The sequence below is a fragment of the Xiphophorus maculatus genome, chromosome 5 (genome assembly GCF_002775205.1).
Source record: "Xiphophorus maculatus strain JP 163 A chromosome 5, X_maculatus-5.0-male, whole genome shotgun sequence".
Taxonomy (NCBI): domain Eukaryota; kingdom Metazoa; phylum Chordata; class Actinopteri; order Cyprinodontiformes; family Poeciliidae; genus Xiphophorus; species Xiphophorus maculatus.
Window position 1 is genome coordinate 23,631,160 of NC_036447.1, and position 144,179 is coordinate 23,775,338.

The following is a 144,179-nucleotide window of genomic DNA, read 5'->3' on the forward strand; positions in this document are numbered from 1 at the left end:
TGTTTAAATAAATGGAAACTCCTTATCCATGTCCATCACATTAACATTAGGAAGCCTGATGTTTCAAGAGGTTATAGCTTGTAAATATTTTATCTGCATTAGCTGACAATTACAGATTAGGGCCAACAGAAAAGCAGATTTCATTATATTAAAATAACTGCATAATAGAGTTGTGGCAGTTCATGCAAATATTTTATTATTAACCTGTACAGCAGTCCGGTAAAGAACATTATGTGGCTCAGTTGGCATAGCGACTAATGAACAAACCAATGCAATTATTAGTCTGTTGGTAAAATGCTACAGCATTCATGATAAAAATAAGTTGATTTCAGTTCACTTTTGATTTTGAAGTAAAATAATAAATAAATCTGAGAAATTCTCTATTATTATTACAAAAGAGGATTAGACAGAGCCACTGGGGAATAAAGAGGTATGGGCTTGGTCCGAATTGATTTTCTGTTTGAGCCCAATGGAAAAGGCTCATGGTTTGCTAACCAGATGCTAAGGAGCAAGAATGTCACATTTGATGGTGGAATTGGACCAGAGCGAACAGGAAAACGGCAGCCTCATTTATATGGTAAAGAATAACCTGCAGGAAACAACTGGAGACCAGTATGGCGGAAACTAGTGAAGAACAGAAGAGTCTTGTAGCAAACTGACAGGTAAATTACTGGGAGGGTGAATGAGTGACATGACAACCGGGTGTGATTAATTAGGACGATGAATTGCTGCTGCATAGTCCTCCTTTCATTTCTCCCATGAGGCTCTTTTAAACAGAGCTTATTAGAAAGGCGAAAACACAAGAGAAAAGAAACGTTCAGTCACTAGAGGACAACAGAAACAGTCAAAACACATCAGCAAAAGTTAATATTATTGCAGTGACCAAGCAGCCATATCTACCATGATTGACGCCTGTGCAGGATATTTGATACTAATGGTGAAGTTTGTATCTATATCCACGGCATTCCTGCCACGTTTTGGATTTGAGAAAACTGGGACCAACGTAAGAAGGGGGACTGATACCGGATATAACACGGGAGCATGACGTATGTTCTGATACGCTGTTTTTTTACCCGTAGTTTCCCGGCCAAATGGACAGGAAATGACGGCGACACACTCAGAGTACAGCCACAGGTATCACTCGGCCCTATTTGCCTTTATTTCACAGTAACGAGTCGCGTCTAATCTGTCTACGGGGCGCGCGCTCTAACCTCTGCGCCACGCGACGCTCCCAAACACAGAGCATTGATTGGTCGGCAGCGTTCAAGAAAACCAATAAATTCACTTTGGCTTTGTCAACTGGACCAAGACTGAAGTTCAGTCAGAATTCCGGCAGCAGCTTGTCGATACGGTAAGAAATAGAAACATTTCAAACTTCCCCCGCCATTTCTGAGCCCTCTTGGACCTACAGCGCTCTGGATGTTGACATGGACTGAAAGGGTGATCCTCGGCTGTAAACTCCCCGTTGCACTTTTATTTTGATATCAGAATGTTAAGCACAGTAATGAATAGATAACTCCAAACCATAATCAAGATGCTGATCGTCGGAGCGGCATAAAACTGTCCCGCTTTAAGCAGCGGCGAGTTAATTTGTTGTCTAGCAGGTGCTGATTAATGGCCGCGGGGAAGAGGAGGGGGAGGCGTGTGAAAGGCCTGGCTCTTGCACTCCACGGTGGTCCATCTGTGTGGCAGGCCTGAAACGCTATAGCTGATTATATTTTTATTCCCCATCAGATCGCTCCCAGAACCATCTGTCTGTTTTAAGGTTCTGTCAGCCGATCGGAGAAGGTCTGTCCTCCTCCATCTGGCTGTTTCTCCACAACACAGACTGTGACCCATGCAAACACAGACCCAGATCCAGATCCAGAAGCTGATTTGGGGTGTTGTGGTGCTCCGAGCTGTGTGTGTCCCAATATTTTGCTCCAACAACAAGAGAATAGTCTGCAGCAGTTAGTGTTTGTGAACAATCTGAGCATTTAGAAACTCTCAGGTTTCTGTAAAATGTCTGGAATAAACTCAGAAAATCTAACAGAACCCCTACAGAATGCCTACTAATAGGAGTGCATCGATTACAGTTTCCTGGCAGATTTGCGATTGTAAAAGAGCTTGATCTGCAGATTCTGATTTTCACTGATACAGATGGTTTTCCTCTCAAATGTTGCTAAATATAGCAATAAAATCACTGGATTGGCAACAGTGAAGTGACTGTTGTTAACTGCGAACGGACATGAGCTGGTGGGCCGGTCCATCAGTCAAACCTCTTTCACACAGAGCACAAGAGGACAGTGGTTTACTTGTAGACTTTGCACATGTAAGTATCAGCCAATCACCAATCTCCCAAAATTAAGGAAATTGGGGCTGACCTATCAATGACCCCTACTTACTCAATTGCATTTTAATTACATATTATTGCAATGTGTTGCTCCTTTTTCTAATTTATTGGTAATTATCACAAGGGTAATATAACATTTTTCATATTGCCCCCGGCTTCCAACACCTTTAGCATCTTGGGTAGTGTAATCTGTGCCAGACTTTATAGCTCTGTCATAAAGATGGGATTACAATTATTGCATTACTAACAGTCCAATATTTAGTTGCAATATTAACATTGTGCACACTGATATTGCAGTGATAATGCAGTATACTGAGGATCTAACGTTCACCATCTAACTTCTAACAATCTTTTAAAGCAACTTGAATTGCTTGGATTAGGGAATTTAGAGTGCATTCACACCAGCCCTGTTTGGTTCGCTTCAATCCAACTCTAGCTGCCAAAAGGTTCGGTTCACTTGTGCAAGGTGTGAATGTGAAATCGATCTCTGATGTGGAAAGTGAGCTCTGGACCGCCTACAAGCTTAGGTCTTGGTTTGGTTCAAGTGAAGTCTGGTGCGAAGTCTGGAGATGGCTCCAAAAGCAGAAAGTATTACAGTGCTGGGCATTCTGGGTAAATACGACCAAAACAAATGAGAGTCTAGTGTTAGTGGAAGAAATGGCTCATGGTCTTTAACAAAGGCAAAAGAGAAACCATGCAGCTGTAAGCATTTTTGTTTACGTTTTGTAAAGAAGAAAGTTGGGTTTATCTCTTCTTCAGAGGTTTTTGTGTCGTTTTCTTCAGTGGTTCTTGGTACAGCGCCACCACAGGTGAGGAGGGGGACAGGTTTTCCAAATGGTTTGGTTCATTTGACACAGTGCCATGTGAAATAACCTCACACTGCACTGCGAGTGTGAGGTTAAAATGTTTGGTCCCCAATCAAACCGAGTCTACCAGACTGTGAACCTAAGTAAAAAAAAAAAACAACAAAAAAACAAAATAGCACTGTTAACAAGATCTGCCATCAATATGTTGGTTGACGATTCCTTTTGGGGAAAATGCTTTATGGCTTTATTCATATAGGACATGAAAAATTATAGTGTCGCCATTGTGATGAACAGTTTTGATGTTTGCCCCCATCCACATAAAAAACTATTAAGAAATTTAAATGCAAAATTTGAGCAATATAAGATCATTTTTAGTTAAGTTAACCATTTAATGTTTATCTAATTAAATATTTCTTGCAAGAATTTTTTGTTTGCTTTCCAGTTTACTTTTAACAAATTAGTTCAAAAAGTTGTCAAACATAACTTTCGGAAACATCATACTCCTCCCATCCTCCCCTTACACTAAAGTATTTATTATTATTATTATCGCAAATTAAAAACAAATAAGGAATTTTATATACATTCTCTTTCCTTGCATTTACTTTAGACAATTTAACCACAACAAGCTGTTTATTGTTTTTTTACTAGACCCCTCACTGCGTTATTGGTTTCTGGTGTTTGGACCCTTTGGCTGCGTAAAATGTGAGCGTGTTAACAAACTCCCCTGATCTCAGCTGTTTAGCGCTTCCCCGGGATCCACAGGCGGCCTGCTGCTGCTGCTGGTGTCGGTGTCGTTTGGGTCTATAAGACGTCTCGGACATCATAAACTCACTTCTACTTTGGGCTTCTGAAAATGAACCCTCTCCTCTGCATGAAGTCCGCTATACGATTGGACGGAGGCGACGCGGCGCGGTTGGCGTGGCTGTGTGTTAATTTTAGTCCATCAATAAAATAATGCAGCACCGTTCCCGCTGCGAAGGCTGGAATTTAAAGGCGGTGGTTGTCTTTGTCGGCTCCTTTTTTTCCTTTTTAAATGCATGGTCTGTGAGGTCAGATGTTATATCGGTGCTCGGCCAAATCGTCAAAGTCTGGCCCGTGTATATAAACTGTGAGGTTTCAAATCTTGCTCCTGGGTGTCCGTGGATGAGTTTGGGGGATGTTTTGTTTACAATGACTCTGCGAACCTGAAGTTTAGATGCAGACTGGCACCTGAATAATGCCAATGTTGGACTGAACGAAGTTAAAAGTCATACATACAACCTCAAATATGTACACACACCTTCACTGATATTTTGTTAAATGTTTAGTAGCAAGTTAGTTCTCATCCACTCTTGTTTTGAAGCCTTCTTGCATAATACTGGCAGAATATTTGGTTACGCTCACTCAGGGGCGGAACCAATCGTTGGCCACCACTGCCGAGCGATTAGTTGTTTCCATAGGAAGGTAATTCACCAGCAAAGCACACCTCTGGAACAAATAGTTCCCCTCCAAAGCTGCTGTTGGCAGCAATGACCATATTAATATGCTCCTTTATTTATTAATAGCAAGGCCTTCAAGAAAATATTTGCACTGTCCCTGCCCCCTCCAAATGTGTTTTGTTTGCACACGTACAGCAGAGTGAAAAATTATTTCGGTACTTTAAATTTGAAAAGTGATATTTTTCGCAACAGAGACGGCTTGCTCGGCGAACGTCTCTATATTTCTGCATTTGAATTCAAAGCGTCACATGGAGCAGGGAGTACGCCGTACTGAAGTGTTCCACCCAGATTCTTTTTCTTTTTGGAAGGGATCGTCTCGAATAACCAAGAAAACAAGTTTATTAAATGTATTAAAGCCAAATAAGTAATAATGTTTTGTTTTTTATTTATCTTTTTTTTTTTTGCTGGCACATAAACTTGACACATTCCAGATTTTCTGCTTTTGGACAACGAACTCTAAAAGACTTCAACCTAAGGTTCCCAGTAATTGTCTTGTAAGAGAAGACATTTTTCCAGGCTTAATTAATCTGAATTCACTTAATCTGTAGGTTAACTTCTCTGTAGCCAACTTAGCTTCACTACAAGATTTAGACAAACAGACTGGTTGTAGCATTGGGGCCGCTGACCGGTTTTACACATGTCTGCTTTAATCCTTTTGCGAATGGAGCATCCCCCCCTCACGCGAAGGCTCAGCTCCACGCAGGGAGACATTCTCAGCTGCAGCGGGAGAATTTGCTGCAAACCGATTGCTTGGAAAGAGAGCTGAGTACAGATTTACTTCAGCTCAAACAGTGGTGCTCATCTGTTTCCTTTCACAGACATTGTGTTGGGATCTTAGTTAAATGCAAAATACGCTGTTGGTGAAAATCTACACATGCCAGTTTGGAGGCACGTAGAGGAAGTCGTTTCCTGCAGATGTACAAAAAAAACATCCTTTAGTTATTTGATATGGCACCTCTTCATCAATGGAAACGTCTCAAAGGATTTTTTCGATGGTTGTGTTTATAGCGCCCCCTACATTCTTTGGCATCACTGGCATAGATCTGATCTGAAAATTAATTTGTCTTTCACTGCAGGATAGCTTATCTTTTGCTGCATTCTTGAACAGTAGCTACAAAATGTGTGTAAAACTCTCAAAATTCAGCTAATGTAAAAAAAAAACCAAAATTTGACAATTGCTGTTTCCATTAAATAAGAAATTCAATTAAAATCATGTGTGAATAAATTTGTTCATGCTATGTGTCATTTAAAAAGACTGCAGGCCTGAACGATCAGCTGCAAAACTGTTGGATTTGTATCCAATTTAATACCACAAACTGAAGTGGCTCACATCAGATTTTTTTTTCGAGGGGGTGAAAGGATCGGAATTGGGACGTTCAGGAATTGCAGAGCAGTGGGGCCTGAGGACTGGAATTGAGAGGCACTGAATTGTACCCTAAGAGTGATCAAATATCCAACTTTGTAAGGACGTTAGACTAGATATTAGTGTAACAGTTTCAACGTACTTGGAGCTACATGTATCATTTGGATCTCTTATTTATTTATTTTTTTTGCGGCGCTAGTGGCTCGTATTTTTTTCTACAGTAGGCAGACAGGAAGGAGGGCGAGGAGAGGGGGGAAGACATGCGGTAAAGGTCGTCGGGACCGGGAGTCGAACCCGCGACGTCCGCGTCGAGGACTAAGGCCTCCAAACGTGGGGCGTGCTAACACCCTGCGCCACCACAGCACGCCCCTGGATCTCTTATTTTAAGCATTTCACATAAACAAGTGATCTCTGGATTCCATTGTAACAACATCTTAAAGTTGTACGAGTCTGTGACTCGGTGTCGCACACTTTATCGCCGCCCCGGCTCTTTACGAGGCCTCTGGTTGCCACTCTTCATCGTCAAATTTGACTTCTCATCACTAGGTTTTTTTAACCGCAGCTGTCCACACCGAATTCGACAAATTGCATTTCAGCGTGCTCTCAGTTCACACAGTTAACTCGGCTAATCTTAGGCGCTTCGGCGACTCAAGGGAAATGTGGTTTTATTTTGACATTTTTAGAACTGCGAGAATAGATTCACTCGGGTAATCACGGCGCTCAAAACCACATGTGAGGATCGTGCCGACACATCCGGAGGTTTTGTAAGACTTGTGAAAGCTGAGTAGAAGCACCAGGGAAGGTGTTCTCAAAAAGATTTACCAGACAGCCCTGAAAGCTTTCATACAGGATGTGATTCTGTAGATAGATTTTTAACACTTTATTGTCATGTCTCTTGGACTTTAAAGTTGTAATTTAAACGTCAGTATCAAGCTTTGGCTGGTGTTGTTTCAGAAGACTTGCTGCACAAACGGTTTAAATGAAACTCTTGTGCTTAACGCCGAGTTATCCAGACTGCCACCGTTATAGAAACCACTTCATGCTACAGTGGTATCTGCTTTCTCGCAATGCCAAAAATAAGCAAAGGGGGAGGATGGAGGATTGTTATGTAGAGTTGTCACATGAACGCAGACACATGCTCACGTAATGGGTAGCTGCGGCCGGTTGTCGGCAGAGATTGTTGGAGGTTCTCTTCCTCCAACTTTGCAGTTTGTTGTTTGAGGCATCAGAGTGAGGCTGCAGAATTTGAATGCTTTATTCAGACGTATGCGACGCATGTACCACGTCTGCAGTGTCAAGAGGAGATCTGTTGTTTTTGCTTTTCTCTGCTTGTCACGGTCATGTATGAAGTAAATTTATGTAACACAAGGATAAGCATGATTGCTCATCTTTACTTGGAGATGCACAATTTATGCAGGCAACAGTAAAACCAAGCTGTTGGCCCAACTTCCCATTTCTACACTACAAAATATGACGTGTCTCAACTCAAAAACATAAATGAAAAATACTCTTTACCAAATTACATTATCGACTGAATTTGAATGTAACTGGGTTCAAATTGGAAGGTATGAAAGTGCATTTGAATACATTTCTATGACTGAACCGGTCAGAATATGTACTTTTGTACATAAAAAGAAATTGAATCTAAGCATGTCACTTTCAGACTTCTGAAACATATTTTTAAGTAAAAGTAGTTCATTTTCCTGGAAATAGGCATGAAATCTTTCTTGCCTCCCTGAAAAAATTTACTTAAATGCTCATTAGAAACATACCTGCATTGTTGCCTTGATGATTTTATTCATGTTTGAGGAATCCTTTAATCTCCCACGGCAACCAATCAGGAGGCCTGTCACAAAGCTCCGCCTACCTACCCAAAGTAAGTACGCGAAGCTGCAGTTTCCGTGCTGGGCTTCTGCCTCACAGATCGACTATCCCTCTCAGCTCCGCCAGACTAGTGGCAGCAGCAGTGAGCAAACACCTGGAGGAACTGGTGAGCTCCTCATAGGAATTACCTCCCAGTTCAATGCTCCTAGGAAAGGTTGTAAACAGGATCATGGAGAAGCATTGTTGTAATGACTCCTGGGAAAAAACAGGAGCTTCTTAGAGAGACAGAGGTCAATTTCAAGGCATCAAATTTCCTTTTAATTATGTTTGATATATGCAGCATTTTCATAGCAACCCGTATTTGGGTCTTATGCAAATGTTGACCGGATCAAAGTAATTTTAATGTAGCTGCAGATCATGATCTCTAGATCTCTCCCTCATCCTCAGTTCTTCCATCTCACACATGGATCAGAACCACACACAATGGAAATAAAGTGGAATATAAAATCTTCAGTACAAATCAATCAAATTCTACTTGAATTTGATTGATTTTATGATTATTATTATTATCAGCATTTTATGATTATTTTGTCGTCATAATCTGTTGAAGTGACCAAAGCAATAAACTGAACCCTATAACTAACAGCAGTGGTTTGTATTTGTGGATTTCAAAAGGCAGCTAAATGGAAACAGTACAGCAGTATCACAACACTGCTGCCAAAATCTATTTCTTGTCCAGTCAAAATAAACATTTACCGACCCAAGTCCCTCATGGACCCTCCTCTACCCCACACACCCCCCGTGTCCTCTCTGTGTTGTGTATTAGGAGGTGCTTATGCGTTCCCGCTTTGTGTATTCCTTCAGTAATGCTGACCTATTATCAGTCCTGCTCTACAATGCTGTTTGGGTCATAGCTGTGATCCCTCAGACCGGTCGGGCCATTACAAAATGTGAATAATGTGACACTGGGTTCCAGGGCAGGAAACTGGAAACCTCCAATGATTCAGCAACCAAATTGATCCCGACACGGCCGAGTGACTGATGGCATTCCCAGAAGCCCGGCGCATCCCTTCGCCAGTCGCCCTCTGCCAGGCTGCGTGTAGGATAGCCGAGGTGATAATTAGCGGTGGCTGCAGGGACTTTCTTGTCCCTGTTGTTGTGCCACATGGAGCAGGGACTCCCAGTTGGTCTCTGATAACTCAGCCTGCCCCTTCTCGACCCCCCCACCCCCTGTTCGCCATCCCCCTGAGCCCACCTCTCTGTTATTTCCTCTTCACTCAGTCAACCATTAGTTTGCCCCTTGAAGAGGAACTACTCTCACTTGCCAAACTTCTTAAGAACACGTTGAGTGAGGAAAAGTGTGGCGCGTTCTTTGTTAAAGGGGCAGACGTGAAGGGGGACTCTGCTGCTTCTTCGCAGCTGTCGATCAGACGTAGCTGAGGTCTCTGTTTCCGTCTCCTCCCAGCTACTGACATCCGTCCGTCCACAGAGGAAAAGGCTAAACGGAGCAGGCCGGAGGAAGTGGCCTCGACCGGATTTGCTGTGTTTGGGTCGTGGAAGGTCTTCTGCAGCGAGTTTGAGGCGGAAAGGCTGCAGGTGGTGCTACCGAGGCCGCCGTGGGACAAGAAGCATCGACGGTGTTAAAAATGCTGGGAAAAGGGCATGGCGGTGGCGCATATGTCCCTGAGATGAACGAAGCACTGCAGAGGTAAGAGGAAATTACATCAACCTAAAAACAGGAAGGTCTCAAAATGTCTGCATGGAAGAAGAAAAAGAGCAAAGTGACCTTCATTTATTTAAATTTGTGTCCCAAAGTCGGGAGTTTCCTCGTATTTTCAAATTGGACGAGGAATTTTACAAGGAGATGAGCTAAAGATGTAACATTTGGTCCTAACTGTGTATTTATTTATTTATTTTTTACCAAAGGGTAACTATAAAACTTTCCTTTGGCATTCATCAAGTCAAACTTTCTCTTTAAGAAAAATGTTAAAATTTAAGACAAAATTGAAGAAATATTTGATAAATTTCATGAAATTGCAGAAGCTTCTCTTACATGCATCTATTTGTAAAAAAAAAACAACAGAATTGCAGTTTTTTAAAAGCAAGAAATACTTTTCTGCACCTACATTTTCCTCTTAGCCAAACAGAATTTGTAAATAAATGGGCAAATTTTAAGTTGCTAGACAACGCTAAAATATTAAGTCTTCATTAGAAAAGAAATTTAAAATTTTTTGTGAAACACACAGTAAACCCCCACTTTTCATTTTTCTTTAGATGCAATTATATTTTCCTGACTAACAATGACTCCTCTAATACCTCAATTAAAACTTATGGAACATTTTGAGTAAAAAGTTTCTTAGGCTAACTTTGCTTGTAGAAATCATTTAGTTCATCTGCACTGCTGAAATCCACCAGATTATTCTAGAAATGGAGTCAAAATCCACATTTAGCAAACCTGCGTTGCATTTATTTAGTATTTAGCTTTTTCATATTTATTCTGGAAACTTCTGCAGTTCAAAATAACAGCAAATATTGGTACCTCAAGTTGGCAGCGTTTTACAGAGCCTCATTGTTCACCAAACATGTGAGGTTTTCAGGCGTTTCTTTTGCCTGGCGCCAAGCAGCACCTACTAATACAAAAAATCTCCTGTTTTCATGTGAGAATTTGTGAGATTTTGCTTGGTTTCTTCCAAATAGAATCTCTAAGAAGCTAATTCAGGACATGCAATCAATACTAAATAAGTAAAAGAAAACAAAAACACTTGTTAAATTTATGATGCACTTCCTAGAACCAAAGTAAAACATTTAATTTTTTTAATTTTAGAAGCTCTGTGTTGGTTTAAGACTTTTATTGCTCTCTCCATCCTACCACATTTTGTATTTTTATCATATTGATGGTGCGTTTAGACAGTTTGTCAGTATTTAGATTTATTTTTTGTTTTGACTTTACAGTTTCTACATCACATACTTGTTCCTCAAGAGCTTTAAAATCTACAGAAAGTGAGTTCCTTGAACGCCTTACTTTATTTAGAATGATTAAAGCTTTTTAGAATGACGTTATGTAAAACACATTAAATTAAGATTCATGGACAAAGACATAAACAACCCCCCCCCCCCAAAATTAAGATGATAGAGATTACCTGAAGTCAAATGTAGACATTAAATCACTAGAGTATGTTTAAAAAAAAAAAGGTAAATATTACAATTTTATTGATTCTGTGAATATTATGGAAAAACAGAAATATGCACCTTTTTTATTTTCTAAACACCTGTCGGTTTTTGCAGCTACACAATGTAATATTTACTGTGAAGATTTTCAGAAAATATAAATTCATGCTCTAAAAATTTTTATAATTCATTCAAGTACAAACAGAAAGCAACCAGATTTTCCTCCTGCCTGACTTTGACCAGTAAAGACGTATTTTTTCCTCAGCTCATACGTTGTTTTGTTTAATGTCTCAGATGTAACGGCTCCGGGGACGATTAGGCAGGGCTTGTTTTGTCTTTCATTTGGTGCTGATATGTCTGAGTTGTTTGTGGTAGCAGGATTAGTGAAGCATGATCAACATGTTTTGGCACATCTTTTTCCCATTAGTGCTCGTACCTCCACTTGCTTCGCTCGTCTTACCGCTCCGTCTCAGCTGCCGGCCGTATATCACTGAGACACGGCGAGTTTGGCCAAATATTACCTGCACTGACCCTGCAGGCCTTTCTCAGTGCATTGCCACAAGAAAGTTTTCTGTCTAATTTACTCAATTTCACACTTTGTGTTTTATTAGTTAATTTGTTTCCCTATTTTTGTCTTGCTTTTGTGTTAGAAAACAAAAGCAGGGTTACATTTCAAGTCATGCATGGCTGTTTTTCTATGATGTATTTTCTTTTTGGGGCCTAATTCGTTTTTTTGTGTGTAACTTTCTAAAAGAATCTGAACTTTTGTGTCTAGATTCACAGGATTTACTTTGGGACATTTAGGATCACATATCAGCTGTCAAGCCTTGCACAAGAATCAGATTAGCTGGGCTTCCATTACATGTGTGCAAACTTTTGTCGATATTCTACTAGTTTAAAAAAAAACAAAAAAAACCACAATTTCGCAATTGCGGTGTTTCCGTTAAATAAGAAAAGCAATTCTAATTACACGTGAAGAAGTTTGTTAATGCGTTAAGCCATTAAAAAATGTTCTGTGCCATCATCCTCCTACCACTTCCTGTCGTCTTCTTCAGTTTTGCAGCAAGTGGCGTCATCAGACCATTTGTCACGTGACTCGTACGATGCAGAAAAAGTGCTTCTATTGCAGTTTTGAAAAATGCACTAATTTCAATTCTAATTTTGATGTACGGGGTTTCAATAAAGACACAGTAAAGTCAGGATGGAGAGGCCGGGTCTAACTGGTGACAACTGAGAAGATTTTTCAAGTTGAGTTTTGTAATGAAATGATCTTGGTAAACGTCCTAAATTTTATTTGTTGTGATAATTCAAACACCGTAGAGATTCAGTTTACATATGTCAGCTAATAGCAACTTTCATGCATTTTCCTTTCTCTAATGTTTCTTTTAAATATTAGAGGAACAAACTGAAAAGTAAGATTTGAAACAAAAGAAAGCACAAGTTTTACACATGTTGCCCCTTTGCTTACTTCCCTTTTTTGTGCATATTTGTCACACTTACATGTTTCAGAACATCAAACTAATCTAAATATTGATCAAACACAAAATGCAGTTTTTAAATGAAGGTGTTCATTATTATGGGAGAAAATAATTGAATCCTACATGGAAAAGAGATTGTCTACTAAACATATTAACTGGTTGGGTCTCCCTTAGCAACAGCAACTGCCAAAAAGTGTTTATGAAAGCTTGCAACGAGTCTTTTCCAGCTGTGGAGGAATTTTGGCCTGCTCATCTTTGCAGAATTGTTTTAATTCATTCAGAGTGGAGGGTTTTTTCAGCTTAACGTCAGAGATGGTCGAATTTTCTCCTTCAGGATATTTTGATAGACAGGCACCTTATATTTCAGCTGTTGCTGCAATTTTTACTTTCTTTTTCTATTCTCTTTACTTATTTGAAACAAGTAACAAGGCAGCTCAGTGCCAGGCCTGAACAACACAAGACATGCTGCCATCACTAGTTAATTAGCGTTAGCATTCATGACAGGCTCTGGTGTAATGAATCAGCTGTGGAATAGCAGAGTACAAGAGGGAGGGTCTGAGCAGCATGTACATGAGATAATTCACAGTTCACTGATTGGTTGCTTCAGACTGAGCGGTGTATTTCTTCAGATAACACTAGAAGGCAAATAAGCTCAATTATTATTTTTTTGTTGACAGATTTTTTGTCTCATACAATATAACAGTTTTGATAAATACTGTGGCTTTCACTCCTTGCAGATAAATTATGCATTTTTATAATGGGATAGATTATAAATATCTATAAGGGGTGTATCAGGTGTATCAGCAGAAAATAAGTGACTGCATAGTAAATGTACAACATATGAAACTAACAGGCTACAGGTATTAAATATAACATACCCAGATTAAAAGAAATGTTCAACTCAACTGGGGTAATTAAAAAAAAAACTATGAGAAATGAAAAAACACCAAATCGCAGTGAGGATGCAAACACTTAACCATGATTGTGATCTGAAATCTTAAATCCACGCTGATCCTGGGACTGGATGTTACCAGAGGAGGTGACTGATTCACCTGCACTCAGAGGAATCACACTTTTACTGTTGGGCCATCTGTAAGTAACCTTAAAGTCATCTCCTTCCCTTAGCCTCCACCTTAAGCAAGTGTTCATTGCTGTGTTGACACATGGCAGCAACTGTGGATAATCCCAATGTTAAACGGCTGACAGTTGCGTGGCACAAGGAGGGGCCCTCTGTGGCCTCGTCTTGTTCAGGTCGGGGTTCACTTTCAGTCGGGGGTTAGACCGCCTGACGTAAATCAGAGGCAGCCAGAGACATCAACTCAATGGCCTCCGTATGAACTTAACCATGAAAACCACGGATGAATAGGAAGTCTGTGACAAAAAGCATTAAGTTTTGCCAAATACTACCAATTGTGAAATCTCTTTTTTTTTCTTACGACATGCAATAATCATCCCCACACTTGCTCTGTTTTGGGGTTTCTGGCATGATTTAAAGGAAAAGCTCTTGTTTTGACCTTTTCCCCCTAACATTCAGCATTACATTAACATTAAGCTCATTAATTAAATAACAGCTTGTTTAACAATGATAAACACATAACATAATTCCCTTTGTACCTACAGGACCATGCGGCAGAAAAACACGATGGATTTTTTTTGTTTTTTTGCTTTTCCAAGACAGAAAAAAATGAAATATGACGTTAAAATGTTAAGGAAATCTATACAATTGGTTTTGTGATTTCCATCAAAAAATATTGGCAACAGATTTCCCAACAGGGTTGGTTTCCGTTAGGATGCTGATTAAAAGCATTCACACACAGAATGTTTGAATAGTTTGCTATAAGTTTGATTTCCATTTGCACATAATAGATGGCAATCGATACGTTTTTATTCCCATCATTTCTCTGGGTGCAACCAAAAATACTCATCCCTCAATTTGCTGTTTCTCCAATTAACTCGTATATACTGTTATTAATCGAATAGTACAATCACATATTTTCTGAACACATTTAATCTCTTCTGTTGAACTTCCTCTGAATGTTTCTTATTCTGGGAGCACAATTGAGATTTTTTATGATTAGATATGGACAGAAATGAGCAAGCTTAAGTATCTTTATTCCCTCATATTGACACAAAAACACAATAGTGACAAACGAGAGCCTTCACATATATGTATATTTACCGATGAGATTAACACCTTACTTTGACTGTACACCATTTAATCCTGATATTGTCAACAGTTTCAGGATTCCCTTCCAAGGCCTTTATTAACGAAACCGTGATGTGACGGAGCTGACATGTAGGTCCTCCGTAATGAAGCCGGGTTGACTGTATTTATATACTGAGTGAATATATTTTGTGTTAATTAATCACATTTTTTACGAAGCAGTCAGGAACACAACATCCACAAGTGTATTTTAAGTGTAACTCCGGTTTTGACGTTGCTTTTGAGACCACAGAACCAGTACCTGAACCAGTATTACGAAGAGCAATAATCATGTTAATAACGCTGTTAGAGTAGAGGATGATTCTTTGTTGCACTTTAACTCAAAATGTACAGTGAGCAGGCATCTTGTTTGATTTATGACTTATTCAACAGAAGTCGTGGCTTAGATTAAGGTTTTCCCAATCAGAAAGTTAAGTGAGTGAATACCTGAATATACTTTAAATACTTTAAAATAAGAGTCTGCATTTCAGCTATTTTATACAGTGGCTTGTAAAAGTATTGACACACTTTGAGGTTTTCCATATTTTGTCACATTACAACCACAAACATAAATGGATTTAATTGTAAGTTAACGTGAAAGACCAACACAAAGGGAAGTAGAAAGAAAATTATACATGATTAAAACATTTTTTTTTTTACAAATAAAAAAACTGAAAAGTGCAATGTGCAAAAGTGTTCAGCCTCCTTTTCTCTGAGTTCCTTCAAAAGTTGCCAGATGACTGAGCTGTGTGTAATCTAATCTCAGTACAAATCCAGCTGCTCTGTGACGCCTCAGAGATTAAGAGAGAACAGCTTCATGAAGTCCAAGGACTTCATGAAGACAGGTCAGGGAGACAGGTCAGGGAGAAAGCTATGGACAAGTTTAAAGCAAGCTTAGGCTATAAACGATTTCCTGAGCTTGGAACACCTCACTGTTCAATCCATCATCTGGAAATGGAAATAGTATAGAACAAATGTAAACCTACTAAGACGAGGCTGTCCACCTAAACTTACAAGCTGAACAAGGAGAGCTCTGATCTCAAAGCAAAAAGACCCATAGTGACTCTGGACCAGATGCAGAGATTCACAGCTCAAATTTTTGTCGTGCACTGCACTACTATGATCTTTATGGAAGAAAGGAAAGAAGACAGTCATTTTTAAAAGAAAATAGTAAGAAGTCCCGTTTACAGTTTGCCAGAAGCCATGTTGGAGACACAACAAACATGTGATCAGACGAGACCAAGATTGAACTTTTTGACCAAAATTCAAAACGCTGCGCATCACTCTGCGCACTCCATCCACAAATTCCAACAAAATATATTTGCTTTAATTTTTCATTTGTTTTTAATGTGACAAAATATGTTAAGGTTCAAGGGATGTAAGTACTCCTGCAAGCCACTGCACCTAATTCACCCTCCCTGACAAGCGTGGTTCTGCAGTAACCACCTTTTGCCTCGAATTTGAAATGTAATTTCTGACCAATCAAAGATGGTCGCTACCATCACGTTCTGGTATTTTATTATACAGAATTTAAGTCCACAGATTTACTTTTACATGACACAAGTAGCTGGTCTTCAAATGATTTTTAGTACTAGTACAAATAAAAAAATATTGTAACGTTACATAAGAAATATTATGTGCAATATTTCTTGCCAGTCATCTCAGAAAGTGAAACTTATATAGAATCATCACACATAAAGTATATTTCAGTCCTTTGTTTATTTTGATAATTATAGCCTACAGATAATGAAAACCCAAAATTTAGTGTCTCAGAAAATTTTAATATTATGAAAAGCATCAGTATTGAAAACTCATGGTGTCGCACCCTAATCATGGTGTTTTGAGCTAACGAACTCAAAACACGTACAGAGGTTTCTTAAGCGGTCTCTCTCTGGGTCAGTAGGCTACACCATCATGTTGAAGACTGCTGGCTGGGCAAAAGTCCAGAAGACAGTCATAGACACCCGTCACAGGGAGGGGAAGCCACAAAAGCTCATTACTCCGGACCCTGGTTGTTAATAGAGGGCTGTATCCAAGCATGTTAACAAAAGGCAAGGAAGGAAGAAGAGCAGTAGGAAAAGGAAGAACTGCAGCCTTGAGAGGATCATCAAGGAAAACCCATTGCAGAGGAGCTACTGTGCAGACGACTACCAGATGAGGCTAAATGTCTCTTTCCCCATGTCAGGCCACTCCTGAACCAGAGAAGCCAGAGGTGTTTTTTTTCTGGGCTGAGGAGTAAATTAAGGTCCTAGACTCTGGAGGAAGAGTGGAGAGGCACCGACTACCCGTTGCTTTAAACTCAGTGTGAAGTTTCCACATCGTCTGCTGGCGTTGGTCCATTGTTTTCTGAAGTCAACAGTCAATGTAACCGCCTACCAGGAAATTCTAGAGCGCTCCAAACCTGCCCCCCTCTGCTAACAAGCAGTATGGAGATGCTGATTTTATTTTCCTGGCACCTGCCCACTGCCAAAGGTACCAAAAGCTGCTTCAAAGACCTTGGTGTTCCTGTTCTTGATTGGTCAGCAAATTCCCTAAACCCTACAGAAAATCTATGGGCTGTTGACAAGACGAAGACGAGAGACTCCAGACCCAACAAGAGAGATGATCTGAAGGCATCTATAAAAGCAACCTGGGCTTCCATTACACCTACGCAGTACCACATACATATCGCCACGATGCCACAGCACATTCACGCAGTAATTCATGCTAAAGTAGGCCCAACCAAGTATTGAGTGCTCAGGAATGAACATACTCTTCAGAAGCCTGACATTTGTGCCTGAAACATCTGTTATTGATCGGTCTAATGTCTGAGACACTTAATTTTACCTAATAACAGAAATGTGCTGTTGACACCCCAGTTAATTATAAAACAAGTTGTAGTGACTCAGCAGTAAGTAAATGACCAAATATGAACAACACTGAGAGAGATTTCAGCGATTCTTGGCTTCAGCTCTGGCTGGGCCCCAAACAGCGTTGTGCCAGCTTTGCTGCTTTCTTTGCTAGCTTTACAAAATGCTCAGGGTTCTTCTCCCTGACCTTGAACTAGTTTGACAGATTTAAAAGCAAGTCGTCGTGGGTGCAAATGACAGAAAGAGAGGAAAAGTTTAGAAATAGCCCACTTCAATTTTTGTTTCAGTTGTTTAATTACGTGTGGACTCTTTGCTCGAAGGCAGTACAATTAATCCCCATGCTTGACGTCATGAGTCATAAGTGAGTCAGGTGCTTGTTATAGGACTGTCAGCATTGCTGCTGCTGCTGCTGAGCTCTTTTCTTTTGCCAAGGTAAACACGAGTAGGCGGACTCCACATTGAAATCTGCCATTTTACTGTTATTTGTTTGAGATAAAGACGGCGAAAACGGAGGATTGCAAGCTGATGTTCCAGCGTTTCTTTTCATATTTCAGGGACTCGGTGTAAAACTAACTTTTTTTGCTCCCCCAGAATTACTCAAGGGTTCCTCCGAAACATGAAGACATGTTGCATAATTTTCTAGTTCTTGAAGCACATTATCGCCTTTTGTTGGGGTGTTTTAAAATCTTGCTTATGATGTTATCGTTTGCATTAAAACAAAAACAAAATGCACTTCTCCACCATTGTGTGTCAGTGTGAGCGTGCATTTGAACAAGGTCATGCGTCACACATACAGATCAATATGTGACGTATGTGACCAATGAACTTGCAGTATGTACTGAATGCATGTTGCCCCAAAGGTGTGACAGTAGGAGGGTATGGGTTTCCAGATAACACGCTCTTCCAATCACCCCCCTGGCACCAACAGCTGAGCCTGGGGAAGGCTAGAATAAGTGGGGCTGGTGGTGGGGGACTGGAGCACGTTTTCCAATCTAAAAAGCATTTTCCTTTCTCACGTAAGTTGAAAATATTGAGTAAAGTGCAGAAATTCAAACTTACAGTTCTTCAATCAGAAAACTATTCAACTTATTTGCATTTGCTTTTGCAAAAAATGACACAAGAGATTTAGACATCTTGCTTTGTGACAAGTGACAGATGGTTCCTCCCTTTTTCATTTATTTTTAGATGTATTGTCATTCCCTTTTTTAAGGTGTTTTACACCAGATATTCCCATAGACTAGGTTTGATTGGGAACCAAAGCTGCAACATTTGTAACATTTTCAGCTGGTGCAGTTCACTTTCACACTGCACTGTCAACATATCCAAGTGTTTTGAAAAACTTGTTCCTGCACCAAAGGCCACTTAACGACAGAAAAACCTCTGAAGAAGACAGGAGAGCAACTTTCTCTGTCACAAAATGTAAACAAAAATGGTATAGCAACAGACTTTAGCACTTGTAGGATTTCTCTTTTGTTTTTGGTAAAAGACCACGAGCCATTTCACTCGAAAGCTCTAGACTCTTGTGTTTGTTTTAGTTGCATTTACCCAGAATGCCCTGAACTTAAGTTCACTTCCTGCTTTTGGGATGGTCTCTGGTCCACTATTCATTTGATTTCATTTCAACCGAACCGAGACCTAGGTTTTCAGGTGGACCAGAATTAAATTGTTTTGGTCCGCCTAAGTAGATTGCGCATTCCCACCTCCCCAAATAAACCGCACTGAACAGGACTGGTGTGAATGCACTCTAAAAATGTATCTTTCTATCTATCTTTTTGAGTTGTAAAGCACAATTACTTTTGAAACGTTTGTATAACTGTTTATATAATGGGAAGCTGGGGTATATATGGCAGCATTTAGACTCAGTTGGTGGCTCTTTTACTCTTTTTCTTTAATTCTCATCTGTGAGAAGGGGGAACATGAGGCTGTTCTCGGTCTGGTACGTGCCGCTCTGCGTAGAGAGCCAGGTGGGTGATATATAAATTATCAGAGCTGCCACATCTCCAGCTCATCCCCCTGTCTGACTGGCGTTGCTCACACCTAAAATGGGTCTTAAAATCAGGGGATATGGGGGGGGTCTTAGTTAGGGCTGATATATAACTTAACAACTCAGCAATTGTAACAGAGTCTGTAGCGGTGGTAATGGATAGCAATGTGTGATATTCAGTGTGCAGTAGTGGAGCTCGATTGTGCGATGAGCCTCTGCCAAGCAGAGGAAGCAGCAGCACAGCTGACAGTTTGAGGGCTTATTGACAGCTGGGAACCGTCTGCTTCATGGCCAATGTCAAGATAAATGAAGGTTGTGGCTTCTGTGTGGAAAGGTGGACGCATGGTGCCGCATTTTTTTAGCGGCCCTTTTTACAAACACGGTATACTTTAAAAAGCATATTTCTAGTAATTATGTCTCCTATTGACAAATGAGTTGAACAAGTTTTCTGTAATATAATATTGCGATATTTGGAGTTACTCAAAACATACACGGCTGTTAAAAATATTTACTCCCTCACAGATTCACACCCTCAAATGTTCAGGTGGAGCCCATGAGCAAAGTAGATGAAAAAGTCTGGACCTAAATGTGAAATAGTTTTAACCCCCTGAGGCTTTTGTTTTTGCTTTGTCCTATGAACCATTCAGAGGTGAATGGTTTGGCTTGAGATCAGGACCCTGCTCTAAAACCCAAGTGCACTTGAGCTTAAGCTCACAAACAGATGGTCAGAAAAAGCAACATTTATCTTGATGAAGCGAAGCAGCCCCAGACCATCACACTCCTACCACCATGTTTCACTGCGGGTTTTTATTTTCTGAACTACTGTGTTAGTTTTAAGCCAGATTTGACGAGATGCATGCTTTCTAAGAAGCTCCACTTTGGTCTCTTCTGGCCACAGAACGTTTTCCCAGTTTTGGCAAAAGTGTTTTTTGGTTTTTTTTTTGCCAATTGTGTTCAGTTTGGGAAGCTTTAACAGGAACTCTCCTGTCGATCCTGTTGTTTCCCAATCTCTCTTATTATTGAGTCACGAACACTGACTTTATCTAAGGCACCACATTGCTTTGATGTTGTCCTTGGTTCTCATTTTTTTTGCTCTCATGGATGAGTTGTGAATGCTCTCTTGGAGTAGATTTGTATGACTTGCTACTCCCCTAAAAGTCAGCCACTGTTTTGTAGTGTTTTCATTGTGGATAATAACTCACTGTGGTTCACTGTGGTCCCAAATTCTCTCAAATGGCTCAGGAACATTTTTCACATGTTGGTCAACATGTTGGTTTTCCATTAGTTCTTCATTTCTTTTCAGAGCATATTGTGGGTTTTTTTGCCATATTTGATCCCACTTTGTGTTGCTCAGCAGGTTATATTGAAGAGTGCATTTGCACCAGCCCTGTTCAGTGTGCTTTAATCAAACTCCAGTTCGTTTGTCTAGAAGGCCTGGTTCATTTGGGGAAGTGTGAATGCACTATTGAACTCTGATACGGAACAAAAAACCAAAGACTTGAAGTCTTGCATGGTTCAAAACCATATGTGAATGCAAGTGGAGAGGAAACCGCTCCAAAAGTAGGAAGTGCAGTAGCACAGGGCCTTCTGGGTAAATACAATGTAAATGTACGCGAGGTTCTAGCGTCAGCGTTAGAAATGGCTCGTGGTGTTTTACCAAAGACAAAAGAGAAATCCTTGAACCGCTTAAATCTGACACTACTTCATTTTTGTAGTGTTTACATTTCATGAAGAAGGAAGTTGTACTCAGGGTCTTCTTCAGAGGTTTTTGTGTCATTTGCTGTCGTGGCTTTTGGTGCAACACTGCCATTGGGGAGGGGAGTGACAGACTTTTCAAACGTTTTGGATCGTTAGACACAGTGCAGTGTGAAAGGGAACCACACCAGCTGAAAATGTCTACTAGACTATTTCTTCTAAATGACTTTTTTTGTTCTCCACAGAAAATTCAGAGCAGACACTATCACGTTGAACATTAAACAATGAATACCAAAATACCGGTAATAAAGTGATTCTGTGCCACTTAGACAACAACTACATTGCTGTAGTTGTTGTCTACAACTACAACAATGTAGTTGTTGATAATAATTTGTGTAGTTTTGCGTTCTGGCAGTAGGAGAAAACCACTCGATCTGTCTTTTAGGAAAACTTGTGCAGCTGTGAATAAAGCTGTGATTCGTCCCCCCCAATGTTTATAGTCTTGTAGGAAACTTGTTTGCAGAATCTCCGCTTATAACAAGCCGTATCCAATGGTGTGTTTTTATTTTCATTGTTATGCATTTAAAAAGTTCATGTAATACATTTTAAAGATGGTAAAAGGAAGTTAAAGGATGTAAAATAAAATGTCAGCAAAATATGACTGGAGTTAAAGGTTTTAACTCCCAAATCTCAACGTGTAGAACTGTGAGTGAGAAACGTGGGGGAACTTGGTGTCGTATTTCTGACGCCTCAGTTCGCCTCGTGTGCTGCCAGTTTGAAGCATTCATTTTGCAGTTTGATAAAATTTTTCTTTTCTCTCTCGCTCTCTGTCTCTCTTTTTTAAAGGGGACATTCTGCATTTTTTAAAAAAGACAGAGCCTTTATGGACAAATTTGTTTCTATGATTAAATTGGGGAATGAAAAGCTCTTTTTGATATCAGCGGAAATAGTTATGGACACCAATAATGTAATTTTAAGTTTTTGTTTGAGTTTTAATATTTGCTCGGTTACTTTTGGTGATTGTGCTGATGGGATTTTTTTTGTTTGTTTGTTTTTAAATATAAATCTCAGTGAGGTTCTTATGTTTGTCCTTCTTTTGCCAGCTTACTAAGTCAGCCTTAGTAACAGCTTCAGATCACTTTCAGGCATTAACATGTGGTCAGGAATAGCAGTCGGTGATATATAACGTGCACGTGCGAGAAATCCAGCAGATTACAGTTGCGAATTGTTGACATTGGTGAAGAAAAGCTTTTACTAAATGAACTAAAAGACATATTGCATCACGCACAGAAAAGCTACAAGTGTGAGAAGCGTGATTTTTGAACCACCAAATTATGCTTCTTTTGTTTTATGTTCTTTGCCTATAAAAAAATTATACAAATACTGTTTACATCATCCAAATCCAGTCCAAAGTGTTGTATGTAAAAACATTTACATGTCAGTCAAAATTAAACAGCTTATGGCATCTCTATACAAATATGCTCCATTTATTTAATCCATATGACTACATTTAATAAACATTTTTCTAGTTTTAAACCATTTCTATCCTTTTCTCTGGTTTATGTCCCTCACATGTAACATGTAAAGAAGTGACGTTGAGCTCATGTGTTAATGTTGAGTTGGTCGTTTGGTTGGTGATGATTTCCTCTTCGGTTTGAAGCTGTCATTGTCCTGAAGAGTGGGATGCTCAGAGTGAGACTCAGGGTTTTGTGGATATTACAGGATTCAGCGATGAGTCATGTGAAGGTGTGTGGGCCCGTCTGTCAGCGTAAGCCTTACACAACAGACACTTTCTAAAACTGGGTTAAGTTATGCGTCGTACCTGTGCTTATGTAACAAATCTACCGTTATTTTATTATGACACGGTTGCCATCTTGGCTGCAGAGATTTAGGGGTTTTTGTAGATGATGTGTGATGTTGTGAATGAGCAGCAGCAGGAAATCCTGATTCAACATTATCATTATTCGTTATGATTAAAATGTATCACCTCTCTCTAACTATGATGTGTTGTTGTTTTTTTCTAGGTGGTAACACAAATACCAGCTAACACTTAGTGTTAATGACCAGAAAACCTGTTTGATTTTTTAAAAATGATTTCTTATCATTCTGATAAATACTTTCTGTATTAATTTGACTTTGAAAGGCAATGGGAAAAGCCAGTTTTAGCATTGGAAAAAATGTTTTTGCTGCAGGAATAAGAACAAGGTAATGGTCTTGCAGGGTTTTCCTCAGTGTACTTTAAGCCTGGCGGGCCACCAGGGTCACTTGTGCCCCCACCAGGCTTAGCATTGTTAATTTATTTTAGTTTTTTTTTATGATTGCCTTTTTTTTAAAAGACTTTATAGTTGGTGTTTAGGTATTAATCATCCAGCTTCCAATACTATCAAGTGATATTTTAAAATTTGATTTCACATATAAACATGTTTTACCTCAAAAACACGACTGGCGGCTGGATGACTGCCCTACCGCTCCGAGCACCGGGCTTAGCAAGTTTTCTGGGGGAAACTCTGGTCTTGCCTTTAGTTAGCATTTCTGATGTGACTTTTTTCCAAATAACATGAAATAGATACTAATGAGCAGGTTTAAGTCAAAATAACATTGGATGTTTTTGTCATAAGAAACGTATCGTTATTTTCTTGAGCTCACAAGAAGACCACTGGAGGATCTTGACATGACGTATAGGAATGATCAACAACAGTAATGCGGTGATCTAGTTTTGATCTAGTAATTTCTTTTGTACACATTTCTTGTCATCAAAAACATCCTACTTCACAATGTATCCAAGGCTTCACAACTTGGATACATAACGCATGCAGCTCATGCACATCACTTTTCTTGTAAGCAAATATGTAAAAGTATATTTTTTTCTAAAGTTACACATTACATCTTTAAGTATAGAAGCGAAACAATACCGTGGCATGACAGCCAAAATAAAATTCTCCACCCTGAAAGAGTTGGATACTGTACATTTCACACCCCTTATCCCACTACACATGCACTATACTATACATAAGCTGCCACACTACATGGACCTGAGAAGACGTCCAGGAAATATTCTCCATGTTTATATCAACCTAAGACACAATTTTAGATATTCCAAGAACCAGAACCAGGGTGATGGGACCTCGACAGTAAATAAGATAACTCCCTGCACTTCAAGATGTAATTTCCTGCACTATGCGATGGCAGAAACAATAACCTGCTATTACTGGCTCCTGCTATCAGCCACTCCACCAACGCCATCGTCAGGTGTCAGGGATGGATGATGAAGATGACGTCCATGTGGGTGGGAGAGGAAAACAAAACAATGAGGGTGAATCACACAAAGTAGCAATGCAGTGCTGACACAGATGCACAAACAGGAGGAGCCTCTAGGCCAAGGCAGACGTGTGTGTTTGGTTAGAGAAGAGATTAGAAATCAGAGACAACAAGGAAGCCTAAAATAACCAGTGTGTTGACGACGGAGGACCTGGAGGGCTCCTGTTTGTCATCGGCAGGTTAAAATCCATTCCAAAGAGTTTCCTGACAAATTAACTCCCTCCTAATCGATTGCACCGCAGGGAGACCGGGCTTGGGAGGGGATTGCGGTCATGACAGGCCACTTCCTGATTGTAAATGTGCAGGTGCTGCCATCCACAGTAGGGCTTTAATCGTGTCCCTTGCCCCTGTGGGTTTAGTTGGGATGTAACTTCCGGCATGACAAACAAAGAGCTCAGCACACAGAAAAGTTACATTGCAGGCATATTTTCACGTGTGAGTGTGTTAGAGCTCAGGGACAGCTGTCAGTGACTCGTCATCGCACAGTTAGGAGGGCAGTAACCTTCCCGGCAAAAAGCAGCCTTCACCAGGCTGAAGATAAAACTTCCTTCTGTCTGGCAACCACTTTGAACGTCCATAAAAGTTGATATCCAAAGAATAAAGCCAATCAGTCACTGAAAGAGGATGCAGCTCGGAGATCCCACATGTTCTTTAAGTTAAAAGACGACGGCATAAACCTTCTTTTATAGAGTATAACTCTGACTACGCTCCTAGGGAATCCCCTGATGGCCTTCACACAGAGCATATCCAACCCATTCTGCTCACTGGCTTTCAAAGGGATTTCTCCTTCCCTCTCTTTTTCATCCAATCATTTAAGAGCGTTTACGGAGCAGCTGCTGGAAAAGTTGTGAAGTTCCCTTGCCCGTGGTGTTTGGACTTGTTGGAAATTAATTGTTATTTGAGCGGCCTGCGATGCCAGCACCTCCGTGGGATGAGACACGTCGAGCCATATGGTCTGCTGAGCCTCTACTTTTTCACTTTAGTGTGCGATTGAGCGTTTTCCTTTAATGTGTTCTCCATGCGCCGGGCTTATCCCTGAGCTGGCCTGGCATCTGTAGCGCTTTGCCCTGTGGCGTGTCTCCTCACAAACATCTGAGACAGCCATGCAAATCCATTTTCATCAGTGAAAAACATTACAGAAGGACGTTTTAAATTATGTCTTAGTTGTTGACACTCAGTCTGTCCTGGATTTCAGCACAAACTTACAAAAGGGAAGCAGCCATTTGTAAACATTGACATTTATGTTGACGATGATTGTTATTATTATTACTATAGTTGTTATATTTTAGTATCTCGATCATTTTTTTAGTCCAGCAAAATATCCACTGAACTAATACTTGCCATTGTGTTAATGGTTTACATGCATGAATATAGGCAATATTTCTTATATTTCTTAGACTATTATGATTCAAATAAAGCAAGGTTCGCTAATAACACTGCAATAAAAGGTATTGTAGAGTACTGTGTTTTCTTTATAACTTTGCAATTTTGTGTTTTTGTTTAGCACCTGCTGCTACGATATGCTAGACACATAAACTTGATTGATTGATTTTGCAGTCAGTGTTGGGTAGTAGCTGCTTATATTTACCTGAGTAATGTTTTGGGGGGGGGGGAATCAACTTCTTGGAGTATTTTTACTACGCTTTACTTTTACTTGAGTAATACACTAAGAAGTATCGCTACTCATGCTTAAAAAATATCTGGATACTCCACTGTAAGTAACTACACTGAATGAAGAGCAAATATGTCTTAACCAAAACTTCACCAGACACAGATGCAGAATTGCAGGTTTTGTTAAAAGTTTTTTTTTTTTTAATGTTGCCTAATTTTGTTTTTTTCTAAGTATGTTATTTTTTTTGTTTTTTCTTTTCCATATAGAAAAGAAAAAACATTTATGTTTTGGGCCATCTGGTGATGGGATTATTAAATATTGAATGTTTGACGTTTTGATCAGTTACTCCGTACTTCAGTAGACTTTTTACCAAATACCTTTTTACTCGTGAGTAAAAATATGTTGAAGTGCTTCCCTTACTTTAGTATAATTTTTGGATACGTTACCAAGCTCTGATTACAGACTACTTTATTCTCTAAAACTATAATCCTAACTAGATAGTGTATGTTGAACACACCCTATTGCAGCTGTATGCAGGGCTGGATTTACAAGGATGTACATTTTATTAATGCAAATTGAAGTAATTTAATGGGTAGTCCTGCACATCAGCAGGTGTAAACTGATATATGGTAGGTTTAATGTCTATCCAATAACTCCATGTTGTTCCCAAAATATTTTACAGTAACTTCATAACTTTCAAATATTCAAGTATTGTTTATATTCATAAAAATCTAGAAATGTTTACACAACTCACCTGATATGGGCCTGTGACTTTTAAATAAAGTACAATGTCAGCAAAACTCACATTCAATAAAAAAAATAAATGAAGAAATAAAAAAATCTGTGTTACCCCCAAATGTTGTGGCCATGTCTTTCTGCCCCCGTCAGCCTTTTCCAACATCTGCGTGTCCTGCTTGTGCTGTTCAGTACAAGTAACAGATGAGGCAAAGCTACATCTGTCCCGGATGGAGGAAATGTTATCCACGTCTGTCCACATCTGGAAGCTCCAAAAGCACATTTTTACGGTGCGAATAAAACAGCTAAACCTTCAAAGTTTTCTAAGGCTCAGTAGAGACAGGAAAACATCGAGAGCCAAATCCTCCTGGCAATTTCTACTGATTTATTTTTTTTAACACAGTTTTAACCCACAGTTCACATTTTTTTAAAAAACATAGAAAATCTTTTGACAACCTTCTTTTATTCATTATGCTAATGAGTCGATAACAATACATTTTGTTACCCAGTGATTCTTATCGGCCCAACTAACCACTACCTGTTATTTCTATTGTTTGTGTATTCTTTTAGTTTACACATTATTTGGCTATATGGGTGGATTCAAAATGTGCCTGTTAGCATAGTAGACACACACTCGCGCGCACACACACGCATTTTACTTTAGTTTTTCAGGTGGATCTCCATTTTTTCTGGTACATCAGGTTCCCAGTCTTGATTTCCTGTGTTTAGCTTGTTTCTAATCCAGAAAGAGAATATTTATAAATTTTCCAGAATAGGTTTACAAAGACAACAATTTCTAGTAAAGAAATTAAGCAAACAGAATCGCATACCATTATATCTGTAATTTTTAAAATTTTATCAGATGTATTCATCATGTTTTGTCTAATGTGTTTTGCATTAGATCAGGTTTTTTTTTTCTCGTTTCTCTCTTTTGTCATAGTTAAATAAACAACTAACCAAACTAAGTGTTCTGTAAGGAAGTAAAAGTGACTCTGCATCAGGTCAGGTGACATCATTTGTTGCATAAAAAAATATAATTTCTTACTAAACTATATTAATCTATGTCTTTCTAAACTTTTTTTAAAAAAAAGGGGGCAGCAGAGTGAGAACGATGGGAGGAAGGAGCAGAGCGGAGCTGCGATTGGTTGACAAGTCGCTAAAGCGGGACCAGTCTGTAGGGTGTGATCGGTATTTGTGAAGTTGACAGTATGACAGATGGGGAAGAAGAAAAAAAAAAAAAAAGAAGCAATGCCTGCTTTAACCAGAGATGAGTGTGAGGTAAGAGCAGAAAGAGAGAGAGGCTGAGTTCAAGCGGAGCAGAGCTGAGGGGGTTGTGGGAATCGTTGCTACGTCACCTTGTGCACCAATATAGCTCAGATGTTGCTGACCACGATGCAGGAAGACTTCGCTTCGATGCTCTCTGTCCTGCTGACGCTCTGGAGGAACGTGAATGGCCGTGCCTTTGGAAATGTGGACTCTAATCTCATTGAAAATTAGAAGAGAAACTTTAAATGTGTTTCTGCGTAGCAGTCGGTGGTGTTGTAAAAAACAAAAAAAAAAAAAGAGGGCGAGAGAACTTTGCTGTCTACACCCGTGCAGCGGCTATAAATAACTGTTTCAGGGCAGCAGGCAAAATGGTTGGTCAGCCTCGTCTGACTCCAGCCAACGCCGCTTCTCATCTTACTTCACCTCTAAGTCTTGTGACAGGTCCTGAATTCCCCAACTCACAAATATTTCTTTGATTTACCGTACACGTTTTTCAATTTGTTTTAAATGAAACTTTGCTGAGCTCGAGTTTGAAGCTTTCTTTAATTGTATTTATAATTATCAACACCATGGTTTCAGGTCATCATCTTCCCTCTCTGTAAACTCTGATAAGTCAGACACATCTGTGATGTCACTTTGTGCAGTCGGGTGGAGTAGCTGGGGGCCCCTCTCTCAGCACCCAGTTTGACACTCGGCGTCAGCAGATCCCAGGTAGCGCAGGGGCTTTTCTTAGCTCATGTGCTTACATTAAAACCAACTGCAAAACACTTGATAGGCCATGAAAAAGGGGACAAGAGCTGATAAACTATTAAATTGTTGGTGGTGACAAAGCTTTAGCTGCTGTAGTTTATAAAAAATATTTCCCTTTTTACCCCCACTAAAACATCTGTACCCTATAAATACCAGTTTTCCTCAAATTTCCCCCCAAAATTGTATTTTTTGTATTGGTTTAAACTCTCACCATGACTGAATAACATGAGACTGAGTCAAGCTTCCCTGTTGTTATGTTGCACAATTTCTAACACCAGGTGGCATTTCTTCTCTGCTTGATCAGAAACAACCAATCAGAGCCAGGAGGCGGGTCTTATCGCTGTCAATCAGGATTGTGTGGACGCTGCTCAATTTGCTAACTGCCGAGAAACAACTTAATGTAGCATGGCCGCTGTTATTGGTGGCTATCCTAACTAGCCTGAGCATTCACAACAAGCTTTACTGTGGGGAACTACCTGTAAACAGGCATGATTGACAGCACAAAGACCCTCCTCCTGGCTCTGATTGGTTGTTTCTGACAGAGCGGTGCATTTCTGTAGATGCCAGTATCACAGAGAGAAGGCACAGGAGGTTCACTGTCTCATGTTATACTGTCAGTATGTTGAACATTTGAACAATTATGTAAAAAATAGATTTTTTTTTAAAATATAAAAGTTGCATGCTGCGGCTTTAAATTTGACTCAGGAGGCCAACTGTAATTGGCCAGCTGTGTGTAATTTAACCTCAGTCTAAGTCCAGCTGTTCCGCGAAGGCCTCCAATGTTGAGCACAGCAGAGAGGCCTGAGAGGAAGCGGTTTGAAGGAGGTTCAGAGAGTCGGGTCAAACCTACCGAGACATGGCTGGTTGATTAAACTGATAAAACTGAGCAAGAAGACCATGAACTGGAGGCGCAGCCATGAGACTCGTGATATGTCTGGAGATTTTCACCAGACGAAGCTGGTGGGAGCTAATTTTAATGATGGATTTAGCCAAATATAGAAAAATCTTTAAAAAAAACAACCTCCTGAGATGCAAACTGCAGCTCTACAAAGTGTTGAGTCAGAGGCAGCAGTATGCAAATGCACGGTTCAGTTTTATTTGAACAGAAAAGCATTTATCACTTTACTTCCTCTTCCCAATTATGTTTTATGTTATGCCGAGGTGAGTAGAAAATTTTACTCAGCTAAGAGTAGCACTACTTCAACGTATTTTTACTCAAGTAAAACGTAGTTGTTCAAGAAAGGATCCAAATAAGAATAAAAAAGTATTTGGTAAAAAGTAGCTCAAGTGCTCATCAAAATATCAATTATTTGATATTTAAAAATGACATCATCAGACGGATCAAAATTAAGTTATGTGGGAATTTTGGTATTTTAAGGAGCAAAATAAAAATACTTAATATAAATAACATGCTTACAAAATCAGACAAAAGAAACATTTTTCCAAATCAATGTTTCTCAATATGAAACTTGAGGAATTTTAACAAAAAGCTGGTGAATTTTTGGTTAAAGCGAGTTTGTTCTTCACCGAATCCACAATATCCAGAAAGTTTACTCTTGTAAAAGTACATCTTCTAAAAGTGCTAAAATTCCCCCCATAGATTTACCTTTGAGGTTTCATGTGAATCAGTTATGTTGTAATTTGAAACATTTCTTAATATAAAAGCTGGACTTGCAGAGAAAAGAAAAACATTTTTATCAAGTAAATAAAAACGGTTGTTAAATTTATTACCAACTTAATCATTCCCTGCGGTTTGTGGTGGGAAATCTTTTTATTTCCCAGCTGATGCTTCAAATAGCTCTTTGATTCTGCAGTGGGCGCCATGTCAGCCGGACGTTCAGGATTACTGGCCGATTTCCTGCTCTGCCGTAAATCTGTTGAAATACTCCTGGTTAGGATGCAGCTGTCCAGTCAGAAGTTTCCTCCTCTGACCTAAACGCTTCGCTGTGACCTCAAAATCTCGTGGCGCACCTTCGCAAAAACAACTGGAACGAGATCACATGGAGAGACAATTTGCAGCTGGATTTATGCTTTTCGTTGATGCTATTGTGAGTCGTGAGCTTTCGTGTTTTACGCCGGACTTGGCGACTGATGCTTTTTTTCTTATTCTCATTTGATTTGGTTCCATGTGAAAATCTCACAAACCTAAATGTATCCTCCGACGTTTACTCCTGATCCTCTCGGCATAAATCTGAGCGACTCGTCATCAGTTAAAACACGGTGTGAATCAAAGTGACGGCTCTGACTCGGTGGGCATTGTGAGGGCCCAGATCCCATGTCCCTGGGGCCCAGATGCCTCGCCCGCTGGTATGGTGCCATAAATTAAAAGCTGCCCCCTGTGCCAAATGTGGTGCGAGGGAAGCTGAGCCTGCTTCCCCGCCCACACCAACCTCCCTGCTGTTGGATGTGTTGACTTCGCAGCCGGTGTCTGATTTCTTAAAAAGTTAAATCAAGATGTTAGGACCTTTTTGGACCTTGTTATGGTGTTTTCTTTTTCTTTTGATGCCGTTTCTTATCCATCTCTGTCGACACAGGCTGATTTACGTGAGAAAAATGTAAATAAGCAATCAGAGAAGATGAGTTTTAAGCCTCTTTTTCCTCTTATTGTGTTTTTTTTACAACACCAAAGCATTTCGTTTTTCTTCAACGATCGCTGCCCACAAATGTAAACACAAGTCTGAGATATTCCATGAGCGTTTCAATCTTTAGAAAAAGGAGCATGGCAGGACCTGGCAGACTGATGCGTCCCCACGGATCTCTGGCGCCATCTGCTGGCCACCATAAAACCAGAAGGACTTGATAGATGTTTGGGTTTGAGATCAGAATTGTTTCTGTTTAATCCGTTTCTATGGTCCTCAAAGTTTTCGTGTCAAAACAGAATAGGTCAAATTTGACTTTATCTATAGAAAAAATAAAGAAATAAAATTCAACTGAGAAATGTTTGATGGATTTTTTAAAAACATTTTCTCTCTGCTATTGTGAAAGAAAAGATCTAAATCTTTTTTGTTGTTTTGATTGTGTTTGTGGCTTTTAAATGAAGCAATAAAGTAGAAACTAAACTTCAGTAAAAAATAAATTGCTTCGTCATCTGAAATTTTTAGAAATAAAACGGAAAAGTTATGGTTCATTGAGCATTGGGAGCCCCCTCCCAACATATTTCTAACCCTTATGATCTTATAATTGTATGGACTCGGTTTCATCCAGAAATGTAATTGCAAATATTATTGCTAATATGACAGTGACAGTATTGTTTTCCTATTGCATGTCATTGTGTTAATCGGTGCTATACTGAGAACGACAACTCTCCATTAGATTATCGGTGCAGAAAAGGTCAGATTATCAGAAACGTAGAGGAAAACCATGGACTGAGTTTTATTTCAGCTAAGAAAATAACATTTTGTTTACACCATACTAAAAATTTACTTTTTTTTTTTTTTAGTTTTACTGAATAAATGTGAGCAAGTGTGAGCAAAAGGTTTTATGTCCTTTTGTTTGTAATTATTTTCTAAAACAAAGGAACAAATTAGGAAAGACCTGCATCTTCCTCAAACTTTAAACATAAGGCTGACTGCTCAATGTACCTTCCACTTCTAATTTACTTATTTGCACTCATATTTAATCAAGTTTCATTAGTTGCTGAGGTCCCTTGTGGATTTGATGGCTCTGTGCTTCGTTCTTTATTGTTTTCTCAGGCAGCTTTCTCCAGATTTCTTCTTTGTCTTTGTCTTCTTCAAAGTAATAGTAATATCACTGTGTTTATGTTTTACACCTCATTGCAACCTTAAAACCAAGGTACTCTTCCTCGTTGTCGCCATTCTTCTCTTTTTATTCCCTCCTCTCCTCCTGTCTCAGGTTCTCAACATGTATAAGCTGTCAAACGCGTCGATTCGCCGTCGTTATTTCTCAGACCGGTCTCACGCCTTCCTTAGGAAACATTTTTTGGCTCTGGCATTAAGGAGGAAATATCTCCCAACACCAATGACCATGTGGCAGCAGGATTACGAAGTCGAGACAGACTCACCTTGTGAGAACGTAGCGGAGGCCGGAGTGTTACTATCTGTAGCCTGGTGCTCTTGTACCTTCTCATGTGTTGTCCTGTCATCAAGGAGGCAAAGATTTGTTGACTATATTATGAGAACACAAGTTCGCGTCGTTAGATTGGAAGACTGGGAAGTTCTGCGGACCAGACGAACCACACATTTCGCTGTTTCGAGTGGCGCATTGGTCGTTTCGGATCCGCTTATTATGTCTTTGAGGACTGCTTTTCGGATTCAACGTTTGGTTAAAGTTGTTTACCAGCGACATGGATCATGAACTCTGGCAAAATGCAGAGAGAAACAGATGCACCAGTCCAAGGAAAAAGACGTAAGACATTTTTTTTTTTTTGCCGTATTACGAGTGCAACTAGGAGCTTTTAGTCGATATTAAGAAATTGCTGACTCTAATCAAGCTCCAATATCTTGCAGAAAAGTTACTTGTAAGATAGTTTTCCCTTCTTTTAAGAGTTCTAAGATATTTGCACTAGAAACTGGACCAAAATTACTTGGTAAATGTTTTTGTGTTTTTGAAATGCATGTTTTCAGTCCAACATCCAGTTGTAGTTTTGAAACATTAACTCCTGCAACTACCCACCACCTTAAAGCTTCCACAGCTGCTCCACCAGGCTGAATGGTACCACAGTTATCGCCCAGCATCAAATGACTGATAGATACACAGTTAAGCAATTCCACGCATTCATGAGTAGCAAATACTGGAAGTAAAATCAGTTTTCTTGCTCATCAATAGTGGATTTCTTTGCCAGTTGGATTGTAGGATTTCTTCAGACTTGCTGCATTTTACAGGAGATTCAGTTTGTTTATGTTTATCTGGTTGATTTGAAATTGTACATAAATGTTTAGGCTCTCTTATTGCTTCCTTGCTCTTTGTATGGAGCGTACTAACCGTCTAACTCAGTTTTTTTTTTTTAAAGAAAGCTGAGTTAGAATCTCTGGAGCGCCATTTGTAAAGATATAATCAAAAATTAGCAGCAATAATGTAGCCTGTAGCAAGAGAAAATATGAATATGAACATTTGTAAGTGAATGAATAACACATTTAAAATTTTACTTTGCAAAACTAACCCACATTTTTTTTATTTAGTCTCTCGTAACAGACTAAATAACCGAAATCATTGCTGTTCTTTTTTTTTTTCACCAATATATTTTTTATTGAGATTTTTCACTTTGAAAATACAAGCATGTAATTATCTGAACAGGTTCTCTTTGTAGTTATTACATGACAGTAATTATTTTTACTCAACTCAGAGAAATAAAAATCAAAGAAATAAAGGGAAAACAAAAAAGGGGGGAAAAAAGAGAAGGAAAAACAACAAAGAAAAAGAAAAAAAAAACACACACAGCTTCTCAAAAACGGGGGTATTCAGCAGATTACGAATTGGTCAGATATGAACGTACACGTCTATACAACATGGCACACCACAGGTTCCGGCAAATCAGAACTCAAACAGACCCTCTGTCAAGTCTTAAGTCCTTAATAAAATTAAAGAAAGGCCCCCAAATCCTCTCGAAAAGATACCGTTTGGATTTCCTAATATATGTTATTTTTTTCTAGCGGCAAATTAGACGACATCTGTTTTAACCACTGAGTGGCACTATGTCTGCTTATATTTTTCCAAGCCAAAGCAATAATTTTTTTTGCAGCTAACGAGCTTATATCTATATTGCTGTTCATTTTACAAAAAAATTGTCTGTCATATTTTCACCACGTTTTTCATTCATGTAGAAATGTTGCCGTTTCAAACTAAATGTTTTAGTTGGAAAGCTAAATGTTTAGCTTGCTAATGCCTCAAGGTTAATATTTAGTTTACAAACAAATATTTAGCTCCAAACTAAATATTTAGCCGCAAACAAAAGTATTTAGTTTGAAATTAAATATTTGGTTTACAAATTATATATTTTAGGTCAGATGATGTCAACCTAAATGTTTAGTGTTTTATGTAAATATTTAGTTTGAAACTGACATTTGTAAGTGAATGAATAACACATTTAAAATTTTACTTTGCGAAACTAACCCACATTTTTTTAAATTTAGTCTCTCGTAACAGACTAAATAACCGAAATCATTGCTGTTCATTTGACAACCATTATCACATAAAATGTCCACGTCAGTCAGCTTCAATTCTCTCTTAAATGTTGTGTTTCATAAACCTTAAATGATACTTAACAGATTTAATAAAGGACAAAGCAGATGGTGAAACAAATAAACATTATTCTCTGATACTGGCAAAAATAAAAAGCCTCCCCTATGTGCTGATTGGGCATAAAGATAATAGATTGTCCATCTCGGTTAGCAGAAGTGCAAGGCTAAAAATAAATTCATGTTTACTAAATGAGAAATGAGAAATTTTAGATTGGAAAAAATAAGTGCCTTCAATGGATTTTTACGTTTTACTTCATTCAATCCAAAATGAAAAGTTATTAAACTGGAAACCTTTATTTTTTTATTTTTATCATGCATGAAAGTTTAGAACCTATTTGTGAAACTGTAAATCCTAAACAGGACCAGATATCTGCACTTTATTAAAGAATTAAGAGCAAACCAACATTTATTTTTTCATTCCAAAGAAGGATAAATAAAATTCAGTCTGAAAATCAAGAATTAACAAACAATTAATTAGCTTGTTTAACTAATAAATCAATAAATGACAACAATGTTAATATTTTCCACCTGAAATCAGAATTACGATTTTAGCGCACTAGCCAATCAGATGTGTTTTAAGGTTTTATTGGGACAAATCTACATTTACTCATAGACACACTGAAGAAGCGGACATTCGCTCCAGTGAAAATCCTCTTCATTCCTGTAACCACGTGTGAGTGCAGCTCTGTGTCGGCGGGACTGAAGGTCAGATGTAATCCAGGGGCATTTACTGCTTTCCGTCACCTTGAACCTGAAGGGCGACTCGCCTTTGAGCTGTACTGCCTCTGTGGAAGCAGCAATACCCAAAGGCCAAATAGTTTAGCTCCCCGTCCCTACACACCCACACACACACACACACACACACACACACACACACACACACACACACACACACACACGCGCGCTCAACACTTGTGACTTTTCATCGTAAGAGCCTCTGGCTGTCCGTTTAACACAGGAAAGCTCCGTCTCGCCCCAGGGTAAGGACCGCTGGCTGGGATGTTATTCTAGTGTACATGTGTGAGCATTAGTGGCCGTGTCAAAGGGCACGGGGCGGGGGGAGAGGGGCCCATCCGTCTCAGATGCTGGGCAGATGTCAGAGCATGAAGGAGCCCCGGAGAGCGCAGTGTCAGAGGTGAGGCTCGGAACGCCGTCCGGTGGCTTCTCAGAGGTTTGTGTGTGTTGTTTTTTTTGTCGTCTGCTGCGGCGTGTCGGAGATTTAGGCAGATCTGCTCGCTGTTCCGCTGGATGTTTCAGTGAAATTCGATGCTTCGGCCCGAACTGCACCAAATCCCGCCTCTAATTTGTTGCTTCCTGCCAGTGAGGCTCCGCTGGGCGATGGGGTCGGTGCGTTGGGTTGATTTGCCGGCGAAGCTCTGATTGATCGGTGCCAAAATGAACGAGTTATATTGGGCAAAAGGAAAGTTTTCTGATTTAATTGTTTTGTTGCTGTTAATTCGTAATTTCTGAATATTTCTTTATGACATAGGAAACTGTTATAGGTAAATGTTTCTCCTGTTTTTATTTTTTACTTTCTCCACTGCGCTGTAATGCGCTACATCTGTCTTCAGCAGCTGCGTGTAGCTGGATTTAAACACTGAGACGCTGCACTTTATAATGCAGCGTATTGTAAAGAAAACATTCTTTTAGCCATAATTAATATATAAAATCATAAAGCAGCATGTTTTTTTTCTATATTATTATTATTGTTTTTATTATTATTTCTGTGTATTGTTTTCTGTTTATTGGGAGAGTAAAGGCATTTTATGTGATAATACACACTTAATTCTTTAGGTGGAGCTTTTCTGAAACTGGGTTTGTGTGCAGAAGGTTTAAATGGACACATTTAGAGTCAATTGTAATATTTGTCTGTGGCCAGACTGTGAGAAAAGAAAAATGATGAAATTTACCTAAATTTTGAAGTCCAGTCCTTTGGATGGAAGTCAGAATATATGAAAAATAAAAACTTTATTCTCATTCTGATACATTGACTCTGACTAATTTTCTTTTATTCTGAGCAGACAAACAGAGAGGAAGCTCCACTCTGATCTCCTTGCAAAGGGAAAGTTTGTTAAATGTATTTCTGGATAACTGCAGTGAGGTTTCCTGACAACTCATGTTCTCTAAATTTAGCTTTCTGGCTTTGCAAAGTATTATTTTTGTATTAAATAACAATTAAACAAAACTGACAAGAGGGAAAAAAAACTCATAAGGTTGTAAAGGAGCCCAGCTGTAGCGTAATTTGTGGTGGGGGGGCGTTGCGCGTTGCTATTAATGTTATGCCAACTGGGGGATAAAGTTTGGATTTCTTTAAAGTTTTTTTTATATTCTTATGTAAGGAAGTGTTATTCCTGCTTTGTGTTCATTTGGGTCAGTGATTAGCTGCTGATCAGTAAATACTGAGGTGAACAAATGACTTTGACAGACTACAAGTTGAAGTTATGTTGCAGATCATATTCCTGTTGGACTGTTTTCCATCTGATTGGCTTCTGAGCATATTCACCGCTTGCAAGATGAGTAGATTTCTGACTGCAGCATTATGGGATTTTTTTTTCTTGCCCCTTCTGTTGACTGATGATTGCATAGGCCAGGCATCTGCAACCTTTGACCACCTGCAACCTTTACCGCCAGCTAAAGAAAACTTTAGAGCCCCAAATTTTACATGAGCTTTGGAAAATAGCCAACTTTTATTTTATTTATTTTTTGTCTTATCCACTACATGAGGTTTGTTGCCTTTCTTAAAGAACCACCATTTTGTTTCTGTTTATTAGGATGTAAAACAAAGAAAAGCATAAAACTTTTAGCAAAAAAGAGAGAATGGATAAATTTTTTTTGCAGGAAGTTGACTGTGGAAAACGGTGTAAGACAGAGAGCTGATTCTGGTGGTAGATCTGACGTTTAGGCTGCTGTTAACGCTAACGTGTAGCAATTATACACAATAATTTCTAGGTGAGATTGGAACATTTCTGTCTTCCTGGATCTCTTTAATAGAACAAAAATACTTAGCTTTCAAAGGGGGAAAAAAACAACAAATAACAGAAAGTCCTTTAAGTGAGCCAACAAGCTGATTCCAGACCGGAGTGAGGAAATCTGATCTTTCTGTAGCGGCTTTTCTGGAAGCTGACGGTTCAAAGGAAGATGTGAAATCTTGAATTTCTTTCTCTTTCGTTTTCTTTTCTCTCCAAAGCTTTCCCTTCAAGTTATTATTAGATATTAGAACTTAGGAATTAGGCTGCAAACCTCTTTATTTAAAATCCAGAAAGCTCATAAGATACTTGATTAAAAATGACATTTGTAATCATCTCAGATGATATTCTGAACGACTAATTTCTCATACATAAAGGTTCCACTTATCAGTGCAGTAGTTAGCTTATTATCTTTGATTTAATCAACTTAGTTTAGTCTATTTTCCATTAATTAAACAATTAGGAGTATGCTGCTTAATTAATAACAAATATCACCCTTAAATACATTTATTACCAATTGGTTGCTTCATTTATTTGTGTTGTTTTTGCTGTCAGTTCTACTTATTTCTGGGTAAAATATGTTCCTGCTGCAGCTTACCTCAATTTCCTAATCATCTGGCTAATCTGGGTGACAGAGTAAACATGTAAAAATGATAAAATATACTTTGCGGTCGAGGTAAACATGTTTAAAATGTGTGTCGCCTCAGCATGTTCTCTCGGGAGCAGAAACTGAATCATGCAGTGTGACAAAAATGTTCCCTCCCTGTTCCACATCCACCAGACCACTGGTGTTTCTGGTTTTTAAACTCTTCCCTTCCACACCTGGTGGTTGTGTATTTGACACCTATATTCCCCGGTCGTCATTGCAAGATTAGCCTGAAGTGTCTCGCACGCCGTGCCAGCTGCTCAAGAGGCCATATTAGTCTTTTAAGGACACGGTGTGTCGGGGCGGCTGTGTGGGCGACTCCTGTATTTATAGCTTTGAGTCACTGGATGGAATGGTGTAAGTGTATCTCTCTCCATCAGCATGCTTGTTCACTTAAGAGGCCAAACCATTAGAAAAACTTTTCACAACTAATAAGTACAATAAACACACAATTAAGTTATTTACATTCAGTGCAAAAACAGATGTTTTTTATTTATTTTTTTCTCACTTCCTGACATGATTTCAAACCAAACGTTCCTGGTTTTGGTCCACTAGGATCAACATGGTAAATTATCTTTTGCTAAAAATAAATTGGGGAATTGTTTTTTTGTTTGTATTTTTTTTTCTTAGAATTTTTGCTTCCATTAAATTCCAAGATTTACACAATTTCTTTGATATTTTGAAGCAAAAAAAAAAAAGCTAATTAAGCTGCGTAGCTTGGGTCACAAAATGTTGGTGTATCAGGGCTTTGCGACCACTAAAACATTTTATTTCTTTTTGCCTTTAAGTCACTTTGTAACTAATTTAACAGCATAACTAAGGTCTCTATCCATTTCAAAGACCCGTTTGTGCTCAACCTTAAGATTCTGAGTGTTTTAGATCGAATGAGCTATGAATTATAACTACATTTTGAGATGTCTTCAATATTTCCTGATAATGCTCTTTCTTAATGTTGCCATCTATATTGTAAAGAGCAACAGCATCTCTATTGGCAAAACCTCCACTGAACATGATGCTGCCACCACCGTGCTTCATACTTCCCTCCTTTTCCTCTAAACGTAACAATGGTTATTATGTCTTGACTGCGATTTAAACTTTAATTAATTCAGACCACCACGTTAAAATTCAAGGTCTTTGTACCAGTACTTTTTAAGGATGCCTGTTACATACGAAGTGTGATTTATTTATTTATTTATCCCAATAATACACACAGTAACTGTATTTAATAATATCTTCAAATTTATTTATATTTGTTGATGCTCTCATTGAATCAATAATGTAGAAAATAGTAAAAAAATAAATAAATAAAACTGTCAGTTTTGGGGTTGTGAAACGTCATTTGTCTTAATATACTGAATATGTAGATTTAGTTTTGAATGTTTTCTGCGTAAAATGCTTCTTTGCTGTTTGACACAACGAGGCGTACAGCTAGGTTTAGAGTTGATGCATTGAGCCGAGCGCGAGGGGGCGCACACCAAACTCGACGTCCACGCGCGATGTTGCAGTGCCTCGTGCGACTCTGGGAGTTTTGTCTTTATTCAACCTTGCATGATGGGTCCAGATAAATGTGTAAATATCTGACTTTACTCCAGTCTGTTTGCAGCTCAGAGAGTGTCATGTGTATCCATGGCTCTTCCTCTTCCTGTTGATTAATGAGGAATCAGGCTCATTCTTCCTTCTCTGTTCCTCTTCAGTGTATGCGTGATTATTATAATACCGTCCAAAATGCTGATATGTTTACACATTACACTAGTTCTTACAAAAGACAAATCGTCTATTTACCGCGACGACGGCAGCCGCTCCGACCGTCTTGTAAAGTTCATGGTTCAGATGAAAATGCAAATGTTTGCATTCAGTTCAGTGCAGGTGTTAAGGATTCTGTAATCTGAAATGCAAAACAAGCCTACAAGGTTTCACTGAGTGTCAGTTTTCCACCTCAGAGGTGTGATTTTTAAGGCCTGGGCCCGGTTAATGTTTCAGTGCAAGGAGAAGTGATAGTCGCAATATGATGAGTTTATGAAGTGGCAAAGTATTCCCAAGAGCAAATCATAACCAGAGAAGGCAGTCCGAATATATGTAGGGGCTAATAATCCTCTGCCCGTCTCAGAGGCGCGAATTAATATTTGGAAAGAAATATCTCTGCAAAAATCTTCACTATTTAGCGACTTAAATCCAGTTCATCTGTTGCATCTTTTCATTCACTTTCAGAAGATTTTGTCCCACCACATTGGTTTAAATTTAGTTTGTCAGTATCTGCATGTGCTATAATTTCAGTGCTTTGTCTCAAACCATGAGACGGGTGTTTTGGCCAGACGGGGCAGTGTCAGGTGCTTCACATTTCTGACGTGGCGTGTGGCTGAGGAGACTAAGTTTAGACAGTGAGTGCATTCACTCCACCTCTTCAGAAGCTGAAAAGGTGGAGCAGCTACTCAACCAGTAACAGATGTGTAAAAAAAAGTTTTTAAAAAGCCCTAAAATACAGTAGATGCATGTTTAATTGTAGCTGCACAGTGAGAATTTTATAAAGATCCGACCTTTTATTTATGGGGGAAAATATGATTTTAACAAAATCCCTAGTGGCACGATTAGTCGACCTCGGTAATAAAATGCTAACTGTATTTTACTGACAACATCAGTAAAATAAGTAAATAAATTGCTACTTTGGCTAACCATGTGTACGATGGTCTAAGTTGTAACTAAAAGTGCAGCTGCAGCTTCTTAGGTAAGTTGTTTTATTTGTATAGCGCAATTTCAGTAACAAGGCCATTCTCAGCTCATCTTTGCACCATCTCCCTTCCACATATAATAAAATTGAGTGCAAAAACAACTCAGTTTAATCTGTTAGTTTTTATACTCTGAGCCCTAAAGTTAAATTTTCGTGTATAACTCAAATCCTCAGGGAGCAAGTTTGTAACTAAGGGAGACACTAAGACTAAAAAATCAATTTGCAAAAGTAAAACTACGCAATTTTTGACCATGCAATTGTTAAACTCATACAGAGTAGAAATGTATACAGTGAAATGGACACAGTGATTTTCCCTCATCATTGTTAGTACCTACTTACTCACAGCCACAGCAGTCACTTATAACCCACCTTGAGGGAAAGTGTTCTGTTGCTTTCTGCAAGAAATATTCACATTTCGACTGGGAGAAATCCAGCGCAAATCTTTTGTTCTCTCCCAACTACCCAAACGACCGTATCTTACCACTCCTGAATTAGTATTTTCCCCTATTATAACATACCGTATTATAACATACCACACATAATTCCAAATCCAAAACTTGACAGGTATGAAAGCAACTGCATTTGTCTTGTGCAATCCATAACGTCTGTGTTGTTTTCCCACCATGCAGCATAATAGCACCTCCGTTGGACAACACAGAGAAGAAGGGCCTTCCGGTGGGTGCCCAGCTGCCAGGCAATGTGCAAGCTGGACCTCAGCTGCCGAACCAGCTCTTCCTGACTCCAGCAAGCCTTCAGCTCGCTCAGCTCCAGGCCCAGCTCACCCTCCATCGCCTCAAACTGGCTCAGGGAGGAAACACGGCCAACGCCGCCAGCATTCTCAACCAGTTGATTTCCAATGTCAACATGTCTCAGCCCCTGTTGAATCAATTAAGGAGTTCGTCTTTGGTCGGGAATCCACAGGGGGCCTTCCCCACTGGGGTGATTGGTTTCCCCTCCTCAAATTCAGCCGTTGGGTCGTTGGTGGGTGGGGCATTCAACCAAAACTCAGGGAATGTGCGACTGGATCATCCTTGTGGAGGGGGTGGGAAGAGTCAACAAGGTGGGGAGTACGGAAAAAATCCTGGATCAGCTTACTCTTCTGACACCGACAGACGTCTTCAGTACAGCTTATCTGGAGGAACATCTGCTGACGGACAATACGCTGGGATTAAATCTCAGGCCAAGAACATGACCAATGTTGGCTTTCACAGAGATTTCTACGGGCATGAATTGCAGGGACAACCAGTTGGGTTTAGTTCCAATGAGCAAATGAACTCCACCGCACATAAGGAGCAATGGAAAGGCCATAATAACTTAAACCAAACTGGAAAGGTGAACATGGCTTCAAACCCTCCCACAGCATGGCCTTCAGCTGGGCAGCCCATTTGGAACAGAACAGAACTGTACAACCCAGAAGAGCCGACCCCCGAGCCCAAGCTGAACTGTAGCGGGGTTTCCTCTTTCGGCACGCAGGGCTTCGGAAGCTACCAGACCCTGCATGGGGGCGAGGAAACCCTGCCGTCAGGTACTAGGACACTCCAGACCAATCAAGTCAATGACTTTTATGGCATCACACCTTCCCAGCTGCCACATCAGTGCAGCATCTGTGAAAAAAAGGTCTACAACCTCAAGGTGAGCATCTCCGAGTGTGAATGTTTTAGTTGTATGTAGGGCCACTAGATGGCACTGTGATTTTTAGAACGTCATCAAAAGCACCCGCACTTTTGACCTTTCGCTTCCACTTTATTGTACATAGTAACCCGTCTCCCATGAACAAAACACATAAATTACTCATCAGAAATTGTGTTGAACTGAACAGGTTCATTATGTTTGCGTCCAGGCGTTTTGGAGGCTAACAGAAATCCAGTTTTTCCACAGACAACACTGCGTTAGATTTCACATTGAATACGTTTCTTAGAAAACCGATTAAATAAAAAGGAAACAAATGCCGTCATTATTGCTTTACATTTTCAACCAGATAATTTGTCTGTTTATGTTTTGTTAGACTGTGTCATGTCAAAAATTATTTTCACCCCTCTCAACAACCATTGCCATGACAACAACCAAACCTCCATGTTGGCCGGCCATTTTGTTTTTGCTTGTTTCCACTGGTGTCTTGATGATTTATGTGTGATGATCTGCTCCAAGTCTATGAGGAGGAAAGGCCTCCTGGCCATCACTCTAATCTTTAGCTTCCCCTACAGATTCTCTATCAGATTCAAATCAGGGTTTTGACTAGGCCACTCTAAGATGTCAATGAAATACGTTTGAAAATGAAACTAACTTGAGTGAATTTCAGTGAACTTGATGCACTGTTTGGTGACCAGAATAAACTTAAGTGTATGTATCACTGGATTTAAATAAGTTTTTGGGAAAGTGTCTTGTAACAGCATGTGTTATAAGTAAACTAAATTAAATTGAATTGAAGGCAAATAATTTTGGGCTTATCTGTAAACAACTCAGGGATAAAAATAATATATTTTTTTAAATCCTGATATGTTTTCAGCTATAATTTACAGCTTTAAGGAGCTTTCCTCCAAGCCACGAAGGACAAGCAGTGCCCGTCCAGTGAGCCAAAGCAGTTAAAGACTATGTTTGGACACGGTATGACGTTTATGTGTTTTCAGGACTGGGACCAGCATGTGAAGGGGAAACTGCATCTGCAGAATCGAACTTTGTACGCCACCGACAGGTGAGTTTCTAGCTACTTTGAAGTTCTTGTGCTTCTTCCTCAACCTGAAACTCGTGTTCACTTGCCTTTCGTTCTTTTATTTTTAGTGTAAGACCAAAAACTATAAGTGTAAACATGATTTTTGTCATAGACTTTGTCTTAGCCTCTTGGACATAGTCAACACAACGGCATTCTGACTGTTTGGGGCATCTTTTCCTCCTCGTCTTTGCTCCGTAAACAGCTGTCTTAATCTTTCTAGGGTTATGATCTCTGTCACAAGATATGAGTGAGCAAGGCAGGGGAGAGGCAGCTAAAATCAGCCTTCTGTGATTGTTGCAGCTCAGCGGCAGCGGCATCGGCCGGAGCCCCTCAGTACGCCGTCGGCAGGCCGTGTGATGGAGGTCTGAACCCAGGAGGGACGAACCCCACGGTCTGCTCCACCGCAAGTCAAGGTAGGGTAGAATTCATTCATCAACACCTCCAACTAAGCGTTATTTACTACTGACATGTAATGTAGTAATGTTTTTTCTGTCTGCTAAAGAATGTGAAGGAGACTATTTCAAGAGGCATGCAATAGTGTATGATAGTTTATTGCTTGTCATGATGCAACTTGAACTGTTCACGTCTGCTGTTTTGCAAAAATCGTTTTCAAACCTAAGAATGCTTTCGATAGCTGAGATATGCTCATGTGAGAGCAAAGAGCTAACAAAGTGGCTGTTTTTTTTCTGTACAAGAAAAACAAAATCTCCTGTTAGCTTTAACAGCGTTACAGAGAAGGACCACGGTTCTCCACACTTTATTACGTCCTATTTGTCACATCGAGTACCAGAGTGTGGTCCAGACAGCATGAGAGACAACTTGTGCCAAACTATTACTGTTGACAATATCCAAGGGACATGACTTTGAGCAGTCTCAGTTTCACTCAGACAGCACATGATACCTGAGCCTGGTTTACGTCGAGGCTACAAATCAGTAACTAAAGCGTATTGTGAACAACTTTTTCTAGTAATTTGGACATATAGTACCTAGCAAAAATATTCCCTTTCCTTTAAATCTTTTTTTTTTTTTACGTCTTTATCAGGTTACTAAAGAAAATTTTTATGTGTAGTAAATTGGAACTGTATGTGCTACAGAAAGTAGTGTACATAGATGAAGGTAAAATGAAGCATAGTTTTAAAAAACCTGCCACAGGGCGTGCCATGGTGGCGTAGTGGTTAGCGCAACCCATATTGGGAGGCCTTGAGTCCTCGACGCAGCCGTCGCAGGTTCAACTCTCGGGCCCGACAACATTTGCCGCATGTCTTCCCCCCTCTCCTTCCCCGTTTCCTGTCAGCCTACTGTCATATAAGGGACACTAGAGCCCACAAAAAGACCCCTGGAGGGGTAAAAAAAAAAAAACTGCCACAGTAAACTCTAAACAGGAGTCATGTATTTGAATTTAGCCTCCTTTATCCTGACATCCATAAATAAAAGGCAATCGAACAAATTCCCTTGATAACTCACCAAATTAGTAGACTTACTAAAGTAATCCAAGTTTAAATCTACCTGTGCTATTAAGACCTCAGAGGTAAAGATGTGCAATACCATATATTTCGGTTTGGTATTAATCTGATATCAACTATATACAGTACCAGTACCAATACTTTTTATTTAAGTTTGACATATCATTAAACTTCTGATCTCTATGTGCATTTTAGTTTTTACTTTTTCTTCTCAAACAAATGACATTATTTGGACAAAAGTCATAGGTGTATACTTCAATAAAATACTTTAATAACAAAATAAAATGACAAACAGCAATAAGAAAGCAAAAAAAAAAAAATCATTTGAGATCAAATCAAATCCAAATCTTTTGAAGAACAGTTGAAAAATTCTAATACAAAAATAGCATTTCAAGATGTAATCTGAAATTTAAGTATCAATATCTTGGATCTCCGCTCAGAGTTTTGTTGGAGAATATTAGTGAACAAACAGCATCATGCAGACCAACAGACCAGCAGATCAGGTCGGGGAGAATGCGCTACAACCACATTTTTACAGTTTTTCTCCTCTAGTTTAGATATAAATACTAAATCAATACTCCTTCCTACTCCAGACACAATAACTAAAAACTTCTGAATTGAAAAACTCACATTCCTGTTAGAAAATGAAGACTAATGATTCAATCTGAGTTATTAAAAAGATGATTTTTTGAATTATTTAACTATATTGTCATAAAATGTGACTTTTCATTCTGTACTTTCCTGCTGTCCTTTATGACATCTATAACACGTGTCGTTTGAACAGATGTGTCGTCAGGAACCAAAGCATCATACCTGCCAGCAGGAGCCATGACGACGTATCCCACAGCAGACGCAGCGTTTACCCTCCACCAGCCGGAGTCAAAGGTCAGACAAAGGTTCTGCATTGTATTTACTTAGAAATTATTCCAGTTTGCGCTGAATGTCTGAATATGTGTTTCAACAGGTTTTAAAGTTATAAATGAACAACTGTTACTCACCTTTACCGTGTCATCTTTGACCAAGAGAAGGACCCGTTTGAATGTTTTAACCATTGCTTTTCCTCATGTTTATATTATTGGATGTCGTTGTATTATGTTTTCATGTTTCTTAAAATACATTTTGCTTTTGTGTGAACGGACTATGTTTGAAACAATTAATGGACCCTGTTTTTTTTTCTTGTTAATATCCTCTGGGAGGCAACAACACTGAGCTTGTTGAATTTCATTGGGGGTTTTTTGTCTTTCCCGTGTTGAAAAGTATCACTAATTTAATATTGTTGGCAGTGAAATATAAACTTAAAGAAAATGCTCTACTGAGATTAAAAAGAAGTGTTAGGGGATCACTCTGGCGCCAGGGGTTTTATAAAAATGTATTAATTTTTTTTACTTGAGATGTTTTTTCTTTCCCCTTACTGCAAAAATTAACTCAAATTAAGTTTTTCAAATTTTTTCAGCGTGAGATTATGTAACTGCTAGAACATGAATTTAGCTTTTTTTTAAAAAGCAGCGGTGAGGTATTATTTCACACCTCCAGTATTTGTTATTCAGTCACATTATTTGTGCTTCAAGTGACTTTTACATTAACTAAATGCATTATGTACATATTTTAAAAGAAAGAGAAAAATTGGCTAACTTTTTTTCTATTCCACACGATTGAAGCCTCTTCAAAACGAACAAAATTAGTCTTTTATAGTTTCATGCATAACAAAACTGAAAGTTGCATTCAAAATAAGCACCAGTCCAAAATTAACATTGTGAATTACCTTTTGAACCTCCTCTGGGTTGGTCCAGTTCCTGCTAATCATTTTGTGAGGATTTTCTGTCTTTCCTAAACTGAAAGACAGAAATTTCAGCAGACATGAATGTTAGTCATGACATTTTATACGCCTCCGTATTATTCCCTGGGAACAGAGTTGCAGAGGCACGCCTGGCAGTCAGTCGGTCTCTCCTCTAGAACAGGAGACCGGGAAACAGCATCTGTTGATAGACGTTCATCACGCAGGCAGACGTCTCGAAAAGCACGCAGCGGATGATAAGTGAGGTGAAAGGAGCCCAAAATTACCCCGGGTAACTTGCAGACAGGGTGAATTGGAGCGCAGCATGAAGCTGTCCACAGTGTGTGGACTGGAACAGGCATGCAGTGACAGGCTGTTTATTTTTACAAAAACACACACAAGTACAGTTCGGTACAGCAAATTCATTCATCACTTTTAGATTTAGATTTCTTGAAAATTGTGAAACATTAATGTATTTATTCTTTATTTATAAAAACTTATTTTTACTCTTCTTTAGTTCAGGCTATTGTAGTCGGTGGATACCGTGTGCAAAAAAAATACAAAAGGTTTTTTTCAAACTTTTTGTATGGGTACAAGCAAATAATGAACATTTAATTTAACCATTTAAGAAGTTTTAGATATCAACTGAACTTCTTGTTGCTACCATGTTGGTTGTGGTCACTTTTGTTGAGGGAGATAGGGCTCACCACCCAGAGCAAAATTTCATCCAAGGGTGTAATGAGTTAAAAAATTTTTTATCTCTGTTGGTTTTACTCCAAGCAAGTTTTCTGTTGATTATTTGCATGTCAGTTCAGTAGGGATTGAACCTGCTGTGTTGTGCAGAGTGTAAGCATGGCAGAATGTGTGTGTCCCTACATCATTACTGGGTAATGACGTTTCATATAATGCAACGCATTGGGTCTGACCAGACAGAGCTATGATTTAGTGCAAACATAATGCACTGAAAAATCAAACAAAACAAAAACTGTGTTCACTCAGACTTTCACTGCATTTGTTTCGCATCAAATGCAGTCATTTTCAATCATTTTGAGTATGGTTCCAATGAGGCTTGTTTCTCAGTAAAGTTTAAGATGGAATTTATATATATATATATATATATATAAATATATATATATATATAGAGAGAGAGAGAGAGAGAGAGAGAGAGAGAGAGAGAGAGAGAGAGAGAGAGAGAGAGAGAGAGAGAGAGAGAGAGAGAGAGAGAGAGAGAGAGAGAGAGAGAGAGAGAGAGAGAGAGAGAGAGAGAGAGAGAGAGAGAGAGAGAGAGAGAGAGAGAGAGAGAGAGAGAGAGAGAGAGAGAGAGAGAGAGAGAGAGAGAGAGAGAGAGAGAGAGAGAGAGAGAGAGAGAGAGAGAGAGAGAGAGAGAGAGAGAGAGAGAGAAAGAGAAATATCTATCTATCTATCTATCTATGTAAATATATTCTGATATAATTTGATGTTTTCATTAGATGTAATGCAGCTTTGTACAGGATCATATATTAATAACTGCAGAAATGCACCAGATTTGGCCAGTGGTTAACTTCCATCTGTGGTCCAGAAGAGTTACGTTATAAAAAAAATGGTATCTAATATCAACTCAACATAATTTTTTAATTATATTTCATTGGATGAAAGCAATAGTAATACATGAAGTTAAAAAAGGTTTGGGACTTGCCAAATGCTTTGCATGAGCTGTAAAGTCCTAAAAATACATAAGTAAATGACTGTCTAAATCTGATCTACAATCAGATTCAACCATATTCAAATTTATTAAACCACAGCATCCTTTATTATTAGCTCTTTACATCTTTGACAAAACCTCTTGTGACATGATATATCATCTTATTGATCACATGGTCTTTTTTTTTATTCATAAAAGATTTTACTGTATCAGTGTAAAAATATTTACAAGTTGCGCTTCAAGAGCTAATGTTAGTCCCAATAAAAACACACCTGCTTGAGCCGGACATGTGCGGGTTTTATTGTCTAGAAAGCCGTGCTCTGAACAAAGAGCTTGCACACATACAACTTTGTCAAATATGTGCGTCAAACTTTAAAGCTAACGTCTATTTTTTTGTGCAAAAAAAGTTTCTGCCACGTCTGCACTGACATTCAAGAACACGGTTGACGTTTCTTTGCGCTGCAGAGTCTGTCGGTCTGTGGTGAAGTAACACGGTAGCTTTGTTGCTTCTTGCAAAAGAACAGCGATAAACACTGGATTACAGCTAACCACTGTTTGGAAGAGCAACCTGGAGGCCTTTGAGTCGCACCCTCGTACCGCAGTATAGAGTTTCAGACCAGTGAGGGACTGGTAAAGCGATCCGAGGAGCTGGCATGAGAGCCGTGTGTGTAGGAACGCAAAGGAGAAACTGTAAAACCGAAGAGGCTTTCTCCCTTCATCAACCAACATGTTGGAGGCTGCTTGGGGCAAATAAACCGGAACATCCCGAGGAGGCGTTTCAGCTGGTTTTTATGAAGCAAAACAGCTTCAAAGAAAGAAATTTAAAATTCCATGTCGCTACAGTCTAAACCAGGGGTGTCTGTGCGCCCATGGAGCGGTTTTGTGCCGCCCATGACTGCAGTTTAACAATAATCCATTTTTATTTGTAATCAGGGCAAAAATTATTACCAAGAAATCAAAATCTTTATATCATGAACGTAAATGATACACTTTCATATCATTTACTTTGATATGAAAGTATCTGATCTGGTATTTGATAGGAAAGTATCAAAGTAATTTGATTCTAAATACTTTGTATTTAGAAATACAGAGTAATTGTTGTTAAATAATAACCTTTTTTTTTTTGTTCCATTTCTTTTTAATTTCGTGATAAATATTAACTTTTATTCCACCCAAATCTGCATTAAATAATTTCACTGAACTTGGCTGAACAGAGCGAACCTGCTCAAAGAGAGAGATTCTGGTAAAACAAAAATACTAACATCCAGTCGAACCAAAACGAATTTGCTAGCTGAGTAGCTTTCTTTTAGTGAAAACATGCCAAACCCTTTTTAAGTTTTGGATCTACAATAATTCACACGTATTTTCTGACTGCTTTACCCCACAGTCTGTCCTAGCTGGTGGCTGATCACACTGGGTCAGGTTTTACTGGAGTTTTTCCTCTCCACAGTCGCTAAATATATGCACAGTATGAAGGATTTCTGCCTACAGCTGAAACTCTTCCATCGCTTTGAACAATAAACTGAATTTGACTGCATTGTTTGATAACAAAAATCAAATTGGAATGTATGAACTTGAATTGCAATCTGTCTGTAAAAAAAGTTTGCAATACAAGTTATATTCCTTTGGCCTGTGTGACATAACGCTTGGCTACTGCTAGCTTAAACAAAACCACAGAAAGTGTTGAAAGAAGGTTTCGGAAACAGCTAACAGCTTAGCACACCACAGCAGGTAGATATTTAATCGCTGTATTGTTGGTTTCAGCTTATTCTAAGGAGGCCATGACACTGACGGAGTAAGAAGCAACACGGCTTAACCGTAATGGTTTATGGGAGCAGCTACTGTTTTAATGCTAAGTCAACAAACGCTGTAGTTGCTCTGATCAAACTCCTCCAGCTTATAAAGACATTTGTTCTCTCTTTTGTACCTAAGCAGCCTATTCCTGGATGTGTTTATTGAGCTCAGCCCGTACTGACCTTTGTGTTCAGAGCTGGCGAACTCCGCTAACAGAATTATCACTCGTCCATCCGATGCTGTTAATATCATAACAGTTTCAGCCGGCCAGGGGTGGGGCACACTAAGTCACCCCACAGACTTTCAATAATCGTGGGTCGTCCGTTCGACCGTCTGGTGGAAGCCCAAACGACAATATGGTCTCCTTTTGAGTTTTTAAATCATAAAACGATGTTAGTGTTGTTTAATGAGAATAAATAAATAAAAACTCTGTACTGAGTTTAGCATGTCAGGTTTTTAACAGTAGCTGATGACATCAAACTGAGTCAGTCTGATGCTCAGAAAACACAGTGCTCCGACATTATGAATGACTTTTGAGAGAACAAAGGCGTCCTTATGGAGTCCCATTGGACTCTCCACACTTGAGCAAAGTAAAGTCTGTGTTATTGTTGGGTATTCCTTGAACAAATTCCCTGTAAAACCCGAGACCCTGGCGTCTGACCCAAAGTGGGATTAAGACCACCGCCTGTCCCGCACATGGAGCTGTCTGTCAGATGGCGAGTAGCAGGGGGAGCCGAGGAAACTGCCGCCGCAGCACAATGGTGGGTGCTTATCACAGTATTTGTAGTTTTAACGTTGCAGAATTTATTGGGTTGAAGATGTGGCAATTAGTGACGCATTTAAAAACTATGAAATAGTGTTTGTTGGCTATGAAAACAGCTAAAGGCTAAAGGGCTCCTAACTTTGTAGTATTGGGTAAAGAGAACATGCAAATATGCTGGAGCTAGCAAGATGGCTAATTTTCATCTTTTGTCCCCTAACGTGACATTTAGTAATAAACACAAACAAAATTCTTGAAAGCAAATGTTTTCATGTTTTACCTTCCTGATGAAAGTGGAAAATGGTACAGAAACGACTGAGGCAGAAGGCCTCACAAGGCTCTAAACCAAAAGGTCTCACACGGTTAGTGTGTAATCAGAAGTATATTTCTGTAAAAGGAAAACTTTAAATTTCCTGTATTTGTTCTCTGTTCATATTGGAGGCAGCACAGATACACAGTATGCTGCAAAATATTCAGAACCCTTGGATTTTTTACATTTGTCGTAAAATAACCACAAACCTCAAAGTGATATATATAAAATTTTTTTAATAATTTTTTTGTTTTGTCAGGTCTCAAAGAGTTGAGTAAACTTTGGTTTCTGCATTAGCTCTTGAAAAACCTGAAGGAAGAAAAGGGCAGGAGTGGGAACTACTTCCCAGGGTGCTTAGCGGCAGGTTTTAGAATTTGCAACCAATGAAAACATTTAAACTGTCATTCAGTCAAGTCAAATTTTTTCTCTCATGCTCCCTTTAGTGATAATGTGATTATATTTTGTTGCCACCTCCACATTTACAAAAAATAACAATTTCCAAATCGTTTTAGACATGATCATAAACGTTCAATAAACGACCTGTAGCACATGACCAGCCACTGCTCTGTGACGCCCACAACTAACAGCTGTCGTTGTCAACTGATTTTCTCACCTGAGCTGTGGATTTCTACAGCTCCTCCAAAGTTGCCCTTGGCTGTGTGTCTTGATTAATGCTCTCCATTCCCCGCCAGTCGGTTTAGGTGAACCGCCGTGCCTCGGTAGGTTTGTAGCCGAGTGTCAAATGTGAGAAATGTCTGGGTCCCGTCAACTGACAACTCTCTAAATCCAAACAAGAAACCTTCATTATCACCACAGCGCTGCTGCCAGGGGGGGCTAATAATAAATGGGATCATGCGGTTTAATGTTGCACATAGTTAGACAGCCAGGTTTTCCACACTATGCTTGACTTTTAAATCCTGCATTTTACTTAGACATTAGCTTTCATCTGTTTTAGCGCTATCTGAAACTAAGATGGCTTCAAAAGGCCTTGAAACACCGGGGACCAAAGTCAAAATAAGAGATGACTTTAATAAGACCAGGAACTTTCCCATCACACGGACAGAGTAGTTTCACTCGCTGTTCCCCATTATTATGAGGCAGAGCAAACTTCATATTTTTCTGTGTATAATGCCTAAGAGTTGCAATAAATCTTGTAAAAACTCTCATCTGTATAATGTGTGCTCAACTACCTGAAAAACCTAGAAAACTGGGAATGTAGCTCTGTTAAATGTGCAGGACTTTATTTACAGACGCTCATCAGACTTGATCACTGGTCTGATTGTTCAACACACGTCTGTTTGTTTTATGCTTTTAGCCGTTTCCACCCAGGAAGGCCTCGGCCGGCCGCGTCGTTCACATCTGCAACCTGCCCGAGGGCAGCTGCACGGAGAATGACGTCATCAACCTGGGAATACCGTTCGGGAAGGTCACCAACTACATCCTGATGCGCTCAACCCATCAGGTACAACATGTACTTACTTTTGTCTTTGTAGTCATATACATTTTAATTCACAGTTCTTCATCTGTATGGCTCAGATTAAATGCAGCTCCTTTGCTGATGTGTCCCCAATTCAGGTAATTCCAGTTAATGCTGTGTTCAGATAAAATTGTCTGTACAAAGTACAAAATTTTCTTCTCCTCATAATAATCTAAGATAAAGGGAAATCTGGGTTAAGCCAAGCTTTTGACTTTAGTGAGAAGTAGAATGAGATGTTAGATAAATATTTAACAATCAATCATTTAACCCTGACTCTGAAAATCAGCATGTGATTTTCAGATTAAAAGAAGGCAAATTTATTTTAAATATGTATTAGAGAATATCTTTATGTCTTTATATCTTTGTGTACCCAACCATCTATTTTTTACTTTGAGTTGGTCACTTAATGACATACTATCATACAACAACAGAATGTCTTCAGTCAGAAACTTCTTCAGATTTGCTGTAACGCAGACCACTACAGAAGATTCTTCCTCCCCAGAGCAAACTCTTTGAAGGCTTACAACAACATTTAACTTTCTTGTTGGATCAACTCAGTATTTTTGAACTGAATAATTATTGTGTCTCATTGTAAAACTTCTAGAGAATTAAGGTTAAAGTCTCTGTGCAGCTGTCAGCAGGCGTTGGTTAACTGTGGAAGTTGTGAGCATGGCTTTCTTTCGACAGCTTGCCTCTAAGGTCCCAGTTGTTGCAGCAACTTTAATTGCCATGACCTCCCAGTCATAATATAATAGTGTGGTTTGGGCCAATAACTTGATTAAGAAGTAAAATATTTATGAGGTTATGTCAACACTTGATTTTCAGATGATTCTTTTTTTCCAAAATTATTTTTGGATTTGTTTTTAAATGCCTTGCATTTTATAGTGGTAGTTTTTAGGCTCTTTTTTTTTTTTTTTGTCGCTCTTGAAAGTTTTGCACTGTTTTCTTGGGGAAACCGTGGAATATATTAAAATGACTTCCAGCTTTTTAAACGGTCACTTTCAAACCGTAACTATTTAAAACGTTGCTATGCCTTGATATACCACCAGATTGTCAGTCTCGTTGTTGTCGTTTCTTTTAATGGAAGCTCTCTCTGCTCCTTAACTAGGCCTTTCTGGAGATGGCGTATGTTGAGGCAGCTCAGGCCATGGTTCAATACTACCAACTGACTCCAGCCACAATTAATGGTCAGAAACTCCTCATACGGATGTCTAAGAGGTACAAGGAGCTGCAGCTCAAGGTAAAGTAACGACAAAGGAGCAACCGACATTCACGATGTGTTAGTCGGCCACTAAGCCTGAATCATTTTTTTCTTTGCAGAAACCCGGTAAAGATGTTCAGTCAATCATCCAGGATATTACCTCACAGCGGGAACGGGATAAAATGCAAGAACTTGAACAGTAAGGAAACTGTTGCGTTGTAGTCCTTGAATTTTAAAAAAGTAAAAAATTTACAGAGATATGTTTCTCTTTATTGTTTCTTGTCAGCTACCTTCCAGACAGAGCACGGTCTCGCAGCCCCATCAGCCGCTCTCTGAGTCCTCATTCCCACAGTCCCAGTTTTACGTCGTGCAGCTCTGCCCACAGCCCGCCGGCGGCCCCGTGCCGGGGTCAGGACAGGGGCAGCAACGGCCTGAGCCCTCACCGGGGCTCCAGAGACTGGCCGTCGCACCTGAGACGAGGGGAGGACGAGAGGGAGCGGGACGATCCCTGGAGGAACGGCGGCGGCGGCATGGACGACAATCGACCCAACGGGAGGACGGCCGACCGACGGAAGAGCTACCACAAACACTTGGGTCACTTGAGGTCTGCAGACGAACGCGGAAGCGGCGAAACGACAACAACGAGGAGCAGCAGAGACTGGCACCCACGGGACAGCCCTCTGAGCTCGTCTTTCAACTCTTACAGGAGCATGGACGAAGATTTCAACAGGGCATCTCACTATCGGCATGACGCAAAGCCGAGGAGGAGGGACGGCGACCACCCCGTTCGGTCAAGACACTCTGAGTTTGAGACAACGAACGAGCCGCGGTGTCGAACGCCGGAGGACAGGAGGCGGAGCAAAAACCCGAGCAGGAGAAACACCGAGAAACAGGAGAGAGAAACTGCTCCCGAAAATACTGTGAGTGCTTTTTGCTTCTGCGTCTGCGGATAATTACATCCATCTCATCTTTTGAGCAATAAAATGTTTTCTCCTTTCAGGATGCCACATCCAAAGAAAAATCTGTTTTGCCACAACAAAGCAACAAGTCAAAAGAGGCGGCTGAAAATGACAAAGACAGAGAAACTGTGAGTAAACTTGAAAGAATCAGGATTTTGATTATTTCAAACAGTTTGATTATTTCAATAATCAAACTGTTGGTTATTGTCCTGCGATACATGCTTCAAAACTAAATACTTGAATTGGCTAAGACATACATAAATTGTGATAAATATGTTCATCATGAGCGGATGTAAACTTTTGATACAAAAACTCAAATGAATTATATTTACTGTTAAAACCAATAGCTTAACAGAATTACTAACTGTAATTTTATTCATAATTTTAAATTATACATACATGCATATTATATAATTAATACATTATGAATGGTATATAATTAAAAAATGGATTTGGTAATAATGTTTTGAGTAACAGCAATGGTATTGACATCAAAAACATATGCGTACACAAACTAATGTACACGTTCTTCTTTATATCTAAACACACTATTATTATACAAAACATTTTCTTACTGTGTCTATATGGATATATATTTTTTTTCTTTTCTTTTTTACCTGTTAATGGGAGTAATATGTATTTTTTTTCTTTTATATGGCTCAAAATTAAGCAATAAAAGTAAAACAAATACTAAAACGAAGCGTTGGACCAAAGTTCAGAATGTATTTTTAAGGAGTCAAACTTTGGAACATCTATATAAGATTTGAAACATGTCAAATGTTTCATTACAGTAAACGGTAGACGACTATCTGTATTCAACATTCAGGCGTATCAAATGTGTCGGTATTTTAAACGTCTTCGTTGTCTGCAGCTTTATGTCAAACGTGTCTGAACCTTGTTGTGTGCTTGTGAAACGTTTCCTTCATCTGTGTCGCCAGGAGAATGTGCTGGAAAGTGCCGAAGACACGGATGAAGAATGTTGGTATCCTAAAAACATGGAGGAGCTGGTCACGGTGGATGAAGTGGGAGGGGAGGACGACTGCATCCTTGAGCCAGATCTCTCTGAGCTCGAGGAGTTTACTTCCTGTCACAAAGAGCCGACAGCAGAACGATCACAGCAGAAGCACACGTCTCCATCGGCTCCAGCAGTGGAGGAGCACAAAGAGTCCGACGAGAAACCTGAACGGGAGGACTCCTTTGAGGAGACGAGGGGCGAGGCATCAGCATCCGAAGCTGAGAAAGCAGAGGATCAAATCGCTGCACCAAGTACTGAAACCGAGAAAGTGAATTTAGAAACTACAGAGCAAAAAGTGGCAGACATCAGTGGCTTCCCGAGTGAGGAGTTTAAAGCAGCGCTAGAGGAGACGTGCTTGGAGAGCGCCAAGCTTCCCAACAACACGACGCCGGACGAGCCAATGGAAAATCATATCTGTTTGCCAGAGGACAGCAGAAGCCAGGAAGAAAGGCAGACTCCAGATAAAATCCATCTGGAAGTTCAGCTGAAGGATGGCAGTCTGAAAAGAGGTACTTCCCTACAATATGTGAGGTCTTTTTTTTTTTTATCTTCTCCAAAGGTGACTTTCAAACATATGTTACATTGATAGCATTTTTCATTTTCCGTAATCATGCAGCAACATGTTTTATATCTGTTAGAGGCTTAGAGACACTTAACCAATAGAAGTTAAATGTCACTAATCAAGTTTTATGTTGCGACTATACCGGAAACCTTTCCAAAAATAGTAATCGAACCGTAGCGCAGAGCATTCTGGGTAAATACAACCACAACAAATGCAAGAGTCTAGTGCTAGTGGGAGAAATGGCTCGTTGTCTTTTCTTGAAAAAAAAAGAGGTATATTACAGCCATGAAAATATGACACTACTCCATTTTTGTTTACATTTTGTAAAGAAGGAAGTTGAGCTCAGTGTCTTCTTCAGAAGTTTTTGTGCCTTTTCCTTCAAGTGGTTCTTGGTGCAGCGCCACCACAGGCGAGGAGGTTAAGCAAGTTTTTCAATTGGTTTAGATTGTTTGACACAGTGCAGTGTGAAAGCGAACCTGGGAAGTGGAACAAATGTAGCAGAGTCTACCGGACTGTCAGGTGTGAAAATGTCCTTAAAGTTCTGTTTTTCGGTTTTGGGGGGTATTGCTCTGAGGTGTTTGAGCAGTTGATTAACAGCTTGTTTATATTCAGATGTATTGTTTTATAATTTGCCTCCGCATTTTGAAGCTCGACTTGCATCTCGGTTTCGATTGAGGATTCCAAATTTTCTCCATTGCCTCAGATTTGAATCAGGAGTCTTTACATTTCAGACTTTCTGTACTATGAACCACCGTGTGTTAGAGAAAATCCTAGCAAAGTAAGTATTTAAAAAAAATCACCCTATGTGCCCAATTCTTCCCCCAAAAAATCTATAATTGAACTACTGAAAAATGAACTGTTGAAAAAAATAAATAAATTACTGACTTTTACATCAATAATAAGTGTATGTAAAACCAGAAAACAAAACTATAGCATTTACAATTTTTTTTCTTTTGAGAGGGAAAAAAAATCCAAAGGGAACAAAACACTATGAATAAGTAAATTTAAAGACGTTCCTTGACAACAACTTTCTTATTGCTGAGATGTCTTTCACAGAGATTGAAGCCCCCTCATCATCTCTAGAGCAAGACAAAGCTGTCAGTGAACACAGCATTCCTTTGGGTAAGCACATTACACTTTAACATAGTAACTAAAGCTTTATTAACATCACAAAACATTGCAGACTGTTGCCATGTGGCCAGTTATGTGATGCAGTCTCAGCAGCAGCTACATCAGTCCTGTTTCATATTTCAGAGGCTGGATTATACATGCTTATGTCTCCCATCCAGAACTCTTCTCAGGTGTTTGAGATCTGACTTAAGCGTCACAAAATGTCACTTTTATTTGTCACATTTAAAGTTGTTTTAAACTTTTGAATACTTTGTCTGACTACAAAGTTGGTACTTTTTTTCTCGAAGATTACAACTCTCCCTTATATAAATGGCCTGTTCTCTTGTCTTTTCCATGTTGAAGAGCGGCTGATTAAAAAGGTTGTATGTGTAACGTCACTTTTACATCCCAGTAGAATATAATGTCACGAATTACTAATTAAGAGTTCAATAAAACACTTAAAGTAACTTGGTAGCTGACATGGGAATTGGAAAAAAAAATAGAAGCTACACTTATTTTACAAAAATCTTCAGGGGGTGTCAATAGTTATGGCACCTGTGATTTGTAAAAAAAAAAAAACATATATTCTGCTATGCAATGTTTTTCACCTCCAAGCAATTGGATTCCGATTGAATGTGTCCATGACAAATTAAAGTGAGATCATGCTACTTCTTTGAAAACAAAGATTCTTAAAGGTTTTTTCACATGTTTATAAGGAGTGTTAATATGAATGACTTTGTAAAAATTTATAAGAATTACAAGAAAACAAACACAAAAACACAATTCTGATCTATAAAATTCAATTCACATACTGATCTAAAGCCTGTCAGGGATCATCACATTAAATATTTTACTCTAGTTCAGTGCAAAGTTATGCCACCTTTAGGGACAGAGAACCACAGCAGCATTCTTTTAACAGAACAGTGACGGGTGCCTTATTTCTGCTGAAACAGTTTTTAAAAAAAGAATAAATCGTACAAGCACATTAGACCTGAATGTGGAAGACTGTACGACAACACTTTTTAAAATGTTGTTGTCACAAACATCATGCAAGGAGAGTGACAAAAAAGAAAACTTTTTGCAAATCCTATGTGAGGTTCCTTGCTTTTCCTGGCCAAGACCCATGGGTCATGTGTTGTTCTGGTTCTGGGTGGTGTTGGACTGTTTCATTCTCTCTCTCTGACAGGAGTGGAGTTCATTGAGCCAAGAACAGGCTTCTACTGCAAACTGTGTGGATTGTTCTACAGCAGCGAGGACACTGCAAAAACGACTCACTGCCGCAGCACCGTACACTACAGAAACCTGCAGGTACATCTCTCAAACTGCAAATATATATACAGTATATATATACAGTACAGACCAAAAGTTTGGACACACCTTTCTAATTCAATGGGTTTTCTTTGTTTTCATGACTATTTATAAGGCAAGAAATCCCACTTATTAACCTGACAGGGCAGGTTGACCTATGAAGTGAAAACCATTTCAGGTGACGACCTCTTGAAGCTCATCAAGAAAATGCAGAGTGTGTGCAAAGCAGTAATCACAGCAAAAGGTTGCTACTTTGAAGAAACTAGAATATAAGGGGTATTTTCAGTTGTTTTACACTTTTTTGTTTAGTGCATATTTCCACATGTGTTATTCATAGTTTTGATGCCTTCAGTGTGAATCTACAATGTCAATAGTCATGAAAATAAAGGAAACTCATTGAATTAAAAGGTGTGTCCAAACTTTTGGTCTGTACTCAATGGTCCGGGAATCAAACCATATATATATATATATATATATATATATATATATATATATATATATATATATATATATATATATATATATATATATATATATATATATACACATATGTATATATATATATATACATATGTATATATATATATATATATATATATATGGTTTGATTCCCGGCTCAGGGTCTTTCTGCAGTTTGCATGTTCTCCCTGTGCATGGGTGGGTTCTCTCCGGGTACTCCACAGTCCAAAAACATGACTGTCAGGTAAATTGGTCTCTCCAAATTCTCCCTAGGTGTGAGTGTGTGTGTGTGCATGGTTGTTTGTCCTGTCTGTCTCTGTGTTGCCCTGCTACAGACTGGGTGTCGCCTCTCACCCAGGCCTCTCACCCAGGCCTCTCACCCAGGCGGGGTCACCTCTCACCTAGAGAGGTGACCCCGCCTCTCGCCCGGAACGTTAGCTGGAGATAGGCTCTAGGGACAAGGGTGTAAGAAAATGGATGGATGGATATGTATATATATGGAAATAAAATATGGAGTATTTACATATATAGTTCATATATTTCAAAATTTTCCCTTCATACCTATCCGAGCAGGATGGGTAGGATGTTGATGACATTCAGTTGCACGTCTGGCGAACAACAGAAACAAAAGCATGCTAATGTCCTTGTTGGTTCTGTTGAACCTGTTTGGTTTAACAGCCGAACCTTCATCAGTCAGAAAAAACATAAAATCCAGGGCTGTGTGATGTAGAGCAAATGCTATGCTATTGTGGTGTACGAATGCTGGAATTTGAAGTTTGGTCATGTGGTTTTATTTTCACAGAAATACCTGTCCCAGCTGGCAGAGAACGGCCTGTCGTGCGCGCTGGATGAGCCCTCCGTGGCTCACTGACACCAGCTTGACCCTTGACCCGCAACAGTACACAGCAGGGGGAAGATCTGTGAACATGTGGAGTTTGTGTAGAGCTAAAGAAAGAGGGGGAGAGAAAAAAAACATGGATAATGTGACAAACAGAAGCTTGAATTTATTTTTTGGACTGTTATGGTAGTTTTTATTTTCTGTTTAAATTATACTAAAATATCTTGAATTCTTCAATTTTGTACATACTCGAAGTGAATTGTAAAGTAGGTTTACACTGTGGACTGCTTTTAATGAACTACTGTCTTCCCAGAGTGCTTATGCAAGTTTTTCTGGGGAAAAACCCCCCCCAAAACAAAAAAACAAACAAACAATATATATATTTATTTATTTTTGTTTTGCTGCAAAATGTTCATCAGGAAATATACTATTTTCTGTTTTAAGTTAAATCTAATTATTATTATTATTATTATTATTATTATAAATAAATAAAACAGTTATTTAAGGCTTTAGGCAGATATTCTGGTAGCGGTCATTTAAAACGTCCGTGACACGGAGCTCATGACCCGGGTTTGGATCAGGACGTCCTTAGAGTGACCTCTAAGCCAGAAGCAGGTTTGCAGTTAATGTCCATATTTGGTGTGTTGGCTTTGTTTCTTCGTTCTAAATGCCACTTTTGTCCAAATCAAATTGTTTCTCAAGGTTGTTTGCATTTTCTCCATTCATTTGTGTTACAGCCTGAGCTCTCAGGGGCAAAATGTTTTTTTTTTCTCCTTTCTCTCAGTTAAAAGAACAGTAGAACACGTTCTCAGGCTTGTTATACTTACCAAAACCAGTTTGTTGTATAAATAACATTTATATATTTACGTCTACAGCTGGAATTGAATGTGGCTGACTGCAAATCTTTCAGGTAAACTCACATCACTATAGTTTCCAATGATGAAATTATGGAAATGTTTTATGTTTCAATACATTTTTGCTAACGTCTTTGCTTCCTTAGACAATCCCAGGCTAATGTGCCATATTATATGTCTACAGCAGCACAAACATTAAACTTGACCATGCATTTTTTTTTATGTTGATGTTCTGTAACAGGAGTATCAAGCCAGAATCTGTTATTCTCTGGATGTGGATCTTGTGAAATCGGTAATAGTATTGTTTACAGGGACTGTTTCCACACATTGGTGATGCAAAAGGAAAACATTGCAAATGTCTAAAACTATGTCAACCATTATAAAATGCAAACAATCTAATAAATCCCATCACATGGCTTCTGGTTTTGTATTTGATATCCGTAAAAAAAACAACATTGCAGCCAATTTCCTTCAGAATGAGTAAATCGAGTCCAATTCTGTGTCATTTAAACTAAGTATAACAAGAGCTTTTGTTCTAAGGTCTCGGAATTATAATTAATACATGTCACTGTTCAGATTTTTATTTGTAAACAATTGAAAGCAAGTGCATTCTTTTCCTTCTGATTCAAAATAATGCTCTACTTTTTTCTGCTCTGTCACATCTTTTACTATTTGTTTTAGTTCTGTTGTGGGACTACAGCATAATAGATCATCCAATGCAGATTTAATATAAATCTTGATATCTCCCTATTCATGTGAGCTTCCTCACTTTTATTTTTGTCAACAGGAGCTTGTGTGTTAGTTGTAATTTTCTAGAAATTTCCAGATTGTTCCAGAAATGCTCCAGGGATTACATCCATGTGGACAAAGTGAACAATGATTCAGACATTTATAAACACAACCTACACTGACAGTATTACTGTAATCATAGGCTGAAATATTTGCACTGTCTTGGTAAAACTATGAATCTACAAGATTTTGTTTTTAAAATATAAGTTGTTTTCCTTGCTTGTACACCAGCTGAAATGGATTTACTTTCCATAAGTGTAGTGTTGTGCTGTTGCACAAAGGCTTTTTGTTTTTCTTGATGTATTTAAGTCTGCAGGTTTACATTTATTAGAGGTTGCTTTGAAAAATGTTATATTAATTCAAAAACATTGAATAATTAAGAGTTTTGTTCTGTCTATTGTTGCCTGATATCAGGTTGTTTATGCTTGTAACACCATTTTGCATTTAAAAAATTGTTTTAATAGTAGCACAGCTATTTATATCACTATTTTCTATGCAAAAATATGGATTTAGTAGCTGTATTAAACGGTGACATCTATCCAAGACACAACGTACATACTCTGCTGTACGACAGGGGGCAGCACTTCACAGTCAACACGACCTCATGGATCTACATGGAACTTTCTAGAAGGAAATTCTCTGTTGCGCTCTGATTGGCTCCCCTGAAACAGCCCCCTCCTCTGGACCAATCAGATGAGAAAAACACAAGCCCGAGCGACTGCGTTGCTGGGTAAGTAAAACAAAAACAACAGCCTTCGCGTCAGAGTTTAAAGCTTCAAGGTGCGAAACGGTAGGTGTTTTATAATCTTGCTATTGAGTAAAAACATTTGAGTGGGCGCATTTGTACATTCAAAACTTCGGCATTGTTAGAAAGCTGAGAGCTTCGTCCATTTAGCTGCTGACCGTTAGATGTTATCTTTTACTAACGTGTGGGCTTCGAGGTAAGATAAGTTAACGACGCAACAGAACGGTTACTCTAGACTTGTACTGCATTTCGTAGCTATGTGGAATAAGTCACCCTGTTTACCGGAAATTAAAACCAGGGAAGTGCATTGCAATATTAACACGATCGTTTTTAACTGCGTTAGCCTTTGTTTGTCAACAGTACGTCTTTGAATGAAAATGGTTGAAGGGGGTGGTGGCCGGGGTTGTGTTGCGACACGTCTGGGCAAACCGTCGCTGCACGTCTGCAGCCAAATATGTAATTTTCATTTATTTTTCCTCCCTTTTCTGCAGTTATCTTCGGCGATTCTTGTTTTTGCACGGTTCCGCTGCAAAGGTTCTTTTCTACTGTAAACTATGGCAGCTGACTGCGAGGCTTGGCTGAACGCAAACCCTGTTGGTAAGTGTGAAAACCTCAAACGCTTAATCAGCCGGGACCGACGTAGAGTAGTGGGACTTTTTTTTTTTTTTTTTTTATGTGGAAGTGGGTGATTTTCGTGTTTCCTCTCGCTGCACCCTGAACTGAGTCCGTTTTTCTACTCACATTTTTGTAGCTGAGTGCATAGTAAATAAACGTCATTTCACCTAAACGGGATGTAGTTCTTTTCAGGGGACTGCATGCATATGGAGACCTTCAAAATGAAATGTGCGTCTGAACAAACGATTTAATTTGAAAGAGCAATAGAAAAAAAATTAAGATGGCGTCTAAAAAGCCGTCATTTATAAACGGCCGTCAACCCAAATATCAACAAATGCGTAATTTGTTATTTTTAGATATTGCAATAAAGCGTTAAATAAACAGCATTTTGAAGAATGCTTAGATTTTTTTTTAGAGGTTACAGTTAAGATGTCAGGCAAAAGGTCATATTTGTTACTATAGAAACTGACATTTTTCACCATTTAAAAACAGTGGGAGGATATTCTACATTGAAGCAAATACACCATTAATAGAATTTTAAAAATCAAACTTATTCGGTTTTCAATATAATCATTAATCTGTGTTTTACTGTGTCAATTTCAGAAAATGTATTTATTATTATAATTGATTATATCACAAATAGTAACAAATTGAGTTTGTGCTCATTTGACCAATATGGTGATTTTCGGTGTACAGATTAAAACGTTAAGTACTTTTGATTTGAAACGAAATAAATTGTCACCTTCTGTTGGGTCAAAAAGTCAACATTAAACATTATTCCGGACATGTTTTCAAGTAGAAATCTGAAAAGGCAAACCAAAATATCAAATGAAAAAACTGCTTTTGTGCGGAGTGAAAGTACCGGCTGATGGTAACAAACGCACACCGACTCGTTCTTCTGTGTCTTAACAGAGGCCGTGGACCTCAGCGACTCCTTCATTTCTGCCGAGGAAGACAATGGGGGATCCGGCGTCTCCAACAAGAACGTCATCAACGAGATCAACGGTAACTGGGTGTCTTCGTCCAGCAGCAACATCCAGGAGGCTCGCCTGAAGGCAAAGGCCAAGCGGAGGCTGCGGAAAAACTCCTCCAGGGACTCGGGCAGGGGGGACTCCCTCAGTGACAACGGGGAAGTAGTGAGGGGAACCTCCATGGCGCCGACGAGTCCCAAGAGCAAGCTGCTCGACCGAAAGTCCCGCATGGGAAAGGGCAGAGGCCTGCCAAAAAAAGGTGATATCATGACGCTTCCTCAATATTTCTTCCGTCTGTACTTTCGGTTGCATCAGGAATCCACCTTTCCCACTGGGTCAGAGGGACTCACTGCTTCCTGCTGTAGCCCTTCCAGCGCCGATCCATAAACCAATTAGCCGGTTGATCTTGAGCGGCTCAAATCCTTAAAACGAGCCTCCTTTCGTGTCCCGCGTGCATCCGAGCTTTTCTGGAATTTTCCGCTGCAGGTCTGATGCAGAACCCAGGCAGCATCACTGCAACAACACAAAATCTTACCAAGTATTTTTGGTCTAGTTCCTAGTGCAGATATCACGGTTGAAATAAGAAAAAACTAACTGACAAGTAACTTTTTAGCACGATGTAGGAGCTTGTTCTAAGTCAATAATTCCTTAAAATAAATGAAAAAATACTAGTTATATGTGAAATAATGTGCCAGTGTAACAAGACGTATTATAATCTGCAATATGGCAGATTATTTCACTTACAGCTAGTATTTCTTCTCATCAGTATAAAGGAATTTTTGACTTAAAACAAGCTCCTATGTCTTGCTGAAAAGTTACTTGTTAGCTTTGTCTATTTGTACTAGAGACCAGACCAAAAACACTTGTGATTTGTGTCGCGTAGCATCAGCTTTATTTTTTTCTGATTGGAATCTGCAGAATTTATTAGTCTACAATTACTACCTGAGTATGTTTGTCTAAAAAGAAAACAGGAATTACTGTCATTCTAGCACATCTGAATGCATCGCTAAAGAGAGACAACCTCTTGCCCAGAGCAAAACGTTTTGCCTCTCTTTAGTGATGTAACTCATTTAGCCTCTCCTTCAGACTGCAGTTGGGTTTGCCCACTTGCCTTCTTCCCATGGGCCGCAGACTAAGGGGCATGTCCAGTTTTTCTTGGCACCGAGTCTGTCCTGTCTTGGTTACACAACAGTTCTCTCGCATCAGCGAAGCCGTGCAATTTGAGCTCTGGGCTGTTCTGCATTTGAACTGTATTACATTTTAGTTGAGGTGAGAGACGTTTAGTGTGGGCGTGCTGCTTTCTTTCTTTTTCTTTTAGTAAAACAGACGAGAAAGCAAGCCGTTTTTACACAGAAGTGGGACGGATTCTCGACTAATGTGGGATGAGCTAAATATAGTGCTCTACCCACAAAGTGGGTGGAACTAATGGGGGGTTTAAAGGATGTTTTCAAGCTGCTTTGGTGTTCTTAAACTGTCTGCAATCTGCTGGGGGCTCACCCTTCAATTGTTTTTTGTCTGTTTGTTTGCGCCTACACTAAATATGTAGCCTGATCTCCATGGTGGCAGCAACTGCAATGATGCTTGTTTTTTGTCTTTTATGTACAGTACTGAATTCAATTGGAAATATGTGATCAGTTAAAAAAAAAACTGTGACTGAAGGTGGTTGTGGCTACTGCTAACTAGCTGCTAATATACCCTAGCTAGCTAGTTAGCTTTTTTGTGCCCATCATGAGCCGTCGTTGCCACCGGCTCACATCTATTGCCAACCCATACGATGCTGCGGGTCTTAAATTTTGTCGTCGCTGCTCTTACAAAGTCTTAAATTTGTGCTGGTGGAACCTGCAGAAAATGTTTCGGCTCATGTTTCCGCTGACGAACATACCGGAGACACTAAAGCTGCAGTTTCTCACCTTCTTTTATTTATTTTCCCCTTGTTAAGTGAACATGAGCAGATGTCAGGGCAGTACCTTTATCTCTGACATTTACCTGCAGGTGGAGCGGGAGGAAAGGGTGTGTGGGGAAGATCAGGTGAAGTTTACGAACCGGTGGAGGTGGACAAGAAAGACCCTAACTTTGACGAAGATCAGGTAATTACATTTGCATTTAGGACAATCGTTTAGCGGCGTATTCACTCGGATTTGAACTACACTTAGGGTTTTGGAAGTAGTTACTTTGTAAAATATCCTCTGTTTTTGCTGTTCTGCTCACAAGCAAAACAAGCTAAAATTAGCCGGTTGTTTAGTTGTTAATAACAGGTTTAAAGGTAAAATTTTGAAGCTTGTGGTGCAGGTTTGGCATTTGTTCAGCTGACACAAGAAAATGGAAAGTAATTGTCCTTTTCTTTTTCGACAGGAAAACTGTGTGTACGAGACTGTGGTGCCTCCGCTGGATGAGAGGGACTTCGAGAAGACGGTCACCCCCATAGTGCAAGAGTACTTTGAACACGGAGATACAAACGAAGTAGCGGTAAGTGCTCCAAAGTGTAGAAAGTAGGCCTTGAGAAAGTAGCTCAAACTAAATTTCTTTTCCCATTTTTGTCAGGAGCTGCTTGCGGACCTGAACCTGGGCCCTATGCGGAGCGAGGTCCCGTCGCTCGCCGTGTCTCTGGCCCTGGAGGCCAAGGCCAGCCAGCGGGAGCTCACCTCCAGGCTGCTGGTGGACCTGTGCGGAAGCGTTCTCTCCCACAGCGACATGGAGTCCTCTTTCGACAAGCTGCTCAGAGATCTGCCTGATCTGGTCCTGGATACACCTGGAGCGCCTCAAGTGAGTTTCCAAAACCTCCGACTGAAGGGTGTGTTGCCGAGGGTTGACATTGTTCGCTTTTTGAAAGTGTGTGTGTCTGTTTTTAGTGAAGTTTCAAGCAGGGTTTAGGTGTTGGAGATCACCCAAAGCCATGATGACACATTTTGCTGGACTATACTTTGTCCCAGAAATATAAACAATTACGTTGTTGTTTTTAAGACTAATTTTAAGTACTAGATTGACAATTTCATAATAATGCAAGTTTGCTTCCAATAAACCTTTAATTATGTACAGAACACTTCACACTGCAACTGGAAGATATTTTAAATATCCAAAACAAAACACAACTAAAAACAATAAACACCACACACAAATCAAAACCACAAATAAAATGGATTCTGATGTCTCTGTGGCAAAATTGCCTTTCAAAGAATATTATTCATCAGAAAGGAGTTTTTAATCATTCATACAATTAATCATTTAATTGCGACAGGCTTAATCACTCCTCTGAAGCAACCAACTCGTATATGATGGTGCGCAAAAGACAGCTGTACAAGTTGAGTTCACAGTTTGCAGCAAGCCATGTTAATAATTGTTTGGTAACTATTACTACTTTATGTCCATCCCACGTTACACAATCCGTTCTTTTCAAGGCTTCTAGTTTCGTTTCTGAAGGAGGAGTTTTACCTCTGCTGGTGGTTTGGCAGAGGGGAATAACGCTGCGGTTTTATCTGTTGGCTTGCAAGAGAAGAGCCACTGTGTGCGTCTGTGAGCTCTTTCCTTTTCAGTCTGCGCACACATGAAATCCTTTTGCATTGTCTATCGTTTCTTGTAAAATGCAAACTCAGCAGCAAAAAAAAACAACAACAAAAAAACATGGCCCACTCCCCTCCTTACACGGTCTGATTTATCTGACCAGTCGTCTGCCCTCTCTCTCTTTTTCTGTCTCTTGCCCCTCGGTGGGTTTGGTGGGGCTTTATGTCGGCCCTTCCCCCACACCTCTGTATACGCCGCACTTTCACTCGGGGGTTCTCTCAGTTTCGCACGCGCTCGGTCTGGCCTCTGCGACGCGCCGCGTTGTAATGTAGCTGCCTCTGGTCTGGAAGAGAAACAATGAGCGCATGCTTTGTGGAGGCCAAAACAGCAAAGCCGGCTCTTTCCTTTCCCAAAGCCGTGCGGCCCACGCTACTGTCAACAAAGACACATGTCCCCCAGAGGCCACCGTTGTTATGTCAGTGTTTGTTTGGGATGCTTGCACTTCATTACAGCTGTGGCACGGTACTTGTGTTTTTGCAGCAAACATGAAAACATCTCATTTACTCAGTTGGCTTCTAATTCAGGGTGTCTGTGCGTTCTCAGTCTTGACTTTGGCTAAAAGTAAATTCAAGACTGATGAACTAAATGTCTTCAGTTCATTTTAAAAACTAAGTTTGCCTTTAATATTTCAATCACAGGTTTTAAATTTTTGTCTTGACAGGACTATTTAATCTTGTATATTCTACGTTTATTTACGTAAATTTATTGCCATTTCTGTGGATGTGTAGCTCTTAAATTTGAGTCGGTGAAACCTGCACAAATTCTGTAATATACCGGAGAGAAAAAGGTTTTAAGAAAGAAATGTTGAAATTTTTATTGCACAAATCTAGTGTTGTTTAACGATTTTAAAATGTACATTCTTATTTATGTTCTCCTTTCAGTTGGTCGGCCAGTTCATTGCTCGGGCTGTTAGTGACCAGATATTGTCCAAAAGCTACATCGACGGCTACAAAGGCAAAGTTGATTGTGAACATGCAAGGTACGCGACGTTTATTTATGGAAGCACTTCTATTTGTCTTCTATTGTCCGTTTACTACTCCATGCTGAAAATGTGACCCAATTTAGCAGATTATTGCCTTGGTGAGTCAAACCATAAAGTTCTCACTGCAAACAGGGAGCTGAAATGACATTTTCAGTTGTACTAGCTAAAAATTGACACTCATAATGGGTTATTTAAATTGTTAGGTAAGATTAAGTGCATCAAAAACGACTGTTGAGCAAATAGCTGAGCAAACTGCAGTATAGATGTGGAAAAATTTACAGTTTTGCGGCAGAGACAGTTTGATGGATTGGTGGATATGACTTTATGAGCCTAAGTACGGATCTGAGTAAATATTTAGTTCAGAAACTTTCAAGTGTTTCTATCCTGTTAGTTTGAAGCATCAGTTAATACACCCTCTCCCCCAAAGATTGTCACTTTTAAGTTCAAAACGTTAGGCTGGCAGTGTGAAATTGGTCTATTCCAAGATTCGAGACATTGGTTCAGAATCCAAACGCAGGCACTTCCAAAAGTATCCGAATTGAGTTCAATAAAATTAAATATTAATAGAAACATTTGAAGAGACTCGATTGACTTGACTTGAAATTCCTGTAAACCACACAAATTGACTTGCTTTATCAAATCTGCAGAGCGGCGCTAGATCGAGCAGCCGTGCTGCTGAAGATGAGTATGGGTGGCCTTCGCATCGACAACCATTGGGGGACGGGCGGAGGCCAGCGACCCGTCATACAACTCATCAAAGAGGTAGAGTACAATCTAGTGATTGCACTTCACTAGACAGAGAAGTGTAGTCTTTGCTTTCTAGTAAAGTGAAGATTGCCCTTGAAAACATGGGAACTTTTGACATTCATTAAAATGTATTCATTGAAATACAGTATCACAATTCCAGGCTTTTAAAAAATATATTATTATAAATATGCAACCAAAACATAAATCATATTTAGCTAAAACTGAACAAGTTTCGTTCTGGATCCGCCGTTTTAAGATGAACCTGCTGCTGAAGGAGTACAGCCTGTCTGGAGACGGCAAGGAGGCGGAGAGATGCCTACGAGACCTGGAGGTCCCGCATTTCCACCACGAGTTTGTCTATGAGGTACGCGCAGCTTCTCACCTGCCTCCCTACTGTAGGAGCTGCTGCATATTTTCAGTTGCGTTTTCTGAAAACCTGTGGCGCTCTCGGCAGGCCATCGTGATGGTGTTGGAATCCCGAGGGGAGAAAACATTCAAAATGGTGCTGCAGCTACTCAAGTCGCTCTCTCTGTCTTCCATCATCACTGAGGACCAAATGCGAAGGGTAGGGAGCCACCTGCTGTTTGAATCAGGCACTGCAAGTGAAACTCATTCCATCCTGAAGATGATTGTTTTATGTTTTATTTCTTTCCCCTTCCAGGGCTACGAACGAGTTTACATGGACATCGATGAGATAAACATCGACGTTCCTCTTGCGTATTTTATCCTGGAGCAATTTGTGGAGAAGAGCTTTCACATGGGAGTCATTGGTGTAAAATTAAGAGACCAGTGTCCGCACCGGTGAGTACTCTTTTAATTTCACACAAATGTCTGCAGAGGTCCGACGGTGTTTTCCCGCTGCGCTCATCGACGCTCTCTGCGATCTGTTTGTCAGGAACCGAAAGAGGTTCGTCAGCGAGGGAGACGGCGGAGTTGTGAAATTTGAACGGTACTGATTAGGCCTTTCGATGAGCCAGAATACCTGAAAAGAAGTGGAAGAAAAAAGAAAAACTTACCTTTTTACTTGCATTCTTTTTTTTGTTTTTTGAATGGTGAAGTAAAATGTTCTCCCTTCCAACGGTCTAATTCTGGGTAAAAAGAAAAGCTGCACTTTTGATTTAAACTGAAGTAGACCACTTTACTTCAAAGTGTTTCTATACAAACATTTACATAAGCTATCCCTTAAAGTGCCACACCTCTCAGTGTCAGTCATTCCATGTTGTTTTGTACAGTTATTTTTCCTTTTCTGTTTTACTGCTACTCCTTTTGTTTTCCAAAAGCAGTGTTTGTACCAAGATAACTAATTTGTGATAAGAGCTTTATGAATCTGTGGAAGAAATAAAAAATAAATAAATAAAGGGAGGGTGTTAGTTCAATGTCATAACGGGTGTAAAACTGGCTGCTGTTTTTATATGCTGTGCTTCACTTCTGCGCTGTGCTAGAACACATCAAAACAAAGAAACATCCATCATATAACGTAACATAATGGTTTATTTTTGTACTTGGGCAGCAACTTATGGCAAAAATTTCTTTGTTTATTGATTAAATAATTATAAAATATTTGGGGGTTTTTTCCCTATCATTGTCACTATTAAAATAATCTCTACATGTTGCACAATTCCTCAGATGAGCCGCCGCTACCAACAAACTTGTTATGAGCCTGCCGTCTTCCTACCGCAGGAGCTGCTGCATATTTTCAGTTGCGTTTTCTGAAAACCTGTGGCGCTCTCGGCAGGCCGTCGTGATGGTGTTGGAGTCCCGAGGCGAGAAAACATTCAAGATGGTGCTGACTTGCTTAAACGCAGACGCTTACTTAAAAGCAAAAAGTATAACTTAAGTTTGTTCCACTGATTTCTCGCCAATGTTTGAGTCATTGGACTTGTGCTCTCTATCAAAACGTCGTGTAGTTTATTTTTTTGTGTGGTTTCAAGTCTTCAGCTGGGCATCTGCTGTCCTTGCTCCTTCATTGCCAGTTCCTGCTGCTTGACGGCCTCTTGCGCCTCCATCTGCATCTTCTCCAGTTTCTCCAGGGTGACTGATTTGAGTGGGAGCAGCTTTGGCTTGCACAGAACCATGGTTGGGACGTCTTCCATGTAGAGCTGTCCTGTAGACGCAGCAACAACAAAAAAAAAGCCTCTGAAAGTTATTTTTCGAAAAATAACCTGGGTTTATTATTTAATTGCTAAACATCCATTTCACATGTTTGCTCTATGCTTTATTCTGAAAAGTCAGAGAAGTTCCTCCCTGATTATGTTCATTATAGACACAGCAACACAGAATGTGCAAACATTTTCATGCTATTATCGGGATTTTTTTTATGTGATCGATCAACGCAAAAGAATACTTTGGAGTGGGGAGGGGTGGTATATGAAACTCCAAAAAGTCTCATGCATATCTATTCACATACTCTTAGTCCTGATGTCTCTACTTAAAGTGGGATGTTATAATTATTCAGACCAAGAGGTCCAAGGAAAGACTGATGACTTGTGGAAGATGATCAGATGAGACAAATCAGGGTTCGTACACTTTTCCCACAATCAACATTTCCATTGTATATTTTGAAACTTTCTCAGAATCACTTTGGAGATAAAAGCAATACAAGTGAACGAAAAATTCACTATTACTTGTCATTTATTACTGTTATTGATAATCACTTATGATAGTACCAACATTCTACAGCAGGGAAAACACTAAATAAAATATAACAAAATCTATGTTATGAAATGTCTCTCAAACATGCACTATACACTTGAATAGTCTGAGAACAGAACATTAATTTAACAAAGAAAATCCCCAGATTCCAATAATGTTGTTTAACATATAAAATATAAGCCGACCTTTATTTCAATCAAATCTTAGAGCCATTATGAATATTCAATTCATTGAAATAGTCTAAATAAATTGTGTCATGGTAAATAACCTTTATGGCTCAAACTAAATACTTTAACATAATATACAAACACAGTTACAAAAAGAATCTCTAAAAAGCGTTCTTGCTAAGTTTTCTGTCATTTACCAAATAGAAATAATTTTGGTAGTTAACTGATCTATAACAAGAAAATTTGACTTTAGTGAAAAAAAAAAAGTCTATTACTTCTTTCAAATGTAAATAACGTTTTCCTAACTTTAGGCTTTTAATCAAACGTTACATTATTAGAAAACTAATAACAGTTTTAATATCAAGCACTTTCAAGGACTTTATTTGTCCTTGAAATATTTGTGACTGCAGTAGAGGTTTAACTTTCAGTGGAAACAGAAACCCATTTTTAGCTTCTTCTTCTTTTTTTTTTTATAGCAAATATGATTTTTGGTTAAAAAACAAAAGATTAGCCTTTTCAGATTCTTATTTGCAAACCATTTAGAAAATCTTGTATTATTTTCCTTTAACCTCAGCGCTGTACACAGTTATGTCTTGCTGGATCGCAGAAAATCCCAATAAAATCCATTGAGATTTTTCATAACTTGGCAAATTATGAGGAGGTCCAGAGGGTACGAATAGTTTAGCAAAGATTTCTATTCCTAGTTCAAATATCTTAACTGGTTAAATGAGTGCAGATACTGATAATAAGAAGGGAGCACAGAGGAATCTTTGACTAGTTATGCGAGGGTTTGCTGGTTTCTCAACAGTCCACAAGTCATACGGAGCATCCACAAACAAGCTTTTGTAACTACTGCTGTCCAGATGCAAACCTTGTTTAGGCAGAACTTCTCTCAATATTGACTTGACCTCGGGCATCGCTGTGTCTTGTGGGCGCGTGCTGAAAGGTAAAATATATATATATATATATGTATTTTTCTTTTTACTTTAAAACATATCTGTTATCATCTAGCGGACTCATAAAATCATTAATTCAACACTAATTCACGTACACGTCACCATTTATACACAATTGTGGTGATAAAATTCTGCAGAAGCTGACATGTGTGAGCATAAACCCTTCCATGTTGACTTTTCTTAAGCATTTTTATGTACATATCAATATTTCAATGGCACATTTGAGGAAAAAAAAACAAACAAAACAGTTCGAACATTTCTCGAACCTGTCACGTTTAACCACAGACGTGAATTATTGCGAATTAGCACAACGCTAATCCCATGTAGCATGTTAGCGACGATACATTTACTTGGGCCCGGATACGTTAAGGGACATTTCCCTTTAAAGGGGCTCCTGGCGAGGTTTAGCTGACTGTCTGATCAGACTTAAAAAACGTTATCAGCGCATGTTTAAATACGTTATTGTAATGTTTCCTCATTCTTACCTGTAAGCACCAGATAAAGGTTTGCTGCAGTTGCCAGGCCAACGCGTCCGCAGAGTCACGTGACGTTCTTCTGCGTTGACTTCGTTAACTCGGCGCTTTAGCAGCACCTAGAGGCGGCTCGGAGAATTGAAGCTGAACTGAAAGGTTAAAACGGAACAGTTGTACTTTGTTAGACAGATTATTTAACGAAAAAACGGTCAAAAAAATGCAAATAAACATAATCCTGTTTACGTTTTGTTCTCTAATAATACTAACGCTAATAGTGTTTCTACTGCTGCTTCCAGTAATAATAGAACACGCCTTTGTCCTGCTTGCTCTGCAGGCTTTTAATCTCAATGTTTGTGTCCAAGGGTGAGCAAGGGCGTGTTATCTTCGGTTTAACGCACAGAGGCCGATGTTGCAACAATCCCTCAGAAACTGGTTTTCCACTGATAAGTCTCAATGCTTTGCTTGCCTGTTTGTAAGAGCAAGATTCTGCAAGAAGCAGTCAGTCCATAACACAGATTCTATAGGTTAATGATCGCAGCTTCTAATAGTGACACTAAGGCTGCTCTTCAACTGCTTCAGTTGTGTTTGCAGAAACCTGCAGCAGGACACTGATCCTGATGTATTAATATCCATCTGCGTAAAGAGTCAAAGTTGGATTTTTCCTCACTTTCACATGTGATAATTCTGTGTGAAAACAACATGTAGATTTGGAGATGGACACCACCAGCTGGTAAAATTATTTACATTTACTTTCACTGCAGACACATTCATCTAAATCACAAAAACAGGGCTAAAATACTACAAAAAATATTAAAAATACAAAACAAATACAAAAACGATACAAAAATATTGTACAATTCATAAAAATGTACAATGTCCAACTTGGTACGCTGTTGCTACTGCAAACATCATCATTATCAGATAAATCATTTGTTATGATATGGCTCATGTATTTCACTGTTTTAAAAAGGTCTGATGCTTGTTGTGCTATGTGAAGAGATAAGAAAGTTTATCATTTGATCTGCCTAAAGTTATAGAAATCATAACAACCCTGTTGTTAGGTTTAAACAGAATGCCGTATTGTGCAGCTTAACTAGCATTAGGAGAGGATCGCCACGTCATCAGCTTGCGCGGTTAACAAGACAATCACCCACTGTGCGTCAAGCCAAAGAAAGATCAACCAAAAAAAGAGAGAAATGAGTAAGAGCAGAAATGGTACTGGAAGTCTACATAAAATTTTCAACGGTCAGTTTTTTCTTTTAATTCAAACAATTTTCTTTAACGCACACATTTATAGATTAGTCCTGCACCTAGTTTCAAAACGTAGCCTAAAAGGTTGTTGTTGTTGTTAAGTTCTCTTGAAATCTGTTCAGAATAATCTGTTCAGTCTTAGATAATGACAACTGGCCTATTATCTCCAATATTTTATATCTTGTCGGTTTTGTCTTTTGGCATGTGCATTGACATAACCAATAACATGGACTGAGGTGATATGTTACAAACCCACTCAAACATAGAATAAACCTGTTGATTCTAACACTGGCCTCCTTCAGATGATCTGCTGACCAAATGTTAATCTTTCACTCTTTACATGATTAAAAATACACTTCAGCTTATCTTGAATTAATTAAATAGATAATTATTCAATTCATTAATTAATTAATTTCCAATTTATTTATTTAAAAAAAGTACATCATTGTTGTTGGTTTGTGCATGGTCAGAATGTGCAGGTAGCTGGAATGGGAAGGAAACTCAGACATCCCTTTCCGCTGTGATGGTCACTGTCTCGTTTTGAGGGGTTCTGAACTGTTTCAGGGTCAGAAGGAGTAACTTGGTCCACCAGATGGGGTTTGGGTTTGTTCCTGGATCTGCTCCCAGTGGAAGACGCCTAGAGAAATCACCATAGGGAAGCATCCAGGGATCTTGCTTGATCTTGGATCCACTTCAATTTAATTTTTTTTCAATATGTAGGAGCAGCTACTCTATTTGCATCCTTGTAAAAGAGACTTTGGTCTCAGTTTTTTGTTGTTGTTGTTTGTTTTGTTGTTGTTGTTGTTTTTAATTTTATTTATTTATTTTTTGACTGGTTAGCTTATGAAGTTTAATAGCAAAAGTAAATACATTTGAATGTCTGAAAAGTAAAAAGTTGTAAAAAAAAAAAAAGTCTTTAAGAGGGATGGCAAATCTCAGAAGCAGCAAATGCTTTGCTGCAAAAAAAAAAAAAAAAGTCAACAGAATTGCAGGAAATGTGTTGAGAGATGCAAATTAACTTGGAGAAGTCAAACATAAGGCTACCAGGAAACAATTGTCCTGTGGAGCAGACATGTTTGTTGATGAAAATATGATATCTATATCTTTTAATATACAAGGCAACGCTCCACTGCATAAATGAAGTATTACAATGCATGGCTAACTAGTGGTGTGGAAGATGAAACAATGGCCTATCCCTTATAAGGACATTTGGTTTCTTCTTAAACAGATTTAAGAAAGAAATCTCCTTAGACACAGTCTGGGAGGCTTAAGGGTGCTTATTGAAAAAAAAGGGTGCGTATGTATGTCACTTTCTTTGTCAGAAATGTTTATGCACCAATTTTATGGTGTTTATTTGTTATTCTCACTTTGAGAGTTCACAACAAACACGTGAGATGGTCCAATTTAGGTGTGCAATAATTCCGCACACTCATACTTCACTACAAATTATGCGCATAAATTTATTTTCCTGGAGAAAAAAACCCCGTCACTTTTGTTTCTTAAATATTCAGCAATATTTTAATTTCACCAAGAGCACTGGGCTTTTCAATAATAAATTAAATCTTATAAAATACAACTTCGCTCATGATCTTGAAAACATGTTCATTTTAATACAGTGATTTGGATTTCTTAGATATTGGATCAGGGTTTCCTTCATTGTATTATAAGCCTGGCGGGCCACCAGGCTTGGTATTGTTAATTTATCTTAGTTTTTTTTTTTAAATTGTTGCCTTTTTTTTTAAAACACTTTATAGTTGGTGTTCAGGGATTAATCTTCCAGTCTTCCAATAATGCATAACTACATTTTAAAATTTCTTGTCAAGTTTAAGCATTTTGTGACTGGCGGCTGGATGACAGTCCTAGCACCCCGAGCACCGGGCTTAGCAAGTTTTCTGGGGAAAACCCTGTGCGTGGTAAGTATTTTAGTTGCTACAAACAGAAAATGCAACATTTCCTTATTGTTACAATATGCATTAAGTAAACATTGTGTTCAGTAATATATGATTTTTCACAAGTCTTTTTATTCTCACCATTCTTGCAACCGTGTCGATAAATGTTATACCAATTTTATTATCTTATTTTAAAAAGCTGAATATTTGGGTGCATTTGAAGGTCTCGTGATAACATTGGTTCGGCGTAAGGATGACGCAGTTCTGTGATCTGGCCAGGAGGGAGGGGAGCGGAGCAGCAGTGTAGGAAAAGAGGAGGAAGCAGCTAGGATGGCGGAGTCACACCTCTGAAGGTAAACCACTTATTTTACCACAATAACAATAAACGTTTCCATCCTTCCAGCTCAGCTTGGCCGCACTCGTTAAGTGCTAATCTCGCCTTCCTTTTACGAACCTCTGTTTAGCGCTAATGTGTCAATTTTTTTGGGTGGCGAATACGAGCGCACTCTTTTGTTCAGCTTCGGAATGGCCGCTGTTTTTTCAGAGTGTTTTCTTTTTTTCCCCTCTTTTCTTCCTACTTATTTTCTTTAAGGAATCGGTGCTCGGATACAGTGTTGATGCTAGTTCGCATATAGCCATTTAGGTGAGGGCTAGGATTCGGTGTCTCTGCTACCACCACCGGATGCTCTACGGCTTGGGTGTCCGCTGTCTGCGCTCACAGCTGGCGGTAGCAGAGATTTCCCCTCTCGGGCGAACTCGCTCTGCGCCCGACAGCCGCTCCGCTCGGGCCTACGCTAAATAACCACTTACCTCGAGAGTAGGCTAACCACTTAGTGTGCAGGGTTAACGTTTCAGACTCGTTGTAACTTGAACATACGTGTGTTTTTGGGGCCATATTGTCACCGGGTGTGATTGTACTGTTCGTCTGTGTAGGAAGGTTGTCGTTGAAATCCAGCTGGCGGGTTGGGCTACATTGCTCGCTAGCTAACGCCAGCTAACGGTTAGCTAGCGGTCTGGCACAACTGACGTTTGCTCTGCTGTTGACGTTTAGCTTAGTTGTGGTTATTTCCTGCCGTGTTGCCAGTCGTTTTGGTAATAGCAGATTTTCTCACGTATTCATTTTCTTTTTCGTCGTTTTCTATGCATTATGGTTTATTCCCCGTGTCTGGTTGGTGAGATGGTATGTTTAACAACACAGCTAAATGAGTGTGGTGAATTGCAACGTAACGTGTAGCATTATTATAGCTCTTAGCGAATTATTACTCTTGTTTCCGTGAGACTACAGCCAACTCTAGTGTCTTTACCTCGCTGTCCTGTTGGGTAAATGATTTAATCTCTAAAGGCGACTTGACTTCTCGACCTGGTAGCTACCGATTTGTCGGTAATCTTTTTCCAAGAATTGCTCATAGAAACAGCTGCCACATCACCTCTGTTTTCCTCCTTTTCTCCCGGGGGCCTGATTATTTCTGGTATCATTGTGACACTCATGGACAGCGGGTGCTGTTGGGTTTCGGGGTTTCATACCTCCAGATCCAGTAACACATAGCCGCACTCAAGATTGTCTGCATGGCATGTTTAATGTAAATCCAGGTTTACGTTGTTTCATTTTTGTGTTGTTTTTGGTGCGGGTCTCGTCTGATCACAGAGACAGTAAAACGGATACCAGCAGAGTTGGAGTTGTCTCTAAATGCACTGACATTAGCTGATGGGCCCAAGATATCCTTAATGGAAACTTCATTAGTGTGTGTGGGGAAGTCAAAGTGGCCCTTTATGGTGGTTCTGCGGTAGTGTTGATGGACACACATTAGCTTTTTTCTTTGAAAAGCTGTATTTGACTTCAAGCCTAATATCTACATCGACTAAGTGGCTTTTCCTACATATTATGAGATATAAGTGCCTGCAAATCTTGTTACTGCTGGATTATTTAAATCTTCATAAGGCGTCGTTCAATATCTTTGGCCAAAAAAAAAAAACATTGTATCCTTACACACCTACTGATCCGCCCATGCTATTCTGTTTTTGCCCTTTGATTAAAGGAAACATAATTGATCAATCAATTAGCTACAGATCAGTTATGATTGGTTAACGGAGCGCCATATGCTAACAAATAATTATTTGTCTATTATCCTACTTAGTATAAACTAGGGGATTTCACCATCCTCCTGTCAACCAGCAAGTTTAATGAAACATATTTAAGGACATTTGCTTTGAAGCGTATCTTGGTAGAATCCTGTAATTTCTTCATTTTTTACGTAATTCAAATCTACCGTTGTCAAAGAATTTGCTGAACATTCTCAAAGGAAATCAGAAATTGGTATTGGCCAGGCAGAAGTCTGACCGGTACATCTCTGTAGTTGTTTGTGCAACTTATTTCTACTCAGCATAGCAAAGTTGTAGATTGATTTTTTTTCTGCTGTTACTATCCCTTGCCCTCTTCATAGATCATGTTGTTGTTCAGATTTGATGGCTAAATCACTAAACTCATTCTCGGAGGTGGCGCTGAAGCAATGTCAACACTATTTGGGCCATGTTTGCTTAGCAGCAGTAAGCTGATGTGAGGTTATCCTAAGTACACTTAAAAGATTTTCTTGACCTGTTGTGGGAAAGTACTCCCTTGAACAGGTTTGGTAGCTTTTCAAACGCCCAAAATCTGTTATTAAAGGTCCAATGTAAGATGACAGATGTTGGAACTTATGGCAAGATTGAGAGTTGCCATCCCAACATTGACTTTAGCCATCTTAAAATTTTTTTGTAGTTCTCTAGATGGTAACATTTCCAAAATGCTTCTTTTAATGAACCTTTAAAATGTTGTGATTGCTTTGTATAACACAGAAAACTATTTATATACAGAGGAAGTGGAGGTAATCTTTCTATATGAAACTGGGGCCGTAACTAATGATTATTTTTACAAAAATATTTTATCATTTACTGTGACGATTAATTGATTAATCAGATACAAAAATTGGCACCTTCTGCAAGTTTTTCCTTTAATCTCAATCTTTGATGTAGAAATACAGCTAAAGATGCAAATGCACAACCAATGCGGACACGGGTCTGCCGCTGCGAAGAATTAAACTTAACTCACTCTGCAGTTTTAACAAATGGAGCTGGAAGACGTGACCCTCCTGAGCAGCGCTCTGAAGGAGAGCAGCAGACGTAACATCTGTCCGTTTCGGGAAACAAAACCACACACAAAAAAAAAAAAATAAAATAAAATCCTTGTAAAAGCGCAGGCCCGGACAGCACAGGGTAAAAAGCTTGCAGAGTTCAATTGATCGGTTTGGATCCGACAGATCCAACTGACTGATGAACCGGCGCAGATTTCTCTATAGATGCAACCAGGAGGAATTTGTGAGGCACTGTACGTTCAGACCGCAGCAGGGGAAGTGCTTGTAATTTAAGAGGAGTCGTTTCATTTAATTTATTATAAGTTATTGGCACCACAGTCAATGGTTTGTGTCACCATGGAGAAAAATGTAGAAAAATTGCTTTATGTGTGATGGGATCTGGATTCACGGTTCAACTATGTGAATATTAACTGAACCACATAAAAATGCGGCTAAATAGCCGGGTAAAATTGACGGGTAAAAATAGTACATGACCGATTTTTTTTAAATGAGGGAGAACAAAAAAGTCTAGCGCGACCTCTGATTTGGTTTCAGGTCAAAGGAATTTAAATTAATAGAAAATTATAACCTTTTAACAGAACCCCACTGAATATATATCTGTACCAGACATTATTGAGACGTTCCTGGAGTGCCCTTTGGCTTTAACGCACCATCTTTTTAGGGCATTTATTAGCTTACTTGGACAAAACATTAGTGCACAAGTCTAAAGATAAAGGACAGACAGACCAAGTCTGCAACCATAAAAGGAAGTGGCTTGCACAGCTACGTTTACATGGTTGCAGCGTTTGGTCTGGCCTGGTTATTCTCACTAAAAGTTACTGACAACTTCGCATGCAGGTATGTTTCCAACAGCCAACTCTCGATTTCACCGAGTTTATTTATGGCAAGAAAAAACAAAAGCAATGGACCGTTTTTCTAATTATTGTTTTTGCAGGATACACTGTGTTGTGTATTGCCATGTAAGGGGTACATCTATCGACTGAACGTTTCTTTCACCCAAAAGGTCATATGACCTAGTGTGGATGACCTAGTGTGGTGTGGACTTTGTGCTTTGAAGGCCTCTTTTAAAGATTACTCTCAGCAGTCTCAACCTTTTCTCTTAGCTCAGATAGATCACAGGCCAAACCTGTTTCTCTCTCTTGTTTTTTTGGGGGGGTTGCAACAGTTTAGGTGGTTATGGTGCTGGAGAGCTTAACTCAGCCATCAAGGTGCAGCAGACTAAAGGAGAGACTAAACGGAGACAGAGCAGAAGAGAGAAACCGTTTTTTTGTAAAGTAGATGTCCATAAGGATGTGTTCTGTCTCACTTTGGAGAGAATCTTGGTGAAATTGTTTTGTTGATTGGAATTAAGCTGTTTTTTCTTGGTCAGATCCAAAGAGGTCTTAATTTGTCATTTATCTGCATATTTAAAACAAAACCAAAAATATATATATTTGTTCTATTTAATGTAACTTAAGTGATGTATTCAACCGTCTGGAGAATCACTTTCAGTGCAGTTTTATAATGTGGGTGATGTATTATCAGGATGTAGTTGAATATATGACAAAATTAATTGTATTGTGGATTTAAAAGGGAGTAAAGTGTAATGACTTCCTCACATGGAAACCCTTGCTACTAACAGCAGGTAACAGACGAAAATCCTGCTAGCTACAAAATTGAAGAGATTGTTTCTGTTTGGTGATCAACTTCCGTTTTAGCTGATTGAGTTGTTGCTTTCCGTTTTGTGACATCATTTTGCGCCCCATACTACAACAGTTTATTTTCTGACATTTTCCACCCGTCTAATTTTCTACGGGAGCTGGAATCTCTTTGACCAACCGTCACCGTTTACATTTCAAAAGGTTTACCAAATGTGTTGGGCAGTTTCAGGATACGTTTACACGAGACTGCTGGAAACTGCTGGCATTTTTGGATGTTGATTGTAGAAAAGTTCCACATTTAAACGAGACCACAAAGACACTGCCTTGAAAGGGGCCAGGTACTAGGAGTATTTGGACTAGACTAAGAGGTTTTTTTTATTACTAGAAGAAAGTCATAATATTAACCAAATAAGGACTCAATGTAACCAGAAGAAAGTTGTAATATTGAAAGTTGTACTAGAACAAGGTATTTTTAATGACTGAGCCATCTAGTTTGCCATTCTTTCTTCCAAATAGACACAGTGGTTTCCACAATTGTTTCAAAGTCCTGCTACTGATAATGATTTGATACTGATGTGTTAAAATATTAAGTTTGCTTTATTTAAAACCAATACCAAAGTATAACTTCACAAGATGCTCAATATTGGTTATTTGAATGTTTTAAATATTTTTTTATATAAGAGTTGTCATAAAGTTTCTTTATTGTTCTGGTAATATTATGACATTCTGATGTACAACTTCTGATGTTGTTATGGCCTTAGAATAATATGTTGGGTTTTTTTCTCGCATTATGACTTAATGCTCATAATATGAATTTATTGTCATATTATTATTATTATTATTGCATTATTTTGACTTCCTGTCGTATGACTTTATTTTGTTAACATTCCGACTTTTTCACGTACTATTACAACTTTATTCTCGTAATTTTCGGAGTTTATTTTCATTTTATGATGACTCGTATTATTTTAACGTATTGCCATATGGCTTTATTCTCATAAAAAGTTTTTTCTCGCAATATTATGACATTGTTCTTGTAATATTTTCACTTTATTTTTGTAATTTTATTAAATTTTTTACTTCACTCGGTAACGGCGGCCATATTGAAGGGTGTTGTTAGTGAGTGCATTCGCTCGACCTGAACGCAAAAAAAAAGATTGGCTTTTTTTTTTTTTTTTAAAGACAACCCAAAGTAGGGCAGATCTTTTAATGAATACTTAGCTGGTAACTAATATCAGCTGGCGGTTCAGTTGAAGCTGGTCATATTTTAGGCAGTGGTTTGCTTCTGTAAAATCTACCAGAAAGGTTAGAGATCATCAATCAGGCACAGAGGCATTTCTACTGAATCTGATATGTTAGGGATGTTTATAAAACAGCATTGCATTAACATAGTATATGTTTTTCTCCAACAGTGTTTTTCGGAGGGATTAAAGAATCGTCGGTGCGTCCTGCAACCTGAAGCAACTTCAAACTAAGGAACCTGGGATTGTGTGCAGTTTAAAGACTCAAGCATGTGTCCCGTGGATGCCACAGGTCACTTGCTTCACAGGCTAATTTCTCCCATTCCACTTTAGCAAAGGAGCATCTAAAAGGCAGAAAATAAAACTTTGGGTCTGGATGCCGTTATTCCGAGGGTAATTGTAAATGTGTCGGCCTACATGGGGATGTTTATTTCGAAAGCTACCTTGACTGTGTGCGTCCCTTTGTTTCTTAATAAGTAACCTAGCGAGAGAGAGAGTCCCATGCACATCTCTGCTGGGTTGCTGATAGTGTCAACATGAGTAGTACTTTAGGCAAAGACAAAGATTCAAAAGAAAAGGACCCCAAAGGTGGTCCGGCTGGAAAAGAAAGGGAAAAAGAGGCCAAGACTTTATCCAGCTTAGTCAAAGATGGTGGTAAAGAAACAAAGACCAAAGGGAAAGACGCCAAAGAAGGAAAGAAGGACACGAGCAGCTCGACGCCGGGTGTTGCCTTCTCTGTTGACAACACGATAAAGCGGCCAAACCCAGCACAAGGTACACGCAAGAAATCCAGCAACGCGGAGGTCATCAAGGAGCTCAATAAATGTCGGGAGGAGAACTCTACGAGACTGGATCTGTCCAAGCGGTCCATTCACATGCTGCCCACTGCTATTAAGGAGTTGACTCAGTTGACAGAACTCTATTTATACAGCAACAAGCTGCAGAGCCTACCGGCGGAGCTGGGCTGTCTGTCGGAGCTGGTCACTTTAGCCCTCAGCGAGAACTCCCTTACCAGTCTGCCCGACTCCCTGGACTCACTGAAGATGCTCCGGATGCTCGACCTCCGGCACAACAAGCTCCGAGAGATACCGCCCGTCGTCTACCGGCTGACGTCTTTGACCACGCTGTACCTGCGCTTCAACCGCATCACCACGGTGGAGAAGGACATCCGCAACCTGTCCAAGCTCACCATGCTGAGCATCCGGGAGAACAAGATTAAACAGCTACCAGCAGAAATAGGTAGGTGTGACCGATGGGAAAGGACGGGGGGAAAAAACAACTCTGGATTTCAGACTTTTTAACATATGTAGACATGTGCGCCATAAATTTTGACTTCATTTCTTTTAAAGGAACAACAATCTGTCAATTTGAGTGACGTAAAGTGTTGAATTATGAAATAAAAATGTTTTTATCATGAATTTTACCTAAATCTTTCTGGCTATATTATTCAGCAGTGTTTTTTGTTCTTTTTATCCTGTGAATCTGGATAACATAATTGTATGACGGTGCATTAGGGCCAGTCTAAGTCATAAGAATAAACTCAGAATTTTACGACAAGTAGTCATTATATTAGCAACAAAGACATAATATTACCAGAAGAAAGTCATACAATTACAAGAAAAAGGTTCTTAAAGGGAGAAAAGCTTCAGTAGAATTGTCAAGATCTGACATGACAGTCATCTATTCTATGATTCAACGGCATGAATCCTGAGATTCATGCCGTTGTGACCTTATTGTCACATGACTCTTTTCTTCTTGTATTATTATGACTTTATTCTCAATAATATGACTTATTGACAAAATATGAGCTTATTCTTGCATTATTACGACTATATTGTCATAGCATTTAGACTTACTGTTGTACAAATTTATTATTGTAACATTATGTCTTCTCGTTATTAACTTTTTTTTTCTTAGCCCTTCCCTAACACTCTGTCGTGTGATTGCGATTTTTGCCATTGTATTGTTGGCAGTGTCTGATTCAACCTCCCATGTTTGTGGATTTTTCTGCAGGGGAGCTCTGCAACCTCATTACTCTGGATGTTGCCCATAATCAGTTGGAACATCTACCAAAGGAGATTGGAAATTGCACACAAATAACCAACCTTGACCTGCAGCACAACGAGCTCTTGGACCTCCCAGAGACTATAGGTAAGTAAGTGTGGCACTTGGGTATATTTTAGACTTTTATTCAATGCGAGATATAATTTATTCTGTGTACGTTTTTTTTTTTTTTTTTAATTATTATTATTTTTTTACAAATACAAGTCTTAATAAAGCGTTTGTTGGCTTTTTCAGGCAATTTGGCAAGCATAAATCGTTTAGGACTGCGATATAACCGATTGTCAGCCATCCCCAAGTCATTAGCCAAATGTCGAGAGCTGGAGGAGCTTAACCTCGAAAACAACAACATTTCAGTATTGCCAGAGGTAAGACAGGTAGAGGTTTTTACCCCTAAAATGAATATGAAAGTGTTGCTCCAACCGTGTTGAGAGGATGTCTACGTATGGATATATATTAAAGCCTTGGCTACTCTGCTGCTACATGTCTTCATCAGTTTTTTTGCGTTTTACTGCTGCGTCATCTAATTTTTCTGTGTTCTTGTATGGCAGGGCCTGCTGTCGAGTTTGCTAAATTTGACGAGTCTCACACTGGCGAGGAACTGCTTCCAGTCGTACCCTGTGGGCGGACCCTCCCAGTTCTCCACCATTTACACCCTCAACATGGAGCACAACCGTATCAACAAGATCCCATTCGGTATCTTCTCCAGGGCCAAAGTGTTGAGCAAGCTTAACATGAAGGTATCTTGGTCTTTCCGCACAACTTAAGTCGTGAGATTTATTTAAAGAGAAAAAACAATGTCAATGATGTTGCAGTGTTAGTTTGTAACAGACTTTTTCTGATGTTTATATTTTATACTAGATAATGGGAATGATCATTATTACTTATAGTCATTAGAAGAAAAAGACACAACAATTCTGTGGTTCCACACAATAGAACTTAGTAAAAATGACTTCTAAAACTCCTGCTTTCATACTTTATCACATTTCTTAGTGTATTCTGTTAGCAGCACCTGCCTGCTAATTTTTCTCCTAAATTATATTAACTGTGTTTTTTTTTAAGCTTTGATTTTATTTGAGAATTTTCTTGCTTTTCAACATTGAAGTTTGTAAAAATCGTAGAATTGAATGTGTATGTTAATTTCCTCTTATCTGATTAAAAACGTCTCCATGATTCAGAGCCTTTAACTGCAACAGGAGACTAAACCTGAAGCATTTCATAGAAATTGGATCAATATTTCTTGTTTTGACATTAAGCAGTTTACAATTTGTTCATTTCAAATTTACATTTTTATAACTGGACTACTTATATTGTCTTTTAATTTACCAGTATTGCCTAAAAACTAATACAATAAATAGATAACAGTAGACTTTGATGTAGTTTTTTGATAGAGAATATTATTGCATCTTTATCCAGTAATTGTAGCTTCTCTTTTCATTTTCCAAAACACTAGGGGGCAGTGTGCACCCTAATAATAGTGTGTGCCGTACAGTGATTTACTGATTGCTAAATGCTCATCAGAGCAGCAGTATTGAGCTTCCACATCCATCATTTAGCTCTAAATGTAGCCTTTTACTTTGACTACATACGCAGAGATAGGAAAGATCTGCAATATTGTGCCCTAGCATGATATATTGTTCCCTCAAAATTGATAAAATAATAAATGTTCTTGACATGTTCAACTTTTTTTTTTCTTTTAAACAAAGTAAATTATATTAGCCTCTAAGATAATTCTTCAAAACCTTGGGATAAAATTCAAGGTTGATAGATTTTGCATTTTGGGAAAAAAACACTTCAGTTAACACTTCAGTTAACACTTAACAGTTTGATTGTTATATGAAGAAAAACTTTCTTTTAACCTATGAAAATGAAGATTGTATGAAAATTACTCTAACATGTTTTGTGCGTGGTTTTATTTTGTAAAAAATATTTCACTTGAAAGCATTTCCTTTTAGCTGCAGGTAGCATATATGCTAAAATATTTGAGTCTGCACATCTTCTTCCCTGCTGTTTTTTTGCATTTTGTATGGGTGTTAAACAAAATATCCTTTCCTCCCACAGGACAACCAGCTAACGGCGCTGCCGTTGGATTTCGGTACATGGACTAGCATGGTTGAACTTAACCTGGCCACTAATCAGCTAAATAAAATCCCAGAAGACATCTGTGGGCTTATGTCTCTAGAGGTGCGTCTGAAACTTGAACTTGTCCTGTAAGCTATAAATTATGCAGCCTATAATCAAGTGGAATTTTACAGTATTTTACTAATGATGTATTTCAACAACTGTGACATTTGTCCTCAGTTTTTCACCTCCAGGAGTCAAGTTAAAGTTTTCATTGTTCAAACTTGAAACAATTTTTGAATATACAGTTAAAACCAGAAGCTTGCATGCACTGAATAAAAAGACAAAAAAAATGTCATAAATCTGTGTATGAATCTCGATTAAAATTCAGTAATAACAGGGATGTCAAACTCTTGTCTAAAACAAGAGGTGTTTGGTCTGATTTATCTTCAGACTGAGAGAAAAAGCAGGTGCATCAGTCATACATACGTATGTAAACATCTGGTTCCAACTGTATGCTTAGATTTAAAAAAAACTGAAGAGAATGTTATGTAAAGTCTCAGGCAAAGATATTCACACCTCTTGAACATTTTCCTAATTTCTCATGTTGCAACCACAGATTTCAATGGATTTTATGCGATTTAACAAACTGGTGCAGGAAAGTAATGCGAAAGAAGAATAAATACAAACAAAATGTGTGGTGTGCATTTGTAGTTGACCTCAAAACTTTGTTCTTGATTAAGATTAATTTGTAATAACCATAGAAATGTGTTCCAGACTATCACCTAATGTCAATTGTCCATTTGAATTCCCTTCCTTGTCTTGTAGGTATTAATACTTTCCAATAATCTTCTGAAGAAGCTACCGCACGGTATTGGAAGTTTGAGAAAGTTACGAGAACTTGACTTGGAGGAAAACAAGCTAGAGTGTCTACCACATGAAATCGCTTACCTTAAAGATTTACAGGTAACTTTTTCAGATTTACCTTTTTTCACCCTCGTTTCATTTACTTTGCAGTAAGTTTTTGGCTTATTTATGTAAACACTACTAGATACAAAGCAATTAAAATCAACACATTGTTGACTATTGTTGAGAATAAATAATTCTGTGTTTTCCTTCTATCTCTTTTAGCTAGTTGCTAAGCTAAACTTAAAGGAAATCGCATATAAGGAAATACAAATGAGTTCTGGGTTAAGGGATTGACACATTAGGTAACGCTCTCTTTGGGGCGTAGCTCAGAGAGACAAAGGCAATGAGAAACTTCTTGTGGGATGCCATATTTTCAGCTAGCCCTTATGGGTAGCATGAATTATGGACCAGCTGTATTTTGGTATTAATAAATGGAATTCATGAATTCAACTCACTGACTCTTCTTCAACCTCATACATCACGAACTTAGCATGGAGAACGAATAATTCTCCACACTATCAATACCTGATGTGTCTTGAGAACACTCACAGTTTTTGAAGGCGCTGGTGTGTTGAGGTTAGAGCTCTGTGGGGGTCGCACCATCTACTGCAGCACTGCTTGTGCTTTTCACTGAAGGTAGAATTGCATGACTCTGCCTGTATGTGTAGGCTGGTTGCCATGATCCAGAATAAATGTGGAGCAGTTTGGACTACAGTACACTGCACGGCAGATGCATTGGAAAGGCATTTCTATCTGGTTTCAGTCATTTCCAGTTTAAACTCTTCCACAAGTCACGTTTTAATGTATATAGTTTGTAATTTTCTTTGTGACTGTAACGTTAAAGACTGGCCTCTCAATGAGCTTTGTAGTGTTTCAAATACATTAATCTGGTCAACTAACAATAGAGACAAATCAAGTAAATACTTATGCTTGTAGGTGACTCTGAAGGTATTGAGTAAGCACATCAATCAAAATCACTTTAAGGGATATAAACAGGTAATGGTTAGAATGTTTCGCAGCATTTGTGTTCAAAGATGCATGATCAAGTATAACCTCTGGAGTTTGTGTACCGTTAACCGCTTTTGAAGTTTGGATGGAACAGATTGCTGAAGCCATCTGTATCTCTGCTTTGCTGTCCTTTTGGTACAAATTTGAATTAATGAAGAAAGTTTTCTAAATTAAAGGTTTGTAAGAGATGCAACTTTTCATACAGTTACGTGCAACTAAATAAGCTGCAAAGTATGATTGCTTTGATGAAATTAGTTTTATTTCAGAAAAATAATGGCTTGTATTGTGTGTCCACATCCGTAAAAAGTCTGAAATTCATATATCTAAAATTAAGGCCTTAAAATGCCATAAATTCATTAGAAAATATGTTATGTGTTCTTAAATACATTATAAACATGTCTGAACTTTTGTTGCGGCCGGAGTGTTCTTGTGTAGTAGTAAAATGTAGTTTAATTTTCTTTTGGGACATTTCTGTCAGGCAAAAGTCTGTCTGCATTACGCTCTCTGACTCAAGAGCGTAGACTACCGCTAGCCAGTTGCTAATAAACCCTTTGCTAGCTAGCTTGCTTGCGCATGTCTTTGTAAATGTAAATTATGTCAAGATGGGTGAAAGATGTTTGTCTTTGCCAATGGCTCACTTCTGTTGCCAACCTGTATGACGCAACGTTGTACGACACAGCGTTTCTGTTGTGTTGCAAGTCTTAAAAATACTTACATTTGATTTGGTGATACCTGCCCAAACCCTGCAGGTGTGAAAACACTGGTTACTCACTGGTTCTGGCTGGTATGGTATGGCGTTTAAACCATAACCCTCTGGGAATAATGGTAATGGCTTTAACTCTGTTACAATTTCCATAACGAAGAGTGTTGTCACAGTCTGGTAGTGCTCACATATAATGTGTGTACAAACAGAAAGATGACAGATTTTTGAGTTTCCAGCCATCTGATCACCAACCATGTCCATCTGAAAATCAGCTGGTTGACAGTTTCTTAATAATAGTTCAATCAGTACCGAGCTTTACTGCAGTGGTCAAAATTGATTTGTAAATCTTTCCACATTGATATGTTTTTTGTGCTGACATTGCATCGCTGCTTAAATGTCTTTTTTTTTTTTCTTTCAGAAATTGGTGTTGACTAATAATCAGCTGACTACGCTACCAAGAGGCATTGGTCACCTCACCAACCTGACTCACCTTGGTTTGGGAGAGAACCTGCTGCAACACCTTCCTGAGGAAATCGGTCAGTGTCTAACATTACTGAGAACATGTTATCAATCTTAAAACATTGTGAAACAATTAGCCAACCTCTTAAGACACACCACAAGTTCAGCTTTGTGATATTTTCGGCAAACATTAGGTCAATAAGGCCAAACTGTGATCCAGAATTTTCAGGGTCAATGTTTTAGAGTTAAGTATCCAATATGTTATTAAACAGGAAAGCCCGTGCATCCTTAAAAAGTCTTAATTTAAATATGTTAATCATAAGTCTTAAATTTTGTCGCGGCAGGACTATTTTGTCTCGTATGTTTTATGTTTTTTATTTTTCTGGCAGGAGTTTTCTGTGAAGCAAGGTTTCAGTCAAACATACACGTTCATTACAATGCCACTTGAGGCGGTTGATTATACCACTAACTAGCTGCTAATAAGACTTTGCTAGCTAGCTAGCTTTTTTGCATCAATCATTGGTAAATGTAAATGATTGGCTGGACGACGTTCGTCTTTTCCATTGAATCACTTCTATTGCCGACCAGTTACGTGCGTAAACAAGCTTAGCATTACTACATAACAGAGATTTTCTTTAGTACATTTCTGTTGGGATACAACTCTTAAATATCATTCATAATGGTCTTTAAAAGTCTTAAATTTGAGTTAGTGAAACCTGAAGAAACTGTGTATTGCTAAATAATTCAGGGTGACTGCACATCCTTAAAAAGTCTTAAATTCATTTATATGAAATTAAGGCCTTAAATGTCTTAAAGTAATTGAAAACAATAAGTTGGCCTTGACTACAGTAATACAGTCGTAAAGTTTGTTGTGGCAGGACTATTTATTTGATATTTTGTATGAGTACATTGTATGAGTTGCGCGTCCTGTCACTAAAGGTGACAATTGTGGCTACCACTAACTAGCTGCTAATACGCTCTTGCTAGCTAGCTTTGTGTGTTTTTTTTTTCTTTACATCTATTTGTCTCCAGTTGTCTTCGTCATTGGCTCGCTTCAGTTGCCAACCCATGCGTCTTATTTGCGATTTTTCTTTTGTACATTTCTGTCGTGACACAGGTCTTATATTTTATTCATAGTGGTCTTAGAGTCTTACATTTGAGTTGATGAAACTTGCAGAAATCCCACCATCACTGCCCTTCGTTTGCTCCCAGGCACACTGGAGAATCTGGAGGAACTGTACCTCAACGACAACCCCCACCTGCACAGCCTCCCGTTTGAGCTGGCTCTCTGCAGCAAGCTGTCCATCATGAGCATCGAGAACTGTCCCCTCACCCACCTGCCGGCCCAGATCGTTGCGGGAGGCCCTTCTTTCATCATCCAGTTCCTAAAGATGCAGGGACCATACCGTGCCATGGTCTGAGCCAAGAGCAGCTCCAAAACCCTTCGGCTTTACTCCGCACCCTTTCCCCTGCCTGCCCTCCCTTTATGTGCATCATACACTGTAAAGAAAAACAAACTCGCTACAATCAGTGTTGGGGGCGAGGGAGGGGAGTGAGAGGCGCACATTAACATCGGGGGAGGGAGGCGCTCAAGGGTCGCATTTTGTTCTCAGTCCTCTGGCAGAAATGGAAGCAAAACTTTTGGAGACTTTTGTGTTCCTCCGGAGTCGGTCCCGGTCATTTATGACGCCCTCTGTTCCCCTCAGCCGCCAAAAACCCACTCAACTTTTCATTCCGAATCGTGAAACGAGAAAATTCCCCCTCTCCTCGATGTGTTTTGCCAAAACTGAAGGTATATAAAGTTTAATATATCGAGTGACTGTGAGCTCTGAGGCAAGTACTTCCGCTTTTTAAATCATAATCCCCATTGCCAATATATTTACAGTAATTACAGCATCTAATATGTGAGCAAGGTTACAATTGTATGCAAAAACACAAAAAGCAAGTCTTTGGAACTTCTCATTTACTGCTGCTGCTGCTGTAATTTTAAACTCTGTCATCTTATACTTTTGCTTTTTTTTTTTTTTTTTTTGTTACGTAATCTTTCCTGGTCATAACTTATATTAATTGTTTCTTGACCCAAAAGAACAAAGGTCTAATGTTTTTTTCTTCTGTTTGTTTTAAAAACTGTGCCTATGTTTAGAGTGATCCGGTGGCTCATTTCTAAACACGATTCTCCATGACATACAAAGACATAAATTATTTCAATAGTGTTTTTATTACTACTGTTTTTAGTAATTTTTTTTTCTTTGTTTATGGGTTATTGTTTTTTTTAAGTGTACCCGTTGCATCATTCTGTCATGCAAGCGATATCAGTTGTAAAATATGAAGATCGTTTTTAACAAATAGCAGCAGTAGGTGTTCAGCATTGAGCTAGTCTTTGTATACATATGATAAATGCCAATTCTACATGTCTGCAGAGAGGGTGGGGCGAGGGTGGGGCTATGGGGGGCATCTTGGGACTTTTCGTTGCCCCCCACCCCAATGAGGAGCATCGGAGGCAGCTCCTGTTAGGTATTGGGAGGGAGGAAGGGGTTGAGGGCTCATGAAATATAAATAGGCGTTGGGGATAAATAATAGATGTTTTATACATTTATACAATTTCTGGTTGTTGCCTTGGGTGAAATTTTTAGTTCATGTTTACTTGTTTGATATCTCCAGTGTTGAACTTAATGGCCGTCATCCAGTTGATCACCGACCAACATATCAAGCGTTATTTAAAAAAAAACATTTTCTGAGTCTCTGGAGCAACTTGGCGAGTGTCGGAGCTTCACAACGATTTGATAATAAAACATTGACAGGTAATTCCTCCGTGACACTTCTTTTTTTTTTTTTTTTTTTTTTCCTCTCTGAAACTTTTTTCTTTTTGTTTAACAGGGTGTCATAATCTTAAACACACAACTGAAACTACTCCCTTGACTTGTATCCATTTCTGATTATTTAAAGATATATCATTTGTGCCACACTGTCCCAGCAATGCTGCTGCTTTCATGCACTTTTTTTTCTTTTTTTAAGATATTGGCATCCTTTGTATTGAAGCGGGCACACAAAAAGACCCTCTCTCTGACCTTGGGGGCATTCTCTTCTTTTTTTTTTAAACAGTTTATCATGTAAATTTGTATCAATCAAATATAAATGTTGAGTTTGGCAGTCTCAGAATTTACAAGTAACTTTGGTGAAATTTAACCCTGTCGATTTTATTAAAGAAGCTTTCTTTTGTCTTGGACTGTAAAAATATTTTTAAAAACTTCCATATTCTGCTTTCGTCATTGCTTGAAAAATGGCTTCTTGCAAGTTAAAAGGAACGTTGTTAATTTTTAAATAAATTTTGATTGTTTTCTTTTCTAAACGATTAAATGTATATTAAGTTAGTAATTTTTTTTTTCTTCCTTTTTTCAAGTGACTGTACATTAAAAAAAAAGTCCCTACAAAAGGTCATTATCTGGATACGTTTTTCCTCCCCGGTTCATCGAGTCGTAATTCGATTTTTCGTGTTGGGAGGTTCGGGTCCACTTTCCTCGAGCTCCTCGACTGGTTGCGTCAAATCTGTGGAAAGGAAAAACAATGAGACGCTGCTTCTTATTTACCAGCAGAACCTGTTGCTGCTCTTCATTGACTCAAACATACACGGATCAGGCTGGCGGAGGAGACGGGACAAAACATCCGATACCGAGGAACCGGCCGCTTTGAATTGTTCTTTTTTTTTTTTTTTTTTTTCTACGTCGGGCCTCGGCGGGTTACACAGATCAAATTGTTCGGACATGAAGCAACACAACAAAAGGTGCATATTTGAGCTCAAACGCAGTTCTAATACAAGACTGTCGGGGGGCGGGGGGAAGACAGAACCGTTGTAAAAAGGGCTTTCTGTGTTCACGCTCAACAACACCAGAGGCATTGCATTCCTGGGTTTTATATAAAAGCTTTGGGAGTTTCTTCTCTCTTTGTGTGTATTTTACTTTACGCTGTGTGTGGGGCGGGCAGGGGAAGATGCCTTCAAGTACTCAACAGTGAGATGTGCATTAGGTGTGCAGCGTGACTGCTGCGACCCGTTTTTACATTCTCTTTATCTTTTCACCTTTCTTTTATTATTTTTCCGCGTCATGTCGCAACACGCCGGCGCACGAAGACCCGGGACGGCTGGAGAGGAGTCGGATTGATCGAGTCATTTGTCCGACAGTAGAACGTAGTTCACCGGTCTGTCCAAAATGAGTTGAGTGTGTTTTTCCTTTTCCTACAGAATCAGTCATTTTGCTCATTCTGCTTTGCTTCTGGTTCCTGCACCGTGCAACTTCGTGATTCCTCGCCTGGTTCCTTTGTACAGGCAACAAAGCATGTGGGAACACACCTGACATGGTCCGTCCGTCTGTCCGGGTTACAATCAGGCCTTGTTGCTTAGTGGCTATTTGGTGTTACCTGCAAATGCTCCCTTTTTGTATATCGCAAAGGGTCTGGAAGCATTGTTTGCCAATGCTTTTCCTACTTAATCTGCATTGACGAGCAGCCTTAATGGTCTTTTTTATGTGTTTGGCTAATTCTCGTGTCTATGGCCACTGACTGTACTTGATGACAAGCAACTGGTCGTTACAATGTAAATTAGATTCTAGTTTTCCTCTGTCTTATTTTTTTGTTTTGTTTTGTTTTTCTTTTACTCTGTACAGTAATCTGTAGACTCGGTATTACAAAATCTGTTATGTGAAGAGTTTTATAAGAAGACAAAGACTGCATTGGAAGATAATGCCAATATGCTCCGAGGTGGATGTGCATTAAGCTTATGTTTCACGCGTCTGTGGCATTAAAGGGGAATTCCACCAAAACTGACTTGCATCGTTGTTTTGTGAGAGGCTATTTTGGTCAACAGATGTTTTTGTTATGGGGCGTTCATTTCAAAAACATCTGCTGGCACTTTTAATAGTCAAATTGATATGTTTTTTTAATTTATTTTTTGGACGAAAAGCAGATTTACTTTTACAATAATTCATATTTATGCAATATTTTCGCTATAATGCTTTGCTTCATGCCGTTGTACAATTTGTTTTAGGTGTATTTCAGTGTGAAACAAGAAAGGCGTGGGGATCGAAAGTTAACAAGGAGAGAGAATACAATAAATGCTTTTTGGGAATCTCTACACCTGCGGAAAGACAGGAACAAAACACAACGAAACAGAACTGAGGAAAAACAGCCACAAACAGTTTATATAATGATGTCAGTGAAAGGCACACAGTACTAATGTATTTAATGGCAATCTCTGTTATCTACTTAAAGCAGAGTTTATAAAACTTTAATCAAAAGTACAAACTCAAATTGTAAAATGCCGCCATACTGACCACTTTAAAACCAAATCAATATTGAAAATGTTTTTTTTTATTGGCATGACAAAAAACTTAAAACTCCCAGAGAGAGAAAATAACCCCCCCCCCCCTAAAATTTACCTTCAAAGCCAATACAGTTGCAGTGATTAAAGTTACATCTCAAAAAATCTGAATGCTGTGAAAAACAATCCAGTATTTTTATCGCTTATTTCAGAAAGTGGGGAAAAAAACTGCAGATTGGACAAACGTCCAGACAACAGTCACTTATGTCCACAAAAGGGCTTTGCTAAAGAAGCTGGTTGTTCAAAGTGCTGTATCCAAACATATTTGGAGAAAGTTGAGTGGAAGGTTAAAGCGTGATGGGAAAAGTGACACCAGCAGTAGGAAGAACCACAGCACTGACACGATTGTCAAGCAAAATCGATTCAGAAAGCGCCGAAAGATTCCACTGAGGTTGGAGTCAGCGCATCAAGAACCGCCATGCACTGACGATCCGACACATGAATGAATTCATTGAGCTAAGGGGGGAAAATAGCACTGGACTGTTCCTCAATGATTCAAAGTTTTCTTTTTTTTTTTTTAATGGTAGAAGAAAAGTTTGAGTTGCTATTGGAAATCAAGGTCCCAGAGTCTGGAGGGAGTGTTGTCAACAGGACCCAGCAATGCAGATGACCTGAAGGCTAAAGCAGCCTGGGTTTCCATTACACCTCAGCAGAGCCATGCCGGGCCGTAATGATGCAGCGATTCATGCAAAAAAAAAAAAAAAAAAAGAGCCCCAAAGAAGCATACCAAGAAATTAGCAATAGACGTGAAGTTGATCTGTTATTTAATATTGTCATGTTCTGAGATAATAAATTTCAGTTTTTCTTTATTTGTAATGATGATCAAAATCACAATAAATAAATATCGGAAATATTTCAATCTTTGCGATGACTGAAATGACAAAAAAATATCTAACATTTTTTGAGGCGTACCTGCATGTTTACCGACAGTGACGAGTATCAGAAACTTTCCAGGCGAACACCGCCCCCTGCTGGCCAATTGAAATGTCTCTGAAAGTTGACAGGGCGCAGTTCTTCCGGCATAAAAAACAGCACGTTTCCTTTCCATTTGATATTTTAATCACCAAGAAGCCTTTTTGAAACTCGTATAAGAAAACCAGACAGAGAGATTATTTAAATATGTTTTCTGATTCGTGGGCCGTTTGTTCTTATCAATAAAGAGGGAGGGGAAAAAAAAAAAAAAAAAACTGTTCGACCTTCACTTCCTTCTCCTGTAGCGTGTCTTTATTTCCCCCGGAACTGAGCTGGGTAGCGTGCTGCCGCACTTCAGCGGCTCTGGTTGGAGACGGCAGGTGTCACTGTATCCTTGCGCTTTAGTGTGCGCCTCCACGCGCGTCAACCAGCGCCTCGACACGCGAGTGCTTGTCCACAAACAGCCCGTCACGCGGCGGTTTCTAAACACAGAAAACCGAGAAACATCCTGGGATTCATCAGCCTGAGTTCATCTCTCTCTCCCCCCCCTCGTGTTTAATGTTGTGGGCGACCTGAGCTAAAAGCCTCCCTATCACATTGGTGAAATACTTTCTGGTTTATGGCAGCAGCGGTTCATCAGAGAGGCGGTTGAATTGCTAATAACCCATTAAAAGCTGTGTTTTCAGCCTTGCTCTGAGCGGGGACAGCAGGGGTCGGCGCGGAACACCTCTCCGTTTCCGTGGGAACAGGTGTGTTGTGTGTGTGACGTCACGTCGTCGCGCCCAAAAAAAAAAAAAAAAAAAGTTGCTGTGAGCGTAAACTTGAAGCAGATATCTTAACACCAGTTAGTTATGACCGAAGACGACAGTCTTAATTCATAAATGTTGACTACATTTAGAATGCGTTAGATACTAATTAATAGAAATTACATTAAATATTAGATGATTTAGCAACTGGACTTCACAATAGTCTACTACTTTTGGTAAGCAATGCTGCAATTGTGAGACCCAGAGTTAGGCCCCAAAGTATTCATACCCTTCGCAGATTTCAATGAAAAATTGTATAAACATTTTTTTTTTTATCAAAGTCTTTGAATTAAATTGAAATGAGATCAGCGTATCTCAAATTATAATAAAACAATGATAAAAGAAGTGTCAATTTAAAAAAATATTTACATTTGAATTAAAAGGACATGTTGAATATTACTTTCTTCTACATTCAAACAGAATTTCTTTATTATCATCGCAGTAATTACAGCCTTCTATTGGTAACCAGTTTTTTTGTTTGTTTTTGTTTAGATTTTTTTTGCACGTTTCCACCGATACTTTTACGTTTCATAAAAGTGACGTTTTTGAAGCCTCTTTACAATCCCCATTACCATCCTCCACCGATTCTCTGTCTTTATGGAGTCTGTCGGATTCATATTGTGCCGTTCTTTTAGTTTCTGTAAAAGTACAAACCAGCAACAGTTGCTTGGTCAGCTTCCTTAGAATGGCTGACTGATAAAAACTTGCACAACGGAAACCTTCAACCTAAAAAAAACAAAAGTAAATATACAGTAAACAAAGAAAATGCTCAGGCAGATATAGTAGTCAGCTAAAAATGTTGTTAGCATAAACAACCTCTTTAACTCTAACGATAATTGAAATGGTAATATTGACTATATCTGCTGATGAGTAGAAAAAACACATAGCAAGAACTGCGTTCTATTAAAAGGGCGTTTTGCCATTTTGTTAATGAAATGCCTTTTTGCTGTCAGAGCAGACAAGATGATAAAAATCTAAATTAGCTCAAAATAATTACTTTTATAAACCAAGATATTCAGAATACCATTTTGACCACAAAACCCATCAGCAGCGGCAGACCACACCAGGTTCCTCTCCTCTTAGATTAGACCAGCTAACTAAGTGTACAATATGCACAGGCTCACCATACCAACAGTAATTAGCTGGCGACCGAGGACAGGAAGAATATCCAATTGAGTTTTCATATTTACTCAAAGATTTAAAATCAAGATTCAAGCTTACAACATAAACCGGACCCTCCCATTCAGGGCCTGACTTAGGAGGGTGTGGGCCCCTGGGCTTGAGCCAAGGTGCAGGCCCAACTTAATCATTGTTATATATATATATATATATATATATATATATATATATCTATATATATATATATATATATATATATATCCCTGATTTCTTTGCCTTTGGGTGGTCAGCGCTTGGCCGTAACTTACTTGTGGAACCGATCCTATTCACAGACCTTATCTACCTACAAGGTCACAAAAATCAGCCAGTGTCCACCAGGAGAGAGGCTGATGGACAGTCTCCATGCAAGATTTACATAAATAAAATTAAGACAGTCTGACTTTATTCATTCACAAAAATACAAAGCATCTTTCGGGGCCCCCGAAGCGCTGGGGCCCCGGGCTGCAGCCCCGTTAAGCCCGTGCTAATTCATTCATATTTACATTAATTCAACATCGTCTTCCTCTTCTGTAAAACCACAGCATAAATATATATTTTCAAGAGAGAAAAAGCCTTTTCTTTTTTTCTATATTTATATTTGAAATGTCTTCGTAAAGAGCAAAGCAAGCCAAAGCAAAAGTCCTTGTTTATGTGCACAAACTTAGCAAATAGAGCTGATTCTGAGCTTATTGTTGCTCTTATTGAGCTTATCTGAGCTCTGGTGCAACAACTGATGCATAAAGTGTTCATGTGAGGCTCTCCACAGTCCACTCTAGAATAGATTGTATTTAATAGCTTTGATTAAAAAAAAAAATCAAACAAAACACAAAAGCACAGACATGATAAAACCCTAACAGAACAAAAACTCTAAAGCCTTCAAAAATAAACCTGGAACAAAAAACATGCATGTTGCTTTCTAATTTGATGACAGTTTTTATCATTTCTTGGGGGGGGTAATTTGATTACATCTTTTACATATAAAACACTGTGAAGACCTTTGTGCCCCCCTGTCATATTTGCAAACATTTTTAGCGGCTGGCAGCATTTCCACACACATCTGGCTGACACATGCAGTCCTTACACCCTGTCCTCACACATGTTCTTTGCCATGTCCTCCCATCAGGAGTTATTTCTTCTCTGGAGGAGAAATGGAACACTGTAAAACTTTCCTGCTAAGCATGGCTTCCAGTTTTGAGGACACCCTGACATGAAACGGCAAGCAGCAGTAGATCAGCTTGTCTTCACCCCTCGGGGATTTATTAGAAAACACGCTGGTCTATAAGAGACACTGGGTGGTAATCGTCATGCGCAGACCTAATTTATACTCCGATTATATGACAGCTGTGACTCCATCACTTGTTACGTCTTCATTCTGTGCACAAAGCAAACATTGGCAAATTTGTTTTTCAGGTACATATGATCTTGTTGGACAGCAAAGAGCAAATTAAGACAGCTGTCTCATAAAACAAATATTTGACTTCAAACATCGGGTTTCCCAGAGTTCATGGAATCTCCATCGTAGTGTTTTTAATTACTTCAAACACTGAGAATATTATGTCCTTTTAGAAACGTGACCTGTGGCTTTTTTTTTTTTTTGTAGCACGTGGTGGTATGTATACTACATCAAGCCCAGGTCTGGAGAGCAGGCTTAACTTTATATTGTACTTTTTTGTGATGTGTTGGATGACTGCTTCTTAACAGGGGCTATATGCATAACAACATTAAAGTCTTTCTATTCTTGCTTTATAACTTTCCAAACACAACAGCAGATCTTGAACACAATAAATGTCTTCCAGACTCCCCAAATCAGTCCGAGGTCTCTCAGGGACCTTCATAGGGTTTTTGTTGTTGTTGTTGTTGTTGTTGTTGAAGGTCAGAATTGATGGCTGAAGTTTTGGGCTAAGATATAAAAGGCTTGTGTTGATGTTCATGTGGTGTGGATCTGGCTGCTGCTTAGTAACCGTGTAGTTGCAGCTGCGCTACAAGAAATGCCTGCTTTAAATAAGAGGTTTCAGTCCCTTACTGATGATTTTTGCTATGCTGATATGTCTAGATTATTTATTTATTAATTTTAATTCCATTATTGTTCTATTGCAGACTATTCCTGGGCTTCTTGGCCAATGAATCTTATGTTCTTGCTGGATCATTATTGTTCATGTATACTCAGGTCGACATGATAATTGTCATACATTTTTATCTGGCACAGACTTTAAAAAGTACTTACAGGGGTGGTAGCCCAGAGCCCTAAGTTTTCGGGGGCTCCATAGATTTTTCTTTTTATTTATTTTTTACTTTTTTACCAGTGCATGTTTTGCAAAAAATTTATGTACAGATAAATGTACTTATGTATTGAGGTGAGTTAATATAACTCACCTCAATATCAGGTGAGTTGTATTAATATTTGGTTAGTTTTTTGAATATAAACAATATTCAAGTATTTGAGAATGATGGAGGTGTGGTAGATTTCTTTGGGAACAACCTGGAGCCATCGGCTTGCTGTTGTATTAAAATCTGCCAAACATCAATTCACACCCACTGACACGGGTATGAATTGATACCCATATCAATAGACACAGTTTAAGTCTATGTCTTAAACTACTGTAAGTTGCATTTGTAAAAAAAAAAAAAAAAAAAGTTCTGTTGTGGCTAAGGCACCTAAACTGGCTCCAGGCCAGGGGTCCACATCCTTGCAAATTGGTCCCAGATTTTTATTATTTATTTCTCTAAGGTTTAGTTCTTTTGTAGGGTGTCCTTTTGAGGCATCTTGGTAGATGCAGGACATAAAGTTGCTTATAGATATTTTATGTTCTTAATATTTGAGTACACCAAAAGCTTCTTATATACAATTTATGCATTTAAGTAACATATTTCAAGAAATCCTGATAAATAAAGTTAATATTCTTCCCAAAAGATTCATTTTCCCTATTTTATTTTTTATTTTTTTATTAGCGTCACGCACATGTGAATCTGGTCATTTGCTTCAGTCTCCACATGTCATGTATTTAAATGTTGTTGTCTTTTTGTTTTTTTTTAACACTAACTCGAGGAAATATGTTCCTTGCTCTCCAGTCATTTAAATCGCCTCTCCAGCTGATGCTGCTGTCGTCAGACACACGCCGCGGGGCAGCGTGCCAGTATTGACACTCCCACGGACGCGCGCGCGCGCGGTGACCCGGCGAGCGGGACACTTTTTGCAGCGTGCGGGCTATAAGGAGAGGGAGTGGCGCTCTGGAGAGCAGTGAGGAGAGAAACTCCACACGCAGACAGCGACACGGCAGCGCCCGGGATAACGTGATTAGCGCTCTATTAAGTCCGCTGCCGAGCGCAACTAGATGCAGCGCAGAGACCATAGAGAGTGGAGGGAGAAGAGGCGCAGGGGAAACGCTTCATCCGGCACATGGATCTTCTTTGCCTCCTCTTGATTTGCCCAAAGAAGTTCCCCGGTCGCACTATTTTAGTGCCCTGGCACTGGAGAGCCGCTGTCATCGCTCCTTGTTTTAGGTAGGACTGTTTATCGTTATATTTACCTCACAGTGGTGCCAGGCTACAAATTGGAGTTAATTGTATTAGGAGCACTGATGAAGAGATGACACAATTCTAACAATATGATTAAATAATACACTTTTTTTTTTTTCCTTCTTGTTTTATTTTCAGATAAAGTGTCGTCTTTTAAAGTATCCCTCACAATGAGGAGGAAAAATCTGGGAAAGTCTCAGAGGAGTGATTCAGTCTCTTCTCCTCTCAGCTCTCCTGGGAACCACTAGTTCTTTCCTTCCTGGCGGATGATATTTGTAACCTCAGGTGAACTCTTAAAGGAAGTGGGCCAAACTGCCACCATGGCGGACAGCAATAGCACCAACCAGAGCTTACCTAGCTTGGCCCCTTACAGCTTACGGATAGCCCTGCCACTGCTGGTGGGCTTCATGATCCTGCTCATAGTGTTCGGTAACGTCCTGGTGGTCATTGCTGTGTTTACAAGCCGGGCTTTGCGAGCCCCGCAGAACCTGTTCCTGGTTTCCCTGGCCTCGGCGGACATTCTGGTGGCCACCCTCGTGATGCCCTTCTCCCTGGCCAACGAACTCATGGGATATTGGTACTTCGGCGACGTATGGTGTGAGATTTACCTCGCGCTCGATGTTCTTTTCTGCACCGCGTCCATCACCCATCTGTGCGCGATCAGCTTAGACCGCTACTGGTCCATCACACAGGCCATCGAGTACAACCTGAAGAGGACGCCTCGCCGCATCAAGTGCATCATCTTTATAGTTTGGGTTATTGCTGCAGTTATCTCATTCCCGCCACTTATCACAATGGAGAAAAACAACAACGAGGCATACCCCGAGTGCAAGATCAATGACCAAAAATGGTACGTCATCTCCTCCTGCATCGGATCCTTCTTCCTACCGTGCGTCATCATGGTACTGGTCTACGTACGGATCTACCAAATCGCCAAAAAAAGGACACGGGCGCCACCCGGAGACCGGAAGCCAAATGCCGTTTTGAAGTCACCTAATACTCCTCCTGCAAATGGGAAGGAGAATGGCACAGGCGACGACAAGGACCGCCTCTGTCACGAGAAACTGAACGGTGAACAGGCCATAGAGCTCCAGGGAGTTGGAGGAGACAGGAAGGCAGAGGAGGCAAAAGGCGAGATCAACGGAGTGGACCTCGAGGACTCATCGTCCTCTGACCATAAAGTGAACAATCCATGCTCCATTAGAAAGAAAACAAATAAGGGGAAACCCAGACTGAGTCAAATCAAACCAGGGGATTCCAACGTCCAAAAGCAAGAGTCGAACACCAAAGGCAGCCGCTGGAAAGGTCGTCAAAATCGTGAGAAACGTTTCACCTTCGTCTTGGCAGTGGTCATTGGTGTCTTTGTCATTTGTTGGTTTCCTTTTTTCTTTACTTACATGCTGAAAACTCTTTGCATATCCTGCAACGTGCCTGCAACCTTGTTCAAGTTCTTCTTCTGGTTCGGCTACTGCAACAGTGCCCTGAACCCTTTGATATATACTGTTTTCAACAACGACTTCAGGAGGTCGTTCAAAAAGATACTGTGCAAGAGGGACACCAGGAGATACGTATGACTCCAGCTTTGCATCCTTGTATATTTTATATATATATATATATATACGAATATATATATATATTGTGCATCCATTGTAAAACAGTATGCCCATTGTGCATGAACCTGCAATCTGTGATCGCTCAGGAAGGTGTTTATCTGCAGACTCTTCCTTCCCTTTGAATGCATCCACCTGTCACAGCTTTATCACCACGATGGAGATCACAGAGAAAACCACAGTAAGATCATATTTTTATTGTATCTGCTTTTGTTTTTTTAAAAAGAGGCAAACATAGTGAAGTTATTGATATGTGTTGGATTTGTATGTCATAACTAGATGATTTGTCTGAGTATTTGTCTATATTGGTTTTCATGGAAACAGTATTGTACTATTTTGTATGATATGGTGACATTGATTGCAACAAAAATGATGCTGGTGGACTTGTGCTAAAGTGCAGCTTCTAAAGAATAAATAAAGCCCATTTTGTCAGAGATGATTTAAAAAAAACCTAGAGGAAAGATTGGAGTGATGATTTCATATCATTTTGGATCTTGTCAGCGCACGTTCAAACAATAAAAAAAAAACTCTGGAGGTTATAGGGAAGGGGTAAAAGGACAGAGTACAGAAAATGAAAAGCTAGAATTTGGTTTGTGAAAGTGAACAACAAGGGTTCGTACACTTATCAGAATGAATTTCATATTATTTTGACTTATTTTAACAGATTTTTATTTCCAGCCTAGATTATGCAATCTATAATCTGACTGATTATACAACAACAAACTGCAGCAATTTCAGCTAAGTGCACAAGATGGAGTACTCTAGGTTTTGTCACCATTAATGTTTGATTAATTGTTTCTCATTCACCAGCCTTGTGTTTCTTCTGACGTGATGCTGGCAGCACTTATCTCACTGCCGCTTCAGACAGAAATGTTAGAGCTCATTTAAACTGGTTAGTTTCCTGCCTTGTTTTTAAACATGGTCTAAAAGCGAAGAGGCGGGGGTCACTTCCAGAAGCCACATTCCAGTCATATCCATTCTAGGACAGGATTTGATGTGAACTTGGGCGCAATGTTTTGTTGGATGATGCACCTGTGCCTAAGTTACAATTTAGAAAACTTGAAGCCGGTCCTCATTGTTCCTTATTCCACTAATGCACCGTGCTTTGGTGCAGTGTTGTTAGGACTGGAGCCCTCACTTTGGTCCAAACATGCTTCATGTTGTCAAAGTCAAATATGGCTCATCTAAATATAAAACAATCCATCAGTGAAGCTAACATTAAGTTTCTGAAAATGCCCCACCCGTAACCCAGGTGAAAATGTGTGGACCGTTCTTCAGAAAATGGGTTAGTTTCAGAAACCCAACCATAGGCTTACCTGAACTCTATCAATTCTGCTAAAATGAGGATCGAATGCTGAGCCAGACAATGCCAGAACACATTCTGGTGTGTGTTTCTTGCTTCTGCGCAATCTTTATATCAATTGGATGGGGAGTCTATTTATCCCCTCAAATACAGTTTTGAGGAAAGTTTTATGTTCGTTAACTAGCAATGAAAGTTCAGCAGGGGCTTTCTAACCATAGAACACTGCACCTGCTGCCAAACATGGTGGTGGAAGGATCATGCTGTGGGGCTGTGCCCCTGCCAGTAACACTGGCGGAGGTTTTGGGAGTACAAAAAATGATGCCTTTCTTCAACTTGACCTCAAATCAACAGCTACGTGGATGAAACCTGGACAGTAACGGGTTTTCCAACAACAAAGTGGAAAACTTTGTTGTTTTCCAGTTTCCACAGTTTTTACATTCCAAACTGTTACTGGAATGTAAAAAGCAGACCAACATCCAGTTTCTGCAGCAGCCCAGACGTCTACCCTGCTGAAAATTTAAGGACTGTGCTCTGAAACAAGGCATCACGCACAAAACAAAGCTGTCTTAATTCATCCTTTCCATTTTGGCAAAAAAAAAAGAGTTTCCTGGAGTTATTTTTGGAAGAATCCATTTAGATAAATCTTAGGGTCGGTGCATGTAAACACTGTAAACACAACAGTTTTACAGATTTACCCCTTATTTTATAAATTTATTTTTTTATGCTGACTTTGAGTGTATGCTGACTTGAGCTGCATTTTTCTGCCACACTCCTGGTAGAAGCTGATAAACCCTGATGTATACTTCACTGTCCTGCAGGGAGCTGCTGGTTCAAAAGGAGAACTGCAGACTTGCCGGTCTGTTTAATCTGACCTTTTGCCAAACAAGGCGATCGGCACTTAAGGAGCCTTAAAAGAACGTGTGCAAATGTTGCTGTGCTTTCCGGATTAATCCTGTTTATGACTAGATGAAGGTCTCCAAACTCAGACTTCTCAGGACTACACGACTTTTAAAAAGATTATTTCATAGTTAGACAGATGGCATCTTAAGGAGTTTAATAGTGCAATTCAAAGAAGTTGCGGTTCATTTGCCACTTTGTGTTCTTCATTATGACCCAGTCAAACGCAAACCTGCTCAACAGGTCTGTCTCCAGCATCTTCCTCCTCTATGCTTCCTCTGTCAAAAAGTCCAACAGCCATCCTCTATTTAATTCAAAGAACAGATACTGCATCTCCCCTGCAGAGGAGTCATATGACAGCAATAGGCAAATGTTTCCACCATTGGGGGTACACATGATAGGGACAAAAGTTAAAAGATTTTTCAACTTTCTTGTGTTACGCCCCTGTTTCTTTATATCATAGGATTCCTTTTTGACGGTCGAGCGAGGAAAACCTCACGAAACTAAACGGTCCCACTGAGAGATTACCGGCGGCTCGCTCTGACGAACGCGACGCACACAGAAACTGAAACGCGCGCAGTGTTTCCCTGCACGTTTGTGCAATGAGAAAGTACAGGGCGGGGGTGGTGGAGTGGGAGGGTTGGTGTGTGAGAACGTGCAAGAGTACTCACTGCACATGTAAACAGAGGGGCTGAGCTCCCTCTGCGCGGACACGTTTGCAGTCGTGCTCATGGAGAAAGGTCGGTTTGATGGATGTGGGAATTTCGCAGGGAGACTTTAGGATGTTGTTTTTATGAACGCGCCGGGGGGTGAGAGGGGACAAAATCTAATGTAAGGGTTGCTAATTGTGCAGTGACAATAAGGTTCCAAGATCTATCATATAGAAACAATAGCTTCAGCACATTTTATTTTTGCTATACTCCACTCTGGAATAGACGCCGAAGAAGATTGAAGACAACTAACTAACTTGTGGGTGAACAGTGTCTTGCTTGCATGAGAATTTGTGCGGCTGGAGCCTTTTATCATTATGCTTCATCACAACCCCCATGCTTCCTAGTGCAAAGTAGAACATAGTGGTGAAGGAAAAGGATACGTGATGTTCAACTTTTGTTATATATATAAAAGAATCCCTGAATATTGAGGAGTGCTTCTGTATTCAGCCCCTTTGTAGCACCAACTTGTGAAGAAAATTCAGCTGCGTGTCTTCTAGGCCATGTCTTGCACATATAAAAAGGATTTTGCTCATTTTTCTTTGAAAAATGGCTCAAGCTTAGTGAGACTGCGTGGAGAAACTTACCGGTACTTACCCTCATTTCTTAAAATCTCAATTGGATTTAGGCTTGTACTTTGGCTGGGCCCTTCTTATATTTGCATGGATTTAGCTCTGGCTCTATGTTTTCAGTGCAGTTCAGAGGGAGACCAACACAGCTACGCAGATAAGCGTTGAAGCAGTTTTCAACGCTTATGGGATGAAAAAGAGTTCGTACAATTAGGCACAAACAAAAGCTCAGCCGGTAGCTTCGTCTAGGAGAGACACGGAGTTAATATGGAGCTAAAGCAGTCTCAATAGTCACAAGCTCACAGGATGATTCGCAGGTGAACAGAACAAAATTCACACATGTATTTCTGATGCAGAAACGAATGTATCTTGATTTACAACCTGCTTGTGAGTCAAGCAGGTTGGGAACTTGGTTGCATTTCTGTGTGAATTTTGAGAATCTCCCTGATTTGGCTCAACCCACAAATGTCCTTTTTTTACAAGGAGGGAATGATCTGCAACTATTCAGATAGCTTTCTTGTTTCAGCCAATCATAAGAAGGCATCCCATGTGAGTTTATGATTTATGTATAAATCAATCAGTGGAGTTCAGACAATTTTATACCTCAACATGGCTTCTGTGTGACAGACTGGCGACCTGTCCTGGGTGACCCCGCCTCTCACGAGGAACGTTAGCTGGAGATCGGCACCAGCAGCCCTCCCGACCCCACTAGTGACAAGGATGTTAGAAAATGGATGGATGGATGAATGGATGGCTTCTGGCACTGACAGCGGAGGAGAAAGAGAAATATCTCAATTAAGATATTTAGCTACTTTTCCCCATGTTATGAGAAGTTGTTTAATTTATTTGGTATTTGGTTTTATTATTCAGCTATCAACACGGGCTAGCAAGCTAAGTGAGTGGGATAAATCCTGTCAAACACTTTACACATTATTAACAAGAAATTCAGCTAGAGAAAGACACCAGTGACCAGCCTGATGCTATTAGCATGCAGAAGCCTTAGCGTACCACACAAGTTTAGCTCACTCACTCACTCACTCACTCGCTAGCTAGCTTAGCTCACCTGCTTATCTTGATAGTTTGTGATAATAGTTTAATAATTAAACAACTTATCATAACATGGGGGAAAGCAGCTAAATATGCTAAGTTGGATCTTTTACTTGTTGCGAGAAGCCATGTTGAGGCCTGGACTGTTTGTACTTTATATGGCAACAGCACTCTATGAATGGGTTAATTTGATTGGCTTAAATCATACCCTCACCGGGGCTGATTGAGGGTTTCTATGATTGGCTAATACAAGGAAGACATCTGATTATATGCAGATCATAGCCTGTGTAAAAAAATAGACATTTGTGGGCTAAGCTAAGTCAGAGTGGTTTTAAAATTCACACACACATGCAGCCAAGTTCACAGACCAGAAGCAGGTTGTAAATAAAGATAAATTTGTGTGTGCACCAGAAATAAATGTGTGCAATAGCTTGAGGCAAAAGTTGGACGTTCAGAAATTCATGATTGGTGGTGAATGGGTTTAGCAAGCAGCCTTTGTGTGGATGAACTTTACTCTGTGTTGAAAAAGCTTTAAACTCGTAGAACTTCCTAGGCTAATACATAATCTGTTATTCACATGCATGAGGAGATTTATGCCAAGATTTTGAATATTTCATTTAAACGTTCAGACTATTCTGATTTCTCACTGAGCCCACTCCCCCCTTTTTCAGCTCTCTGCAACTTAACTCTAATGCATGAATAATCTAGTTTAACGCTATACTAAGAGAGCAAAGATCTCTTTTCGTTTCATCATGATGGAGTTGTTCTTGATGATGACTCCTCTTTAAAGAGCATATTTATAAGTTTATAAGTTTCTAGAAATTCTTCATGCTTGTCTCTCAAACAAAGCATATACCCTGGAAAAAAGCAACATTTTGACAGCAGACAGTAAATTCAGTGGGCTGCCATTCTAATTTTTGAAATGCAACACATTCCTTTTTAAAGTCGAAGAACTGTACTCTACTTATACTACATTATGCAAAACAAAAGATATGCATCATGATACTCAGGCTGTCAGGTTTACTTAATGAACAGCAGATACTTTCACCAAAACAAACGTTTAAAATGTTTTAATGATATGGAGCACTTTTTTAAACAAGTAACATATGCAGTATAAAATGAATACAATGACTGGCTTTATACCCACTGCCAATATTAAGGCATTTCCAAGAATCCGGCCATCTATGATTCAATGTTGTGTGTTCAGTCATTGTAAGCATGTGGGTTGCTCCCACATGAAAACGAGTTAATTTTCTAAACTACAGAAAAGTTATTGTTAGAGAAGCTCAACTGTGAAAAATTGGACTGATGTTGATATGCGATAGTAAAACTGCTGTTATGTTAGATTTACCAATGTTTTACTTGATCTTTTTTTAATCCGATTACTCGATTAATCGTAAGAATACTCGATAGATTACTTGATTACTAAAATATTTGTTTCCAACAGCCCTAAACCTTTCTACCCTCACAACTTCTGCTCACTGGATTGTCTGTTGAGTCATTGGACTGTTGTGTGTAAAAATCGAAATATATCAGCAACTTCTCAAATACTCTGACCAGCCCGTTTCTCAGCAACAATCATGCAACATTCAAAGTAATGTAAATCATTTTTTTCTTCCTGGAGACTGTATTTGTGCCTCAGGAGGTCGTCTTCACCATGTCCTGATGATGAGGTGATAAAGTGACCGGTGAAATCAAGAAAAGGACTGGATTTTTCGAAAAAATTGACTTTTTGAGCATTAAATAATGTTATAATGTCAATCACTTAGGAAAAACATACCTGGCGTGTTGCTTTGCTTCTTTTGTGAAACCCTTAAATCTTCCATGGTAACCATTCAGAGCTGCCTAAACTTTTCATCGTCCAATGCACCACTCATTTACCCAAAGCTCTGCCTCTCCAGCCAAACTCACGCCTCACAGAGAAACCCTCACCCTGTCTTCCCCTCTCCTCTCCTCCAGACTAGCAGCAGCAGCGATTATCAAACACCTGGTGGAACTGGGAGTCTAACTGACCTTGTCCAAGACGCTTAAGAAAGGCTATAAACAGCATTATGGAGAAGCATTGTTGTGACGAGATGCTGAAGAGGAAGTGTTGGAAAGAGTCAGAGCTTCTTCAAGTGGCCAATTTCAAGGCGTCAGACATGGCTACGGTGTAAAGTCAATTTCCTTTTAAGTATTTTTTTTATATATACAGCCTTTTCATGACAGCTTTTATAGGACATGGTGCTATAAAGTGGCATTATGTGCCTGGGAAATACCATCCCTTTTATACTGCAATCTATGGATACTCTGTTTCTCAGTTTTCTCAATATTGTTTCCATTGTGGTGAATTACACCACAATGGAAAGTTAAATGTGAGGAAAGCCTCCAGTTTTCCATGATGGATGGATGATTTATGTAACAAGTCCTATCACAATTTGCCAAACATTCTCCTCCATGTGCAACGATATTGTAAGAAATACCAAAACAAAACCCGCAAGCTTCCTTCATGGACAATTATTATTATTATTCCTCCTCCAGTGGCACACTTTCAACTAAGTTTGTTGTGGTAAAAAAAAAGAACTTGAGCTTATAATTAGTAAGAGGTATTAAAAACAAACCAAAAATGCTATGCCTGATGCTCTTCCCATTACTTACAGTTTGTTTTATTTGATGCCACATTTACTTTAAGTACTGAATAAAATCTCTTAAACTGCAGATTTGACCTGACCCATTCCGTTTTTTAAATTTACTTTTCTGGCTCCCATTTTTTCCCCCCCCATCTGACTCGTGCACATCAACATCCTGCAGTGATCATATTAGGCGGATGTGGTTGCTGACAGCCTATTGGAAGAAGCCAGCTGTTAAAAGCCTGCAGAACCCCCCTACCCCGCCTCCTTCTTTCTCCCTCTATCCCCATACACACACAACCACACACGCACACACACACACAAACATGTAGCCTCTGGGAATCAGGGCACGGATCATCAGGTTAGAGTGCACATCCGTCTCCAAGCCTCCATGCCTTGGACGGTGGCTAAGTGTAGCTACCACTCAGCGAGACGAGGACAAAATGTCAGCAGGCTCAAAAAATGATGCAGGACAAACAAACATTTCCAGTTGGAGGAGGCATGTGGGGATGACGTTGTCCTGACTTGGAGATGAGTGCCTGTAAGTGACTGTGGGAGGGTGGGCGTGTCTGTACTTTGTACATGTGCTGTGGTTGGCAGAGGTGAGCAGGTCATGATCACAATCAAGACACCCACTGAGGCTCCCACGTAGTGCTCCCTTGTGTACGCTTTATTTATTTTTTCAGAACGACATCCGCCTGTTGGAGGTGGCAGCAATATGCATGATTATGCCCACTGATGAGTCACAGTTGTTTGTTCCTACTTTTGTTTTATCACCGGCTTTATGCTGCTTCACAGCAGGTCCGCAATTCTTGTCAGTGAAATGAAACTTCCGAGAACATTTGGCAGAGTTGGACTCTGGCTGTCGGCTCCTCCTTGCGCGTTTCGGCGGCGGCGCTTCGAACCGAGTGCCACTCTAATTAATGGAAGTCTTTTGAGCTGTTCTCCCTCTGGGCCTTTGCAGCGCAACTCTGGGCAGTGGATATTTCCCAGGAAAATAATTTGTCTGGACAAATTTATTTTACAGGAACTCATTATGACTGAGAGAAATCAGCTCTTGTCTCAGAGACCACAAAGCATTACGAGACGTGATTATTAGACCTTTGAGGTAATTTGCTCCAGTTGAACGGAAGAGAAGATGCACGATTTTAAACTGACCCGACCTGCATGAAGATGTTTGCAAGCTAAATAGGCAATTGACCTGTTTTGTATGCAAGTATTAGCGATAGCAGTACCAAAATCTCCATCAGAAAAATTAAGACAAACCAGTCCATTAATTAGAGCACATTTATTATCACTGGCGGTAATCTAAAGTTTTCTTTTTATATATACACCAGCCATAAACGCTTTTCAAACTTTAAAATGGAGGGTTAGAATTAGAGTTGGAAGGTTGGGTTGTAATTAGGGGTGAAAGGAGAGTTGGATTCCATAATTCCAGCCCTAATTCAAACTCTTAATTGACATGTCGCCGTCTGGAGGACAGAGTACAATTTATTGTGTTCTCAAAACACAGTTTGGAGAAATGCAAGCAGTGGATCAAGGCCTGCTGCCGACCTCATGGCAGCTAAATGAAACTGTGATCAACGGCAACTACCACATGTTCGTCTGCATGAAGGTCACTAGTAGTACTAAGCTTCGTTGCACTGCTAGCTGGAAATGAGTCTTTGAAACAACAATTGAAAGAAGACCAGAACGTTATGCTGGAATGATTTCTAATCAACTGAAATCTTCAGCAGGAAAATGTCAGGCTTCAGGAAAAACGTCTTGAAGGGAGACAGAAACAAAATTCAAGAGAAAGCATAGTCTCTGTGGAAAGTTTGATGAACAGTAAAGAAAAATGGTAATTTTAAGTACCAAAATGATTCTACTTACCTGCCATTTATTGCTATTTTCTTGTGCCAAATGAATCCGAATTCTCAAGAAGCTTTCCCAGAACAATCACAGGCATAAAAAAACATTCCTTAGAAAATCACTTAAGTCTAACGTTAATCAAACTACGCTGAAACTTCCAGTTCAAACACTTAGGCAATCTTTTTAGAATATCAGCACAAGATGCTGGTGCATTGTTTAGACTGTGGCTAAACTTCATGTTTTGCAGATTTGAATTTGTTTCCATGTGGCCACACTGAGAGGTAATAATTGACCACATGCCAGAAAAATTCAAGCAGGACTTTCCTAGCACCATTGTGATGCTAGATGGAACTGAACTTAAGCTCGAAAAGCCCAGCTGGTTGAGTCAAGTGTACTCTGATTACACATCCTGCACTCTCAAAGGTCTTGTTGGAATACATCCCTGTGGATCCTTCATATTTATCTCTACATTGTTCTCTGGAGCCATTTCAAACAAGAAAATCACTGTTCAAAGTGGACTATTAGATGTGCTACCAAAACGTTATTATACTGTGAGGAGCTAAACCATGGAGACGGTGTAATGGTTGATAAAGGATTTTTAATAGAGGAAGAAATAACAAGATTCAAGAAGTTTAGAATTGTTGAAACTAAAACTGAACGAAGACTTGCACCCATGCATTAATCAAATCTGGTGTTGCTGCTGCATTTTTACAGGATTTATCCCATTTGTTATTAATAAAGCAGTTTAAAATTCATGATAACAGATGTAGAATACCTACTACCTGATATAACTGTGGACTCCCAGTAGGTTGTGGGCCATGTGCAGTTTGCCCAAACACAGCTGGGACTGTTGGCGAGGGACGATATTGGGCCGGAGTTTAATGAGCGCAGGTACTGCAGATGTCTGTCTGCAGTACCTGTATCTTCCTGAAAAAATGCTACCAATTACTCCTTTGAAATAAAAAAAATGTGACCTACAGCGGAACATTCTGTTTAATAAAAGGAATGTGCACAATTGTACATGTTCTTCTTTTCTGTTCTGTCTTGGAAAAATAAAAACACTTACTGTACACTTATTGTAGGAAATCTTCCAACATTAAGGATTAAATTGTTCTGATAAGCAAAACGGCATTTAGAAAATATTTTTCTAGGCATATCTCATATAAAACATTGCGCATGCTATTTAAATTATATGCTTAAAACCAGTTGTCCTGAAAGTCGGCTGCGCAGTGTCGCTTCTTCCTGTCCACAGTTCAGGAAGGATCTTTGAACCTCTGGGCATGTCCCACTGTTGTGGCCGATATGTTCAAGCGGACTCACTGGGGACTTCCTCAAGCCCATCAACCAGTCAATCTGACTGTTTCATAATGACTGCCAACACATGGGCACACTCTGCAAAGGAACTGTGACAATATCCCCCCAAAATGTTAGGAATAGTTTAGTAATGACTGTCTGAAGAAATTAAGAATCTTGCAAGATGTAAATTTTATTTTCCTATGTCAATTTTGATTAAATTAAGATTTATTCAATATCTGGAGGTTAACCCTTTCATGCATGAATTATGATCCTTTGTGTCAGATTTTTTTTTTTTCATTTTTTAAAATTCTTTTCTTAAAAACGGTAGGCAATTATTTTCGTAATAATAATTTTTTTTTTTTTACGTGATCAATTGTAATTTTGTCCAAATACAAAGTTGTTATTTGAAAAATACATCAGTAGTATTGTTCCTTAGGGGTTATCTGATGTCACAATATTTCTTTTACTTGCAAGAGTCGTCTACAGTAGAAGGAGGGACCGGGTCGGTTCTCATGCTTTTTTGTCTGTCGGCCATATTGTATTTAACAAAAATAATTTCTTGCATTTCCAGCTGATGGCCAGTAGTTGATGGTATATTTTATGATGCATTAGTGTCCACTTCAGTGGTCTGTGTGCATTTATAACATAAAAATCCACAGGAAGCACAAGAAAATGGCTTTTAGATAGCTGTCCACTGTAGTGACCACTATGCATGAAAGGGTTAAATGACTTGATAAAATCAACATTAACTTTGGAAAATCACAAGAGAAGCTTGTGTCAGGATCCAGTCAGATGACATCAGGAGAGGTTGCTATAATAAAGAAAATAGCTAAACATTTCATTTTTCATAAACCTCCACAGTTATTTTTGTCTCACTTGCCAAAAAGCAACATTTTACCAAATAGGACATGCATAAGCAGGGTCCACGGAAATGACTGTGAGGATAGTTTCTATGCATGGTTTCTTTGTAAAACAGTAACTTTAGGCATGCGGTTCAGATATTCATACACACCCTGACACCCTCTGGGTGCAAAACACTTAAAACTTTAATTTCTCTGTTTTCACCAGCAAATAATTTCACAGACTTGATGTAAGACTTGGACAATTTGTCGTCTTTGACCCCAAGCTTAAAAATCAATATTATCTTATGAACATCGTAGTACACATAACAAACTGCAATAACTGATTTCTACGTAACTCATTTACCAAAACCCCAAAATATGTTTGCTCAATTAGATCAATATAATAATCCATATTATGTTAATTTCAGAACATGATATGCAACATTTCTTATCTCATGTGCAAAGTCTGTCTGCAGCTGGAATATGTGGTGTAATGCTACACTCATACGCGGGTTAGCATCGTCTCCTATGAGCTAACGGCTAACTGAGGCTAAACTTTATCTACTAACAACAAAGTATGTAAATATAGTCAGTAGTAAAATGTATTTGCCAGCTTTCCAACATTTAGTAAACAAACTTACAACAATAAAGAGAAGTTTATGTGTAAACTCATAAATGAATAGCAAAACATAAATGAGCCAAAGACTTGTACTGCTCCAGCGTGACAAGGAGCAGTACAAGGAGTATTGTACAGTACAGAAGAAAATCAAAACAACTGCATTTAAATGAACTTCACAAACTGTTAGATTTACCAATAGGAGCAACAGACACAAATAAAATGAACAATCAGTTCCTGAATACAGTTGCGTAGAATAGTTAAGACATTTATATTGGATGACTGATAGAGCGTCAAATCCATCCATCTCTGCAGTAACACCATCTGCCCAAACAGGGTTTGCCGTTGAATTTTCCAGATGAACACCGTACAACACCTGTCACGCATCAATCTTAAACTGACAAGCTGATTGGTCAGATTGGTGACCTGGCAGAGTGATTTAAAAAAACATTAAGGGAAGAGTATTTAAGCAAGGCGGAGCACAGAAGCCTCTCCGGGGCACGGCTAACCCCGCAGTACACCGAACACTTTGTAATTATCATAGGCTAGAGAAACAAACAGTTGAGTGCTCCCTCACCATTATTTCAGCTCTTTGTCATGAAAACTCTCTGTCTCGCTGAAAGTGAGTGACAGCAGAGAAGAATGTCTGCGCTCCGACATGGGAGCAGTAAAGTGAGCGCGAGGCAGGAAGGACAGTGTTAGTGGGTTGCTATAGAGCCTGTAATGACTATCTTGTGAGTGCTGATGGACGGGCCGGTGGGTGTTTGAAGGAGATTATACCTAAGCACTGCGCTGCAGCTCTTAAGGACTGAGACTTAATGAAAGCAGCTGGTTCATGAATTTGGCCAAGTGTTGGTGAGTTTCAATGCAATTTTTTTTTAATCTCCTCTGAAAGGGCGAGTGCTGCTTGATACTTCAAATTCAGGCTATGTTCATTTTCAGTCAGTCACTTAGGAACACATAAACCGGGATGAATAATCCTATATCCACTCACTGATTTAGACATAGCTCTTTATTGAATGAACCCAGACTCCAAATGGATCACCTGAATCATTAAAACACGTAACAGTTTCGATTGGCAACAGCAAGCAACCCCACGTCATTGTTCTGGGGTTTGTCGTCGTGTCTGTGTGGTAATTTTCTACTTAGGTTTAAGGTGTAGCATCTCACCTTTGGAGGGCAGAGCTGAGCAGGTGCCACCTGGTGCATCTGTACTCAGTCAGGACTCATCAGTGCTGCACCCAAAGCTTTGAAGAGTTTCGACACCGAGGCACGACGTACACCTGAGAAGCTGTCACACTTAATCTGCTGGCCAATCGTATGAATCAAGCGCCAACTCCCTGTTTCGAAACTCCTTCGTTCACGTCGGCCAAGCAGTCTCAGGAGTCTCAGTGTTGTCTGGCTCATCACTATCAAGATCACAAACAATACAGTTATTTTTGTCATATCAAGGTTTAGTTTCTTGGTTCACAAACAATGCAGAATAAAGGCCTGGCAGTAGGTGAAACACCTTTCATGGACACCAAGATGCAGGATAAATATGAGTAAATAAAGTGTTTTCCTGCAGTGCATAATGTGGAGACAAAGTGTTTCTTTATGAACTAACTTGTGCTGATTCTAACATGCTAAAATTCATGGTAGGTTTGACCTGAACGAACTGACTAAAGGTCAAACTCCTAAACGTTTGTGTTTTGGAGCGTGTACAGTGTTGCATTTAGGTTATTGCTCCTTTTACACGCTTTTATTAAAACGTCTTTTCTTCTGATAAACTATACAGTACATACCACAATAAAGTAAAGTTTGTACAATTTTCTAAACCTTTCATCTTGATTTCATTTTTGTATCCCACTAATGCCTGGTGTTTTAAAGAGAGCCCTGTCACAAAAAGAAAAGCAACACAAAAGTAAGAATGCATGTTTTCCAAGGATTTTGCGATGCGAAGTTCTGGGGAATGCATGAAATTTCATCAAGCTTTTATAAAAGACAAATCAGGGCCACCTGCTCAGCTCTGCCCTTCAAGCTCTGCCCTGTGAGATGCTACACCTTGAACTCCAAGTAGAAAATTACCACACAGACACAACAACAAACCCCGGAACAATGACGTGGGGTTGCTTGCCGTTTTAATGATTCAGGTGATCCATTCGGAGTCCGGGTTCATCCAATAAAGAGCTACTTCTAAAACAGTGAGTGGATATAGGATTATTCATCCCGAATTACGTGTTTCTAAGTGACTGACTTTGAAAATGAACATAGCCTAAATCTGAAGTATCAAGCAGCGTTTGGGCAGAATAAAAGTCGTCACGGGGCGTGCTGTGGTGGCGCAGGGGATTAGCACGCCCCACGTTTGGAGGCCTTAGTCCTCGACGCGGACGTCGCGGGTTCGACTCCCGGTCCCGGCGACCTTTGCCGCATGTCCTCGTCCTCCTACTGTCGCAAAAAATACGCGCCACTAGCGCCGCAAAAACTCTTCGGAGAACGAAAAAAAAAAAAAAAGTCATCACAGCAACAAGAAATTTTGATCAATTGCATTTTGTATTCTCTGCGAGCCTCCAGTCGCTTGTGAAGTGTTCACTCACAGGTCGTTCATTTTAAGGGCAGCGTGGCCTCGTACTGCCGAGCAGACATGACGCCAGATTGTGAGAGCATGCTGACCAGCATTCGTCGCATCGTTGTGGTGCCGATTCACAAACAAAATTAGGTTTGTTAAATTCGCCTCATGAATTTAAACGATCAAAACAATTTTCGTCATTCAACTTTAAATCTAGCAAGAAAGAATAAACACTCCACTAAAACAAATAGTGCTGCTGCATTAATGTTGTCATGTGACGTCAGCAAAGTACGCAAGTGGCTCGACTATTGTTAGGCCCCAACTGTGCATGTAGATTCTCTGTAATTTTCAGTCTTCTGCTGCAAGACATGACATCGAATGACGAGCAGAAAATCAGCAATTTGTGGAAACAATCAAACATTTCATTCATGTACAGGTGAAGTTAATGTAACTCACACAGTATCACGCACTTGGACCTCGCTCTAACTCCGCGTTCATCCCATATTTCCATATTGGAACTTACAATAAATAAAGCACATAACGGTTGTCATTTCAGACCCAGGGACGCATGAATAATTCAGCAGCGCGTTGTTTTGTGTGCGGTTTAAACCTTTTACGTGAAACTAAAAGCAGAAGTAGACGCTGGCAAATGCCAGACAAAAGGATCACATTATAGTTAATTATCTGCATCATGGAAAATTGGAAGAGGTGTGTCAGTGAGCCCGAATCCAAATGATGCAGATTATCTCATATCTGGGTGTTATCGAGACATTGATCCTATTTGTACCATGGGAGACAGAAGGGAGGAAACGCTAGAAGAAATGTAATAAGGAGGGAGTCGAAAAGGGAGAAGAAATAGACAGACTGGAACAGGGAGTGTTAGGCAAAAAGTACAAAGTAAAGTCCTGGGAAGATCTGCTATTGTGACAACAAACAGCCAATTAAGATCAGAGTCAAATATTCACAAGTAGATGTCTGTTGCATGCTCTAAGCAAAGCGGCTGTGAGAAGTGAATACATTTCATCTATATGCTAAATCCTGCTCTGTTTGCACAAGAACATCCTCCAGTAGTACAAGCTTTAGTGATACCTGAATATTCCCAACCTCTGTGCAAATTAAAGCAGTCTCTCTTTTTTTTTCTTTATGAAACTGCTGTGATTCTGTCTCTTCCCAGCAATGAGAATAATTCTATTTTACTCAGACACATCTTTCATATCAATGGCACTGGTAAATTAGTCTGAGGTCCAGGCATGGAAAATGGACTGGATAGACCATATTTATGGGGGAATTGGTTTATGCGGCCGCCAAACACAAACAGACAAAAACCACCGGTATTGTCTCTGGAACATTCCCAGCAAATCAGAGGGCGGTTGAACAAGAAGTGTATACATTAAACACAGGCGAAGCTGAGTGAATGTGGGTCTGGAACCCACTGCGACGCTGTGCAAAACCGAAAGAGTCAAAACAAAAACAGCCAAAAGTGGCTTTTATGTAAAAAAAAAAAGGTTACAAATCTATGTATGTCCAGTTTGCCATATTGATATGTCAAAGAAAGAGACAAAAATACTTAAAAAGTTTTTGACAAATAGTTGCATAATCATTTACCCAAAAATAAGTGCTTAAATCCCACCGTTAGAGTTGGAGTTCCACAGGGAGGAGTGCTTAAACCAGTGCTCTTCCTAAACCATTTCAATGGATTGCAAAGCTACCCATCACAGTTTTGCTTTCAAATAAAAGCAAAGCAGAGGTTGTTGTCGTTAAGCATCACCACCTAAAAATAACAAATTAGTTTGTGAGTCATTTATCTTGGTGATAAACTTTAATGGAGAGAAATGGAACGAAGACCCCCTTTGTCCCTCTGTATCACTTTGTTAAATTTAGGCACATTCTGTCTAAAAGGGACAACGGAAAACTTTTTCATACATTTAAAAGTGAAGCCGTGCAATTTATTATATTTAATATATTTTCTGGATACATCTATGAGTCTTTCCCAGAGACTGGAACTTGTGAATGTCTTCTGAAACTCTTGAATGGGCTTCGAAAGGCTGTGTCTCTTAGTCTTACCCTTTCCTACCACATGTTTTTCTTCCATTGAAATATTTGTATATAGAACTTCATGTCCTTTTATCAGTCACTTCTGTGACTTGGGCCCCTTGTGGCGGGCGGTCAGTGATTGTCAGCAGGATTGTCAGCAGATTGTCCATGACAATCACTTAACATGGACAAAATCAACAAAAATGCCTGACTGAATTCTATCAGTCTCTGTGCAATGAGTCCATATAATGCATAACTTGGACTTTTAAAATAAAAACTTTTAATTGCTGATATTCTAAAGTTAAGAGGCACCTGGATTAAAAGAAAAAAAAAAAATCATATATTTTGTGTTCTGTGTGGTTATTAATGCTTTCACTCAGATTAACACACAATTATGTGCAGGAAAAATAAAAGTGCCTGTGGGTGTTTTGCAAGCACATCAATGGACTTTAATGCCTAACTACAATTGTTCCCAACACTGAAGAGAAAGTCTGCTCATTATATTGCTGCACACGGAATAAATTTCAGGTTTTTAAAGCGCTCTTAAAAACTCCTTAAAGCATGGCTGTTTAGCAGAGAACTAATAATTACACAAAACTTTATCATCGTAACAAATCGGTCCAGCTGCAGCCCAGTGAATGTCTCCAGAGGAAGTAACCGCTGCTTCCTAATCCTTTCTTAGATGATATATATCTGGAAGGTTTTTAACCATTCCAATGAATTCGTAGCGTCCCTGCCTACAAAAAGGTCAGCCTTAAAATTGATCTTTTTGCATGTCTGCTGGAGCCCACACCGCAGCCGCTCCATGGCAAAGCTACTACAAATCGTTTTCTTTCTTTGTGTGTTTTGCTGTCCATCCGCTAATATATTGTTTAAATGTAGCAAAAGGATTTGGATTATAAAGTATTTAAACCTAAGCAGAAAGTCTTTTTCGGATCTGCTCTGAATGCTCCCCCTTGGCCTCCCGTCCATCTGCTTCCTCCCCTCTCGTCCCATGTGGCTACGTTTTGAGAAAACTCCCAAAAGCACAGATTCTCTTTCAGACTTCTGTTTTAATTTTGTTGTGCTTTGTAAATCCCTTTCGCTACTTTAGTGATCCTATCAGAGTAGAGCTGGAAGGGTGCTTAAAACAGGCAGAGTGTGAAAAATGAGACGAGAGGCAAATAAAAGCGGTAACACATGGGCGGCGGAGCGCGCTCGGCCGTGAATACCGATGGGATGATCATTTGCCTTTCGGTTGTGCGTGAAAAAGCCAGCCGGGTTGGGCTGAAGTGGGGAAAGAAACGAGAAGCGAAGATGGGAGCCGAGCTTCGGGGACCGTGACATCTGGCACGATCTCGCACTCTTTGCTCGGCACGTTTTTTTTTTTTTTAGTCCTTGTTTATTTCTGGGGGAATTGCTCAGCCCAGAGGGGAGTCGTCCGCGGGAAATACAGACATCAATCTCCCATAACATGAAGGAAGGATTGAAATACATCAAAGTGGTGCTCTCAGCACCACAAATGATGGGTTGGACTACGGCCGCACAGGGCTGTGAAAAATAATAAAAAAAGATCTGCTCTGCTTTTGATTCTTTTTGTCACTCTTGTTTCAGATCATCTAATCAGTTTTAATGCCACACATATCATAACCCGAACAAATACATAATCCATCCATTATCTAATACGCTCATCCATGCAGAGTGGTGAGGAGGTTTCCTATTAATGCAAAATGTATTTTTCAAACGATGATTGCACTTACGCAAAGAAAAAAAAAAAAGTGAAACATAATGGGCTCGTAAACCTAATAACAGGAGGAAAATTGGCAAACTGTTCTTGACAGAATCAAATTTAAATTCAGCTGAGCTACATTAAGCAGTAATTGAGCGTCGTTATGGCCACACCGCATCATCTCAACCGGATTGAAGTCCGGACTTTAAAGAGTCCACTTCGGTACTTTCTTTCTTTTTTTTTATTTTTTATTTCAGATAGATTCAGAGATGGGGTTTTCTGGTGGGCTTGCTATTAACATTCTGCTTTAGGGTTCCTTTCTGGGAGAGCAGAATTTATGGTTCTGTCAATTAAGTTGCAAACCAGCTCGGAAAGGGCAGGAGCTTCTTAAAGAGACAGAAGCCAATCTCAAATTGTGAAGACAAAATACTTTTAAGTTATGTTTGATATTTCTAGCTGAAGGTAACAGTAACTGGATTGTGCCATGTAGTGCCTTGAAAATATGTGATACTGCCCCTTTAAATATGATCTTGGAATCACTTTGGTAGGCTGGTCACTTCTGGGAAGGGTCCAGGCTGTTTATGTCCATTTGTATATAATGGACAGCCATTAATAGAATTATAGATTCTATTAATGACTGATAGACAAAACTGATAGATGAAAGGGACCGTTCTTGGATTTCTTCAGATCAGGATGTGGGCTGTCGTTTTTCTAGAACTTTTAGGCCTACTTCCTGTTAACAAACAGGTTCTGATAAAGTGATTTATGATTTTACAAGTCTCTGCGGAATATAGAAAACTCAAATAAAGTCTAATTCTTGTTTTTTTAAAAACATAATTATCATAAAATGCATTCTCAGTGCTCACTCTCGTGTTTTCAGTGCTTCAGAAACACTTTAACTTGAGAAGCTGGTCAGCATCAGATGTTTCTGCTCTGGCTATCAGTCATTCTTACTCATTCTTGACATCCTGGCAGCTACGGAAATCTATTTCTTGCAACTTTGCGCCTTGATAAAACCGTCACCGAACATCATCAGCTCAGTCGTTGCCGCTGCTGTCAGAATGAGTCTGAGCAGGTGGCGAGCTGCTGCTCTGCGGACCTCAACATTTTGTCAGCTGAGTGTTTGGCTGCAGCTTGTGGGGTTTTTGGTGTGTTTGTGTTTGTTGCATCCAACATGGAGTGGGTCCAGAGTTCCACAGTAGTCAGTCCTCACAAGATTTTCTAACCTTCCTGAGGGGATTAAACGATAAACAGTCAAACTCATCTTGGAACTGCGCACCCCTTCGACTCTTTCCTCCGCTCGTATGTATGGTCATTATTTTTCCGCTTACGTATTTCACCCTCTGCTCTTCCTGCTTCCCACTCTTTATTACCATAAGACCACTTCCCTTGGCTTTTAAATGTCTTAGCTCAACATCCTCTTTTCCCGTTAATCTTTTTCTCCTGCTCTTCACTTTACTGGTTTTTATGTTTTTCCATATTCTCCCATCATTTTCTTTCTTTCTTGAATGGAATAGGAATGTTCCCGTCCTGATTGAGGCTTTTTAAAATGATTTATGGCTGAACTCTGAGCATGATTCCTGTTGTCGTCTGGTCTGACAGCTACATCCGTAGAGCTAACCAGGAAAACCGAGCATGAACATGCTAGCGTTAGCCTCTGCTATGCAGCTTTAGCATCAACAAGAGCTACTTTAAGGCCTTTGTTTATTTCCTCTTTGGTGATTCTGAATTAAATTCACTGTCACAATATAAACTACGTCTCAGTCATGTGTCATTTTGAAAACTTTCCCTAAATTCAGGAGTTTAAATACACGTCCTCAATATTTATCAGAATTGCCTTTAGCTTTCTGCTTTACATGTATCTAATAGCAAATAGTTTGGTGGAAGTTGGGCCCATTCCTTCAGGCCGAACTGGTTTGGTTGGGTTTGTAGGCCCCTTTTAAGGTCTTTCTTTCCATGAATCTTTTATGGGACTGAGATCAAAATTTTGTGGAGGACCCTCCAATACATTGACATTGTTGTCTTAAAACCATGTTGTACCAGTTTTTTTTTGGTATGCTTAGGGTTATTTTAGTTCTTCTCAGTAGATAACAACACTACCTGATCAGCTTCATCCAGTATCTCAACAAGGTCTTTGCTTTTGTCTTGGGGGCCAGTTAGCGCATTTTTACCAAAACATGTTCATCTCTGAGACACAAACCCCCTATTGGGACAACTGGATGTGATCACTGTGGAACTGTATGCAAGCGTTAACCAGCTGTTGCTTTACATTATACTAACTGCCTCTGTTTAACTCTTTTTTGTTTTGTTTTGATTTGTTTTCAAGAAGTATCCAGTCATGACATCATCATCATCTGGCGGTGTGCAACAATTGGTTTGGTTTGGCTATGAATTATAATCAGTGCCAAAGGTAATTGCGATCTAACATATTAATTTTGTTAGTAATTATCCAAGTCAGGACGCCTTCTGATTATCATCAAATAATAGCCAAATAGTTTTCAGTCTCATTTATTATTTCATTGGTATTTTTGGAAATATTCAATACAAGAGGGAATCTGAAAATAAAAATCTGTTTGGAAGAAAACAGGTTCTGGTTATATAAATACAGGACAGAAACATAGCTGATATTTTATATATAAGATCTATGTATGATTGATTGATCAGGCTTACTTAGTTTATATAAAATACCAAATGTAAGTTTTAAAAATGTACATACTTGTAATCTCTTTTGTGTTTCTTTAGAATCATTTTTGTAATCCTGTGCAACCTCAAAAAAAAGACAAACTTTGCCCGATTTAATGTCGGTGAAAAAAAATTATTCTTATGATTTCAATTTTATACAGTTTTTGTTTCAACGTTTCATTAATTTACTGCAGTTTTCAGCTGGGACTGAAAACAAGTGAGCTGTAACTGGACATCCCTAGCTTGTTGACTTTTTCCCTCTTCCTTTTCCTGCCCTCCTCCTCCTTTCCCTCTTCTTGAATCTGGTGACCTCCACTCCCCAGCGGCCGTTTGACTAAGTGGGAACTTGTATCAGAAATATGAAAACAACAAGCCAGACACAAGACAAGCGGGGGGATGAAACTGCTGCCCAGAGATAAGAGACCAGCTAGAGTCGCTCCTCATCACGCACACGCGGTAAGATGCATGTGTGGCAGCAAGCAGGTAATTGCGGCTCTGTTTTGGCGGACAGGAATTACACCAGAGGGGGATTCAATTTCAGGGACCTCCCTAAGGCTCTGCATGCGTCCTTCCATTACACTGTTATTTTGCAGGGGGGATGATGAACTTATCATCGTGATGTGACACTTGGGAGATGCAATACAAACAGGAACATTCACAAGCGGTATATATGATTACAGAAATTTTCACTCCACTAAATGCTTTGCAGGAGGAAACTCGGGCAGCAAAGGGTGGAAGGGATGAGAGCTGTTTGGGTTTTTTTTCTTCTTCTTGCTACATGGGAGGGAATAGAAAAGAATAGAAATACCTGGAAATGGACAATAATCGAAAACCTTGCCAGTTGATCGGAGTGCAGCCTCTCCTGATGCAACATGTTGCGAAACGCCTCAAGAGTGTGATTGCTCTTTAACGAGCGCGTGCGACTCAGAGGAGTGTAAGCCTGTGAGTGTGGCTGTATCACGGCGGTTTTCTTGAATAATGTAAAAATAATTATTCGGTTTTAGTTACAGTATCGGGTTGAAGCGAAACAGACCCAAACTATCAGAGCTTAAAGATGTTTCGACAGCTTGTCTCTTGTTGCTCAATCACCTTGATGGACTTTTAATATCTGAATTAAAACAAAAACAATTTTCCAGTTGACGTTATCTGAATTAAACAGTGTCGATTTCAGAACATAAAAAAATAAATAGTCAAATTCAGAGAAAATTTGAATATTTGAAGAATGTTGAAATCCAATCAAAAGGGGGCTTCAACAAAGCTCATACTTCTTCTTCCTGCTCTCACTGTTTATCACCCAAAGGTGCTTTTTTAAAGCACATTCTTTGGAAGAAACATTATACATGTAACTTTTTCACATGTTTACATCTTAAACCACAAATTTCAATGTAGGTATGTTGGTAGACCGACACAAAGTCGTTCCCGTCTTCCTACCTACCGTTTTCTCTTTTGTCTACCGATACTGATGCTTTTTATTAATTAAGTTTGTTATATCATCAAACTTCTGGTCATTGGGTGTTTTTCTGGTTTTTCCTTTGAATTATTTTAATTCAAACCAAGGAGAGAATTTGGACAAAGTTCATAGGGGTCTAGAAAATACACAATAAACAGAACCAATATGAAATACAAATTTGTGTAAATTTTTTCCTAGATAAATAGGGTGCAAAAATTTCTTGAGAAAAATTACAGTACAAAATAAACAAGAGGGAATCTGATACAACAGTTTCAATTATGCCAGTATTGATCCGATACTGATACTTTCGATACTATCAATACTTTGGCTCAATCTTCCCTCCGCTAGCGGTCGTTATATAAGTCTCACCGATCACACAAAGTTTCCTGTGAGAGGAATAAAGGCTTGCATACAGCAGTCTAACAAGCAAAACAATAAGGACAAAAGCAGCCTCCTTGTTAGCTGAGGCAGCCGTGACCAGAAATACCTGGGGAACAAGTAAACCTCGGAGGATCAGGCAGTTTTATGGAGCGTGGCATCTCTGGAAACGGCCTGTGGTGATGTTTGATTGGAAAAAGATGACAGTGTTTGCATGGAAGAACGCCGGTCCATCATGAAACAATGGGTGAGTATGTGACAAACGGAGATCCGGCATTATTATCGGCAATATTTATTGAGTGAATGTCACTCTGACGCAGGTGTATGTGTGCGCATTCATGTTTGCATTGACGTCCCGCAGTTTTTGCCCGTCGGGAGTGACTGCATGTGGATTGTTTTTGTGTTGTGTGGGTTTATTGGGTCCATATTTTAGAACACAGGTGTCAAACTCCAGTCCTCCAGGGCCGCTGTCCTGCAGTTTTTAGATGTGCCACAGGTACAAAACGCTGGAATGAAATGACTTAATTGCCTCCTTCTTGTGTAGATCAGTTCTCCAGAGCCTTAATGACCTAATTATTGTATTCAGGTGTGGTGCAGCAGAGGCACATCTAAAAGTTGCAGGACACCGGCCCTTGAGGACTGGAGTTTGACACCCCTGTTTTAGAAGATCTGCTGTGTGACAGTACAGGTAAAATGGCATAAAAAAACCCACAATTTTGTGCCAACAATACCAAAACACGTATGAATTTACTCAACATTTGCAGTTGTTATGTCTGGCTCATTTCCAGTACTTCTCACCTTCTTTTAAATCCTGCAGTCTGCTTTTTTGCCCGACACAAACAACGTCAACACTACTATCACTCTGATTGAATTTGTTTGCTTGTTCAGAAAATCACCAAATTAATCAACTGAGTGTTAATATAATATGCACAGGTCTATTTACAAGCGGATACTTGTCTCAACCAAAGGCGTCTCAATCAGCCTTTGATTTGTACGATGAAAGCTGAATAGCTTGTTTTACTCAATTAATACGTGTAATACGTGTGTGTTTTCTATCGGGGCGCTTGCAGACAGTGTTGACCTGTGGGTCATGTTTTGTTTTTTAAAATTTAAGTACATCTGGCATGATTTGGAGGAGTGTAAAAAAACCCCAGACTGATCAGATCAGCCTAAATACGGGCTTGTTTAAGACTGAAACATTGTGCTTTTAAGCTCGTTAGATTTCCATACAGGTGAGTTTTAGTTGGCAACGACGATACCTAAGGAGATAAAGCATGTCCTGTTGAATCGTAACAACTGCTTCACTTAAAGGCCAAAACATTTGGCCTTTAATGCTGTAATCCATCCATTTTCTGTTCACCCTTTGTCCCTAAAAGGGTCGGGAGGGGTGCCGGTGTCCATCTCCAGCTACGTTCCGGGCGAGAGGCAGGGTTCACGCTGGACAGGTCACTAGTCTGTCGCAGGGCAACACAGAGACAGACCTAGGGAGAATTTAGAGAGACCAATTAACCTGACAGTCATGTTTCTGGACTGTGGGAGGAAGCCGGAGTACCCGGAGAGAACCCACCATGCACAGGGAGAACATGCAAACTCTGTGCAGAAAGACCCCGGGCCAGGAATCGAACCCAGGACCTTCTTGCTGCAAGGCAACAGTGCTACCAACTGCGCCACTGTGCAGCCCAATGCTGTAATCTTGTAGAGATATTTTTGTTCCTGGAAGTTTTAGGTTTCTTGTCAAAAATGGGTGTTAGACAACTGCGGACATTAGAGAAAGAGAATAAAACTGTGATAAAACTGTTTTTATTCATTTAAAGCTTTCAGTTTGTTTGCAGAAGGTGATTTATCTTCACATCTCTGTTTCCATGATGCTTCAGAATCTAAAGTTTAGATGAAAAATTTTGTCTCCATCTGCCAGTAAAATTTACATATGCATGTATGTTCTTGTGTTTACCAAAGCAACGACCGCTTAAAACAAAGCTGAAAGAAATATTGTCATTGAAATAAGCTGAAAATATTAACCATGATTTTGAAAATATTGGACTGAAGATTTTTATTACATCAGTCTGAATTTTGTATATCAGGTAAGAGACACAGCTTAATACCAATCAGGTCAGGTTTGCAAAAAATATTTGTTTTATTTGTATTTTAATAATAAATAATTCTCCATAATCAATGGAAAACGCTTTATGTATCTCAGGTCTGGAGTCCTTCAGGTCGGAAGGTCTCCTTACCATCACCCTAATCTGTAAGTCTCTCCACAAATTCATTTATTACTTCTGCTCAGAAGAAACATGTTGACCAATAAAAATATAACTTTAAGCCTGAAACTGCAGGCTGAACTTTAGGCTCCTTGGTCGCCTTAAGAGTTTTATTGTTTTATGTTTTTGGGAAAGAACTGAACATATTTCCACTGATCACTTCTCAGATGGTTCTGTTTAACAACCATCCGGCACATCAGGTACATTTCATGAATCTTTAAACTGTGGCAGCTTGGGTATTTAACGTGCAAGGACAGTTTGAGCTGAACATCGCCTCAAGGTGACGTTCAGCTCAAACCTCGGAGGGAAGCATCTAAACATACAGGTCTTAGGTTATTTTCTCAATACAGCATGCACCAAGAGAACACATTTTAAAAACCAAAAGTAATTTGGTTTCATCTGTTATTTTTAATCGTTTTTGTGTCGGTGGCCTGTCAGGATGGGAAGCAAAGAGAGAGAGAGGCATGGAAGGGTTTTGATTACAGCCGGTTCTGCAGAAAAACATGTTTTGCCAGCGTGATGCAGTTTATTGGAAGTGTTTATTTTATTAATGGCAGTAATTTGCTGGTCATGGTTACAGTGTTTCAGGCTACGAGCGCGCAGCCTCTTAATACGACCCACAACCCGGGTTCAGCGCCGCATTTAGACGTTATTACCGAACACCGTGTGCTCTGTGCTGCGAATCATCATCACATCAGCCACTGCCGCTCTGCTCTCTTGTTTGGTTGCTTTTTTTTTTTCTTTTTTTCCAAAGATGAGTAAATATCTAATTTGCACAAATGTTTTTGCCACGCAATACTTTGACTTCCGCAATAACCGTTTGCTGCATGATGCATTGTTCTTCATCCTGCCGAATGAGACATTTTTCATTGTTAGAGTTTTTGCTTGCTGCTCCCTTCATCCGAGCTCAACCTCTCGAAGTGTACGAAGGTGATATTAATAAAAACAACTTATGTAAAATTAAAAAAAGAAAATAATAAAAGAAACACACCGTATGAATCACTCAAAGGAGTGAAGGAGAACATTTCCTCCACAGCTTTATGTAGACGGCTTTTTGTTTTATCACTTTTAAGGCATTTTTATTTTTATTATAATTTTCACAAAGAAAATTAAACTGAGAGCAGAAAACAAACAAACAAGGGCTCTGGTGTAAGGCTGAAACAATTAATCGGATTACTTGTGATGAAACAACTATTGAAATAATCCTTGACTAATTTAATAATCGATTAATCATTAACTGGAGTATGAATACTCAAAAAGGTAAACTGCTGAAAGAACAACATATTCAGAGCAGTAGTTAAGCTCAAATTGTACAAGAATATGTACATTTTGCATTCAGGGTTTTAAAAAGTTGCCTTCGTCTGTAAACATGTTAAACCAGAAACTCTTCAAGTAGCGTAATTTAGCTTCACTCATTTCAAATTATGCAAGGAAAGGAGTGAGGGCGTGGCGTAGTGGTTAGCGCGACCCACATTTGGAGGCCTTGAGTCCTCGTCGCGGGTTCGACTCCCGGACCCGACGACATTTGCCGCATGTCTTCTCCGTTTCCTGTCAGCCTACTGTCACATAAGGGACAGTAGAGCCCACAAAAGATCCCCTGGAGGGGTAAAAAGAAAAGGAGTGAATTTTTTGTTTCTTAGCATCTTCAAATGTATTTCTAAAATTGCATTAAAGAAAACTCTTAAACGACAAATCTGGAGACTGTACAAATTTCTTTTATCCGATTAATCGATTGTCAGAATAAACAACTGATTAATCGATAACTGAAATAATCGTTAGTTGCAGCTCTGCTCTGGTATTGAACAACCCAAAAACAGACAGCCGGCCATGTCTCTTGCTCTTCAGTATTTGTTGTCGATGTTTCTTCAGTGCCGTTTTAATGTGCTGGTTGCACCACGCCATTTTTCAGCCTTTGTTTAAACAGTCGGGTTGGCGGAGGACGCCTGGTTATGTAAAGCAGCTTCCCAGTGGATGCCACATTTATGCCAGAGAGCTGGTAGAGCTTTAACTGGCCAGCTGCAGAGGTTGGCATCACCACTCATTTATTATGCATCACTTAGTTAAAAGGAAAATGCTTTCAACCTTTAGACAACACATTCAAGGGGTGGAGAATTTTCCTGCAGGGCCTCATTAGTGTTTTACATATACAGTATGCTTAAAAAAAAACAACAAAAAAGGACTTTACATGGAAAAGACCTAAATAAACTGTAAGTCAGACAGTTTTGGACGCCATATTACAAATGATGGCGAGTTCCCCGACTGTTTTGAACGGGCACAAAACGTGTGGTGGAGGGTCATCATCATGGTGGCGACATATCTGGGTGCTGCACAGGCCTGTCACAATAAACAAAGAATCAACTGATCGCATGGTAAATTAAAACAAGCTCAATAATTTTCATTTGCCTGATTTATCGTTTTTCTCTTTTACCAAAAACTGAATGGTAAAAATCTTCAGTCTGGTGTTTTAGTCTCAACTATCCCTTTTCTGAAAGATAATTTTGTTTACAATGACTTCATAATTTATTTTATTTGTTGTTTCTGTTGTTTCCTTTATTTACTTTGGATATTTAAAATGTCTTCCAGTTCCAGTGTTTAAATGTTCATTAGCATTTAATGTTTATTGATCTTTGAGAATATGTTGTTTTTAGCCTTATCTCGGTTTTGATGGAACTGATTATACTTTTTACCATTTACTGATTATATCTGCTGTGTTTTGTAATTTGTGCAAGATGTGTTTTTTCCATCAAAGAACTTTCCAGATAACGTTTAGATGTTTCCACAGCTGTGATAGCAGAAGAGACCTGAAGACATCTTGAGTAAAATTCTTGATCTGGAAATTGTCTTAAAGGACTGACGTGTGAAATGTAGTTGTACCCTTGATTGACCCTGCACCCATGACTAACTGACCAAGAAGAATTAGAAGTTTCTCCTGCTCTCTTTCCTGCCATAAATCATCCCCTCCAAGAGGTGAGGGATAGTTCATGAGGTGGGGGTCAGGATTGTCTCTGTGGTGCATGTGGAATAGAGATAAGATCAGACTTTGGGTGGGTCTTTGTCTTGCTGTGACTATATTGATGTGATGTGTGTCGTTCAGGGCTCGTCTCAGTGAGATGGGCCTTCGAACGCTTTTGCCTTCCAATAAAGAACCTTAAAGACAAAGATTAATCTTTCTCTACTTATTGAAACAGATTCTCATTCCTTAATTAAAAAAAATTCTACCACAATTATTATCCCATTACTACTAACATATCATCTGAAAATGGTCTCAAAAAAACAATGTTATCGTTTATCGCAACAGGTTGTGGGGCAATTTATCGTCCAGCAAAATGTGTTATCGTGACAGGCCCAGTGCTGTGTGGAGGAGACTGGCTCCCAGTTTTGGAGAGGAACACACACCTCCAAATTGTACATAGGTTAGTCGATGAAACCATGTTGCTTGTTTTCACCTTTTGTATCATTCGCAAAATGTTTTGTCATATCTTCGAAGAGAAACCCTGGCATTGTGTTGAGCGATGTGTGCACAACCTGTAGATTCTTAGTAACCAAGGAGATGATAATCTACTTTATCACTTATTATATTGGGGTTATGACTGACTTGGAACCCACACCGCTCTGTGAGTCAGCTCCCAAGGTTTCCAGATGTTTCTGCTGAAGTAGCCTCTCACGGTCTTTACTCTGCATCGACACGAGTCGGTCTTTGGCATCTGTGACCTTGATCGAGAACAAAATGTTCACTTTCAAATAACAGAATAATCGTTTTTTCCCCTGAGGTCACAAGATGCAATTACTTTGAGAGGGGGGGGGGAATAAAAACAAACTTCATCAATCTGACAGCAAACTTTGCCTACCTGTCATAACAGTAATAATGAGGCTAAAAATAACTTTCTCTGTCATTGTTGTGACTCGTTTTCTGTGTCAGCTGCTTTGAACACTGGGCATCGGTGGAAATGACCTGAGAACAGTTTTACTGTTTGCTGATGGTTGTGACATAGTTTAGTTTAGATGCTCCAGATTTGATTTTATGGCTCGGTTTTCAGTGTACATCCATTAGACTTTGGTCAGAGGCGTCTTATCTAGCAGTGCTAGCCCTCAGATGCAGGTCGGTAAATAAGGAAAGGGGACTGCGAGGGAAGTACAGAAAAAAGCAAACCTTTACTGACTTCTAAAACTTCTACATAGAGTGTTTTTAAACATTTATTTTATATATCTGTGTGACTTAGAAAAAACAAAATCGTTGATCACTAGGTGATTAAAAATTAAGTAGTAAACAGTTCTCCTTGCAGGATGACACTCTGATTCATGTTAGCACATTTTTTTGATCGTCACAATGTAACTGAGCCAAATTAGCCTGGCTTAGTTAATCTTTTCTAATGTTTAGATTTTTTGTTTTTATAAATTTACAAAAATGTCTAAAAACGTGTTTTACTTTGTCTTCATGGATTATTTTGTATAGGTTTATCCGCAATCTTCACAAGAGACTCGTCAAGTTACTTTTAGAAGATACATAAACAAATCTGTTAAGAGCTGTAAATACTCATATTTGTAGGAATGACGGCTTTAGACATTCCTGTGCATATTCCCAAAAATTGCACACATATTCAGAAACAAGGAGATTTAAAAACAGAATAAAGCATTCAACAGCCAACAAGGCGTAGGAATAAGTAAAATGACAAAAATGTCTTGTTTCATTGGACCGTCCCTCCACTTACGCACAAAGAACAACGACTGGATTTCAGATCCAGAGTATCAGCTGCAGAAACGCTCACTGCGGTCTGAAGCATTAACAAATCAGCAGGTTGTGATTGATCCTCTTCAGAGGAAGCCTCACTCTACTGCTCACCTTGTCGACATAATTAACTCTATATCCTCTCAGTGCCGACGTGATTTCCCCCACGCTTTCCAGCAAAAAAAAGAGAAGGAAAGTTATACTGAAAAGAGAAATAAAATATGTTTATCAAAAATGCTTAAACTCCCTCTTTTATGTCATTCCTGGGCACCTAATTGGGAATGCATCATGAACTCGTGCCTTCATTTTCAGACTAATGTTATCCCTCAGACCGAATTTATTCTGTTTTGATGAGAGGCTTTTTCACCACTCGTACATCAGAGCTGGGGAATGAGAGCGGCGAAGTGAGCAGGAACATTCCTGCTGCTCCGCGCTTTTCCCTCACAGCAGGGAGTCAAGTTTCCCTGAAGTCACTGAAGAGACATTCAAAGATGGCTAACCTAATAACAGCAGAGCTGTGAGAACTGTCATTTGTCAACTGCGGAGTATTTCATTACCACTGGACACTTGTCTGCTGTTGGCATAACTCATACGCATGCGACCCAAACCTGCCAGCCGACACTAATGAGAGAAATGTAGACGGATGCGCCGAGAGCCGGAGCAGGAAAGTCCTTTATTGGCACATCAACCGTTTTCTGCAGACGTCTGAAAGGAATGACGTCCGGTGAATTTATTGTATTTGACACTTTTGTCCTCACATTCTCTAATCAATTGATTGACAGTTTTATTTTCTCCATTTTGCAGGAATATTTATCTTCGGTTTTGCTGGGAAAATGGACACATCCACTGTTACTGGTGTCCATTTCATTTATCTTCTAATTGTTCAGAGTTGCGATGCTCCGCGCGACTCTGCCTCCTGCTCTACAGACACCGGTGGACTGTGCGATTCCTGAGAGGTCGCCTCCTCCTTTTGCCCATCGATTTTCTCCAACAGCTTGTGGTCTAATTGCCCTTATCAAAAGCACGATCTGCTAAATGATGACTGCCTTTAATCGCCCGCTCCCTTGCCAGCAGCTACTGACATTTACTACAATTAATTAATGCGCAGACAACAGGGAGTTGGGTTTCCGTTTTGGCTAAAAGGACCGTTTTAGTTACATAACAAACCCCCAAGTCTCAAAGATGGGTTGGAAAATGATTCCTCCTCCAAGTTATATTTATACTATAAGTTATATTTTAACTTATATTAAAAATAAGTTTGTAACTTTGACCCCAAGCCAGTACACTCTGGTCCTGAAACTGGAATGCTAATCCCAGATTAGCTGCTAAACTCCCAGACTGTTTTATAAAATCTCTGCAGAGGGAGAAATCACACACAATAGTGCCTGGAAGATGTATGCTTCCTCATTTGTTTCCAAGAATTATACTAAAAAAACAAACAAATACAATCTAGCTGCAAATCACAAACAGTTGTCCTTTGGAAGATCCCACCCAGTGTCACAATGGGAGAGGGCAGAATCGACTTCTTTGAACACACCTGGAGTGTTGCCTTGATGAATTCATGCATGTTTGAGAAATTCTTGAATCTCCTGATCCCAAAACGCTTAGTCATACAAAGCTGAGGTCCCTCCCCACATATGAGCAAAATCTATTGAAGACAGTGAACAAGGAAAGCTTTTATCAAAACCTTAAAATCGACACTTCTATTAAAGGTGACATTCTTAAAGTTGTTCTCTAGCGCTCTGAAAAACGATGCTGACACTGTTGGACTGAAACTACAAAACAAATGAGTGATGTTTGTAAAAACCTATACTTTTAAGTCACACCACAGTGGGAAGTTTCTGATTTTTTTTGTTTTGTTTTAAGTAGTGATTAATGCATCACCACAAGTATTCTTGAAAATGACATTTTCAGCTTCCTGCCTGTATTTTTCCTGCCGCTATTTGTTCCACCAAACTCCTTTTACAGGTTTGCCACTGTTTACAAGTCTCATGGCTTGGTGCTCATTACATGCTCTGCATTCGCCGCGCTCTCCTAGAGTTTTACGGCCCTCTTTACGTCAAACATACGTTCCCGGCGGGACCAGAACGTTCACCTCCCTGGGCCGTCTGTGTAAAATGCCAATTTACAATTCACATCTGTCTCTCCTCGGCTTGTGTAACTGACACAAATGTCGTGACCAAGCTTCCTTTCTGGGACTTGCAACTCCAAATTGAACACAGATGTTATAGTCGGACTGCCAAATGCAACACAGATGCTGTCAGAGTTTGATTGCCTGCTAAAAGAAGCAATCACATGCCACAGTGCGTCTTATATCCCTCCAAGCGACCGTCGCCCTGCTCTGCCAAACAACGGAGAGAGCTGGGCCGTTCAACAGGAGGAAGCAAACGGTTCAGTCGGAAATGATTGAAAATTGCGATCAAAATGCAACGTAAGAAAAAAATGCAAAATGAGGTTTAATAGTTTAAAAAATCAGAACAGGAATGTAATGCATCATGTGCAGTGCCTTGCAGAGGTATTAAATTGGGGCTTTGATGCAAAATTGACTTTTTTTTACATCATTTGCTCCCTCATCAAAAACATACCTGTAGTGGTGTTTTGATTCTTTCATGCATATTTGAGGAGTCCAAGGATCTCCCATGGCAACCATTCTGGGGTGCCTAAAAGCTAAAAGCCTTGGAGCTGCTGTCTCAGAACGCCCCTCTCTCACCACTTCCCCACTCAGCTCCTCCAGACTAGTGGCAGCAGGAATTAGCCGGAACTGGAGTTCTGCTGAGCTCATCAGAGAAACCACTTCTCAGTCCAACGCTAAAAGAACGGATGTAAACGGCATCATGGAGAAATAATGTTGTGATGGCGTGCTGAAGGGGGCGTGTCAGAAAGAGTAGGAGCTTCTTAAAGAGACAGAAGCCCAATTTCAGGGCACTAAATTATGAAGTGAAATTTCTTTGTCATGTTTGATATTTATATATATATAGCACTTTTATAACAACTAAAGGTAACATAGATTATGCTATAAAATGATTCTATGTGGCTGGAAAACATGTCCCTTCTGCATTTCAGTGACTGCTGGACATCTGCTAAAAACAAGTTGTATTTTTATGAGTCTTATGTCATATATAAATTTTCTGACGAACATAAAATTAAAATGTAGAATTTTGGGTTTTCATAATCGTCAAAATCAGCAGAAAAAGACAAGAAACACTTCACTGTGTGTGTAATGAAACTATACCATCTGCAAGTCTCAGTTTCTCGATTATAATAGAAATTTTCAGTGGTATTCTGTAATTCGCCGTGATGCACCTGTACGGCTCAAAACAGGGAAAATGTTGCCACGGCGTCAAGTGAGGCCGTTGCCCGTAACTGTCCATTTGATGTTTTGCAGCCAAATTGTGGTCTTTGATGTTGCAGTGGTCCACTTTAAAACATACGTGGTTTGTAAGCTCTCAGTGCGCAGTAGGAGGGAAGAAACAAGTAAAATTATGATTAACCTTGAATCATTCAATTTCTCTCCATTGATGTTTTCTACTTGTTTATGCAATTTCATCAGAAAACAGAAGGAAAGAAATGTGTGTTTTTTTTCCAGAGCCAGAGAAGCCCAGGTAAATGAAGAAACCCTTCATGTGTGCTGGGTAAATACAAGCAATGCCAGTCCAACAACGTTTTTACAATGTGAAACCTTTAAGTTGACTGGATGCAGTTTGATTTTTGGGGTTGAATCTTTGTCTAACCTCACAGCATCCAAGCAACAATTACAACTGTGAAAACATGAAATCCAGAAATCTTTGGTTTGCTTTAAATTTATGAAAGAAAACAGCATCTTTATGAGCAAATTTATAGATACTGTGTTAATAAAACACGTTTCTCATCAAGATGAAGCTGTGGGAAGGCAACAGTTTTTGTTGTCTGTCATTTTGACTGGCACGGTCCAAAAAAAATCTCGTCATAAACTTTTTTTTACCCGTCCATTTATAGAATGATAACGATGACATTGAGTTGAATTTCAAATTCATTTTGTTTAGTTAATATTCAGCAAGCTGAATCCACATCGTGCCATCAAGCAGATGAATATGTGTAACTTTGTCTCCACAGTCCAGTCACATTTATTTGTACGGCACATTTCTGCAACAAGGCAGTTCAAAGTGCTTTACATCATAAAAATGTAACACAGCGACCAACTATGAAACAAGCGATAAACATTGTGTTGGTCAAATGCCACCAACAGAATCCTCCAACAAATACACATCAAATATATTCTGATCAATGTTCCCCTTAGTTCTGATCAAAAGCAGAACTAAACCGGTGGGTATTTAGCGCTGATTTAAAGAAACTCAGTGTTTCAGCTGCTTTGCAGTTTTCTGGAAGTTTGTTCCAGATTTGTGGTGCATAGAAGCTGAACACTGCTCATCCATGTTTGGTTCTGGTTCTGCTCTGCATCACCAGAACCAGAAGACCTGAGAGGTCTGGAAGGTTGAGACAACAACATCAGATCTTTAATGTATTGTGGTGCTGAGCCGTTCAGTGATTTAAAGTTTATTCTTCCTGGTTTTAGTCAGAACGTGAGCAGCAGCGTTCTGGATCAGCTGCAGCTGGAGGGTTAATATTTCAGGCAGACCTGTGAAGACGCTGTTGCCGTAATCGATACGACTAAAGATGACTTTTTCTGCACTTTGCTGGGACATTAGTCCTCGAATCCTAGAAATGTTCTTCAGGTGATAAAAGTCGGACTTTGTAATTGTCTTTTTGTGACGCTGAAGATTCAGTCAGAGTTCATCACTCCACTCAAATATCAGGAATGATCAACAGTTTCTATTTATAATAACTGAAACTATGTGTGACTGCAGATCGTTCTTCTTTAGGCCTGTCTGCAGTGATCAAAACCACAGACTGTGGTTCTAATAAATACAATAAATAATTAAATGAAACTATTATAAATAATTTGCCTGCTGTGGCTTGAACGCAGTTTCACAACTTCTTCCTGGTCTGCATGGGCTTACATGAACTAGCGCATAATGAAATTTCTCGAGGTTTTTCATGTTGTTCTTGTGGATGAACTTGGGCTCTGCTGCCACACTTGGGACTGGAATTACAAGCACCACTTCAACCAAAGTTTTGAAATCAGGAAACATTTCTCTAACTGCAGTGCTCCAGAAGTTGGCGTTACTCTCTGAACGAGGGGTTTCCTGATCCTTCAAGCACTTGCCTCAACTGGAAGAAATCCCACAGGGGAATCTGCTTATCTTGTTCCAGCAAGGGGTTTGCCACTGCCAAAACACACAGGCTGGTTGCATGTTGCTTTGACTCTTAGCACTTCACAAAGTCAAGCAGCTGGTCTGGTGGTTGAACTCAAACATCTGCAGAGAGACCCACAGTAATCAGTTCACAGGCACTTCGCTTCAAGAACCTGTCTGACCCAAAACCACACACAAAGCAGCGGAAATTAAAAAGTTTATTTATCTATAAGTCAGAAACTTTTTTACAAAGAAAAATTGTAAAACTTGAGGAAAAAAAGATGCTTTTAGCAAAAGTAGTTTCTTATTAATTAACCCTCAAAATTACCTCCTATTCTTTCAAATAAACAGTTGTTTAATTTGTGTGCAATGTGATGACATATTTAGCATTACAGCTTTTGTGCTTGTCGCAGATAACGCAACGAGGACAGACTGGCGGCGACGCTCACAGAGATCCGCATGCAGGTCAGCAGCCTACTAATGTAGAAAAACCTTTTTTTTTGTTCCATGATGGCTAATATTGATCTCATGGGAGAAGGGATAGCGCATTAGAGTGGACGGATCAGAGAGGCTCGGAAAACAACGTGAGGTAGGAGGGGGGGAGGGGATGCTCCTAACAGGTAAAGCAAAGGGAGTATGGATGCTTTTCACATACAGATGGGTGTCTGTTCTCACTCCCTTCGCTCTGCAGGACTCCAAATGGGCTGATTGGTGCATTAGGAGCTTGTTGTGGTCAGAAAGGATCGGTGGCTCTTGAGGTGGAGATCAAAGGAGAAGAACATCAACCACCCGGGGTCGGTGCGATCTGGGGCTTGGCCTTGTGTGCAGGATGGATACGTGGCAGGAATCTTAATTCTGCGACGGAGAAAATATGTTAGCAACTTTTGAAGCAAAGTGCGCAAAGTGCCTCTTTGTGAAGAAGGAGGAGGAGGAACTGGTTCCCCTTTGGCTTGATTTTGTTGCTAAAACCAGTTACATCCGCTGTAGTTTTAACAGTCCAGACCCATTTGATAAATCACATCAAAAAGTTTATTTCAGTAAATTAATTCACTAAATAAAACCCATTATATAGATTAACTACAAAGACTGACGTTTTTGAGACTTATAAACTACATTACAGACTGACGTCTTTGAGACTTCACTTTTGTTATGATTTTTCACTTATATATTAAGATTAACATATTCAATCAGACCAATAAAAAACTATTTTTAAAGAAATGTGTACTGCATTGAAAAGTATGTTTAATTCTTGCTTAAAGGTTAGTTTCAAAATGCACTTTTAATCTGAAAAAAAAAAAAAAAAAGCCTTATCGGCACAATTTCTAATTTATTGAATATGATTGTATGTTGAATTCAGACTAAAGTTTAGGACCACGGTTTTGTTCCCAGATTTGTTGTGTGAAGTCTTTCAATCTGTTTTGATTATTTGAATGAATGACGTCCAAAAGAAGAAAAAAAAAAACAACCTATTAATGATTTAATCCCCAAAGTGTAAATTAGCTTTGCAAGGACACATCCAGCTCGAGAGGAGATGAAACAATATTTTGTTCACAAGAAAAAGATTTTAGCGATACCCCCTTATCTTTTTCCATGAATACAATAAAGAAAAAATATACAGTAAATATATACAGTACAGACCAAAAGTTTGGACACACCTTTCTAATTCAATGGGTTTTCTTTATTTTCATGACTATTTATAAGGCAATAAATCCCACTTATTAACCTGACAGGGCACACCTAAGAAGTGAAAACCATTTCAGGTGACGACCTCTTGAAGCTCATCAAGAAAATGCAGAGTGTGTGCAAAGCAGTAATCACAGCAAAAGGTTGCTACTTTGAAGAAACTAGAATATAAGGGCTATTTTCAGTTGTTTTACACTTTTTTGTTTAGTGCATATTTCCACATGTGTTATTCATAGTTTTGATGCCTTCAGTGTGAATCTACAATGTCAATAGTCATGAAAATAAAGGAAACTCATTGAATTAAAAGGTGTGTCCAAACTTTTGGTCTGTACTGCATATATATATAAAACTACAATTTAAAGAATTTGTAGTCCAGGCGTGACTCGTCCTTTTTGAATTTTCACAATAAGAATAAAAGTTTCATAAAACCGTGCTTCCAAATAATCTCTGTGCAGTACAAAAATAATCCAGCTCAGGCTTGACAGTACTGAATAGCTAAATAAGCTAAAAAATATTCAATAGTATATAGCAATATTTAATATTTGTATCCAGAGGTGATCAAATGCAGTATAGCTTTAAAGAAACCTGTGAAATAGTTTTTTCGCTTTTCCCAAAAAGCAGCGACGCAGAAGATGCTAACTTTAGCATCCAGCCTTTATAAATGCATGTTTAAAAGGAAATCTGCTGTGTCAGTAGTTTAGGATTAGCAGATCTTTTCTCTAGAGGGAAAGTTGAGGACTGCTTTGCTCTGCCGTCTCAAAAATGTGACACCATAAACGTTTGCAGATCAACAAACATTAATTCCAGGATAAATTTTTCACACATTTGCTGAGCTTTATCATCTGCTTTGTTTTGTTTTATGTTGAATTGTGCACTTTGCTTTCAGTTTCTGTTGTTCTTTTTTAATCGTTTCCTGTCCATCTGCAGCTCAGCTTTGCCTGAATGGCAAAGTGTAAAAAGAAACATTAGTTCTCACATGTGGAGCATTTGTTTGGACTAATATAGTGATGTTCTTCCCAAAACAAAGCGGAAATAATCGCACTGAGGCTCACATATTACAGTCCTGTTTGTGAAGCTTTCTCTATTGCTCTGGCCTTATTATCATGTGGAAGTGTTGCGCAAAAAAAGAGAAAAGAATATATGGAGATAAGCTTTTAGATTAACTATTATTACAGTTACAAAGCCTAATATGTGAGCCAAAATCAGTTTGTCAAAAAACATTTAAAATTAAACAGCACGTGAAAGGATGAAGTCCTGTTGGTTGTCATTTCTGCTTCATCCTCCTACTGCATTTGTTTATAAGGATGGGAGCAGAAAATATTCATATTGAATGATTTTCACATTTTGTCCAGCTAAAACCATGAAATTAAATTCATTCATTTTGCTGCAATCACAGTCAAATCTCATGTTTCTCTCTGCTTCACACACCTAGAAACTGATTCTAGTTTTTTTGTTTTTTTGTAAAATGCTCACTGTTCGCTCAGTGAGACTGGGCGAACAGCATCTGTGGACAGCACTTTTTAGGTTTTGCCAGTAAGGGTGGGCATTTATCGTACCGTTTATCATTTATCGTCACACATTTCTCAGCATGAGATTCTGATTTATTGTTGTCACACAAAATTTAAATAAGTGATGCTTTAAAAAAAACAATGCAGTCCGTATTGTCAGGATTGCTGTTTTTTTTTGTTTTTTTACTATTTTCTCCACTGTTCAATTAAGGCATCAATAAATATCAATAAAATATGTTTAAATGCAGTTATTGTGTGCAGAATAGCGACACAATACAGTTACTAAAAAAAGTATTAATAAATAGTTTGTATCGGCTCATTTATCGTTATCACAACAGTATCACAAAATATCGTGATAAATCTTTAAGTTCACTCCTACTTGCCAAAGATTCTCATTCAGATTCGGCTTCAAGTTTTTATTGAACCATTCAAACATAAATATGCTCTGATCTAAACTATCCTGTTGTACCTCTGGTTGGAGGTTTAAGGTCAGAGGCGAACCTCTGTCCTATTCTTCTGATTTAGTTTCTTTTTTGTGTTAGGGATTTAACTTAATCTTTCCAACCATCAACTCTTCTAGAGGAAGTACTTCCCGCTGCATCATTTCCTCCTTTTCCTTTCATCCAGCTTTATATTTCTTAGGCTGCACATCGCTAAGCCCTTCATAGCTCATCTTGTCTTTGTCTCCTCCACCTAAAATGCTTTCTGAGGAGTTGTGGAAACATTTAATAAAATATGACATCGCTCCTTCAGAGGCATCGTTTCAAAGCAGCTTTAATGAAATACGACACGCCCGACAGATAATCCGTCAGCGTTTTTGTCTCTCTCACATGACCAATAACAGTGTTTGTGACAGGTTGCACATTGACTTTTAATTGGATTTACAACACGTTGTACGGCGTGTTCCTTTGCTTCCACGCACAATGAGACAAGTTTTTATGAAGGAAACGCCACCACATCCTCTTCTGCAACTCCTCCTAAAGGCTTGTTTTTATTTCTTTTTTGTCCTTACTTCTCCCCCAGATGCATTTTTACAAGATTAAATACTATTCAAGAGGTTGTGCCGAGACAAAATTACAGGTAAGGGGGGCAGGAAGATGGAGGAGCGGAGCGAGACGCAGGCACAAAATAAATCACACCGTAGGAGCCTCAGGCGTCAGGGTGATTCACTTGGTGATGCTGAAGTGCTGATGCAAGTCGAACACGCTGGCGTCACGAGTTTAACATTTTAACACCCAACATGTTTCATCTGATCTTCATTAAATATGGTACTACCAACCCATGGATGCTCTGTGAGATGAGAAATGGTTCCTACCTCAACGTCATAATTAAAGTGCATTAACTTCTTATCAAGTGAAGTATTCTTCCTTTCATTCCTTAATAATTAGCATGTGAGGGCATTGTTTTTATGTCTTTAGATGGAAATTAAGTTTTATTTTGTCAAGGCGTTTTGAAATTAGGAAAAACTCAGCGGGAGTCTCCTCAAATTGAATGTTGGCGGATCAGCGACGGTCCTGAACTTGCACAAGAGCAGCAATGATCGAACAAACACAATCTTCTGCAAATAAGAATTTATTGGAGCCACAAACAAAAAAAAAAGGCAGAATATACCTAGAAATGTTTGCCTGCGACAAATCTGCTGCCAAAAATAATCGCGTTTAGATCTGACCATGTCTCAAAAGCTGTCTGAACTACGCTCGAGATGGAGAGAAAAAAATCATTTTGATAAGCGTTTTATGTCAGGCAAATACAATTCAAAACGAGCATGATATAAAAGTATTTGATTTGGTTATAAGAACAAAAATATTGCTTTATGCTGACTGAGAGAGCGAGACAATATCCTGGAAGTAATGGAGTGAGCAAAAAGTAATAACACTGGATCAAATTTTATTACCTTACATCAAAGTTTTACCTATAAAAAAAATTAGTGGCAGTATTATATACTGCCTCCCATTAAAACAACTCAGTTCCTCCTTTGAAATACAAAAACGATTTGAAGAAAACTTGTTACAGATGCAAGAGATAAAAGAAAAGTGAAGCGTAATATTTTACAATATTGACCTTATTCTAACCTAACTTTTGTACTTTCTGCTAAAAACAATAAAGTTAGTTTTACTCAAAAGGTGGCATAGAGCAGTGGTTCTCAAACTTTTTTCAGTGATGTACCCCCTTAAAAATATATTTT

At 39.3% G+C, this 144,179-nt stretch overlaps 4 protein-coding genes and 1 long non-coding RNA gene across 11 annotated transcripts; 4 read left to right on the top strand and 1 right to left on the bottom strand.

The window, feature by feature from the left end:
* The first annotated feature begins 9,111 nt into the window (after positions 1 to 9,111).
* On the top strand, positions 9,112 to 62,087 carry rbm20 (RNA binding motif protein 20). Of its 4 annotated transcripts, XM_023333866.1 has the most exons (15): positions 9,112 to 9,511; positions 42,025 to 43,027; positions 44,023 to 44,087; positions 44,406 to 44,518; positions 46,353 to 46,453; positions 53,203 to 53,349; positions 54,473 to 54,604; positions 54,685 to 54,764; positions 54,852 to 55,169; positions 55,272 to 55,485; positions 55,566 to 55,652; positions 56,463 to 57,048; positions 58,158 to 58,223; positions 59,398 to 59,519; positions 60,781 to 62,087. In XM_023333866.1, the coding sequence occupies exons 1-15, from the start codon at positions 9,450 to 9,452 to the stop codon at positions 60,847 to 60,849; spliced, it is 3,165 nt and encodes a 1,054-aa protein (XP_023189634.1). In that variant the 5' UTR covers positions 9,112 to 9,449; the 3' UTR covers positions 60,850 to 62,087. The 4 variants fall into 4 exon arrangements, with proteins under 4 accessions (XP_023189634.1, XP_014327044.1, XP_023189632.1 ...); XM_014471558.2 differs by having other exon boundaries at positions 54,852 to 55,485; XM_023333864.1 differs by lacking the exon at positions 9,112 to 9,511 and adding an exon at positions 33,140 to 33,226 and having other exon boundaries at positions 54,852 to 55,485.
* Positions 62,088 to 63,120: 1,033 nt separating this feature from the next.
* On the top strand, positions 63,121 to 71,438 carry pdcd4 (programmed cell death 4). Of its 2 annotated transcripts, none has more exons than XM_023333867.1 (12): positions 63,121 to 63,189; positions 63,696 to 63,801; positions 64,732 to 65,049; positions 66,783 to 66,877; positions 67,143 to 67,256; positions 67,332 to 67,553; positions 69,230 to 69,327; positions 69,978 to 70,092; positions 70,334 to 70,441; positions 70,532 to 70,642; positions 70,739 to 70,878; positions 70,973 to 71,438. In XM_023333867.1, exons 2-12 carry the CDS (start codon positions 63,759 to 63,761, stop codon positions 71,031 to 71,033), a joined length of 1,425 nt encoding a protein of 474 aa, XP_023189635.1. In that variant the 5' UTR covers positions 63,121 to 63,189; positions 63,696 to 63,758; the 3' UTR covers positions 71,034 to 71,438. The 2 variants fall into 2 exon arrangements, with proteins under 2 accessions (XP_023189635.1, XP_005806562.1); XM_005806505.2 differs by having other exon boundaries at positions 63,164 to 63,249.
* Positions 71,439 to 71,550: 112 nt separating this feature from the next.
* Positions 71,551 to 74,616, bottom strand: LOC102237453. Of its 2 annotated transcripts, XR_002752779.1 has the most exons (4): positions 74,593 to 74,607; positions 74,338 to 74,474; positions 73,768 to 73,835; positions 71,551 to 72,181 (listed from the first exon to the last, which is right to left on the bottom strand). It is a non-coding gene; the product is annotated as an uncharacterized LOC102237453 (long non-coding RNA). The 2 variants fall into 2 exon arrangements; XR_312777.3 differs by having other exon boundaries at positions 74,338 to 74,616.
* Positions 74,617 to 77,725: 3,109 nt separating this feature from the next.
* On the top strand, positions 77,726 to 95,493 carry shoc2 (SHOC2, leucine rich repeat scaffold protein). 2 transcript variants are annotated; one of them, XM_005806503.2, is made up of 9 exons: positions 77,726 to 77,818; positions 83,646 to 84,713; positions 85,488 to 85,625; positions 85,773 to 85,903; positions 86,087 to 86,275; positions 87,597 to 87,719; positions 88,425 to 88,562; positions 90,635 to 90,752; positions 91,888 to 95,493. In XM_005806503.2, the coding sequence occupies exons 2-9, from the start codon at positions 84,011 to 84,013 to the stop codon at positions 92,094 to 92,096; spliced, it is 1,749 nt and encodes a 582-aa protein (XP_005806560.1). In that variant the 5' UTR covers positions 77,726 to 77,818; positions 83,646 to 84,010; the 3' UTR covers positions 92,097 to 95,493. The 2 variants fall into 2 exon arrangements, with proteins under 2 accessions (XP_005806560.1, XP_023189905.1); XM_023334137.1 differs by lacking the exon at positions 77,726 to 77,818 and adding an exon at positions 83,494 to 83,538.
* A 6,518-nt stretch (positions 95,494 to 102,011) lies between these two features.
* LOC102219330 (alpha-2A adrenergic receptor) lies at positions 102,012 to 104,470 on the top strand. The gene is made up of 2 exons (XM_005806519.2): positions 102,012 to 102,423; positions 102,577 to 104,470. The coding sequence occupies exon 2, from the start codon at positions 102,705 to 102,707 to the stop codon at positions 104,010 to 104,012; it is 1,308 nt and encodes a 435-aa protein (XP_005806576.2). The 5' UTR covers positions 102,012 to 102,423; positions 102,577 to 102,704; the 3' UTR covers positions 104,013 to 104,470.
* The last annotated feature ends 39,709 nt before the right edge of the window (positions 104,471 to 144,179 follow it).

Bases quoted from the DNA above. Each gene is read 5' to 3' on its own strand.
- rbm20 (XM_014471558.2), top strand. From the start codon at position 9,450: ATGCTGGGAAAAGGGCATGGCGGTGGCGCATATGTCCCTGAGATGAAC. The intron at 44,519-46,352 runs GTAGGGTAGAAT...TCGTTTGAACAG, and splicing joins CTGCTCCACCGCAAGTCAAG to ATGTGTCGTCAGGAACCAAA. The intron at 54,605-54,684 runs GTAAAGTAACGA...TTTTCTTTGCAG, and splicing joins ACAAGGAGCTGCAGCTCAAG to AAACCCGGTAAAGATGTTCA.
- shoc2 (XM_005806503.2), top strand. From the start codon at position 84,011: ATGAGTAGTACTTTAGGCAAAGACAAAGATTCAAAAGAAAAGGACCCC. The intron at 86,276-87,596 runs GTATCTTGGTCT...TTCCTCCCACAG, and splicing joins TGAGCAAGCTTAACATGAAG to GACAACCAGCTAACGGCGCT. The intron at 90,753-91,887 runs GTCAGTGTCTAA...GTTTGCTCCCAG, and splicing joins ACACCTTCCTGAGGAAATCG to GCACACTGGAGAATCTGGAG.
- pdcd4 (XM_023333867.1), top strand. From the start codon at position 63,759: ATGGCAGCTGACTGCGAGGCTTGGCTGAACGCAAACCCTGTTG. The intron at 67,554-69,229 runs GTGAGTTTCCAA...TTCTCCTTTCAG, and splicing joins ATACACCTGGAGCGCCTCAA to TTGGTCGGCCAGTTCATTGC. The intron at 69,328-69,977 runs GTACGCGACGTT...TCAAATCTGCAG, and splicing joins GTTGATTGTGAACATGCAAG to AGCGGCGCTAGATCGAGCAG.
- LOC102219330 (XM_005806519.2), top strand. From the start codon at position 102,705: ATGATATTTGTAACCTCAGGTGAACTCTTAAAGGAAGTGGGCCAAACT.